Source organism: Platalea leucorodia, assembly GCF_965183815.1.
Source record: "Platalea leucorodia genome assembly, chromosome: 21".
NCBI lineage: Eukaryota > Metazoa > Chordata > Aves > Pelecaniformes > Threskiornithidae > Platalea > Platalea leucorodia.
In genome coordinates, this window is record NC_138843.1 from 5,207,397 (window position 1) to 5,338,219 (window position 130,823).

At 50.2% G+C, this 130,823-nt stretch overlaps 5 protein-coding genes across 18 annotated transcripts; 2 read left to right on the plus strand and 3 right to left on the minus strand.

Annotated features, from left to right (window-relative positions):
- Positions 1 to 14,335: 14,335 nt before the first annotated feature.
- JSRP1 (junctional sarcoplasmic reticulum protein 1) lies at positions 14,336 to 20,610 on the plus strand. The gene is made up of 7 exons (XM_082331029.1): positions 14,336 to 14,356; positions 16,964 to 17,010; positions 17,893 to 18,055; positions 18,553 to 18,705; positions 18,796 to 18,858; positions 19,016 to 19,161; positions 19,309 to 20,610. The coding sequence occupies exons 3-7, from the start codon at positions 17,959 to 17,961 to the stop codon at positions 19,849 to 19,851; spliced, it is 1,002 nt and encodes a 333-aa protein (XP_082187155.1). The 5' UTR covers positions 14,336 to 14,356; positions 16,964 to 17,010; positions 17,893 to 17,958; the 3' UTR covers positions 19,852 to 20,610.
- Positions 20,611 to 21,407: 797 nt separating this feature from the next.
- Positions 21,408 to 28,480, minus strand: AMH (anti-Mullerian hormone). 3 transcript variants are annotated; one of them, XM_082331047.1, is made up of 7 exons: positions 28,394 to 28,480; positions 26,811 to 27,372; positions 25,505 to 26,255; positions 24,298 to 24,476; positions 23,190 to 23,313; positions 22,844 to 23,033; positions 21,408 to 22,681 (listed from the first exon to the last, which is right to left on the minus strand). In XM_082331047.1, the coding sequence occupies exons 3-7, from the start codon at positions 26,151 to 26,153 to the stop codon at positions 21,766 to 21,768; spliced, it is 2,058 nt and encodes a 685-aa protein (XP_082187173.1). In that variant the 5' UTR covers positions 26,154 to 26,255; positions 26,811 to 27,372; positions 28,394 to 28,480; the 3' UTR covers positions 21,408 to 21,765. The 3 variants fall into 3 exon arrangements, with proteins under 3 accessions (XP_082187173.1, XP_082187172.1, XP_082187174.1); XM_082331046.1 differs by lacking the exon at positions 28,394 to 28,480 and adding an exon at positions 27,865 to 27,920; XM_082331048.1 differs by lacking the exons at positions 26,811 to 27,372; positions 28,394 to 28,480 and adding an exon at positions 26,365 to 26,408.
- SF3A2 (splicing factor 3a subunit 2) lies at positions 27,432 to 34,240 on the minus strand. The gene is made up of 9 exons (XM_082331049.1): positions 34,164 to 34,240; positions 32,895 to 33,065; positions 32,346 to 32,417; positions 31,985 to 32,031; positions 31,185 to 31,294; positions 30,498 to 30,547; positions 30,053 to 30,193; positions 29,477 to 29,545; positions 27,432 to 28,842 (listed from the first exon to the last, which is right to left on the minus strand). The coding sequence occupies exons 2-9, from the start codon at positions 33,018 to 33,020 to the stop codon at positions 28,510 to 28,512; spliced, it is 948 nt and encodes a 315-aa protein (XP_082187175.1). The 5' UTR covers positions 33,021 to 33,065; positions 34,164 to 34,240; the 3' UTR covers positions 27,432 to 28,509.
- Positions 34,241 to 34,262: 22 nt separating this feature from the next.
- PLEKHJ1 (pleckstrin homology domain containing J1) lies at positions 34,263 to 43,905 on the plus strand. Of its 5 annotated transcripts, XR_014230289.1 has the most exons (7): positions 34,263 to 34,416; positions 35,925 to 35,992; positions 37,688 to 37,754; positions 39,210 to 39,300; positions 39,497 to 39,560; positions 39,725 to 40,094; positions 40,214 to 40,281. XR_014230289.1 is itself a non-coding variant. In XM_082331058.1 (6 exons), the coding sequence occupies exons 1-6, from the start codon at positions 34,323 to 34,325 to the stop codon at positions 39,821 to 39,823; spliced, it is 483 nt and encodes a 160-aa protein (XP_082187184.1). In that variant the 5' UTR covers positions 34,263 to 34,322; the 3' UTR covers positions 39,824 to 43,905. The 5 variants fall into 5 exon arrangements, 3 of the variants coding, with proteins under 3 accessions (XP_082187184.1, XP_082187185.1, XP_082187186.1); XR_014230288.1 differs by lacking the exon at positions 39,725 to 40,094 and having other exon boundaries at positions 39,468 to 39,560; positions 40,214 to 43,904; XM_082331058.1 differs by having other exon boundaries at positions 39,725 to 43,905.
- A 40-nt stretch (positions 43,906 to 43,945) lies between these two features.
- Positions 43,946 to 121,141, minus strand: DOT1L (DOT1 like histone lysine methyltransferase). 8 transcript variants are annotated; one of them, XM_082331053.1, is made up of 28 exons: positions 120,930 to 121,141; positions 104,004 to 104,047; positions 101,397 to 101,471; positions 99,102 to 99,165; positions 97,313 to 97,541; positions 93,860 to 93,954; positions 91,064 to 91,126; positions 82,892 to 82,947; positions 80,111 to 80,190; positions 78,689 to 78,757; positions 75,652 to 75,758; positions 74,612 to 74,653; positions 73,057 to 73,140; positions 72,087 to 72,321; positions 71,535 to 71,648; positions 69,970 to 70,061; positions 66,980 to 67,081; positions 66,244 to 66,381; positions 65,521 to 65,646; positions 64,226 to 64,707; positions 63,840 to 63,963; positions 62,914 to 63,060; positions 61,391 to 61,517; positions 59,370 to 59,983; positions 58,438 to 58,559; positions 57,603 to 57,667; positions 56,150 to 57,121; positions 43,946 to 55,022 (listed from the first exon to the last, which is right to left on the minus strand). In XM_082331053.1, exons 1-28 carry the CDS (start codon positions 121,008 to 121,010, stop codon positions 54,433 to 54,435), a joined length of 5,139 nt encoding a protein of 1,712 aa, XP_082187179.1. In that variant the 5' UTR covers positions 121,011 to 121,141; the 3' UTR covers positions 43,946 to 54,432. The 8 variants fall into 8 exon arrangements, with proteins under 8 accessions (XP_082187179.1, XP_082187178.1, XP_082187180.1 ...); XM_082331052.1 differs by having other exon boundaries at positions 43,947 to 55,022; positions 58,438 to 58,643; positions 62,965 to 63,060; positions 120,930 to 121,140; XM_082331054.1 differs by having other exon boundaries at positions 43,947 to 55,022; positions 58,438 to 58,643; positions 59,370 to 59,599; positions 120,930 to 121,140.
- Between the last annotated feature and the right edge of the window lie 9,682 nt (positions 121,142 to 130,823).

Genomic DNA, 130,823 nt, shown 5'->3' on the forward strand with positions numbered 1-130,823 from the left:
GCTGGCTTCTTCATTCCCTGGGCAAACCATGCCGTCCCTCGCCGCTCTGCATTACCCCTGCGTTACGGCTGCGAGACACGCGCCGGCCCCGCCGGCTGCCTTCAGTTGTCTGCTCTGCGAGGATGGAGGTGGGGAGGCTCAGGGCAGAAACCTTCCCAGGAGCTGGCTCTGTCCTGGGCCTGGATTTGTCCCCAAAAACCGGGGAAGAAGGGAGCAGATGTTGCAGGTCGGCTGGGCAGTCGCTGCCATCGCCAGCGACAAGCGGTGAGCGCCTGCAGGAGGAAGGCAGCGGCATGGATGGTGTATTGTGAAAGGGATTAAGCTAAATAAATGGAGATTATAGGCTGGGTGATGGATGATTTCTGGTTGCGGGATGTGGCGAGCAGTGGATCATATCTTGAGACGAGGAACAAAAAGTTGTTTGGATGCTGAAAACTGAACTGAACAAAGCTCTGGAAGGTACCGTTGTATAGTTGGGGATGGTGGATTTAGGGTTAAACCTTGCAACAAAAATGCGAAGTACTCTCGTAAACTCATCTAGGATCTTCTACAACCCGTCTTTAGTGAATTTATTTACCTTTCTGTGATGTGGGGAGCACAGCAAATATTATTGCCTGTGTTTACAGAAAGGGAAGCTGCAGCACTGCGAGGCAGTGGGATCGTCCCCGGTCCAAGCCCACAGCAGGTCCGGACCCGGTGTCCAGAGCCTGTGGCTCTGCCCCAGACCCTCCTGCACAATTTTCTCCAGTCCGTGCACTTCAGCCCCGTTGTGTTGCAGGAATGCAACGGGCTGCCCTGACAGGCTGATCTTCTCTTGCCCGTGATGTGAGCTGGTGCTTATCTTCAAACATTCCCCTTGCATAGGGTGTTCCTGGCACCTGCAATGCTTTTTGCACCCGAGTCTTGGGTTGGGCTTTTTTGCATATATTTTTGCCTTTTTGATTTGTTTTCTTCTGCTTTGAAATCCCTCTTGTGCACCTGGCGTCTTTCTGAAACCCGGTGAGAGCCTTCTTCCCAAGGGGGGATGGAAGAGGAGGCGGGCTGGGTGTCATCCCGGGTACGTAGCTGTGGTGCTGCCGCCTGGCTCTGCCTGTGGGACGCTCCAGGGACCTGGCATGAGCCCCAATGGCCATTGCAGTTCCTTGCACTCTCTAGTACCCAAACTCAGGTTTGTTGCAAAATCCTGATTCCTGCAGGGACCGAGGGACGGAAGGGAGCTGGAGGCATCTCCTGGTACAATCAGGGAGCCACTCATGTCATTCCTCTCTATTTTTCCAGCTTTTTCTCCCCAAGACCTTGAGCTATTTCAGCTTTCTCTACCCTGCCCAGGCCCGGACAGGACAGCAGGGAGCGATATTTAAAGCGTTTATGAAACCGCAGCTGAACTTGAGTAGCTCTGCAGTGACCTCCTCTCCCTTCTTGGTTTTAAATTCTTCGCCTCCCTCTTTTCCGCGTAAGTGGAGCGCTGCTCTATTTAGGGACTGGTGAACACCCCGTCAAAGGCGTCTCCAGCAGCAGGTTTCTGTGGCTCTTAGGTATTGCGCAGGGTCCCAATTTACTGGCTTGCTCATGGTTGCTAAAAAGGCACCGGAAAGATGATGTGGGGAGGCAGGGCTGGAGCCAAGCTCATCTTAGGTGTGGCTCCCAAGCCCGTCTCTTTTGCAAGCAATTGCTCACTGCAGCCTCCCTGCTGCCTTCCCCACAAACCCAGCAGCCTCTCCCTTCTCGGTATTAGAAATTATTTCACTCAGAAATCAAGAATCATGAAACTGAGGTCATGGGACCAGTTAGTTACATGAAGGGAAGCAATCCCACAGCATTTTTTCCATATGAATAATACCAAGAATCCCTTTTTGGGCACACGTTGCATCCCGCTGTAGGCATGGTTACACCGAGAGGCATGCACAGGGCGAGAAAGTCGGAGCCCCAGGGAAACTGGAGAAACGTTCCCCGGCAGCAGGTGGGGTGCCGGGGGATGGTACTGGTGTAAATCCAAAGTAATTCTATCAGTTTCGCTGGAGTTAGACCAGAAGTTATGTCCACGTCGCTGACATGGCAGCCTTGACGGTTTGACATCTAGGGTTAGAAGCCTGAAGGACACGTGTAATTTAAGCCAATGGGGAATTTCATGGCTGTGTAAGACCAGTGACCTTCATGCCAGGAGGCAGAAACTGGGGCAGTAGCAAAAAGAGCAGCTGTAGCAGAGCATGGGATAGATCCTCCCGTCCTGCGCTGCCCAGGAGTTTATTCACTGTTTTCTTGCTACACCTCCGCCTTCGTCTCATTTAGTTTGTAAATCAGCCTCCCTTTGCACAGCCGTTGTATCCTGAATTGGCAAAAGTTACACGACTTTGCCGCTTGTGCCATTTTCTGGCCTGTTTACGTCCCGTAAATTAAGTCAATGATGAGCTTGGCATGGAATCTGGAAGTTTTTCACAGCAGGATCAGTTTCTCCCCTCTAATTAAACATTACAGGTTCCTCATGAATCATACTTCATGCTGTTAAACTTTTATGAAAAGGCTTAACATAGTAATTTATGGGAAATCTGTTTTGATGTGCAGATCTGGGCCTCGCTTCTAACCTTGGACACAATTGCAAAGCTCCTGTAAATCATCTGACTTTGCTGGATTTGCGTCTACCCTGCAACTGCAAATCAGCGGGCGCAGCCAGGCTGAGCAGGCGTGCAGCGCCGCGGCCGGCCGGCTGCCTTGCTGAACTGGGGCTCTCGAGCCTAAACTCGGGCTCTCGAGTCTAATAGCATGGACCCGTCCTCCAGGCGGGTTTTTAAACCCTTTTCCGAAGTAGGTCTTCACTTGGCTCCTCCTGCATCCCACGGCAGTGAGATCCACGACTCCCTTACGTGTCCCTGCAGAAGACCGTTGCTGGTTTTCAAGCTGGCACTTGCTAATTGCATCTGGGACCCCAGGTTTTGTGCTTTGTGAATTGGAGAGTCACAGCTCCCTCTCTGGAGCTCTCTCGGGTTTTTGTTTCTCTTCCAAGCTAATATTTTCCTCTCTTCGGTCTTTCCTCATGTAGAAGCTCTGCCCTATGCACCGTCTGCTCTTGCACCCATCCCAGCCCTTTTTCTCGCTTATCTGTGTCTTTTGTGAGGTGACCAGAGCTGCTGGCAGCGGCCGAGACGTGGGTGCACAGGGGATTTCTGCAAACACAGGATGAGCTTTTCTAGCATCGTCTTCGCACCGCTCGCAGCCTTTTCACTGTCGTAAGCCCTGAGCTGACATTTGCACAGTTACATCCACAGTGACTTGAAGATCTCTGAGCAGCATTAGCTCATTTATAGCCTGTTATTGCAGATGGGTTATTGCTTTTTAAAGAACCAAATCATGCTATCTGGCACCCCGCCCCTCTTTCTAATAACTGTAGAAAGCACTGACCAGCAACAGATAAACGGGAAAGAGGGATAAATGTCGCCGGGATGGATTTTTTTTCCTGTTTGAGTGAAAGAGGGAGATGCAGGTCCGCACGTCTGTGCACGGGCAGGCAGGCAGAGCTCCACCATGCAGCGCCCATGCCGGCAGCGCGGCTCTCCCTGCCCACCAGCTCTCCTGCCTGCACCTCAGCCAGGGCACCCACTGAGGGACGTGAGGGGTGGTGGAGATGGGGGGCAAATGACAGAAATCAGCAGGAAAGCTCCTCCGATTCCTCTGGGCACAGCAGAAGTGGTCCCATGTGACGGGTTGAACAACCCCAAATTTTGGCTGCTGTCCTGGTGCCTTGTCCCACGCACCAGCACGATGCTCTGGTCCAGGGACAAGTCAAGTCACATAGCGCTGGGGTAGGATGGTTTCGAAGAGCTCACCGCTCCCATCGGGCCCGTCGTGCGGCAGGCTGCGCTCTCAGAGGGGTGTCCGAAAGTTGGTTTGAAAAAGAAAAAAACCCAAAACTCTTTGCAACGTTAGCTTATGTAAAACATCTGCTTGGCAGAGACAACCGCGTGTCCAATCCCAATGTGGGTGTCAGATCATTTCCACCCCTTTTCCACACCAAGTTTTTTTGCCCGTTATTCCCACTGCTCTGCCTGCTTAGTCCTATTTATAGAGTGCCTTTCATTGGAGTCTCTAGGCTTTTAACCTTCATTCTTGGAAAATTATTCACTTCTTGGACCTGCCATGGAGCAATTACTTACCAACGCTCCTCCCCAGCCTGATTTTAAAAGAAGTTCCCACGAGGCAGCCCAGAGCTTCGAACCTCCCCGCGGCAAAACCCCGCTTCTGCCTTGTGCCGTGACCTGTCTCGGCTTGTCCTGCGGTTCTCAGCCTGGCTCTGTTGTTCATTCACCTGCAGAAATGGTTTGCTGCCTTTGATGCTTCTCCGATGAGATCATTCACCTCCGAGTACAGCAGCAAAACACTCCAAATGGGATTCTGGTGCGGGCTGACTGGTTTCTCCAGGCTTCTTCCTCATTCTCCTTGCTCACCATCTGCTGGGCCACCACAGCTTCTGTCTCTGGTCGTGGTCACCGTAGGACAGAAGAGCCCAGCGGTGACCATAGAGCAATTTGGAGGTGGTTGGTCCCCCAGCTGGGGGTAGCTTCTGTGGGCATAAAAGGGGGGAGTTGCCTCTTCCCCCCACCCCAGCATTTCTGTAGCACCCTCCTTAGGTGCTTGGGTGCTGGAGCACGTCCAAAGAAGGGCCACGAAGCTGGTGAAGGGGCTGGAGCACAAGGCTGGGGAGGAGCGGCTGGGGGAGCTGGGGGGGGCTCAGCCTGGAGAAGAGGAGGCTGAGGGGAGCCCTCATCGCTCTCTGCAACGGCCTGAAAGGAGGCTGGAGCCGGGGGGGTCGGTCTCTGCTCCCCAGGAACAAGCAGTGGGATGAGAGGGAACAGCCTCAAGCTGCGCCAGGGCAGGTTTCGGGTGGATATTAGGAAAAATTTCTTCATGGAGAAAGTGGTCAGGCATTAGAACAGGCTCCCCAGGGAAGCTGTGCAATCATAGTCCCTGGAAGTATCCAAAAAACATGTGGATGTGGTGCTTAGGGACATGGTTTAGAGGTGGAGCAGGCAGTTAGGTTAACAGTTGGACTTGATGATCTCAGAGGTCCTTTCCAACCTTAACGATTCTATGATTCCTTGCATCATGTAGGGTCGGAAATAATCAGCGGGTTGTTAGAGGTGCGTGTCGCTACCTGGCTTGCAGGTGGTGTGTGGGATCCATCCAACGCTGCAAGCGGCTGATGGGGATGGAGAGGGCTCTTCTACCCCGCATCTCTGGAGGGCAGGGGTGGTTGAAGGGGAGGTGTCTTGTGCTCTTCTCCCTTTTGCTGTTAAAATCCCTGGCATATGAAATCAGCTGCATCACTGCAGAGACCTGAGGCTGGCTTGGAGGCTGTGCTCTGCCGTGCTGCTGAGACCGGGCTCCTTCCTGAGCGGCAGAGGCCTGAGCCTGGCAAACGTGGCATTTGGAGACGGGGGGCTGCTGGTGCCTGAGACTCCTGCAGCATTTCCTATGGAAAGAAAACCCTCGTGGTTTTGAATGGCTAATTTGGGGCCTAACTTGGGGCTTGAGAAGGAAATTCTTTCAGGCTGTTGTTTGCATTTCACTGGAACAAAAAAAAAAAAAAACAGCAAAAGGACTCAGCTGGCTTTGCTTTCATACCTCCCAGTGTGAAGCAGGCTGGGCACATGTGGGGCGAGGAGGAGGGAGGGGAACTGATGAAACTATGGGTAGTGGTGTTTAAACATTTGTCTTGGAGCTGTGTTGCAAGCATGCATCCCTTTAATGGGCTTCACCCGTGCCCCTGAGACACCGCTCGAGGGCAGCTGCGCTTCAAAGTCAAATGCCTGCCCCAGAGCTGGGAAAGGACGAGGCAAATCCTGCCCAGTGCTCTGCCAAATCCCCCTTCCAGCTGCTGTGCCTGGGTTTTCTTCCCAGGATGGACCCTACACCTGGATCCGGGTCCCTTTAGTTGAGATGTACAACCAAAGTCACAAAACCTTCAGTGGCCACTTGAGGAGTCCCTAGAGAAGAGATGCGAGGGTGCAGCCGGGGGACAGAGCCTGGCTGGCGGGGATCCCGAGCACCTTGCTGCTGGGAGAAAGCTGTGGAGCAACTCATCTCCTGCTCTTCTGCCCACTCATGCACCAGTGTTGCCATTTTTTAATAATTCCATCATCACTTTAAATAGCTGTTACTACCAGAGCCTGCAGGCTCCTGCCTCAAGTCCTTGCTGGCTGCGCACGCAAGCAAACATCGGCACGCTGCCATTTCCCCTGCGTGTCTCTGCACCTACCTGCCCCATCCCGGCACGCATTTCATTGCTTTGTGCCTTTTTGCCAAGAAATACCAGACTGGTGTCGTAGACGATCATGGGAATTAATTCAGTCTGTGCCAAACTGCTGCTGTGATCCAAGGCATGATCTACGTCCTGCCCCGAAATATGGCACGGGCTGCTGAAACCAGAGTGAGAATGAGGTTGGTTGGTTCCTTCAGGAGGGAAAAGAGAAGGGTCAGTAGTCAGAACAAGCCTCGGTACTCACATCGCCATGTGGTGTTGGTGAGAAAACAGAATAAAAACCAGGGCAGGGCTCCAGACTGAATGACCGCTTAACGCGGGAGCCCCCCGGGTGGAGGTACTTGTCCAAGTCCCTTTAAAGACCTTCCCCCAGCCAGGTGGGCAGGAGCCTGCTTTCATTCAAGGAGTCTGCTTTTGTTCAAGGTTCACTCCTGAATCTTCTGCTCTGTCATTCATTAAAAAATTCCGCCTAATCATGGCAAGTTGGTGATTGCAGCATGGCCTTTCCAGGACATTTGCTTTCTTCTGGTGATGGCAGGGAGCTGTGAACGAGCATCAATCCTAAAGACAGGCCTTTTTGATGCCAAACAGCCACAGCTCCGTAATTTCCTCGTAAATCTAGCATAACCCCATGGATTCAGAGAAGCTGCCTTGGGTTTACACCGGCCATGCTCCTCCTGGCCTGCAACCCAATGTCTCGAGTGAAGTGTTTGCAATTCAGCAAAGCCCTTGCAGGCTGCGGGTATTAACGGTGACCCGTGAGCATAAAATACAGCAGCATCTCTCCTCTTAGTGCCGCACGGATGGGCCCTGCGCAAGCTCCCGGCCGTGGGTGCCGAAAGCGGAGCGACGCTCCTGGAAGGCTTTTGTGTTTGTGCTACGGGGTGGAGGGGAAATTTAATTGCTTGGCTGCTGACCGTCGGCTCCAGCCAAAAGCACGCTGGCTCCAGGGTGGCGGAGCAGGGTGCTGGCTTCATGGGCTCCGGGTGCTCGGTGGTGTGGGGTCAGCAAAAGCTGGGTTCTGGCAAGGGGGGATGCTCCAGTCTCTGTCCGTCTGTCTGTCTGCCTGTCCTTTGCTTCAGCCAGCCACAGCCGTGGGTTTCTTGTAGTCTGGTCACGGCTGTGGGGAGTCTCAAGCCTTAATTTAAATACAAATCTTGTTGCGTGCTGTTTGAGCAGGACATAGTTTAGGAACAAATGACCAGCAGGGACATTTTGGGAAAGGCTTAGAAAACATTAAAGATCATGAGCTTTGATGTCTTCTAATTTAGCCCAGGAGGGTGGGAGCCGAGAGCCCCACAGTTCCTCCAGACCTGCAAGCAGGGCGGACGCAAACAATTATTTATTTGCCTCGTTGCAGTGGAATTGCCTGCACTGGACAAAAGCTGGTCTGCAGGACGACGTTAAGGATGGTGGGCGAAAAGGAGAGAAAACTGAATAGTTAAGGATGTGGCTTTGGGAAAGGGAGATGGCTGCTATTTTGAGGCCTAAATGGTTTGTTGCTTGTTACTATTACAGAATATATTTCATTTGGCATTACTTTATGCAAAAGAGAGAGCTGCAGAAGAAGGGAACTTCGCTCAAAAACCTTGTCCCCAGGTCCCAGCCTTTTCTGCGCTGTTTATAATTAACAGAGTAGTTTGGAGAGCAGCTAAAATTTTGGAGGAGGAAAGTTCATCATCAAAGTTTCCAAACCTCGGAGAGAGGACAAAACGCATCCGTGAGGACCCCAGCAAGCGCCTTACAGGGGCACGCAGCACCAGAGCAGACAGTCCGGGCTTGTCAAGGAGGGGAGTTTTAGTAAGAAAGCAGAACCCAAACCTCTCCAGCCTTTGCTGGAGAGTCCCAAAGAAACCGAGAAATACGTGGTGTGAGGCAGGGAGGAGAGAACAGATAAGCCTGGCGTGTATGAAACTTTTGCCCTTGGTTTCTGAAGTCTGCTGAATTTTAACTTGGGAGTTTCTTGTCTGATAACAGAAAGAGGAATGGGGAACCGGGAGTAGAGATACTGGGAAACTGGGAAACCCCAGCCGAGGGTCGGGTCGGGGGGGTTAGGAAGTTCCTGCTGTTTTTGCTGTTGCTGCTCTACTTTGTGGTGGACTTTGTACTTTCACGACCCTCCTAACCCTAAAGACCAGAAGCCTGCCTGGGGCATCTCCTCCCCCCGCCGTGTCGCGCAGCCCGCACCAGGGTGCTGGGGCTGAGCCTCCTCGCTGCCGTCCCGCAGCCCAGCAGCTCCCGGCGCAGCTGCCGAGGGCTGTGAGCATCCCCCCGCCATGGCGGAGGGACGGAAAGGGGCTTCTCTAGACACGGGCTGATTGCTTTTGAAATGGTCGCTCAGTCCCGCTGGGGCTTCGCGGCGTTATTAGTGGTGTCAGGACAACCTGGAGCCCTGGGAATGGGGCTAGAACCAGCAGGACCTGCTCTCCGGTGGGGTGCCATCATCCCAAAGAGGCCGGCTGCTGCGAGGAGTGGGGGAACAGCCCCTCGTCCCTCGCACGGGGCAGCTCCGGCAGCAGAGCCCTCTCGCTCCCGGTGCCCTGTGTTGTTTGCAGGGTGCCCGCTTGGAGCAGAGGGAAGCGCCTCCTTCATTGGGTGGGATTTGGAAAGGGGGGAACGGGGCGGCATCTGCAGAGCCCACGGTGCCAGCACAGGAGACCGAACCCCACTGAATAAAGGCACTAACGAACCGGCCACTGCCCTCCCGCAGGAAAGTCAAAATGGGGAAGCTTTGTGATCATTGGGATATCATTCCCAGGCTGTTCCAGCACTCCTTACCCAAAGCTTCGCTTTCTCCTTAATCCCCTTTTGCCTCAGTTTCCCCTGACGTGGTTGTTTCAGATTGATGGAGCAACAACCCCCAGCAGTGGCCCTTCAAGGGACAAACATCGCGGCCGCTTTCCCCGTTCCCAAATGGCACTTCCAAGGACAGTTTGTTTGAAATGTCATGTTCAAACACAGTCGCGTACTTGTGTTCTCCTTGGAGGTACAAGCAGCTGTAAATCTTCAAAGAGAATAATGATTATTCCTAAGCGGCGCTGGGCTGTGAGAAAATGGATCATGGAACAATTACTGAAAGCAGCCGAGACTAAAAGTAGCATTTAATGGGATCTGGCATCTTCTGTTCCCACTGACCTGAATGCTGCTCCTGCCAGGCAAAGGGAGCGAAAACCTCTGAGATTTGTAAGTCGGAGTATTTAGGTCACACATGGATTAGAGTGTGATCAGATTGGCTTTAATGTAGAGCTGCTCTGAATACCTATAGATCATATAGCGCGCTGAGGGATCAATGCTTCCAACGGCTTTTAGCAAGGTGACGAGGCGAGCCCGGCAAAGGGCTCTCCCTCCGGCGGCACCGCGGTGTTTTGTACCGGCTGCTGGCGGCACCGTGGGTTACGGGCGTTACTCACCCGTGTGTGATCCCCGCTGCTGCGCCGAGCGGTGGGGCCGGCAGCCCCGCGGGCAGGATCGCTGCCCGCAGCGCATCCCTGCGCCGTGCTCGTCCCTGCTCGGACACGGGCGTGGGGCAGAAGGGGCTTCCCGTGCCCTCTCTGTTGCCTCCTCTGCTCTTCACAGAGACCTAACAAGCTCATTTCATTTAAAAGCACACCTGCATAGCTCTCAACCAGTTACGAATGCATTCGACGTGGTGTTTTCCGCCCCTGCCAGCCTGATCTTTTGTCACGGTGCTGAGTGGCCCAAGCTGCAGCCAGTCCTGGGGACTGAGGTCCGTAACTGGACCATGGACCTGAGGACTGCGGCTGCTTCTTGTCCTGTTCAGCTCTGCCCAGCTGAGGCCTGTCCCCAGCACGATTCCTCCATCACCACTGGGAGAGATTATGAGACAACCCAGACCCTGACCGCGATCGGGACGCTGCTGCCAGCTGGGTCTGTGTGTCCGGCGCGGCCGCTGCTCTGTCCCTGGATGGACAGCTAGCCGGCTCTAGCTCAGGGCTGGAAAGCCAGAGGTGACGTGGGGGAGTTTCTCTGATGGTTGTGGTCACATTTGCCATCCTCAACTGGACAAATGTGCCCAGAGGTGGTTAAGCTGGTGCTTGGTCTGCACCATCACGCTGTGCTCCTGAGGATCCCGTGGTGGCGAGTCCTCCCAGCCTGCTCCATAGGCAGGTTGTCCCCTTGCCTTTAAACAAAGACCCATAGTGTTTCTGGCCTGCCATCCCACCAGGCTCACCTACAGCTAGCAGCTCAGGGTAAGAGGAAGAAGAAGGTCCTCAAAGACACTGCAAGCTGTGATTCCTTAAACCAGGAGCTGGCCTGAGATAGTACCTGTCCTGCAGAGCTCCCAACTTCTCCCTCTCCAGTTCCACACCACGTCAAACCCTCGTCCCAGGAGAGGAGGCAGAAGATACCCTCCACTATGTTTTCCTGGCTAAAATCACTGAAGCTACGGGGAAGGGCCCAGGTCTGAGTTCTTGCAGCCGTTCCCTGCTATCAGATGCTTTCCATTAGCTGAGCAGAGCGGGGCTGTGACCTGCAAGCAGCCAGCCAGGGCATTGCACCCGGCCAGCGGAGCCTGTCCAGGTATCAGCTGGGGGTGTCAGCTTGCGCAGAGGATGCTCCGTCTCGCTGACTCCCTCCGACGCGGGCAGCGCTACCCAACCCTGCTGCAACGCCTGGTGGCATGAAGCCACAGCAACATCCAGCTTCCAAAATGCTCCAGGCTTTCAATTAGCTGCACCTCCACAAGGATATTGCTCAGCTCAACATATCTAAAAATCTCCCATGATGATAGATTGTGATTTGACAGGAGAAGCACAGCTGGCAGAGAAAAGACATCTCTTTGCTTCCTGTAACTTCTCGAGTGCTTCTTAGTAACGTCAGTGCTCGTAAAGGTCTGCGGTTCTTGCAATCACGCGGAGAAATAATCTCCCCGGCTGACGCTGATGTGTTGCTACCTCGGGGTAAGGAGGCAGCAGCTGTCTTTCAGCACACAGACATTGCACAACCATTGAGGATGGGAAGAGCTGATGTAGGCTGGATCCAATGGAAAGAGGAATTTTAGGTCAGCAGAATATTGTTGTCAGTGCTGGGACGTGGCCAGGTTGCTATGGGGACACCTGTGCCTTTAGGTTTTTGATCGTGTGAGGAATCAGGATGCTCTTTCACCTGATTTCCCCAAGAAATCATGCTTCTGTGATCCTCTCTTCCAGCCGCTAGCCCCGCTCCCCCTCCCATCGCATCTCAGCCCAGTAGCAACCTCCAACCACATCTAAGAGAAGGGTGGAGGGCTCTGAGACACGAAGCACCTACAACAAGCCCGTGCAACGCCTGGCCTGAGCGCCACATGCATCTCCGGCAGGTATTTGTTTGGTGCCAGCAGCTGCCAGGCAGTGCGTTGTGCAGCCCCGGGTCAGCCAGCACCCACTGCCCCCCACGGCTGCACACAGGGACGATGCCGGCATGGAGGTGACAGGGCTCTTGCTGGAGCAGGGACCAACCTACAAAGCTATCCTTTGCCCAGGGGACCTGGGCTTAGCAGACAACATCCAAATTCCCATCTTTAAAAGCAGGTCAAGAGCCCAACCCTGCCTATGTGAGGAGTTGAAGAAGAAATGCCTCAAGGATGTTTTTGATTCCCAGGCCTTGGGAACGTGATCAGGTGGGTCTGGTGGAACCAGGGATGAAATCCAGGGGAAAGACCTGCAGGCAGCCCGGTGAGCCGGCGGGTTTGGGCCGAGGGCCGGGGCAGCACACCCGGCTCAAGCATCCACCTCCCCTTGTACCTGTGGCAGCAGGAGCCGGAGTCGGGCTGAGGCTGCTGTAGCAGCGGGGGCTCTGGGGAGAGGGGGAATTGCATGGAGAAAAGGAAAATTCATCCCCAGAACTAACCTGTGCCAAAAATAATCAGTGACTAATTTTATGTCTTTATGATTGGCTTTTAACTGCAAGTTATTAAAGACGGGGAGAAAGAAGATTATGTCCTGGTGGGAGGATAAATGAGTGTTGCCATAGAAGCAAGGGGATGCTGCAGCACAACTCGCTCCGTCTGGACCGCAAACCACGAAGCCACGGCAGAGCCTCGGGGGCAGCCAGCACGCTGCGGACAGACACACGCCTGTGTGAATCCGAGGCAAGCTGACAGCCGGGGAAGTCAGACAAAACAGATTTGTGTTATCAAGCCAAAGCCAGAGAGTCAATATTTATCCTGGACACGGAGCCCAGCCCTTGTGAGCCAGGGCCCCGTCCATCACGCTGCTCGATTGCCCTCCTGAGCTCTTCCAGCAGCAGCTTTCTCTCCTCCTGGTCTCACAGCCGGATCGTGTTTCCCTCCATCTCTGAGCTAACCCCGTCCCAGAGAGACTTTTATCTGTCTCAGGGCAAGGGAGAAGATTTGGGGGGTTCAAGGGATTAGGAAAGAATTTGCCTCTGGGAATCTTTTTCCTCCATCTGCCTGGGATATATTGTCCGATGGAGATGGAGGCTTTGCAGCTCGGTGGGGAACTGCTCAGAGCTAAACATGTGGAGGTAAAAACACTCCTGGTCCCTCCCCGCTGCAGGAACTGGGTGTTGAAAGGTCCTGGAAAGGGTGGGGGGAGCTCTCTGTCCCGTGGCCCCGTGCTGGGACGAAGTGGGAGGACGTTTTGCCTGGGCTCTGTGCACGCAGACGTTGCCTGTTCAACCCTGGGTTCTTTCCTGGGAGGACCAGCTCGCCCGCAGGAGGCAGGACCAAGCTTACGAAGCTGCAAGCACTACAAGAAACATGATTAACTGGAAGAAGAAGGGATTTTTATTTGGCCTGTTCATGATTTTCTGCTTTCATTATATCCCTGTAAAGCAAACATGCCTTGCCAGTTAACAGCCCTGACCTTACTGGAGCAGGACTAAAACTGAGAAAACGACCCTTGGCATGTGCGCCCGCAGCCCTGGCACGGCGTGGGGGGCTGTGTTTACAGCTCCATCCCTCCCTCCGTCTGTGTTCAGCTTCTGCGGCGCGTTATTTATACCGCAGCAGGGTTCACGGCGTGCTCGGTCCTGTCTCTGCCAAAGAGGGGAAATCCCTGCCCTGGAAAGCAGACAACTGCTCCTGAGTTCATTTGCTGCATGGTCCTAAAGCAGGACCATGATCCAGTCTCACTGGGTGTCTGGAGCTCTGGAAAAAGCGAGGTCCTCTCCGGGATGCCAGTGCCCAGTTTATTCCTCCTTTAGATTTTGCAATCAAAGACTTTTCACACTTCTGCTAAAGAAAAATGTCAATACTGCAGATGTGAAACATCACAGTTTCAGGTTTTTTTTTTTTTTAAACCTGAAGCCTTTCAGAATCAGCTCTCCATGAGAGATGTCCTCAAAGCAGGATGCCTCCAAGATGTGCCGGGCGGGTACCAGCCAGAGCCGCACCGCATCCCCTGGGACAGGCGCTTCTGCCCGAGGCTGTGCCTGCCCGTGCTGAGCTGGGGGCTCTGGGTAGCTGTGCACAGGCAGGGCCAGAGCCCAGTCGTCCTTTTCAGCTCCCCAAATGAGAGATACTTCATCTCCTTGCTGCCTCCTGCGAGCGGGAAGCTGTGGTGAGGACCGCATCCCTCTCCGCCTCCCCAGGAGGTGCCTGTGGCTGCGGCAGGGCTCCTGGGGACCTGGCTGCAGGAACAGGTACCGCGGGGAAACTGGAGGGTTCGGAGGGCAAAGGACCTGCTCTAAACACTGGCAAAAAGCGGTTTTCACCAGGGTTGTCTAAGCACTGCTGGTCCCAGGAGGTTGCTCCTCCTCTCTCCTGCACCACCTTCTTAACCATGCCTGGCAGGTTTCTGATCTGCCTCTCTGCATCCCCGGCACCCGTGTCCATCCCACAGCCGGCTCAGAGACCCCAGCTTGGGGAGAAAACGGCCCCGTCTCCCCTCTTTGTGCTCTCCGGGGGGCTCACAGAGGGACAAGCCGCGTCCCCCTGCGCCCGCCTTGCCAGTGGCAGCCCCTGCCTTCGATGCCTGGGGCTAAAGTGCCTTTTCTGGGGCTGAAGCGCGGGTGCTCCAGCTCCCGGTGATTGGGTGCTATTTTGCTCCGGCACAGTTCGGCAGCTGTTGCTGTATATTACCCCGGAGAGCCAGAGCCAGCCGGGGGGCTGGAGGCAAGGCGGCGGTGGTCGAGCCTCAGGTATGACTTTCTGTGGCTTTTAACCCTTTCAGTTGGACGCGGGGCAGCCCACGGGCACAGCCCATGAGGCAGCGTGCAGCCCACTGCTGGCCGGCAGCAGATCGGGGGCCATGGGGTCCGTCCCGGTGCTGCCATGCGAGCGCACGCAGGGAGAGCAGGGCAGGCAAGGGGACTATTTTTGGAAGTTTCTTTGATGTGAGTCAGCGGTAGAGGCAACCTCGGGAGCACATGCAGGAAAAAATCCCAGCGACAGTAGAGCAGAGCTGGTTATTCATTGAGTGTCTGTAGTTTTGTGCATTTAAGAGAAGATCTGGCATGTGGAGTGTGCGTCCAAGGGAGCTGGAGAGCAGACAGCGCCGGGGAGGGGATGGAGGGGTCGAGCAGTCGTACGGGAGGTCTCCTGTGCAGGAGTCAGTGATAGCCGAGGGCTGGAGCTGGGCTCCGGGGCTGTGGGTGACCAGCCTGCCATGGGCAAGTCGTCCCTGGCATCAGTGGCCGTCCCTGCCGTGCTTGGCCTGGGCAGTGGCTGTGTGCTTGGTACATCGGCACTGGAGCTGGTCCGATAGGAACCAGCCCTAGGAAGCCTGGTCCTGCGGCTGACACAACCCATCCTGGCTGGGGATGAGGAGGGCTGCAGAGCCCCAAAATGCCTCCCTCTGGGGCACAGACCCCCATCTGCTGTCTGGGGCAAACAGACCCAGACATGGAGCCGGTCAGCTCGTGGGACCAAGTTAACGCCCGTTGGCGCCAGGGCTGGGATGGCTGCCTGCCCGGCCACGGCGCGGCTGTCGCGGAGCCCTGCAGCCGTCGTGGCAAAGCCTGGAAACATGCCCGGGGACTGGAGGTGGTTTGGGCTCCTCCGTCTGGGCAAAGCCCAAGGGAAGGAGGCGTGGGAACATCCTGGCACCCCGCGACGGGGAGCTGAGCTCAGCTGCCGACCAGGGACCACAGCAAGGACGTGGCAGGACGGCCGTGTGCTGCGGGGCACTGCTGCCCGCTGCCCGCCCGGCACTTGTTTTATCCCTCTTGGTTTAGTGAGAGTCCCATGATGTGACATGGCAGCAGGTCCCCGTGCGGTGTTGGAGAAAGACTTGGGAAGCCCTGAGGCCACCAACGAGGTGCCCGGGTGGACAGGGAGCGCTCAGAGGCCAAGGAAGGACAGGAGAAAAGGTACCTTGTCCTCACTGAGAGCCAGTGGCCAGGAGGTGCTGGCCGTGGCCATGCCAGTGCCACTGCCGTGGTGCTTGAGGCCCCACAGGAGAGGGCTCAGCCTGGCAGGGATGGCTCTTTGCAGCGCAGTGAAACCACGGGGTAACCTCGCACATCGAGGGGCACCTGCGCGGTGCCGACCCCGTGGGGACATTGGCCATGGCCACAGCCAAGAGGACCGGAGGCTTGTGCCCTCCTCCGTCTTCCTTGCGCTCATCTTTGCTCAAAAACAAGTGTGAATAACTGTGTAGCTCAAAAAACATTACAAGCACTTGGGGGAAAAACTCTTTAAGGAAAAATTTTCCATCTTTGTGCTTTCCTTGGGGCTGGGAACCCCCCCAGCCAACGCGAGAGTCCTGGGGCAGCCCCTTCGCTTCCCAGCAGGGAAAGGACCAGACTCGGCATCACTAAAACAAAACCAAAGACTTTTTTTTGATTTCCTGTTGAAAGCCAAGACCTTTCAGGCTGCGGTTCCCCAGCCAAAAGGTCTCCTCTTACTTATTTGTTTTGCTTCCAATATCGTGTCTTAGATTTCATCCTGGGAACAGGTATGTTTTTCTCAGTGTTCATTCTTCCACTGGGGGAAAATAAACTAAATCCAGCTCAAAGGAGGCAGAAATTCCTCCTTTGGGTGAGGGTTTGCAAGGATGTGGCATCCCTGCAGAGCGAGAGCTGCGCTTGGAGGTGCCGAGAGGGCTGAGGCCGCTGGGCGTCAGGGCCGTGCCAGTGCATCCTCGCCCCCGTAGCTCACCCCAGACCCGGGGGCAGAGAAACCCCCAGGGAGCCCCGCACGCTCCCCAGCCTTTTGTTGCGTCGAACCGCTGCAGAGCCCTGGGGACCCTTTGGTTTTCCCTCCCACTTCACATCTGGGAGAAGCCCCGGGAGCCACCCCTGAGCTTTGCGGTCCTCTTGGGCGGCTCGCAGTCTTCTCTGAGGTCTGGTTGCTCCACGGTAGCTGGAGCTTGTCCTGCTGTCCAGGCTACAGCCTGAGCTGCCTCCAGCTTTCCAGCCTCTGGCCACGTGTTTTCAGGGTGTCCGTGCACACCCTGGGCTGTTCGTGCCCCCGTGCGCCTTGGCAGGGACGTCACCGTCCCCCTTGGCTGCAGCTCCCTGGGGATGTCCAGGACGGTGCCATTTGGGGGCTCAGCAGCCCCAGACGCACATGGTGATGCTCTTCTTAAACCGCGACCTTTCCAGCTGCTACCGCAATGGCCGGGGGCTTCTGAAACCTCTCTCCACGGGTGACCTGGCTGCGCTAATGGGGGAAACGTGGCCATAATGTCCCCGCTCTGTGAGCCAGTGGGTGGCAGCGGGACGACCACGCGCCCCCGGCCCCCAGTGATTCCCACCTCTCCGAATTCACCTCCTAACGGGCTGCGCTGTGCTTGCCTTTAACAGATGCTGACGCACTGGTGAGCAGCGACGGGGAGAGCGGTAGAGCCCATGTAAGTGTGTGGCATCCCGGGGCCGGGGGGCTGCCAGGGGGGTTCCCTGCACCGGGGCAGGGGGCTGAGCGGGGTGCCGTCCCGTGGTGGCATTCAGCCCAGGAGGGCTCTGCAGGGCGTTGCACCACGTCCATCCCGGGGGAGCCAAAGGCCACGTCCTTCAGCTGTTGCTGTCACTGATCCGTGCCGGTGGGCAGCTCTCCCTCGTGGCACAGATCCGGTGCCGCTGTCACAGGCCAGCAGCCACCCTGGCCACCAAACCCCTCATCCCCGGCAGCACCGAGCCCAGACCCCGATGCATCGTGCACTCCCTCTCCTCCCGGCGCACTGACCCCGCCGGCGCGCGTGCCCTGGGTCCGACCCAGCACCCTCAGCGGATGTGTGCAGCCGTGCTCATCCGGGCTGGGGGCGAATCCAGCCCCGAGGGCTTCTCTGGGGTGGGCTTGCTCAAGCGCAGCTCGGGGGCCAGCAGCCACCAGCCCACCCGTGTGCACTGGGGCCACACCCCGGCGCCTGCTCTGCAGCAGGGAGCCAGCTAGTGGCTAAATCCATCTTAGCAGACAAAAAAAAATAAAACCCAATGTGTTTTTAAGGCTGCCGATGCAAATACGCGCACTGGGGTTAGGTGCTCGAGGGGCCAGTGACGAGCCTGGTCAGTGCTGGTCGGGGCCGGCGGCAGCATCGGCTCAGCGCCGGGGGACCCGGGCAGCGTGAGCACGTGCTGCGGAGCACAGGGACCGGGTCCTTCCCCGGCTGCGCTGAGCACCCCTTGTTCTGGGAGGGGGCACACACGTGCAGCCATGGCCCCCATGCTGCTTCTTTTCCCCGCGGGGCTGTGCGATGCTCTTGCACCCCCGGCCATGCTCACGCACCTCCCCGCAGGGGCTAGAGGAGGCGAGGACCCGGCTTGGCGTCTCTGAGTGGGATCCAGACGAGCCTGAGCTGAGCATGCCAGAGCCAGCGCCGCTCGGGGTGGACAAGAAAGCGGTGGAGAAGAAGCGGGTGGAGAAGGTGGGAGCCAAAGGCAGCACTGCCGGGCCTCCAGGTAGGTGTGCAGGAAAGCCCTTTTCTGCCCCAAAATGGCCAGCCTGGCCCCAGGTGCCCACAGAGGCATAGACCCTGTCCTGGATCCCGGCCAGCCCGGGAGGCACCGCCTGGCCACGGAGCAGTGACGGGACGAGCTCTGCTCTTCCCAGTCAGTCCCCTGGGAGCTCAGCGACATGGAGACGCAGCTTCTCAACCACCTGCCAAATCCCGCTCCTCCTCCCCTCCGCCTGCCCAGATCTGCTGCTGGGAGGGAGCAGCAGAGCCGGCAGCACGGGCAGAGGTTTTCCCCGCTTGTGCCCCAGGGTGCCATAACGCCATGGTGGCCCAAACACCTCGGACTCAGCTCCCATGACACTCTTTTCCCCACCCTGGTGGTCCAAACACCTTCCTCTTCTGGTGGTGGCAGGGCAGGCAGCTCCTGCCCCTGCCCTTCCCACCCCCTTTGCCACTTCCCAGCTCCCCCAGTAACGCTGTTTTCCTTGGGGGGGTCCCCAGTCCCCAAGAGCCTCCCCGTGCAGAGGAAGGCGGAGCCCCCCAGCCTGGACCCTGCGGAGGAGCCGCTCCTCTGGGAAGGGCTCACCCTCAACAAGTGCATCCTGGTGGCCTCCGTCGTCGCCCTGCTCAGCGTCACCTTCCAGGTGCTCCAAGGTGAGCTGGGAGCCGGACGGAGGGGGACAGGGTGGGCAGGCCCTGCTGCCACCTCCTGCCTCCTCCTGCCTCCTCTCCCCTCTCTTCCAGCGCCGTGCTCCAGGGAGGCAGTCAGCCGCGGCAGGCAGGACCCTCCACCACCTCCCCTTCACGGTGGGTTCGGATTCTCTGGGCTGCCCCGATACCCCGGACCCAGGCTGAGACGGGGCCACGTCCCAGGGTGGGGTGACCCTGGGACCCCATGTCTGGGACATGACACCCAAACAGCCTTGTCCCTTGCTGACAGTGGCCTGTCCCTCTCCCCTCCCAGAGGTGGTCAGCACCAAGGAGGAGGAGGTCCAAGAAGTTGTGACTGCCCAGCCCGCCCAGCCCGAGAGCAGCATGTTCGAGCACGACGATGGTGACGACGATGGTGATGATGATGGTGATGATGACAGCGATGCTGACAGCAACCTGGTACGAGTCCGGGGTGGGGGGACGAACAGCATCCTCAGGGCACCTCCCATGGCGGGGAGCATCTCGTCCCTGGGGGGAGGGATGGAGAGGGGTCCCAGTCCCTTGGGCTGCATCACTGGCACCTGGTCCCCTCCGTCCCACCCGCAGGCAGAGCCCTGGATCTTCAAGAAGTGGTTTGGCCGCTCAGCACCGGACAACGGGGATGAAGAACCCATGGATGTCCCCGAGGTGTCGCCGGATGCAGCAGAGGTGAAGAAGAGCCGGGAGAAGAAGCCAGAGAAGAAGGAGGAGAAGAAGGAGAAGAAGGAGGAGAAGAAGGAGGAAAAGAAGGAGGAGAAGAAGGAGGAGAAGGCCCGGGAGGGCCGTGCCGCCCAGGCGGAGCGGAGCAGCCGGAGGGAGGCGCGAGCCAAGGACAGGGCGCTGGAGGACAAGCCCAGCAGAGCCCCCAGGGCCCCCCGGGAGCCGGAGCAGCAGCCCCAGAAGAAGCGGGGCCGGGAGGGGAAGGAGAGCCGGCGGGAGCGGGACGAGCCCAGGAAGGAGGGGTGGAAGGGCCGTCCCGGCAGGGCTGACAGCGGCGGGGAGAGCCCGAAGCGGGACTGGCGGCAGCAGAAGGGCAGGAAGCCCTGGGAGCCGGCGGCCGCAGGGAAGGATGGCATCGCCAGGCCCAGGGAGGGCAAGAGGCGCGACTGAGGCTGGGGCAACCGAGGGGCTCGACGGTGCTGAATCCAGGTGGGTCCAACCCCACCGCCGCCCCGGCAAGGACACCCTGCCGCTCCCTGCCTGCTCCCCAGAGACATCCCCGGGCCAGCAGCGCAGGCAGTGCGGGCAGCGCTCCAGGATCTCTGAGCAGCAGCAGAGTAGCCCGGGAGCCTGGCACGAGCCTCCCTGGGGACTTTGGGCCCCCCTGGATTAGATGCACAAAGGCAACCTGAAAGAGCCAGGGAAAGGAGCTTCTCTTCGTCTGGGCTTCGCGCTATTTCTCCATCCCCACCCGAAATCTCTCTTGCAGTTCATTTTCACTCGTGGTCGCCGCGGCATCGGGGCGGCGCAGTGGGCGCAGGGATCCCAGTGAACAGAGTTTGTCTCCAGACTGTGTAGCTCTTGAATTCAGTTAATGGTTTTATTTAAAGCAAATTGAGAGAAGTGTATTCTGGGTTAACAACGCCGGGGTGCTGCCGTCCTCAGAGGGACGTCAGGGCAATGACCACCCCGACCTGGCCGGGCCCCGGTGCCATCGCTGCAGGGTGGTGCGAAGCTTGCTGGTAACAAAGCAGGGCTGGAGAGCCCATCACCCGGGGGTCCCTTCGGGCCTTGCCTTCAGAGTCGCTTTTAGGAACGAAACACAAGTGCAATCTCACGCAGCGCTGTAGCAACTACAGGAGACGTTCACAGCCCCAACCCACGGCAGGTTTAAGTATTTGCTAAATCAATAGAGGTTAAAATAAACTATTTTCATTTTTAATAAGGTATTAAATTGAATGTTTTAAAAAAAAAAAAAAACCAAAAAAAAGGTGTTGTCCCTGGTTATGTTTGTGTGTTCTCTGTGCCCCCCCATCCCTGGTGCACAGGGGCTCATGGCCAACCCGGGTCCCAGGCGGGCCAGGGGCCAGGGCCGGTGTGTGCCAGCCTCCGGCCGTGCCCTGCCAGCCCCATGGGGACACGGCAAAGCCCGGCTGGTCCAAGCACCGGGGGGGCTGCAGTCAGGACAAACCCAGGAGCTGCTTTCCGGGGGCTTGGACCCTGCGGCAGCCCCAGCAGGTCCCACTGAGGGCCAGGCTTAGCTGGGAAGATGATCTGGGAGCAGCCGGGCTCTCCATGCTGACGCCGGCGGGGATGCGGAGCAGCTGCTTTGGCAGCCGTTTGCACCAGCTCCTATTAACGGTGTGAGCAGCCCAGGAGGTGTAACAGGATCGCTCCCCTCTCCCAGCCCTCCCTGCCCTCGCCCCCGGCTCTGGCAGCGTCCCAGGAGCGGGGTCAGCGCAGGGCGATGCAGACGTGACCCCAAGCCGCTGCCAGCGGCTCTCCATGGCCCCTGGCTCACACAGGGATGGGTCCCCAGATAAAGGCTGGTCCCTGCGAGGGGATTTTGCCTCTTGTTCTGCTTTCGCAGGTGGAGCCGTGTGGCCAGCGGGGGCTTAGTGACGGGCCGTGGGCTGGGAAACGGCTGGAGGATGCTGCGGGGGGGGGGAGGGCTTGGAGGAAGCAACAACGGCCCTGCCCAGCTGCTACAGGAACAGAAGGCAAGGGTTAAATAAGCATGGTCCTGGCCAGATCTTCCAAGCCTTGCCCTCCCACGATGGCTCCGCAGCGCCCGTATCCAGCCCAAACCCTGCCGCGGGGTCAGAGCCATGCTGCAGCACGGCCCCATGGGCACCTCGGGCATCCCCAGCACTGGGAGCGGGGAAACGCCAGGCTGCAGAGCCACCCCCAGGGACCGGCACAGCTACAGACAAACCCAGAACCAGAGGAACGCTAAGGAGCCAAACCGTGGGGAAAGGATACGTGGGGAGCTCCCGTCTCAGAGAGAAGCACCAGCTCCCAAGCTGCGAGGGCAAACTCAGGGGGGAGTGGGACGAGGCCGAGTGGGGAGGCAGGCGCGAGCCTCTACCGACAGCCACACTCCTCTGCCACCATGTTGGGGAACTTGCGGACCTCCAGCCCCTCCGTGGAGAGGCTGATGATGAGCTGGTCCGAGTAGCGGACGGGCACGCAGCAGGGAGCCCGCTGGAGGGGCGAGCCCCGCTCCTGCATGCCCAGCAGGAGCACCGTGTGCGAGTAGTAGCTGGGGACACGGGTGGAGAGGGGCAGCTTGCAGGGACCCTCGCAGTTGTTGGCCGCATAGACAGTGGGCATGACGATGAACTTGCGGTCGTGCAGGTCGATGGTCAGCTCCTGCAGGCGGCAGTGGGCCTGGTGCCGCGCGCTGCGGTTCTGCCGCAGCACCTTCCTCCGCTCCTGCCAACGCGCCCGCACCGTCTGCAACGCCTTCAGCAGCAGCAGCGCGTGCAGCTTCCCGGAGCCGGGCGGCCGCTTGCCAGCTTCACCCTCGCCCGGCCCCGGCGGGTAGTAGCAGAAGCTCAGGAGATGCTGGAAAAGCCCCGTGTTGGCTTGGAAAGCGGGGATGTCCTTCAGCTCCTGGATCACAGCCTGCAGCTTGCCCATCAGCAGCTGCAGCACGGTCCCCTCCGGCTGCCAGCCCCCCAAGTGCTGCTCCAGCACGGCTCCGCTGTCCTGGGGGAAGAGCAGCACCGAGGGCTCCTCCGACTGCACCAGTCGCTCCAGCGCCGCCTCCTCCGACAGGTTGAGCAGCTGGTGAGGGAGGGTCTCCATCACCTGGAAGTCCAGCCAGTGGTGGGAGCTGGCCTGGGTGGGCGGCTCGCTGGAGGAGCTCAGGACCTGGCGGATGAACTGGGTCAGGATGCCCAGGAACTGGCTGCTGCTGCCAGGTGCCGGGGTTGAAGTGTTGGCTTGGCTCGGGGCGGTGGGGGACGGCAGCTCCTGGGTCCCAGCCTGGGGTGGGCTGCGAGGAGAACACAGGGAGGGTCACGGGGACCCCTTGTACCCCGGGGGTCCCGCCAGGCCCTGCCCCACATCATCCCACCGCAGTCCCACAGCAGAAAGACTGGGGCTGCCCATTTCTCCCCCCAGCTCCCAGCCCCTGTGTTTTTCCATGGCTGCGAACCTGAGCTGCGGGTACGGAGCCACATCCACCACCCCATCGGCAGAGAGGTAGGAAGAAGGGGCCAAAGCCACCTCCTCCTCCTCCTGCCGTGACTTGGCCAGCAGGAGCAGCACGGGGGTCATCCTGGTGAAGCACTTGTCATCGGAGCCAAAAAGGAGCTGCTGGGTCTCCGTCGGGGGCAAGGAGGCACCTGGTGGGGAGAGGAGCAGGTGAGGATGGTGGTCCGGGGTCTCCCACACAGCCCCTCATTACAGACAGGTTTGAGAGGATCCCAAACACCCAAGTCAGGACTCAGAGGGCACAGACATCACCGTCCCCCACCGCCACGGGCTTCCCACGTCCCTACCTCCCTCTCCGCGATGCCTGATCGCCAGGGAAGCCTCGAAGCTGAGCTGCTCGCTGGTGCGGGTGACGGATGCTACGGCGGCTCCCAGGGCCAGGTACTGGGTGTCCCTGGCGAGGCAGAGGCTCTGCACGGAGGCAAAAGACGCAGGAGCCCCAAGGACGTGGGTGAGACATCACGGGGGGAGCAATCAAATGAGCCCCCTGCTGTGGTCCCTGCTGGCTCCGGGCCACCCAGCCCACGGTGGCCCAGGGAGCAGCGAAATGGGAGGGTCGGGACCACCGGGAGCAGAGTGGGCGGGGGGCTTGGCCACCCAGCCCCAGAGCTGCTCCGGGGGCCGTGGGGAGCGGGGAGGCCCACGGCCCCCCCGGGTGGGCAGGGAGCCCCGAGCCAGCCCGGCCCCGGCCCCGGCCCCGCTTCTCCCGGCGGCGGCGCGGCGGCGGCTGCCCCCGGCCAGGCCGGAGCCCCGGGGCCGGTGGGGCCCAGGACCCCCGGCGGGGCTGGGGACCCCGGGCCGCCCCGCTGCCCTTGCCCGGAGCCGGGGACAGGGCAACAGCACCATCTTCAGGCACGGCTCGGCCCCGGCGGGAGGGTGCGACAGGGCAGGGATGCTGGGAGGGGATGGCAAAGGGACTGGGAGAGTACGGCAAAGGTACTGGGAGGGGATGGCAAAGGGACTGGGAGAGTACGGCAAAGGTACTGGGAGGGGATGGCAAAGGGACTGGGAGAGTACGGCAAAGGTACTGGGAGGGGATGGCAAAGGGACTGGGAAAGGATGGCAAAGGGACTGGGAGAGGACGGCAAAGGGACTGGGAGGGGATGGCAAAGGTACTGGGAAAGAACGGCAAAGGAACTGGGAGGGGATGGCAAAGGGACTGGGAGGGGACAGCAAAGGGACTGGGAGAAGACGGCAAAGGGACTGGGAGGGGACGGCAAAGGGACTGGGAGGGGGTGGCAAAGGTACTGGGAAAGGATGGCAAAGGTACTGGGAAAGGATGGCAAAGGGACTGGGAGAGGACGGCAAAGGTGCTGGGCCAGCAGAGCCAGGACACCCCCCTCCCACCCTCCCTGCTCGCACCCAGGACGGGGCCCCCCAGCCATGGCCACCCACCTGCTCCCGCGCCAGCCCGGTGCCGGTGGCCAGCAGCTCCTCTCGGCGCCCGGCGCCCGGCTCCTCTCGGCTGCCCAGGTAGAAGAGCAGCAAGGCGAACCGCAGCTCTCCCAGCGACCGGCCCACCTCCGCCTGGAAAACCAGCTTGAACCACAGCTTCGCCTGGGCTTCCCACTTCACTGGAAAGGAGAAGACAGAGGGGGTGAATCGCCCCTCCAGCGCCGCGGGGCTCCTGGGGGTGATGGGTGAGGAAGGGGGTTTGGGGCCGAGCGCCAGCCCCACGCGGTGGCTGGAGCATCTGGGACAGGAGCCGACAGGGTGGAGGGACGCAGCAAATCCCCTTCCCCGGTTTCAGGGAGGGAAGCGGGGGCTGCCCCGCTCCCAGAGCGGCTCTGGCAAATTCTCATGGTCAGATCCCCATGGAAATCTCTCCTCCCATGGCAGCTCCTCCGGTGGCTCGGGGACATTGCGGCCGTTGCGTTGCAGCCAGCAGCACTGCCTGGGGAAGAGCCGCTTCCCCAGCTGCCCGGCACTGGCGAGTTCAGCTGAAAATCCAAAATCCAGGAGGGAAGGAAGAGATTTCAAGAAGAGAGAAACAACCCTGACTTGCTATGTGGGAGGCCGGATTAAAACCGCAGGTTGTGCTCTCCCTCAAACACAGTGCTTACCACTGGGACAGGACAGAGGAAAGTGCGTTGCTGGTTTTCGCATACGGCTGAAGCTGCACAAGCGCCCAGGACCCAGGGCTCCTCGGCAGCACCGAGCGTGAGAGGTCAGCACGTGCTGAGCCGCCTGCGAGCCGCTGGGCTCACGCCACAGCGGGACCAGCCAGGTCCGCTCGTCCGACCCTCCCCTCTCTTTTCCCAATCAGACAGAGTTGGGACGGGGTCCTAACCCACATCATTAAGGCAGAAAGTGAGAAACGCTTGTAATCTCGAAAGCGGAGCAGAAACCACCAAGACTGTGGCACCTGGGCGTTAGCCACAGGCAGGGACAAGGCACTCTTGCACACAAGCTATCATCACTACTAAAGCTTCTTCAAAATGTACCCAGAAAGACATTTTCACTAATTTTAAAAGGAACCCAACCCCACTAATTTAATTTTGTGTTTAAATCTCTGATTTAGGGCAAGCAAACAGCATCAGCCTCCCCAAGCCCCGTGCCTGCCCCGCGCCGCTCAGCCTGAGCGCAGGGATTTCCCACCAACCTTCCTCCAGATGCAGCACGAGGAAGCGGTCCTGCCCCGGCTCCACCACGTGCGCATGGATGTGCTTCAGGGGATGGAGAGCAGCGTCCGCCTCCCCGGCCGGGCAGAGCCCGAAGGTCTCGAGATAGCTTTCGTCCCAGCTGGTGCGTTGTCTCAGAAGCTTGATGAAGTTGCTTTCATAGTGGGTGAGAACACCCACAACTTCCAGGTGCCTCGGGGTCGGCCCGTCCTGGCCCATTTTCACCCTGCACACGGGCCCTTCCAGCCCCCCGAGCGGCCACGGGTGCAGGCTGGAGCCGGACCAGCCGATGCCCCCGTCCTCAGCCGTCCCCTGGAGGCATTTTGCCCCTGGGTCAGGCTTAGAAAAGAGGCGAGTAGCAGCACTCATCCTCGATCTGGCCACCGAGCTGGCTCTCACTCTTTCCTGTAAACTTGCATTTTCTCTCTTTCTCGCCTCTGCTTCAAGTCCCAGCTCCTCCGGCAGGCTCAGCTCCAGCCGGTTAATTGGGGAAATCCTTTCCCCCGCGCTCCCCTTTCTCGGAAGCGCTGCAGAGGGGAGCAACAGCACCAGGCACGGCAAAAGCACCCTAAGAGCAGCCTTCATGTTCCCGCTGCTGCCAAGGCAGTCGTTCGAGCCGCTCGCACACATCTCAAAACACTTGGGCGGAAGGGGAGGACGGCGTCTCCCTTTTAAAAACCGGTGGCCTTGAGTTGACAATGCACAACACACCTCCCTTGAGAAACTCCGAGGCTGTCAGGATAGAGAGGAGGGAGGGATGTTTCAAAGAAACTTTTTTGTTCTATTTTTGGGTTTGCATCTAGTATTGGAAACGTAAAAAAATTAAAGCTGTTTCTCTTACTCGTAGGGACGCGCGTCCTTGACTTTAGATGTTTTCTAAAGGAGGATGGATGTCTAGGCTTGGATCTTCATGGGGACTGGCACATACCATTCCCATCAGCAGCGAAACACCGGGAGGGAAGAATTAGCCAGAGTCGGAGGAGGAGGATGGAGACAGATAATGGGCCGAAACCATTACTAACGCATCTCCTGAGCCCCAGGCTGCTTCAGCCTGTGAAGGAGAACCTCACGGGGAGCAGCAGCAGCCTGGTGACTTTGAACACTTAAGAGGGGACTTCGGAAGTCTCACAACACACGTATTGTAAGGACTTCTCCCTCTCTAAGATGCTAATTCTCACTGTAACACTTGGAATTACCAATGGCACCTGCCTAATCTGCCCCAGAGAACCCCCTCCCCCCCCCAAGGTATCTCCTTTTTTTGGCAACGGAGAGCAGCGGGAAAGGTACCTGCAAAAAAGGTTCCAACGCACGCTCAGACCCTTCTCTGGCTTTCCAAGACTTGGCAGTTTGGAGTTCAGGATCTGGCTACAGCACGTCATAAACAGGCTGCGCACCCGAACCGGAGGGGGACAAAGGGCGCGACACCAAAGGGCTGGCGAAGGCGGACCTCTCTTCCACCGGAGCCGTGACAAAGGACGGGCGTCTGGCAAAGGGGACACCCACACAGGCCGATTCAGGCACCGGGCCAGCTCGGCTTGAGCCGAAGCGCTGCTAGCACGGCGGTAAAGCCAGCGAGGGCTGGCCGCACTCTGCCCAGCTCGGGCGTTGGCACGGCTCCGGGTGGGAGCCGTGTCAGGCCAGCGGAAGAGGCGAAGGCTTTGATTCCCCCATCAAAGGGGGACGCAGCTGCAGGGCTGCGGCCAGCACGGCCTCCCCCGCCGGCCGTGAAACGAGCCAGGCTCCGGCCGAGAGCAAGCGCAGGTCAGGCGGCCCGGCCTCCAGCGCTGCCTTTACCCACCGAGCACCCCGGCATCGCGCGCTGAGAGGGCCCGGTTCGGTGAAATGAATCCTGGAAAGGACACAGAGGAGAAATCTCAGAACTTTGACTTTTTAATGGGAACGAAACAATTGTTTGAAGGAAACATTTGGTATAAATAAAACCACAGCGAACTAGAAGCTTGCCAAAATTAGTCTACTAGTGGGAGGATATATACAACAAAACTCATACATGACAGCAGGTGCTTCGGAACAGTACAGACAACGTTTAATGAATTATAATAATAAACTAAGATTTAGTATCACTGCAGCTTTGGGAATTTCTTTTGACTAAACATTCCCAGAGACCCCTGCCACGGCCACAGAGGAGAGCACCGGCGCTTTGTTTGGCACAAACAGCCCGGCGAGCAGCGGGTAGGAGCTAGGCAGCTGCGGGGCGGGGAAGGACGATTGCCTTTCCCAAGTTGCCAACGAAAGCTTGTGTCTGCGCTTTTCAAGGACTCCCGAGCCGCAGTCCAAACCCGTTTCCTCGGGAGGGATGTTTCCATGATTTAGCTGGCAGCACCTGAGCACTGGGAGGAGAAAGGAGGTTTCCGAATGCAGCGGGAGCAACGCTCATCTGATTGCAACCGTAATTCAGCAGGAAGAGAGACAAAACGGCGTTCAGAAAATTCCGCTTGCCCTCCGTTCTGCCCGCCGCTGCGATTACTGGGGCTGCAGGAACCGAGTCCTTTCCGTGTGTCTCTAAGTCTCCCCATCGCCAAATGAACGGCTTGATAAAGGACTTCAGTTGAATAGCAACTGATTAACTGGCTGGTAATTTATGGGACACCCATCAAGCAGTCTAAGAGGGGGTAATGCATTCAGCCGACAGCTGAGCCGAGGTTGATGTAGCTACTTCAATCAGGAGGAGGTGAGGTGCCCAGAGATTTCCAGTCCTTTGCCTCCTCTTTGGAGGATTTCCAAAACGTAACCAGACTGGGAATGGTTCAGATATCTAAGGGCTAAAGAAAGTGAACACACGGCAACATTTTTAACCAAGACACAGGAAAACATAGAGAAAGGAAAACTGAAAACCTTTTAATGAAACCTACAGGATTTAGTGACGTTCACGGGCATACAAAACAAAGATTTCTCTGAATCAGTTGCGATCTGCATATAAAAAGGTAGGAGCTAGAGGAGTCCAGCAGGACTGAGTCCAGGAGGGGCCTCAGTTGGAGGGAGGCGGAGGGGGGATAGCGCCCGGCCCCTCCGTGGGGAGAGGTGGCCTCATCATGGGTGGCAGAGGAGCAGGGGGGGGTACGCCGGGTGCTGGCGGCAACTGGGGTGGCACTGGAGGCGGTGGCACTGGTCCAGAGGGAGGCATAGGAGGCAGAGTCATGCCTCCAGGAGGAGGTGGCGGCATGGAGTCCGGCAAAGGTGGCCGTGGGGGCAAGCCGTTCATCAGCGGAGGTGGAGGAGGCCGCTTCACAGTTGGGGGCCCTGGAGGGAGGTTTGGGGGAGCTGGGGGCTTCTCCATCTTGAAGTGGAATTGAAGGAAGAACTGGGGAGGGGAGGGGAGAAAAGCAAAGAGAAGGGAACAATTAATCCTCAAGACAACACTGCGCCATCACACAACACAGCTGCGCTCTGCCTCCAGGAACGCAGCTCGGACCTCTCCTGGCCTGCTGCCTCCCCAGACCGTGGCTGCCTTTCTACCCTGGCCGCGCTCGGGACTTGCGCCAGCCTCGTCCCGTACGGCTCTGAGACTCGTCCCAAGCGCTACGCTGTCTGTGACGGGGTGGGTACCCCCCACTGCGCATTCGTCCCCTGCTCTCACGTGCGATACCCAGCGAGTACATCCACGCCGCAGGCTGATCAGCTGCGTGCAGGAAACACGCAGCGAGGAGCCACAGAGAGGGCACGGTGCTGCACGGTTCTGCACCGTTCCGCTGCTGCTGACAGCGACCGAGGACTCTACCTCCCAGGTTAAATTCTCACCAAGACCACGCACGGGAAGATCTTTCTGTCAGGAGGTGTCGTGGCACAGTTGCATTGAAGGAATGAAGGTTTTGACATCAAAGCCAGCACGGATATCGCTGATGTGCCCTCTCCCTGCACTGCCTTTCCCCGCAAGCTGCTCTGCCCTCCTGCTCCCTCTTTAACCCCTAAGAAAGACGTTGCAGTGCTCCAGCTACCTGTTTGGTTTCCCGGTTCCAGTGGGTCCAAAACTTTCCTTCTGCTTTGTCGATTTCTCTGCTTGGCACCTGCAACAGAAAAGAACAAGGCGCTATTATTAGCACCACCAGATTAGCTCAATGGCCCTTTTTAGCACCAGAGCCTGCAAGATAAGCACAGTTATTCCAGGCCTTTGTGAGATGCGCTAGTCTCGGATGTTATTAGATAGAGATGGGGGCAGGAAAGAATTAAGTTACTTCCCTATCGGTCAAGGACAAGTGTGCTGGCAAAAAACCCTCTCTTAACATCTGCACAAAGGCTGAGGAGCAAAGCCCAGAAGGCTCCTTTCTGTGCCAGACACGGAGAATTCAATGGCTCCCCAGGGCTCAGCACACAGCCTAGTTTTCATGCCAGAGTCCTCCACTGATTCTCAGCAGGTTTAATGACTTCCAGTCATGTCTTCTTGACCCCCCTTTCCACTCCTTTAACCCCCTGAAGGCTAGAACAGAAGTCTATAATGATGCTGACTGGAAATTAGCATCTTGGAAAACATGGGAAGGGAACTTTCCCAACAATCAGTTAATCCCAAATCTTACCTTGAAAGCTATGGTTTCATAGGGCTCTGCTGCCATCAAAAGGTATTGCCAGCGTCTATCGGGGGGCTCAATCCTTTGCTCGTAGGCTGACATGAACCGATGCCGAGGCATGATACTTTCTGCAATCTCCGGATAATCAATCTGTCGGGGTGTTATTACAGCATTAAGGAGAGCATCCCCTTTTCACCCCCCCTTCGTACAAAACAGATCCCTCAGCTATGAAGCATATCGAGAGATCAGCTCCAAACAGAAAACTTAGTGCCACCGAAGGAAAGAGCTTGACAACTGCGATCATGGATTTGCTCGACACAATCAGCAGCAGAGGACTAGCAAGGTAAGGCGTTCTTTTTTAAATTTAATTTCATGAACCCCGCAAAGAACTGCTTATTTAGCAGCACTTTTACTTGGATAACCCGAATACCAAGAATTTTAACAGTGCCCTTACCTGGAAGAGAAGGCTCTGCTGGCCTGTTTCTGGATCTCTCTGTTTGGTCACTGTGAAGAAAGCAAGAAAGCTCAGCACATCACAGAGCAGGGTTAGAGCAGCATTATTTCTACTCTAGGAAACACACAAAGTTTCCAACAACCAAGTATTACAAGATTTTTCTCCCATTTATCAAACAAAACGCCGCATTGTCTTTAACTGAAGCTACTAAGGATCTCTACCGAAATTCAGCTGCTGTGGGGCACAGACACTGTGCGCTGCAGAACAAAGCTGGGAGATAAAGAAGCCAAGTCGTGTACTGAAGGCCAAAACAAAACAATGGGGAGTTCAGAGAAAAAACTTGAGCTACACACGCAATGAGTGATTTATGAGCACTAGTGAAAGATGGCACAGCACAATAAAAAGAGAGACTGAAACAATGTCATCATCTCCTGCACGACTCCTCATAAGAGCTGAAGGACTCAGGCATAGCAATGTATTATTAAAATGGTTCTCACTCGACTGTCAGCAATAAAGAGATGTTTCATGGGTAATTTAAACAATAAAGGACATCAGGAGATAAGCCCATATCTTATTCATGGACAGATCTGCTAAAAAGACTAATTAATAATTCACATCCCCAGCACTGCACTTCAGGCAAGCTCCAGCCGGCAGGAGGTATCTCCCACGACAGACACCCTGACAGACCTTTATAACCCGGTCGTCCAATTTTCACAAATTTCTTCACTTCCACTTTGACTTTTTCTGGTGCGGGCTGGGCAGGGGCTTCCTTAGCTTCCTTGGCCGCTCGACGGGCCCTGCATGAATTTGAAATGTGCCAAATTTAAAAGGTTAGCCACACTTCTTTCTAAAGGATACGCTAGGAGCAGTTTGAATCCCTCCCCACGGAATATTCAGCGCTTCACAGAAAGCACGCCAGGAAAACCTGCTATTTCTTTTCGACACGCACCACCACAGGCCAATTGTATCCATGCCTTCCCCTGACTAAAGGCTGTCATCTCAACTATCTCATCCACCCCCAAGATGACCTTGGTGCCCGTCTCCACAGATGGATTTGAGAAGAGACTTACTTCTTGAAATAAAAAATTTTAAAAAAAACACAAAGCAGTCTGCTAAACCAAAGCAAACTGGATTTCTTAAAATAAAACTTACAAACTTCTCCCAGCCTGCATTCACAAAACCAGGTCCTTACACCTAGACTCAGACATTTTGCTTTTAAAACTCATTTTCCCCCTTCTTTCAGAAATCCCGCAACTGGCTTTGAACTTGAGCTCGAAATGGAGCTCATCAGCCCCAGTTTTTGGAGCAGACCTAGGCTGTACCTCCTGGCGAGAGCCAGGCTGTTCACCAGAAAACACACACAGTGAAAGAACGTTCAAGCACAGTATGCTACTGTATAATGGGGTTCGAGATTTATAGATGCACACAGGCATCATTTTAAAGTGCTTAGGGAACGGAGAATAACGTTACAGTAGAGACTGACTTACAAATTGGTCTGATGCTTCTTCCCCTGGGTATGTGCTAAGTAACTCCCCTGAAATAAAAAACAAGGCAGAAGAAAGTTAAATGAAGACAGGACTGTTCCTACACTGACAGATACTTGTCACAGAGGAGAGCTGATATCACAGGTTGACAAGGATATTTTAATCCGTAGCAGAGTGGAATCTTACTCAAAAATTGCAGATTGCTCTCAACTGCCAATCTGTCATAAACTGTCAGGCTTGACACACCCACCCATCACCTCTTCAGCAGTCAGTCACCAGGCACGTGCCAGGTTCTTGCACCTGAAGCTACTATTATTCTAAAATACCTGCTGCCGAGATCAAGACAGACGGCTGTGCAACTCACCTCGTTGTTGTGCAGCGTTAGGCAAAGCTTGCATTCATAAGAGCCCAAGTGATTTTTCATAAAATAAGGGTCCTAAGAAGAGAATTATTAAAAAGTTACAAGCAAACTACATGGCAAAACAACAGAATAATCAAAACACTAGCCAACTTTTGCTGCACCGGAAGAACTGAGTTCGTAGGTTTAAATTCACAGCCTCACACTGCTTTAGGACTACGAAAACAGAGGGAAACAATAGCAGCTTTGTTAATGGGTGACAGCACACCCAACTGCAGGCAAGAAACAGCAAAATACGAACCAGACCTGAGAAGACCGAAAATAACGTAGTAACAGCTCCGCACCTCTCTGGTCAGCCCTGTCAGAACTGCTTCTTGTTTGACTCCCACATTACCAAAACCAGAAGTATTTAGTTCCAATCCACAACTCTCCCCTAAGTCTCTCGCCCTCCAAGCCGTTTCACTCAGGCAAAGCTCTACGCTTATGCCCACAACAGGCTGGAGGACGGGAGCCCCGCGTCTTTTCTTTCCTGCGCACGCAGAGGCCAAGGCTCACCTTGTTGATGTCGATGGTTTCCAAAGCCAGCTGCCGGAGCCTCTCCCTGCGGTCTCGGTTACTTTCTGAGGCAGAGGCTACGCCTCCGCTTCCCGTTTTACCTCCAGGACGATGCTGAAAATCCATGATGGGGACTTGTGTGCTTCAGCTGCTTAGGGAGAAAGAGAGAATCTGGGAAAATAAGGAAAAGCAATGTGAGAGATAACTAACGCTGTTCCTAACCTGGAGCTCAGAGCACTATTCAGACCCGTCGGTCAGGACATGGGACGAGCACAACAAACCATGCCCTGGACACTCGCCCTGTGACACAATTTCAAACGGAGCAGGTCTTGTACCACTGACTCAGTAAGTTGAGCAGAAGTAAAACGATCCAAAATAACCAGCCCCAGAGCCCTTCCCATCTCCTCAGCCCCTTCTTCTACGCAGAGACGTATTCCCCCCCCACATGCGCAGCCCCCCCAACCACGAGGCTCCCCAGGAGCCTCCAACCCCACCCTGATAGGGAACAGCCCCAGAGCCTGCCGTGGGCCGAAGCCCCTCTCCGCCACCAAGGTTCAGCGCCGCCCCACCACCTCAGTGCCCTCCCAAGGCCCCTGAGCCACCCCCACGCAGCCCCAAACCCAGATTGGGGCCAGAGCCCCCCGCCTCCCCACACACATACGTGACCCCCCCCCCAAGGGTAAGGCCTTTGCAGGAAGGCCACAGAGACCCTCAGGAAGAGTAAAAGCCCCCCTCAACCCCCCCCCCCAGGCCCTCAACGAGGGTCAACCCCCCCCAAAAGCCCCTCAACACCTCAGCAAGGGCCAAAGTTCCTCCCCAAACCCCCCAACACCTCAGCAAGGGCCAAAGCCCCCCCTCAAACTCCTCCCAGCCCCCCAGTAAGGGCCAAAGCCCCCCCAAACATCCCTCGACACCTCAGCAAGGGCCAAAGCCCCCCCCAAACACCTCCCAGCCCCCCAGCAAGGGCCAAAGCCCCCTCCGAACTCCTCAGCAAGGGCTGACGCCCCCCGAGCCCCTCAGCAAGGGCGAAAGCCCCCCCCCAGCACCCCTAACCCCTTAGCGAGGGTCAACCCCCCCCCAACACCTCAGCAAGGGCCAAAGCCCCCCTCAAACCCCCCCAACACCTCAGCAAGGGCCAACCCCCCCCCAAGCAACCCCAAGCGCCCCTCAGCAAGGCTCACCCCCCCCTCAGGGACAGCCAAGGCCCCCCACGCCCCCCCACCCCCCGACAAGCCCCCAGGCCCCCCCCGCCCCCCCCCGGGCCCGTACCGGTGCGCGGCCCCGCTCCCCGCTCCCGCTCGGCGCACGCGCGCTGCCCGCCCCAGGAGCCGCTTCCGGCGCGAGCGCTTCCGGGTCAGGGCGGGAGCGGTTCCGGGGCGCGGGCGGCGGGCGCGGCCGGGGCGATGGGGCGGCCGTAGCGGCCTCGCCATGAGGTACAACGAGCGGGAGCTGCTGTCCCTCGCCCGGCAGCCCGCCGAGAAGGCGGCGGAGATCTTGATGCGGGTGCCCAAGAAGGGGAGCGGTGAGGGGGAACGGGGGGGCAGGACTGGGGGGCGGCTGGTGGAGGGGGAGGGTAGGAGCGGGGGGGTGGAGGGCCAGGACTGGCGTTGCTGGGGGACAGGGCTGGAGGGGGGTGGGGGGAAGGGACTGGGGGAACTGGGCGGCCTGGGGGGCAGGACTGGTGGTACTGGTGGACCTGGGGGTGTTGGCCGACGGCCGGCTGAACATGAGCCAGCAGGGTGCCCAGGTGGCCAAGAGGGCCAATGGCATCCTGGCTTGTGTCAGGAACGGTGTGGCCAGCAGGAGCAGGGCGGTGATGGTGCCCCTGCGCTGGGCACTGGGGAGGCCGCCCCTCGAATGCTGTGCTCAGCGCTGGGCCCCGCACCCCAAGGCGGCCATGGAGGGGCTGGAGCGTGGCCAGAGCAGGGCAGCGAGGCTGGGGCAGGGGCTGGAGCACAAGGCTGGGGAGGAGCGGCTGGGGGAGCTGGGGGGGCTCAGCCTGGAGAAGAGGAGGCTGAGGGGAGCCCTCATCGCTCTCTGCAACGGCCTGAAAGGAGGCTGGAGCCGGGGGGGTCGGTCTCTGCTCCCCAGGAACAAGCGATGGGACGAGAGGGAACGGCCTCAAGCTGCGCCAGGGCAGGGTTGGGTTGGGTATGGGGAAAAACTTCTTCCCCCAAAGGGCTGCCAGGCCCTGGCCCAGGCTGCCCAGGGCAGGGGCTGAGTCCCCATCCCTGGGGGGATTTAACAGCCGGGGAGATGTGGTGCTTGGGGACACGGTTCAGTGGTGGCCTTGGCAGTGCAGGGCTAACGGTTGGACTTGGTGATCTTAAGGGTCTTTTTGCAACCCAAACGATTCTGTGATTCTGTGATCCAGACCAGGGGGTTCGGGGTCGGGGGGCTGGAGTGGAGGAAGGGATGAGGAGGGACGGGGTGCGGCTGGGGCAGCATGGCTGGTAGGGGATACAATGGACCAGGGGTTCAGAGGAAAAGGGTCTTTCCTGAAATCTCCCAGCAAACGTCCTTGCAAACCAGCACTGGGGTACGAGACTCAAACTCACTTCCTTGTCCTGGCCTTTCCTTGCGCCTGAGGACCTGCAGCGTTCTGGTGGACTTTATCCCTTGGAGGTGACGCCTGTGTTGACAGCCCCAGGCAGGGGCTGCCCCGGGATTTGGAGCATTCCCGGGGGGTGGCTGAGGTCCCGTCATCGTGTGTGTGTCAGTGACGCGGTGCCGTGGGCTCTGTCTGCCCAGAAGCCGCTCCAGAAGCTGCAAAGTGACTTTGTCACCCGGCGGCTGCGGTTCAGCCGAGGGCAGCCCAGCAGGGCTGGTGCAGAGGGTGCCCTTCCCGAGTGGGTGCGGTGTTGGGAGCTCCTCTAGGAGCAAAAGTCTAAACCGTACTGGAGCTTCCGCATAGGTTTGGTTGAACTGGTGCTGTACTGAGTGCTGGCAGGGGTGGAAGGGGCTTCCCTCTGCCCCCCGTGCCCGCTGGCTCAGCCCTTCCGCCCCCCTTAACGCTCTTTTTCTTTGCAGTGTTAAAGAAACGCCTTGTGAAGCTCGTTGTCAACTTTCTCTTCTACTTCCGGACAGACGAAGCGGAGGTATGGGATCTGCTTTTTTGTTGTTGTTTGTTTTCCTCCCTCTCTCTTCATTTTCTGTGAATTGATTGCGTGGGCTTTGTAAAACGGTGCGGTAACAGGCTGCCAGAGCCAGGACAGCGCGCCCACGGTTCCCCTTCCATCTCCTCGGCAAAAACTGCTGGGGGTGAGGAGCAGCCCTGCCATCTAACCGCACCCAGGTGCTTCTCCTGGGAGCTTGGAACGAATCTTTTAAATGTAACCGTTTCCCCAAAGCTGCAAAAGGTGGAGTCCGTAATATTTGTTCGTAGGACTGTGCCTTATCGTGCCAAACTGGGAGGGGAAGCTTAGCTTTTGCTCTCCTGGGAAAAGAATTAGCGTTGTTTCTTCTTTTTTATGCCAGGCTTTTTACTTGCGTACAATGCTCACTGTTACTGGGAAGCTTTTGTGGCCATACCCTGTCAATATTGTTATTTTGGGCATGCAGAAGCCCTGCTTAGGTCTAGGAAAAAAGAAATGAGGGGTGGGACCTTTGGATTCTGTTTCTGGCTTTGCTGCTGCTGAGATCTGGTGATTTTTAATGCATCCCTTGATAACTGTTGCTAAAGATTCTTTTCTTGGAAAAATGAATATAAAAGCAATCTTAATCATGTGTGTGAAGGAAGATGCTGTGCATGCCAGTGCTACAAACAAAGGAACTGGAAAGCTTTTAGTGGCATTTTTAGACTCATTCCATCATAAATATTTTACCCTGATAATGGCTGAGCTGCTGTTTTCAGAAATACCCCTCTCTCCTTTCTGCCGAAGCGCAGTCGCTAATCGCCGCTTCGCTGGAGCTGCAGTCGCAGTTCCCCGGGTAGGGCCGAGACGCTGAGCAGCCGCTCTGGCACGTGGCTGTGTAAAGACTCGGCTGTGGCTCCTGCGCTGCCGCCCAGCGCTGCTCTGCTCTCGTCTTTTCGGGTGGTTATTTGTAAGCCCTCGTGTGTTCTGATGGAGGGGAGAGGATGTTCTTGAATGGAGCAAAAATAGTTCAGCGGGTAGGTGGAGGGTGCTAACGTAAAACCGTTGTGCCAGAAATACAGAGTAAAACAGGTTTTCCAGTATCTTCCCTGCTGCCTTATTTGCCTCTCGCATTTTGTCTAGCTTGGACAGAAGAATTTGCTTATGGATTGCTTTTGTTTATGGCTTGTATCGCCCTTTGGTTCTCATGTCCTTGCTCAGTGTGTGCTGGCTAGCAAATAGTACCTACCGTTTGTCTGTTTATCCTGAGCTGTTCTAGTCCATCAACACGCGGTTCTTAGCCTCCTGCAAGGCTTGAGGGCTGCCCTCGCCAAGTACGGCGTGAGTTGTTCTGTGCGTCGCGTTAAAGATTTCATCTTCGTTTGATTTACTGAGCAAGGAAGTGAACCTCTTCGCTGTCTTCACATGACAGAAACGAACGCTAGAGCCGAGACTGAATCTGAGCAAGCAGAAATGTTTAACGCCTAATTAATGTACGCAAAGTGTTACGGGTAAGATTAGCAGCACGAAGCATGTCAGCAGACACAAAAAGGTCGATTAAAAGAACACGGAACATTCATGCAATTAGACTGAATTACTTTAAAAGTAGCACCGGGTTATGAAACTCGCTTCAAAGGCACGAGGCAGACTCTGGGGGTGCAGACCGCTGTCGCGCTGGTGGACGACGTGGGTTAAACCCTCTCCCCGGGTCTTTTCCAGCCCATTGGAGCTCTGCTGCTGGAGCACTGCAGGATCACCAAAGAGGAGGAGAACGTCTTCTCGATCAGTGAGTTCTGCGTACGCGCTCCCTTGGCGTTTCCCTTATGGCACATAGCGCTACCTAAAAGGAAATGTTTTGCTGCTTAGTTCCTGCTTTTCCCTCTCTTTCTCTGGTGACAGTGGGGTTGCTGCTCCTCAGCCCTTCTCCTCGTCGGCTGCCAGTTGTGTCTCTGGCGCTGCCGTGCCCCGTCCCGAGGACAGCGGCATTTCATTGCTGGCTGAAGCAGTCTGTGCGATCTGCACAGCTGCATGTGAGGAGAGAAGCGGTAACGACAGACGGACCACGGCTTAGTGCTTGTGGAAATCCCTCTCTGGGAGGGTTTGGTACTGACAGATTGCTGCTTCTGTGCTGTTGCATTTTATCAAAAAAAGTGAGCCTCAGATAAATCATCTGTGGGGCTAATCTAGCACCAGTCCTCCCGCCACGCTGTTTGTCCTTGTGTTGATAGCCGTGGCTCCAGCTGGCTCGTGGTGTGTCGTCCTTTGTAAGCAGCCTTTCATCCAACAACTAATCATTGTGCGAGAGGTATGTGGCGAAAATAACAGGATGTTTCTCCAAGGCCATCCCCGTATCTTTTGGCCTGGTTGTCGGGCACAGCTGCTTTTCTGTGCAGAGCCTTGTCTCCTCTTTTAGCCGATGTTCTCGCTGTCTCCAAAGGACCCTCAAACACCCTGATCTCTCTAAGAAGCACGCTCCGAATTTCTGGGGCTTTAGGACTGTCGGGAGCTCTGGTGGATGAGGATTCCTGAGAAAAGTGTTAAAAGCGGTGGCAGCTGGTGTCAGGCTGTGTCAGGCGCAGCAGCCCTGAGGGGTTTGATGCAGCCTGACCCAGTTATTTCTCAGCAGCAGCCTCGATCTCTGTGGGCCATGTGCTAAAGAGCAGAGCTCTGGGGACAGTGTAATTAATTAGATGTCCTGATTCTGTCTTGGTAAAGAACGGGAGTTGCACAGGGCCTTGCTTTCCACTGTGCACAGTACCAAATTCTCAAAAAGCCTCGAGCAAAGACAGGTCGGTACCTTCTCCGAGTGCGATTTAATTCCTCAGATGGCTGCCCTCTGCATACATCAAAATCACTTCCTCGGGGCCATTTTCCACTTTGATTACTAAATCTCTGGTGACTGTTTGCAGGGAGGCTCAGGGAGTTTCAGTCCTGAATCTGGCCGTGTTGCTCTGGTTCAGTTCCGAGCTGTTGCTCTCAGTTTGAGAAGTTCTTTCCTCTCCAAAGTCTTTGGCTGCTGTAAGCTGAGTAACGCTGTAGGCAGCTGCTCCAGGCCGGGAGCCACCCCGGGTAAGGGAGAGGGGACAGAGGCCTGGGTTATGGCTCGTTCACAGATCATCTTAATTGAACAGAGGCGCTAATTGTGGCCTGGCAGAGTTTGGCTGCTGCTGGGGAGGGAGAGCAGTGGAGTGCAGGCAGCTCTGCCAGGAATTCCCTTAAACCTTTTCCTTATCCCTGGCAGGTTTCATTGAGGAGCCAGAGAGGAAATACTGCTTCGAATGCGACAGTGAAGAGCAGTGTCAGGAGTGGATCGAGGCACTCAAGCGAGCCAGGTAGGCTGAGCCACTAGTGCGAGGTGTGCGTCGTGCGCTCTGTGCTGTTTATTTTCTGGGATCAGCTTGTGGTGAACCCAGGGAGGAAAGCAGTCATCTCCTCCCGAGCAAGCTTCCCTTCAGCTCTAAATAGCATCTGAAACTTCTCCACATCCTTTTCTGCTCAGCCCGCCGCATGTCTGTTCCTGTGTTACAGCTATGAGTTCATGAGGAGGAGCTTGATTTTCTACCGGAATGAGATCCAGAAAATGACAGGGAAGGTGAGTCCTTGAAGTCTTGTCAGGTGGTGACCGCTGGCTTTGGGCTGGAGCAGCGGCTGGTGATCTCGGGTGCTGCTGCCGACTGCCCTGCACAAGGCTGTTTGCTGCCGCGTGTATGAAAGAGATCCCGTAGTAAGCCAGTTCCTGAAGGTCTGTCTCAACAGCTGGGCCCGAGAGTCTTCCCTGCCGAGCACCCTGCGTTGTGCTCAACTCCAGCTGTCGTACGCATGCTCTTCCCATGGTGGAGTGGCCGAGGTTTGTAGCCGGACGGGGCTGGGCTAGCCCGGGCTCCCACCGGTTCCCTGGCAGAGTTCACGGGCAGCCCTGGCCAGGTCAGAGCGTACGTGGGCTGGGCTGCTGCTCGCCCCTCTGCCAGGCTCCGCAGAGCATCCCTGCTCGAGGTGACGGAGGTGGCTGCGGCTCACCCGCACCAGTGGACTGAATGCAGCCCGCGAACCTTGGTTATCCGCTGCGTCCTCCCCGAGGACGGCTTGACTTTCTGCACCAGAAACAGCAGCCGGGGGCTGGACTGGGGTAAATCCAGCCCACGACCGGCATCAGCGCCCTGGACTGCAGGCTGGTTGGGGCGCAGTCCTGCTGGCCTCCCGCCTCGTCTGCGTCTCACCGGTGCCTTCCCTGTGCTCTCGCTGCAGGACCCCCTGGAGCAGTACGGGATCTCCGAGGAAGCCCGCTTCCAGCTGGGAACACAGAAGCCGTAATGCCCTCGCCTGGGCTGAGCTGGCTGCTGGCCGAGGGTCACCCCCAAGGCCCTGCCCCGGGAAGAAGAGCAGCAGTTCCCCACAGCGGTGACCAAGTGACTTTTTTAATTTATTAGCCAAATAATTTTGTATGATTTTTTTTTAAAGGGAATTCATGGCACATTCCCACTCGCCCCAGCTGTGGAGGGAGCCACTCCTCACTGCTCCCTGCAGGCTGTGCCCTTCGGCTGACAGCGGGGGGAGGAAAACCACCCTGGCTCCTAGGGAGGGTGGAGGTGGCAGGGACTGAACAGAGCTCCCAGCACCTGCCGTCCTCCAGCGCAGGCTTGCAGCCCTCTGGCCTGGAGCTTCTGGGGCAGCCCCTGAGCCAGCTCTGGCCCTCATCTTCCTCCCTGTCCCTCCGCTGCAGGGAGCTACTCCGCTTTTCTGGCTCGGGATCTTCCTGCAGTCTCCAGGGGAGCCGTGGGGGGTGGTTCAGCCCCGTGGGGGGTTGTTCAGCCCCTTGCTGTAAGAGGATGCTCCAACTGATTGCGTTTCTGCGCTTGCAGGGTTAACCCGGCCGTGCCCTCTCCTGTTCATTGCAAAGCCATTTCGGCTGCTGAGACCTGCTGGCAGAGCTGTTGAGCAAGGAGGAGTGGGAAGCCTTCCGTTAACGTGGGGAGAGCTCAGCCACAGCTCCAGCTGCCAGGGAGGGGGCATCCACTCTTGGCACCTGCCTCTCGGGGTTGTTTTCTTCTTTTCCCGTCTCTGGCGGGTGGTGCTTGATGAAGGCCGCGCTGCAGCCCGTTAGAGCACCCTCACAAAGGCGTTAGAGAAGAAAGCTGCACAGCAGAAGGGAGGGAAGACAGGGCCGAGGTCTGCGTGGCGATCCTGCCTCCCTCTGCGCTGCTGTGGGCTGGGCTAAGCTGCGCAGTTATTCGGCTTCCCGGAGAGGAGAGCCAGATGGAGAGGGTTGTAAAGACGGGAACCGCTCTGCTTTGGCTGGATGTTTGAGCTTCAGGGCACGCAGAAGCTAAGGCCAGGGGGCATGTGACGGGCATTAATACTTCATCCCCTGAGCCATTGCTGCAGCTCTTCTCCCCTTTGTGAGCACCCAAAGGGAAAGACCAGGAAACGGTGCCAAGGTCACAGAGAGGTGCCAGGGCCAAGGGCTGCCTTCCCTGCGCTCCGCAACGGAGAGAAAAGCAACGACGTCTCTCCTCGGGGCTCTGCGCCTTCAGCCATCGCTCTGGTTGCGCGAAGGAAAACCGCCCAGAGGCGAGGGCTGGAAAGACGCTTCCCACCCGCACCCAGGGCTGCAGGAGACCCAGGTCCTCTGCAGCAGCAGAGGACGCAGCTGGCTGCAGCAGCTCCCCTGGGACCAGACCAGGAAAAGCTCCGGGAAAGGCCCGTGGGAAGGTCCCAGGTAACAGGGTTGATGGCAGAAGGACCTCGACTCGTTGCTGGGGCGGGTAAACGCAGCACGAGGGCTTGGCCTGAGCTTTGGGGGCTTGCAGGCGGGAGGGCTGCCCTGCAGCTGCCCTGCAGCTGGTGAGCGCGGGGGGAGCAGCCCCTGCTGCGATCTGGGCTCGAAGGGAAGTTTCGGGTCTCTTCCTCTTTGGCTGGGAGTTAGTGCCAGAACAGGAGCCCGTATCGGCAGCTTCAGCGGCCCGGCCTTCCCTTTTTACCTCATGCTGCTGGGTACCAGGAGAGCAGCAGATGTCACTGATGCTTTATTCTTAACCTCAGAGCCAGGATTTTTCCTTTCCCTCCCAGCTACTCCCTTTCCCTCCAATGGTTCCAGGTGCTCACTCCAGAAATTACCAGAATCAGCAGAGGGGCAGCTGTCCTGCGGAATCGGCTGCGGGCACGGCAGGGTGGGAGCAGAAACTAGGGCAGTGCTGAAGACAGATGGCAACGCTGGTGGAAGCAGCCGTGAGGGATTAAAAGCGGGAACGTAGGGGAGCTTGTGCTTTAGGGAATTGGTGTCCTCAGATGGCTTTAAAGTGCGTTTTAATCCTCACAAGCCTACTCTGCTTTACCTCAGTGCAGGGGCAGGTTCCTGCCGTGCTGGCGGGGTGCACAGCAGCTTTACTTACTGTGAAAAAGAGACCCGTCCGTCTGGTCGCTCAGGAGAGGATGGACGGACACTCCAGGCTTGGCGGCAGGGTAACCAGAGCTGCGCTGCAGCCGTTGTTTCCTCTTCAGCGCGGGCGCAGCAGAGCGGACGCGGGCTCCCCCGCCGCGGGCGGCGCAGCTCTGCGGCTTCGGCGCTGGCTTACCAGCTCCCGCCGGCGTTTCAGGGGCAGAACGGCCGCGTCCAAACTCGGCTCCCCAAGGTTCAGCTTTAGTGAATTCTTCAATATGCAAAGTCAACCCGCGTATAAACAAAACCCCGGGAATTCTGCCAACGCTCAGTCATTTCTAGCAAACAAAACCCTAGTGCTACAGCGAGGCTCACCCTTTCTGCCAGCCACCTTCAGTAGCCAACAGTTCTCAGCCGTGTGCCTTCCAGGACTATCGCTAGCGTCCTCTCGTTGCACGCCTTTCCGAAGGTAGAGCTGACACCCGCCATCTTCGCTGTACGTAAAATGGGCATTTTAGATGTTACGGGGAACAGTTGGGTGAGCGAGAGAGAATCCCAACGCTTATTTAAGAGGCAACAATGACATTTCTTAACTGAATGTAAGACAAATGCTGTGAAGAGTTACAGGGGCCAGCGGCAGGCCCAGTGACTTAGATCAACTTCTAGAACCGCGCTAGGACACTGGGGTAGGTGTCAGATGGTACTTGTAGGCACTTTGAGATCTGCATCAACTGCTGGTGATTTATAGACAATTGTTTTTCATACTCCGGTCACAACGCTTTTTGTATTTCAGTGGCCTGTTCCAACGAGCACTGTGTACTCTTACTGAAGCCGTTTATCTGTTGTACGGTGAACATTTCCAATAAAAACTTGTTTTAATCTTTGTGGCAGTCAGAGCTGTTGTAAGAAACCAAACCCGCTGGGGACGGGGTGGCTGCAGCGAGCTCGGGGTCCAGCGCAGCCCCGGCGGGACCGGGCGTCTCGCCCGGCCGCCAGCAGCCCCGCGCCTCGGCACCGCGCTGGAGGAGGTGGCGCAGCCGGGATCAACGGTGGAGGAGCAGCAGCTGCACCGAAGAGCCAGCACCTGCAGTCCGGTGAGGAGGAGCAGGCGACACGGCGCCTGCTCGGGAGCCAGCTGCGGATGGCTCCACAACGTGATTTTTAGAGGCCTTTTGCTAACGGAGCCGAGCGCTTGGCAGCAGCTTGAGCGACAAAGGCGTTCGGGAAGCCGAGCTGGGTCAGACTGCTGCTGCAACCTGTTCCCAACAGCTAAAACCCTATCCAGAGCCTGCCCGCGTTCCACGAGCTGTGCAAGCGCTCGGGGCCTTCGTCTCCTTTTAAGAATCCTCCAGCGAATTAGCTCAGCAAGCGTTACGGCCGTCGCTTCCAGAGGTTAAATACATTGCCTGGCTGATTATAGTGGAATTACTGGCTCAAATGGGAAATGTCGCTACAGCGGGTTTGTAACGGCACTGGCACGCTAAACCCCGAGAGCTCAACTGTCCGCAGCTCAACGCGCTGCCTCGTTGGGGACGCGGGGCCGTCCCTGCCCGCGCCGGCCCAGAACCTCTCCTTGCCCTGGCGGGCGCCGAGCGCCGTCCCCTGTCCTGCTGAAGCAGTGAAACTCCACAACAGTACGGTGTATTAAAATACATACACTTTAATATAAAGACAAAACTTCAAAGCATTGTTTCAATTACAAATCAAGGTAAAGACACAAGAAATTAAGTGGAGGGAGGGGAGAAAAAACTAACTCTTACATTGTGGAGAATTAGAAAGGCAGGGTGGAAATATATATATTATACATACATATATACACACCAGAAGAATTCACGCTACTTCTATGGAAGAATGAAAGGAACGACAGGACAACTTACCGGTATAAAAAAAAAAAAAACAACAACAAAAAAAAAAGATAAATTAGGGGAAGTTTGAATTTTAAATAATTCGGTTTAATAGGCTAAATTATATAAACTAATTCCTATTCACTAGGAAACATCCCATATCACTGTTCTAAGAAAATGTGTTTGTTTTTTTTTTTTTTTTAAATCCATTGAAAAATGGATTTTTATTAGTAGTTAAAAGTTTACTAATCAATTCCTGAGCAACAGCAACCTCATAATCTACTGCTTTCCCCATCAAAGTCCCACTCAGCGAGGGCAGGCTCTCACTCCTAAAAAGTTGAAGTAGAACAGAGACCTAAAAAGTTGGTTTTTAATTTGAAATTGATCGCTTAAAAGATTAAAATAGGTTAAAAAAGCCAAGCAGGATGGATCAACCCATTCCACCTTTTCCTCCTGAACTCCAGAAACAAGACCTTTCTAAAGAACGATTTGACTGCACCAGAAAAGCATCAGATGTACCTTGAAAAAAACAAAGGATCCCAAACTTGAGAACTTCAGGGTTAGCATCGGAAAACTTTGAATTTTAAGATGTGATTTTGTTTTTAAACTCTAAAACCTTAAGAAACCTCTTCAGAAAGAGGGTCACAAAGAGCAAATATACTGGAGAATTATTTCCCATTTTTTTGTCTCGGGTTTAAACCCTGAAGTTCACAATAATAGCATCTTTTTTTGCAATATTCAGTCTAAATAGATATTTATATAACGCATAAGGATAAATAAAATATGGCACAACAACATTTTTAAAACTGGGAATCCATCTTTTAGTGAAAACCTGATATGCAAGCTACGGAAATGTTGGGAGCAAAAAAAGTAGGGAAAAAAAAATCTTTAACAGCCATAAAACTTGCACTACTCATTCACTGACTACACAGCTGTGCTTCCACAAAACCCAAGTCGTGTGATTTTTCCTCAGTGCTGCAAAGATAGTTCACAAAAACACTGTCTAGTTTCTTCTCCCCAAACTGATTTGAAAATAGGCTCCTGTTGGTTTGCAGTCCACTGTACAACGGCCCTCCCTTAACTGAAGAAATCATCGCTGGGAGCTCCCAGTGCTTAATCCTCCTTATGCTTTTGGCTCAGGCAAAACAAGAAACGCAGAATTTTTCAAGATAGCCACCTGTGTGAGCTGGGATAACTCCCTCCAAGAAAAAAACAATACATCAATAATCTTCAGGTTTCCATACCCTGTATGAAAAGGACTGATTTCAACACAGAAAGCAAATGGGTTCTACATAGGACTTGATCAACCAAAGCCACCTTACGTCGGCGCTAGGACAAAATTAGCAAGTCCTAACGCACGGCTCTTCTGCGAGCAGCACCTGTGATGGGCACCAGCCGGCTCCGGCGAGGGACGGCGAGCCCGGGCTGGGGAAGCGCGTGTTTGTAACCAGCGCTCGGAGGTGAACAGCACCAACTCCAGACCCGGCCGGGGAAGGAAGGGCCACGGGGAGGTCTGAGCCGGGAGGGGAGTCTCTGATCAGCAGCTTGAAAACCTGCTCCCGGCAGTGGAAGTCTCCTCTTCCAGCAATGCGGCAAAACCTGGAGCGAGGCAGGGAACCGCGGGCTGACAGGGCAGCCTTTTGTAACGTAAAGGGCCGATCCTGCAACCCCCCCGTCTGCAGAGCCATCCTGCTGCCCACGGCGACACGGCCGCCGGGGGACACCTTGTGCCAGGGAGTCCCTGCTGCAGGAGCACCGCGAGGGCGCAGGTCCCGCAGCCCGGGCGCCAGGGCCGCTGGCGTATCCGCAGGAGTCACAAAGAGGTGGGCCCTCGGAATGAACTCGGAGGAGATGAAAGCGGCATGCTGGCCCTCAGACTGCTCACAGGGACTCTGTGTCCCACAAAACCCAACCTGAACAAGAGCCAAGTCCACCCCGCTGCAGATACCAGCTCCGCATCCGCTGGTGCTCTCCCCGGCCACGCGATCGCTCAGCCTCTCCTCTGCTTGGACTCTCTTCCAAGTGGAAAAATAATGGGTGGGGGGAGCAGATGCTGCTTTCTAAATACACAATCCTAGCGAGAATCAAACCACACAGGTCCCTGGAGGTGACCCCAAGCTGCCTGTCCGTGGCCTCGTTACTCCAAAGCAAGAGACCTTCTCCTGGAAGGGGAAGCCCAGCAGTAGGGGAAGATACAGCCTCCTCTGCAGGGAAGGTTGGGATGAGGCAGAACCCGATCACCACGGGGAGTAAATCCACCGTGGTGTGGAGCACCCGACCTGCGAACGCCGTTGCAGCCCCACTGCGTTCAGAATGAATCTGCGCTGCAGTAAAAGCAGGCGAGGCAGATCTGGCTTACATCCACCTCCTTCCCGCTCACACCCCTCCCGTCTATCTTCTGAGGCAAAAGCGACTCTCCCAGATGTGTCTGTACGGAGAATCATAGAACAGTTGGGGTTGGAAGGGAGCTTTAAAGGCCATCTAGTCCAACCCCTGAAGAAGGAGGTTGAAGAAGCATCACCAACACCTCTCAGAAGAAAACTCTTGCCGCCAGCAGGGTGAAGGCAGGCAGCCACACGCCGGACCACACCGCACCGAGCCACGCAGTCAACGCCGACCAGCCATGATGGCCAAGCAGTACTGAAGCAATGTTCCATGTTGAAATGTTATTCAGATGCAATGGAAGAGCTTATCAAGCCTGAAACCCATCTGCTCAGCAGATTTCAAATGGAGAAGTTACTTGCTCGAGTGTTAAGTCTGACTAAAGAACGAAAAAAGCTACTCAACACTTGGATTGGAGATGAAGCAACTGAGTGTGACAACAGTTGGGTGAGTTTCAGGCTGAGGAATGTCAAGTCTTCGGAATTTGAAAGCTCTTGATTCACAAAACCAGTGACTAGTAGATCCCTTCATGATCGAGTGATGCAACTTGATCCTGCCTGGGGGACTTCAGCGGAGGCAGCAACCACAGATTCAGACCCTACAAGCTCACCTTCATCCCCACGTGCCCGTCTCACCAGCGAGCCCAGGCACAGGGGGAACTCGGGCTTCACAACCCAGAGCCAAGCCAAACCCCAGCAAACAGCGGGGTGAGCACAAACTGCATACTACAAGATAAAGCAGCTATCGCCACTAGGAAGGAAGGACATGAGATGGAAGCACAAGAAAATATTTCTACGTTTGTCTGGCCAAGGAGACACGAGTTCCTCCTATTAGAAAAAACTGGTCGGAGATGGTGCTCTGTCTCTAAATGTCACGTACATCTAGGATGCGCTGCACTCCCTGTTGTTGTCAGCTTCCCCAAAAAGCAGCTTCCCCTTCGCCTCCCCCCACAGCATCCACAACCTGAACGAAGAGAGGTGAAGATGCTTCCCACCATTATGGTTGTCCAGACCGATTCGCACCTCCCTAAAGGAAACAAACAGCCTCGTTTGCACCAAGCCAAGAGGCGATGCCGGGACAGCTTGACCTCCCCGTCATCCTGTACGCCAGCTCCGTTTCAGCAACCCAAGCCTCTATGTCCTCCAGCAACATTTTCACACTTTCTCCCTCGGCTACACGAAAAGCAGAGAAATCGGATTGCCGGGTGCCCCAGACACCCCTGGCTAATGGAAGAATTGTTGCTGAATGACTCATCCTCAGCAAATAGCGAGTTTAGGTTTAGCGCTTTTGGAGCACTCCCAGCTTCGCAGCACGGTGGGTCTCAGTGGGCTGAACCCGGCAAGCGCGAGCCCGGGGTAGCAAATCACCAAAAAAGGAAGAGCGCGCAAGGCTTGTTCCTCAAGGCTGACATTTAGCAGCGGGGCACAGGTTTTGCTCAGCACAACGCTCAGGAAGTTCCATTTTTTTTTGGCAATGTATGTGCTACAAGATGTATTTTAGCTTCCTGATGAGTCCCTCGCTGGCAGCAGCGGCGTGGGGGAGAAGGAACACGCGTGACAGCCACGAAACGACTGGGCCCAGCAGGATGTGGTAACACAGAAGGAATTCCTTTTTGGAACTGGCTGTTTGGCTTTGATTATTCAAAAGTATCTCCAATTATTGAAAACAGGTTTCAGACCTCTGGCACAGCACTCCTCCAGTAGGGTCACAAGGGTCTTATTCTTGTAGCCATATGGATCAGATCCTAACGTCTCAAAGCTGTTCCTTCAGCAACCCTACAGCAAGGTAAATGCTCTCCCCGTTTTGCAGACGGAGGAGAAACAAGTTGAACTTGCCCGAGATTACGGCAAAGCAATAAAAGATCAGGGAGCGGGGAAGACGACACCGCCAATCTCTTGGCAACAACATCTCCCAGCTAACACAATACTAAGACATCAGTCCAAAACCTGCGCTCGCCTGGCTTCCCGTCTCGCACCGCTCCCTACAAGCATTAGTTTATCAGGCATCTTCCTGAAGCGCAGCTCAGCAGGGATTACTACGAAGATTGAGATTAGAGCTGCCGCACAAGTGAAACGCATTGCAATTACACAATGCATTGCAAGGTGAAGGTGCCAACAGTGCCAGGCGTGGGTGGAAGACACTGGCAAGGCCACAGCTCCAGACTCCTCCAGCACGGGCTGCCAAGATGGAAACATCAGGTCACTGGGAACGATAGTGCTGAGGTGATGCAGAGGTAGATGAAGGCCCGGTCCCAACGGACCCCAGGAGGCTGAAGCAGATGCTCAGCAGGTTGGCCAGCAGACTGAATCCCTTTCAAGTACGTCCCAACTACGCGTTTACTCCTGGGTCAGCGTCTCGTTTCCCTTGGCCTTCCCGGATGACGGCTGGAGAGTCAGACTCCAAAATGCTGGATAGTTGAAAACATCCTGACAGCACACATGTGCTCAACTACAGCGAGCGGGCTTGTGCTGCCGATCTCCGATGGCTGCTCGCAAGCAAGTCCTGCAACAGGCACCGGCTGACTACCGATTGCTAAAGCACCCTCTACCGCAGGTGACACTGAGGGACAGGGGGGATTTTGCTTTTCCACAACACCCAGCGGAGAGCAGATGACAAACTCCTTGTCCAGGGCCTTTGCTCCGAAGGGTCAGAGAATCATAGAATCGTTTAGGTAGGAAAAGACCTTTAAGATCATCGAGTCCAACCGTAAACCTAACACTACCAAGTCCACCACTAAACCACATCTGACAGTTCTGTCTTGCTCCCCAGACACCGATTCCTGCAATGCTGTGAATCTCGGGGCAAAGCAAGTCATTCCCACAACAAGGATCTGGCCATCCTCTTTGGCCAAGGAGGAGTGCCAGGAGCCAGCTGGGCGATACGGGCCTCGAGCAGGCGTTGGAAAGCACAGCAGGTTTGACAGAGCTCGGCGAGTCGGTTCCTTCTCCAAACAGGCACCTTTGCGAGTGTCCGGTGAGCGCCTCGGGCATGAGCACAAGGAAAGCCTCCCCATACAGAACAAGTGATGGTGGCTGAGTTCTCTTGCTAGATGTCTTCTGCAGTTTGAGATGAAGGAGGGCACAAGAGGTCCAAGGAGCACCGTATCTCGGTCCCTTTTCAGAAAAGGATCTGATAAAAGCAGAGTGATTAAAAGCTTCTACTTGTATTTCCTCATCTCTCTCATCGGGGATATAAATGAGAGGGGGGAGATGTAATTAAGGCTGCTGCCCCTCCAGCAATTGCTCAGGCACAGCCTACCAATTTCAAGCCTTCAAAGACCTGAGCACTCTGCCATTTGCTGGGAAGGATGCTAAGGCAGCTCCGCAACCTCCAGTTACCCAAGGGTCTGGAAGAAGCTGGAGCTGCCCAACTCCCAGCTGCAAAACATCTGGGTTACATTGTCTTCCTGGATTCCAGGACATAATCTGTGTACAGCTTCTACTAGAAGCTACTGGATGTTTCTCAGCTATCACCCTCCGAGCATTTTTGCTCTTTTCCAGGTTTTCATCTTGCTGTTAATAACTCAGCAGGGCACACTGCTGTCAAGTCCTCTCCCACACGCAAAGCAGAAAACAGTTCCAAAGTGTCCCTAATTTCCAGGGCTATCAATCCCTTCCCTTTCCAGCGAATAAGAAGGCAAACTCAGATCAACAGTTTCTGCGCACAAAGGCTGCCTATGGAAGACACACTTACAATCAACAAAATAACTGCACTTTGTCCTAAATCTCTACGAAGATTGCCGGGGATGAGGTACAGAGAAAAGGGCCTAAGTGAAGTCTGCAGAGGGTAGGAGCTGTTACGGCACCTCTCCCCCACCGCTCTCTCGAACATGGCCAGCATGGCGCTCACAACTCTTCCTCCTGGACCCAGGCAGCAGGAGAGAGCTCACGAGGGCAGAAGTATCTCGCCTGCTTCAAAAACAGAGGCGGGAGTTAAACAGCTAATGCCTTCAGCCCAGCTTTTTGTGACCCTGGGATGCTCCGTCAGGTGGCTACTAAGGCAGGGCTCAAGTCTAAGGCTAAGCCCGATTGCTGGAGGTGGGAGGCTCCTTAGGGAGCACTAGCGGCCTAGGAGGGATTTAAGGACAGTGAGTGCCTCTGACGCAGAGCAGTCAGCGCTGCCCCTCAGAGCACCGGGGCTAGCAGGCCGATGTTTCCTGAAGCCTAAATGCGTTTTTCTTCTAGTCATTTTGCTGTTGCAATTCCCCTTTTTTTACTGTAGCTTCCTTTATTGGTGCTTGGTCCAGTCTGAACTACAGACCAGCGTGATTTCTACTTAATAGATCATCCTTCTCCCCACTTTGTGCACTTGAATAAATAAGTTTTTACAAGTTTACTGTGCATTGTACACTCTAAAAATAAATGAAATAAAGTATATGAAATTTATAATTTTTCATCACATCTCTATAAAATACAGCCGCTGCTCCGAGCGGCGCTTTCTGTACATAGAACACCAAGTCACAATACAATTAACTGCACCGGTTTGATAGTGTGGCAGCACGGTAAGCTAGATTGTGGTGTTTTTGTGAACTACCGTTTAGACCTACTTAAAGCAAAGAAATACAAAAGCAAAATGCACTTCGTCAATAAATGTACACGGCTAAGCCATTTCTGAATCAAGTATCAAAACCCTACTAACAAAATACATTGTACTCGGAACAAAAACAACAAGCTGAGAAAATCTGCTACCTGCACCAGTACAGAAGCACTACGTTCAGTCTTCCCAACGTTGGTGAAAAGGGCCTGACCAATACCAGTGATTATGCACCCTGTTCATATGCCAATGACATCCCAAAACAAGTTACCAGACTAGCTACCAAAATTCACAGTGACTTGAGTGCCACCAGCAACTGCAAATGGCCCAGTGAAGTAGTTTGAACGGGGCAGGACTTGAATTTCTTCTGTTCAAACTGTGCCTGCGGTGGCTGAGCTCGCCTGGGCCACGCCAGCTACTCGAGCTGCCACTCCAGAGGGGAGGACTGAGTTCTTGGTTGTAACGAACACAATTAAAAACCACCCAGTTAACAGAGCGCCTGGCTCAGTTCAAATGAAAACAAAACTTGAGATAAAAGACTGCCATTCTCTGTAGCTCACACTGCTGCAAACCCAGTGGATTTTGGTATATGAACAGAGTAAGTTGAATAAATAAACTGCAGACCTTTCTGAGAACTGGGTTTGGCATTGGTCAACCCTCCAAATTCAGCACCAAGGATTCAAACTAGAGGCACAGTTCTGACGGATGAAATAGCACCGAGAGGAGGCTCTTTACATCTCTGCTGGTGTGCCAGTCCTTTATTATTCAGAGAATTTAATAATAAGTTGTATTTATGATTCTAGGTGGAATAAAATAAGTCAAAATTGTTTTCACTTTAAAAAAAGATAAATACTTTATCTAAACTATCAACAATACAAACTGGAGCTTTAAGCATTTCTTTTGCCTTTTTTTTTTTTCTTTTTTCTTTTTTACTCAGATTCACAGTAAATATTTTCTCTGATGTTTAGGTCTTTTTATGTTTTTATTTTGTCCAGTAGTAAGAGAGTAGAAACCCCTGCACAGGCCAGGTGAGCACCTTTCAGTGGAAGCCGAGTGAAGTTGGTCCACGTTGTCCTTGCATAGGTCACATTGGGTTGAGGTAGAAATCCTAGTTACCTGCACAACAGGAGGAGAGGAAGAGACTCATCTAAATAAAAGACAAAAATCTACCGTGTGTTAGATGCGTCAGTCATTTCTACATTGCTCCAAGACCTCGTTAGCCAGCAAAGAAGGAGCAACTCTTGACCCAACCGCAATTAAGACAGAAAGGACGCCTCCGAGAGCGACGCGCGGCCCCTCACGGCTATTGCAGTTTTTAAAGCTCTCTGACAGTGCAACCACATTGAACTCTGTCCTCCTGTGACCGACCTCAAGTGGTGTGGGGGGGGGAAAGTATTTCCCCACTCAGCGCTTCACCTTTTTTCTAGCACACACTAATCTGCTTTGAATTTTTTATTACCCTGGGGGAGAAATATTATGAGAAGCAAAGCAGTTTATTTTAGCCCTTGATTCCAGATTTCAACCTCGGTTCATCAAGGCCTCTGAGCACACGTATTCACACCAAAGTCAATGAAACTGCTCAAACATTTGACCTACGTTCAAGAGTCACACGGAGCGGGACCACAACTACGGTACGTCTGTCATACACCATCTCCCAGTAGCATTATTTCTGCTCCTTTGCTCCACAATCCAGCTTTGTCATCCAGCTACCTTTCTCCGTACGTCACTTTTGTGCCTTGCCTGTTTTGCTCAGAACCTTTTAGTGACAGGGACCATCCCATCTGACGGGATGGGGTCTAGCCCAATACGACCTCAGGTCCAGGTAAGGCAACTGCTTCAGCAGAAGGCTTTCACGCTGTTCTCGCTCAAGTCGCTCACGTATACAAAATCCCAAGCCTAACCCTCCTCGCCCCTTCTCCCCCGTCTTGTTTCTATTCAGGGTCTTTCAAGCCCATTCTGTAACCACATCGCACTGTTGGTCTCTGCGGGGGGACCGCATTGCTCAAAATCCTTCCTCAGCCTCGCTTTCTGGTATGGGAGGAGGGAGGTAATACTTACGTGCCTCACAAAAGCCTAACGAGGGTTTGTTCGTGTCTGTGGAGCAATTTGATGATGAAGACACTATACACAATGCACAGTCAAAAGAATCTCGCAGGTATATTGTAATTGAGTCATATGTTTTATAAGCGGCAAAGAGTATTCAACCATATATTGTATGTAGCTTTGGTATCAGTGAACAGCAACAACATCAAAGACCTACAAGAAAAGCACGGAGCAAGCTCTGGGGCCTAACATACTGATTTAACTGCGCAAGCACAAGTTGTTACATCAGGATGCCACAGAGTATTTGCATTAACAACAGTACCCAACTCTGTGGTGGTACACTTTATTCTGGAGTTGCTCTAAAGGCATTTAAATACTTGCTTCAGTAAAAATGCATACAGTCGCTGGAAACCCTCTTTCTTCTGTGGCCCCAGCCTTCATGAAGCAGGGGCCGCAGTTAGCCCTGCAGATTCCCTGTGTTCTCATTCACAGTCTACCCAGTGAGCCCGGGATTGCCAAGTGAGCGTACATACAGCGTCTGATGGTTACTGTTAGCCCTAGCAGACAAGTCCAATAAAGCTGCAGCGCACAGATAAAATACCACCCTTCTTTGCTACCTGTGGTTGTGTTTTCCAGTGATGCAGGGGGCACATTAACTGCAATGCAAGACCAGTGCATTTGCTCTCCAAGACAAAGCTGCAGCTTTTAACCTAGAGATTTTTTTAACTTTATGATTATTTAGAGCAGCTGTTGACTATGGTAAAAACAAGACCACCACATTGCCACATACAGTCACAAAGCAGCACCGTCACGCGTCCTAACGCTATGCAAACATGGACTTGTGGAGATGCAACAGTCTGTGTCGGAGGGCAAGAAGAGAGGACGGGGGAATCAAAGTAGGCAACAACCACTTCCAGTAAGTGTATAAAACCATACTTAAAAATAGACATTTCCTCCTGATTACTGATCTTCAGAAATAAACATTTTCATGAAGTGATCCCAACCTGAACATAATCCTCACGTCAGATGAGACAGAGCAGAGTTACCATTGTGAGCACTCCTTGTCGAGAAATCCTGACTCCCAGAACAGAGAGCATTAAGACTCTCCATCCTCTGCAACCAGATTATTTGCTTCCCACATTTTAGAGGTTTCTCTGTTTCACAGAGCCCATCCCCAACCTATCTCTGAAAAGGAAGAAGCATCATTCAGCATCTTGTACAAAACTCCTCTTTTTTTTTCTCTAGCCTTACCTTACAAAATAAGAACTGTTAGCTAAGCAAGCTCTTTATCGTGGCTTAACCCCAGAAAGGTGCGAAGCATAAGGAGACTGCATGCCAAGTGTAACCCACATAGCGGACGTGCCAGCTGCGTTGGACTGCGTGATCATGGGCGCGGACTGTGCCAGCGCCAAACGGGGCAGAGGTGGGTGATGGACTGTAAAGGAGGGGCGGGAGGTTTTGTGCTGGAGAGAAGCTAGCTTAATAGACAAAGAAGCGTTAGCAGATTGGACAGAAGCAGCAGAAGAGGATGGCAAAAAAGCTTCGCTGGGTGGGATGGATGGCAGGTTCTGCAGAAGTGCAGGCTCGGAGTTAGAAGCAAGTAATGGAGGAGGTGGGGGCAATGAAACGTTAGGAGGGGGCGGAGGGGAATGGAAAACAGATTGCACTGGCGCTCTGTTGAGGTGCTGAGCAGATCTAGTCTCACTAGATGTTACTAAATTAGAGGAAGGGGGTGGAAAGGATGAGGATGAGGTGCTGGCAACAGCCTGCAGAGGGTTTAAGCTTAGCACTGTGCTGCTAGAGACAGCACTGCTGCTGAAACTGGCTCCAAATTGATGAGGAGAGGAGGCAGAAGGCACCGCATGGTTAAAAATACCTGCAAACAGGAGAGAAAAACTCAGCTTCAACAGATGGGCTTTGTACAGTCTCAAGTGACAAGAGAACCAAAACAAAAAAGCAAAAAAAAAAAAAAAAAGGAAAAAGCAAAATTATAATAGTTACAGCCCCATACAAAAATATGCAGCATGAGAAGGCAGCAAGCAATGAGAGATAATGGTGCAGGCCAGGAGGTACAAAAGATTTCACTTACCTTTCCTACTGCCAACCTCTAAATGCCACGAGGAAAAATGGTCAGACCCAAGAACTGTCAGTTCTCTACCACACGGGTAGACTTTTGATGAGATTACGTGGTCTCTAGAGTTGTTTATCTGAAGACTCAAACTGCTGCTCTTCCCTCCCCACCCTCCTGCTTTCCCACTTACAGGGCAGCAGAGGGGAGATTGTATTTCCAGCAAATCTATGTGCTGAGAGATGTGAGAGTTAGGATTTCCCGACATGGTGCCTGAATGATTATGGACAGGTAAGAAAAACTGCCTTGGACATTTAGTAACGGCAGGTTCAGACTATCTTCTAGTCCTGCCAGCTTGTCTCCGGTTTGGGCCACAGAAGCCAAGCCTGTGCAGAATCCCAGAAGTGCAAGGTGCATATGGCATTGCCCTTCCTGGCAAAGAAACGCTCTTCGTGTCCATTCAAGAGCCAGAATGCTACGCAATTCCCAACACCATCTCCTCTGAAGAGGCACTGATGTTTTGCTCTTCCTGGATCATGCTAAATCCATTCAAGGCCTAATCTCAACCTTTACTCAAGTTGACAAGTTAGAGATCCTTAACTTAGTACCATGACAAGTTAAATCTTTTACCTGCAGGCGGACCTAAGTTGGTTCCAACACAGCAACATCTGAACAAGCATACATTATGAAATCACAAAGTCTGGGTGTATTCTTTCATTAAGGTGATACAACAAGCTCATCTAGTAGACAAAGCTCATGAGATTTCACTGTGGGGAACTGAACTCATCCTAGCATTTCCGAGAGAAAGAGGAGACTGGTTATGTGGGACAGATCTGCTTCACATCCTGCAGAAATGAAAGGGTTTCACCCCTGGAGAGGCAGTGTCAGACTTTCCTTTAGGCCCTGTCTTATACCAGAGAAAGAGTTCTGCCTACCTCCAACTGTTCCACCTGTAACCCCAGGAGAGAAGTTCCCCATAGTGTGAGAATTAGTCAGTCTGGTTGCAGCTGATGACACATGGACCAGACTGGCAGCAGCTGGCATTGAGTTAAATAAGGACTGCAATACTGAGGAATTTGTCACCGAGTTGAGGTTTGCTTGCAAGGCCATGGGGCCGAGGGGGAACTGTGATCCAGTGGTCAAAGTGTTTAGGAAAGGATGGTGCGTCTGAACAGAAGATGCTGGGTTGCCTGCCGAAGAAACAGCAGTAGAAAGGCTTTTACCATTCAGAAGGCCACCAGATGAAACAGCAGCAGAAATGAAAAGGTTGTGGCCATTTTTAAACTCCACATCTCGGTCCCTTCCTTTGCCGACCTTTCCGTTATGCTGCAAAGAGTTTTTTTCTGAAGAACCCCCAGTACGAATGCTTATTTCGCTGATCTCTTTGCCTTTGACCCCTGACCGATTTAAGTCTTCTCCTTTCGTGCCGCTGAGGCCTTCGAGTTGCCTCTTGTTCAAAAACGGATTCGTTTCCGATACCCCCACATCTTTGCTTCGCTGCGACTGGAAACTCAGGGAGCAGTTGGAAGTCGTCACGTCTGAAGCCTTATGTGGAAGAGAAGCACCATCGATAAAGCTGTGTAAACCAATGTCAGTTGACAGTCCGCCATTGTACGTGAATCCGTTAGTGGAGTTTGTGCTCGGGCTGAGCCCATCTGCCCCAGAGGAGGGCATGGCAATGCTTTTCCTCGTGTGTGCTGTGATCTTGGCGTCGATGGCAAGGCTATCCTCAGAGGACGGCTTGAAGGCAAACAGCGAATTCTGGCTCAGAGATGAAACCGACTGCAAGGGACTATCTGTAGTTTTGGTCAGGTTGATGTCAGATATTGGTGAAAAAGTAGATTTCCATTTACTGCTATTCATGTTCTCGTTGCTTTGTGCTTGTTTCCTCCCAGATAAGCTGCCACCTAGTTTGGAAGAAAATTTGTAAGTGTCAAAAACCAGCATTCACTGAATCTGCTCATTAAGACCAGAGTTTTATCTTCAACACCCACATTTTATCAGTCTGTAATTCTATTTCTGATCCAAAGGCAGAAATATTTGTGAAGTCACCTAAAAGTCCTTAAAATTTAGTTTAATGCTCTGAAAAAGTTTGAGAATGCTGATCTACTTTTTCCTCAGTCTTTGTACTACAGATCCCTCCCCAAACCCTGAGCCAGCGAAAAAATCGGTCAGATCTTTGGTGACCTGTGACAACAGAAAGAACTGACCCAAAATCTGTCATTATCAGCCACCTGTCTTAATTACGATTATGCAAAGCCGCGGCAGAACTGCACTCTGCTCAGCAGCACAGAAAAGCCTGCTTCTGACGAACAACTTCAGTCAGTGGCAGACACCCGTTCCCCAGACCAACCATTACAACAAATAATTAAGATTCCTCACACCTACCATTTTCAACAGTCTTCTGCGGAGATTTGCTTTCCAACGATATTGTTGCAATTTTCCTTTCGATTCTAGTGGGAAAATAAAAAGGTTACAGCACTCATTGCAGACCTTTTGTTGCACATTTACTCACATAACCTATCTTCCTCATGTTCACGTCTTAACAGTTGATTAGAGTATAGAAAGCCAAGTCAGCTAGAAAGCTGTATGTTACTAAAGGAACTTGAAAGCATAAAAAAAATCCACCACAAACTTCAGGTAGAAGCTATTACAGAATTTGTGCTCTTTGCCAAGATTAGTGCATGTTCAGAGGACTTCATTGTTGCTGCTCTTTCACAACAAGAAGTAGGCTGTTGCTCACATTTCTATAGTGGTTACTTTTCCAGTACCTTAAACAAGAAAAAAATTGCACCCCACAGGCAGGGAAAGGGTGGTACGCAATTTTCAGAGCAACACATCAACAGTTTGGGGCAGGAAGTGAAGAATTTTGAATCAAGCTGAAACTGGGAGTGAGGGGGAGACAGATTCTTAGTTAAAGATTACACACAGCCTCAGTACTCCTACAAAGCAACGTAGTAAAAAGAAATAATTTCTGCGCTAGTTCTTTCAGAGGCCAGACTCTGTCAGCCTTGCAAACGCAGCAGGAGTAGGTTCCCACATTCAAGTACTACTGCCTAAATACCTTCCCTATTCGCAATTTCAGCCACGTAAGAGGCTTGTCATAATGGAATCAGTCTCCAAGCAAAGGGAACAAAGAAGGCTTAACACACCTCTCCAGTTTAGAGCACCGTTATCAGCTCTCAGAGAAATCTCATCCTGAAACCTATGCCTGTGTATTCACCTGCTGCTATTGTGCTCATCTTCAGATCCCTGCTCTTCATCTGATGTTAGAGGAGAGTAATGAACGCCGTTGGTCTGAATGATGGGCTTTTCCTTTTTCAGTACCGGGGGCTGGTCATTGTCCTGGTAAGGAACAGGAGAGTTCTTCAGGGAGTTTTCAGGAGAGGAAATGGCTGTTATTTCTAAAGGCTGGTTAATGTTATTGACCTGGGCAAGAAGAAGAGAAAGCAGTTACAGATGAGAGTAGCCCTTTAGAAACAAGGCATCTTGTTAAGGATATGAAAAGCAGGCTTAACTTGCCCAGCTTTAGGATATGCCAACAGCTGCTTGTCTAGCACTGCCATTGTTATACTCTACCATCCTGCATTAGAGCCCCAGATGAAAGCTTGAATACAATTTGGAAAATATCTAATTTTCATTCTTCGATTTCACGTTTAAATACAGAAATGAAGATGTGGGATAACCACCCCCCCACCCCCCCCAAACTACCATTGCAGGATCACATGAACACAACTTGTATAGCTGGCTTAATTATGCAAGAATGCCATATGCTTCTGGCACTCTTACGCTATTTAGTCAATCTTAGCTTAAACTATTTTCAAAATATTTAACCTACAGCCTAAAAATCAACTTCACTGCAGAAACAAGGTCTTTGCCATAAGGGAAGAGATTATTTTTAATTTTTAATGCTCTGACAGCAAAGAACTTTTTGAAGATGTTCTACCTATACAGAAATAGTTCGCCAACTTTTCAGCAATCCTCTCGCCTCTCAGAGGGGCCACCTTCACAAAGGGTCTTCACGCCCATGCTAGCAACTAGCACTGCAACAGCCTGAGAGTACACTAAAGAACAGAACGGCTGAAGCTTATTTCTAATTCACAGAGCTTTCCCAGGCCCTTCTCTCTTGCTAGAGCTCTTCATTTTTGCCCTTACCATGGAGTTGATATTGAGCGGTGAACCTGATGGTTGCGTAAAGAGTCCAGACACAGTAGGTAAGGATTTGCGTTTAGGGGAGACCCCGGAGTTCCCGCTGAGATTCCCAGTAGAGGATCTCTTCCGCCGGCCTCGCTTCTTCCCGTCCTGCGCGTGTGCTTGGCCACAGTCCAGCCGAGCGCTCGTGGGCAGAGGACTGTGCTTGTTGGAAGGGGATTGTTTTACATGTCCTGTATTAGGAGAGATTGTAAAGATGATTCTTCTCTTGGCCTCGTTCTCAGGATCTGAAAACGCTGCATCAGACTGAAGATCCCCCTTTGTTCCTTCGGCAAACATCTTCTGAGCATCTGCATATTGCAATACCCCTACCAGGCTCTGGGAGGTGCCATTTAACCTGGGGCTTGTTGAGTGCTGGTGAGCAGGGGAGTTTTGCCCAGAGTTCCTTGACTGCATCATTAGCAAAGGATGTTGTGGAGTGGAACTCCGAGACCCTACTGAGTTAAACAGACTCCCAGAGTCGTCCAGAGCTGCCTGATCAACACTATGGTTAAGATGGGCTGGGCTGTTTGTAAGATTTCCATTGACTGCCACGGAGCCAGAAGAGTAAGAAAAACCTGTTGAAAGGGAAAGTATACATCATTGCTTCTGCTGAGTGATAGTTCACAGTGCTAGATTTCTGGGAGGACCGGGAGTGGTTTCAGCTCTACGTGCGTTAGATCAGCCAGCAGCCAGGTATTACACGGGAAACTGCACAGCTGCTTTTTACGCAGCGCAGTCAAGAACGTGGCTCTGTGTGCTGCCGGTTTCAGTTCGGGGTTAACGATTTTCACTACTCTTTGGCCAGTTCAGGAAAATTCATGTGTTGTATGGAGACATCCTATGCTCCACCCAGTTTTTAAATGGAATTCAAGTGTAAGTTTCTTTTGAGCTATTGTGCCTTTTGAAATCAGGGCTCCTCTACTCTCAACTCCTTCCTATCGTCAAGGAAACAGACGGCCAAATTCAGCCCCTTTCCTTCCCCAAAAAAGGAGGGACTGTGTCATCTATACAGCCCACCTCCTTCTCAAAATTAAACAAAAGGCTGTGGCTTAGGGAGTGACAGGGGATCTTCAAGGAAACTGTGGCAGAAGAATGCCGCATGGGAGGAAGCTTGGACAGGTATTTCTCCTGGTGTATCATAAATGGGTTTAGCGCTCTAGTAAGGCCTCGTCTCTGGGCTGTCTAAATGAAAGGGGTAGAAGGGAACATGGTATTGTTTTATGACAATGTTTTTTTTAAATACTTCATTGGTTTTATAGAAAACTGCAGCCAAGCCCTTCTTTGCAAAACAGATGCTAGAAACAACACAAGCCCCTCGAGGTGGTAAACATTACGAACAAATGCACTCTCTGATAGCTTCAGTATGCTAGAACCTACTTTTCCTGGTCCACAACATTTCCATATCCCAAATAGCTAAAGGCCACCATTTCAACAGATGAGTGAGTTCAGCAGCAATGTCCGCACTTAAAGGTACCCTCTTCCCGTTTGACCTTTCTTCCTACCCAGATACTTGTGCCTTTACAACTGCTCATGAGGCACCATTGTGACCTGCATCAAGAAACTCATTTTGCTATTAAAAAAACCTCCACCACCCTGTTAAATCAAACTTCTAAAGCCAGATCATCAGCTCACAGCATAGCTATGCAACACTTTGCCGGTTTGCCACACTGTTGAGGTAGGAATCTCTTAATCCACATAGAAGAATTTACAAAAGCAATTATTTATTTACACTGCAGGGTGCTGGAGTTCAGGTAAAGGCACGTCAAACCGATACTTTATGCCAAAATGCATCCAAGCTGTAGGCACATACTGTCCCAAAACATTATCATCCATGATTCTTTGGTCTCGTTACAAAACACACATTTTTCTAGCACTCTACTGCCTGAACGACCTGACAAAAAGCATTCGGAAAACTCCGATGCATGCACTTGGGGGTGCTGTCACGACAAGACAGCGCACCTTCGCGTAGATGAGGCTGTTACCTGAGGTAGCCAAAGCCAGTGGCTTGTTTCCAGCAGCATTGCTTACGCCATTATGAGAACTAGCACCAATCTGCTTTTCAAGTGTCGATGAGTCTCTACTCTGATGAACTGGGCTAGGTGTGCTTCTCTGGGGGGAGAGAAACAGGCGTTTTAGTACAGGAAGCATACTCAAAAGTCAACAGTTTAAACAAAATTCACATGCATTAGTAGATCTACCAAGGAAAGTGGCTCTACTTCCTAAATCTCCTAGATTTTGCTTGTTTTGAGAAAAACATAGATCTGCATGTTATGGGACAAAAATAAATACCGTGATTAATTATACTGCAATAGTATCCAGCACACAACAGATACCATGCAGACAGAGGGCAAACAGGCTCATCGTCCCAGAAAGTTTAGACTCAGGACAGCACCGCAATCAGAGCACGAACGCCTGTTTCACAGGCAGCCGGAAAAGAAACAAATGGTTGTACCATGTCCCCAAGCCTGCGCACACGAAGTTCCCCAAAACCACCCCAAACGAACATGAGATGCCTTAGGCTGTGTTCTCTGGTACGCTGTCTGAGGGTATGATCAACCAGGGGTGTCTCCCTAAAGCAGGCAAACCATTGTGAACTGGTAGCCTGAATAAACAACGTGTTGAAGTGAGAGATGCCATCCAGAGCTAACAGTCTCTCTCTCTGAGGACGTACGACTTCTGCTCGGAGCTGGGCAGACTGTAGTTCTGCTACAACTAAAAGCCTACAGCTGGAAAAAGATAATGGATTCAATACTATGAAACAACTCCAGCTTTCCAAATCTGGGATTGTAAGGCAGGCATTTGTGGATGGATTCTAAATTCACAGCTCTCATGTGAAAGCAGCAAACGTTTCTCAGTTCTCTACTGTAACACTTTTGTGACAAACATTTGTGAGAAATGGGACCAGGCTTTTTTAAACTTCTCTGCCACTGAGAGTAGCATGGGCTTAGCAGGATTCCAAAAAGAGACCGTCTCTAGTTGCTCTCTGCGGCTACAGAGCAGTCACTTGCACATGAGGTATTACAGCCTCAAGGCGCTATTCAAGTTCATCCTACACATGTACGTGATAACGGCAGACAATTTTGAGATGACCAAACTGAGGCAGAACAATTTGTCTCCCAGGGTCATGTAAGAAGGCAGGGGCTAAGAACAAACTGACACGTGTGATTCTCTGCTTTCACTGCCACAAACTCTCAGACTGCGCCTTTTCCACCCAGCCAGACGTTTAAGACTAGGATCTCTTGAGGCATGTACTTTACTTTCCTTCCTGGCTGAAATACCACCACCCCACAGACAAAAGAGAGTAAAAATCTACAGAATGACAGTAAAAATCTACAGAAGACAGTAAAAATCTAAGAGCCAGGAGGATGCATCCCAACAGCAGCCTCCCCCAAAGCATCGGACATTCGAGATTAGCAGCCCGCTAAGGATTCTGGTGCACAGCACCCCATTACTGCCCAGTGTGATTTTAGTTAGGGATGGAAAGTGTTGACAATCCCTTACTCACCACCTTCTCAACACGGCTAGGTAGGACTACGCTGGCCAGAGGGATACTAACAGGGAGTTTATTGGGCTGCACTGTGCTGAGAGGAATACTGATAGGTAGGCTGGTGATAGTTTCTCCATTACTCACAGAGGTTCTCTCTCTCAAAACCTGTAAATGCAAAAGAGAAAGTAATATTCTTAACTGCATGCTATTACTGAAAAGACTTTGTTGTCCCCCCCCGCCCTTTTTTCCTTAAAGAATTACACGATCAAGAGTGATGACTACATAGCAAGGACAGGACATGCATGGAGCTGCTTTGCTACCAACACCAGTCTACTGGGACAGCAATATCCCACTGCACAGAAATACGTAAATTAAAGCTACTGCTGGCCCCAAGCATAAGGAAAAGGATGCCTTAGGCAAGCTCATTTCCTAGTGTCTTTGTTAGAGCTCTGTGAAAAGCACTCATCTGACAGAACTCATATCTTGAGGCCCTCTGTACACAGAAGATGTAGTAGCCACAAATATTTCCATGATAACCTCCTATTGGAGGGCACCTGCGTTCTCTGAAATGAGACCAATATGATTCATGGCTGGACCAATTACGTGGATAATTTTTTTGTTATTTTTATTTTTTTAACCATGAAAGAGTCTACTTTTCAAGTTCAAGCAGACACACACCAGATCAAAGCGAAGTCCTACTGCGTTACTGGCACAGTTCATGTGCAAACCAATAACTCAGAGGGAAGCACGTCCTTCATGAGCACAGTATTCTCCTTCTCCAGCCAGCTCCTTTTTATTGTATCACACCTACTGTATTTTGTGTTGTTTTCCATGCCAAGCTGACCACAGAAAGGAGCATGCTTGCATTCCCTTCGTTCGGCCAACTTTTTCTTTGTCCTACCAGGTGTAATATCTGTGCACTTGAGCACCAGCAGATCTCTTACCTTCTCGCCTGCAATTGGTAAGGCCGCTGGGGAAGAGGGCCGAGTTTCCTGAGGACTCAGCTTTATGCCATTTGAAATACCAGGGCTTGGATATGTAAGGCCATTCTCTTTGACGTGGTCAGCTCTGGAACAGAAATGTACGATTGTCAGAATACAAAAGCTAAGGACTTCTCTTTTGCAAGGAATTCTTGTAACAAACTCAAGGCACTGTACCACCTTATTTGCCCAATCAGCTGTCACTGTTGGTTTTCCTGACAGAAAACTTTTACAAGTGTATAAAACTCCACTTTTAAAAGTATTTTTCCACAATCCAAATAAACCACCATTATGAAAAACAAGCAATAGACTACCCCTCCTTTCCCATCCCAGGAAATGATCACTCTCACCTCTGTATCTCATTAGTTGTTGCTTTTCCATTGACTGCATGGTCTTGATTCAAGTGTCTCCTCAGTGCTATTTTAGCTGGGGAAAACCTGGTATAATCAGGTAAGGACAAGCTTGTCATCTTGTCTGCCTTCTGTCTGCTGCTGTGGTTTGGGGTACACGGAACTATTTCTTGGTCCAGGTGAGAGGTGGTGTACTGAGGGGTGTTCTGCTTGGAAGAGGGCCTGCTAAAAGTGTTATGAATTTCATAGGGTGTAGCATGGCCGTTCATGGACAGTTCAGGGCTCATGCCGTTGATGTGGGGCATAGGAAACTTAGAGCATTCAAGCTCCAGGTGGAACCTGCTGTGATCGGCCTCAGGATCACGGCTCAAATGGTTTTTATTGCGTAGCTGTACTGACAGTGACTCATCAGACGGCGTGTACGATTTCAGCTGCATGAGCTCCTGCTGTCTTTGACTTTTCTCAAGTTCCACAATGCTGATCTTGAAATGAAGAGGGGGACAATGATTAAAGACCATACTTAAGAATTCTATCACATTACGGAGTTTTGCCTTGATACGCCTCTCAGGAAAAGTGGCCCCATTTCTGGGAACAACGCAAAACAATTGACCCACAATTTGAGAAACAAATTTCAACATGCTGCTCTGAGCTTGAGACTAAAAGGCGCAGGTAAGGGAAATGGCTCAGAGACTCTAAGAAAGCACCTTTCAGGTCTTGAAAGCAAACACAAAATATCTCCAACTTATATAGAGCATGGAGTAACTCGATACTGCCAGTCACTGAAGGCAACAGACACTCCATGTCAAGCCATCCAGCAAAGGGCTGGATTAGCTCTAGTGCTAATCTCACAGAGAAATTCTTCAGTCACAGGAGTTTCATTTCTTTTCACTATGGTAAGTGACATTCTGTGGGAACTGATTCCTGAATCAAGACATCAGAGCACACAGACGACATTATCATGAAGCCACACATTATGCAAATAAGCAGGACCTTTCTTTTCACCAGGTCATGCTTTTTAATTCTATTTCATGACAAACCATGATTCCTTCTTCCACAGCATTACCAAGGAATCGGGTCATAGCATCTACTTCCTTTAAAAGTTATCCACATCCTTATTCTTCAAGTTTACTAAAACTCTCTAATAAAAAGATTAGTCTCCAGGGGAGTGTAGGGGGAGAAAGGTGGGGGGGAAAAAACCCAGCCACCTAGCTTATCCCTTAACATCGTATTTAGTCAAATACCCTTAACTGGTCCGTTGCCCAAGAGCTACCCCAAGTTTGTTTCTTGCTCTCTACCTGCAATTCCAAACAGTGCTTTTGTTTCTCAGAAATCTGATTCTTCAACGCCTGCTTCTCTTTCAGCAAGTTCTCCAGTGACAACGTTGACCAATCCAGCTTCAGTTCTTCACACCGTGCTTTAAGCTGCAAAGACACAGGATAAACAGATCAAAAGACAACTTTCACCACTTCACCCAAGGTGCAAGCTGAAAGCCATGCACCTTTCAGCTGGATATGTGCAAGAAGCTGCTTGGTCCATTGAAAACTCCTCTCAGCTTAAGCCAAATGCCACCAAAATGGTCCTGTGGTCACCAACACAATGTGGCAGGAGGTGGCCGCATTCTTTCTAAAACCAGTGTTATCACCCAGCCTCCCTAACCACTTCCACATCCAGATTTCCCCCTCACCCACCTTAACAGTTTGAGTTACCAAGATGAACAACACGAGAGTTATGGCTACCACAAAGCAAGCACTGTACAAACGTCTTGGCCAGCAAGATCCAGATTCAGCGACAAGTGCACATACGGGTGCACAGCTGTTTAAGCGACACAGCTGAGGCCAGAGCCAACTGTCACCTCGGCGTTTCCCCCATCATTCTTGTTACAGAGGAGCTATAGCGGCGGGACAATTTTTCGTTTGTTAAGATACCTTGAAGTCAAGGCCAGCCCTCAGCTCGTGACCTGTTCTCCCTACACAAAGGGAAGCATCACCCTTCTACTCAGACACAAGCATTGTACACACCAGCTGTAAGCTCTGGTTCCTGAGTTCGCTGTTATCCTTCTCCAGCTGTTTCGTCTGTTCTTTCAGTTGCTGATTGTGAGCAGAGATTTCCTTCTGAGCCTGAATCAGGTCATTGTAGGTCAGAGCTTTAACTCCCAACTACAAGATGAAGGGTGAGAAGGAAAGAGATCATTCAATAAGGTCTTGACACCCTAATTCCAGACAACTGTCACATTCAAAAGTGACATTGAGGAGATCCGCAGAACTTATGCGGCTCACAGGAAGGCCCTCAGCATTCTCCAAGGCACTTTGTCATTGCTAGGGGATAACGAGGAAGGACAAAAGTACCTCACTTGGAGCTGCTGTTCCAGCAATTCAACTTTAAAACTGGCATTTAGTTTCTTGCCAGTCAGAAGAACGCTATTTTTGTAGAGAGCCACCACATTTCCTTCTGTGCTTCTGAACTTGCATTGGCAACACAGAGTTTGTTCAGCCAGCAGGGGATGCATCCTTTACTAAAATACCATAGTGGCTGTGGTCTGTCACCCCCTTCCCTTGGATACAGAGCGGCACACAACAATTTCAACAACAAAGATAAAACATAACTGAAGAGTGATACAGATTTCACATTATTTAGCATGATCTGCTGCAAAACAGAGGCTGAAGACCTGAGACTACTCTGGTCTTACTTATTTTTATCAAAACTGTTTGCGTGCAGATGACTAACAAGCATCCACTTCCACCAGATCGGGGCTACCTCATCAAGTTTCTGCTGAAAAAGACGTTTGATTTCCTCTTTCTGTGCCTGGCAGTGGGTGAATAACTGCTGTGCTGTCCCCAGTAGCTGAGCATTCTTTTCCTGGAAGAGGGAAGAGAGAAAATACAATTTTAGCACCAACTGCAGCACGGTCCACCTTAGTAAGATGTTTACACCTAGTTTGTATAGGAAGTTGGGAGGGAATCTGAGCTCAGAGGGGAGATGTATGAACTACTCCAGCTCTGTCTCCGACTTCTGCGAGCCTGTGTTTGTTAGTGTTCAACACGTGGTGAAGTTAAGTAAGCTGAAAAGAGCTTTTAAGTAGTTTTTTCTGCTATAGGGTAAATATAATCAGGACAGTCTTAAAAATTCATTTTTGATCTCCTAGTGCGTTGCAAAGAAATAGTAATAATCACATCCTACAGAGCAGAAATGGAACTGGAAAAGATTATCTGTATGAAATCTGTTACTAAACTGGGAACAGAATCTAAATCTCCAGAGTCCCAATTCAGAGTTTTCCTACACAATATTCATGGAAGACACGCAGTAAATGAAAATACACTGGGGGGGAGGTAGGAGGAAAGTCATAAATAAGCCAAACCACTTGTACTTCCAATGCCAAAATTACTTCAGTGGGCCACCTGACCCTTCCACTCGCAGAACATTTCCTGCCCATAACATTCCTTAACCAGACACTTGCTTACTCATTTCACGGTCGTGCACTATGTGAGCAGCAAAGGGCAAGGACAGGACTGGCTACAGAGTCTCATTTATTCAGTTCCCAATTGAAAGACGAGTGCAGCAAGAGCAGGCTCTGGAGATTACACTTTTCTCCAACTTTTGCTGCTGAGGCCAAACCGGAATTGTGCAGAAACCGAGCCATCGCTCCAGAAAAAGCGGAGGACAGGGGCGAAAAGCCCCTCGATCTTCCAAGCAATCCATGTTGTGAAGCGAAGCAGCAGCGCTGGCGAGTTCCACATGTGTGAGAAAACACAGGACCTGGCTAACAGCTCGTGTTGCCTCTTACGCCAAAGACTTGGGAAAACAGTTGAGTCACTGCAACGTTAAATGGACTGCCACAAGTGATGCCGAAAAAAATCATTTATGCTTTCAACATCAGTCATTTCATTCAGCCTTTACGAGCAGTGGAGCTGACAGCTCCATCTAAGGGTAATCTGGTGAACTAGCAGCTCACAGCATCTTGTTTATTTTAAAATCGTATTACAGAAATGTTTTTCTTGTACTTGAAAAACCTTCATGTAAAAGGGATTCATTAAATACAATATACAACAGCACCTCATCCAGCAAAGTTCTGCTTCTGCTTTTGTGAAGCTTAACTTGCCATGCTGTCAGCGTAACACTCCATTAAAAAATATTTTCATACTGAATTCCTCATTTTAATGTCTTAAAGTATGAAACAGCTGTTGGACACCAACACGGAGGGATTACTTTGCCACACTCTCAATTTATACTTTCAGCGTACAGCACAATACTTGCACGCTATCATTTCTCATGCTATTTTCTGTGCAAGGAGATAAATTAACGTTATGCTGACTTTCCTGACAAGTACAGAACAAGCAGCAAAATACGCTGCTTAAGGAAAAAGTTGAAAATTCGACGTGCTGTTTGACTGTGAAAACAAATGGAAACAACCATAGAAAAAAGGTTTGCATGAACACCACATCAGCATCAACCAATTCTCAGTAACAAATGGGGTGGCACAAATTAGCCTCTCTCATCTGGAAAAAGGGTTCCCACTATGGAAAACCCCATGAAACAACGCTACAGCTTTATGCTGACACTTTCACAAAGGCCACAGGGCAAAGGAAAGCTTCCACGGGGGCTACCAAAAGCTGGAATTGGCCAGAAGTTAAAGATTATTGTTGAGCTCTATGGGGAAAGCTTCCTCCATAGAAGTAGCAAGCACAGTCTCTCTCAGCAGGACTAATTTATAAAGCAATTAAATTATTCATTAATTGAGGTAAAGCAATACCAGAAGTGTTCAGTCAGTAAATCTCCTCCCTCTGCTGGGGAGATGGCTCCATAGCAGAGAAAAATGCCACACTTCACAGCTGCAGGGTTTTCTTTGCCTTTTCATGTATTTCAACTCACAACGTGGTAAATTTACACTTTGCCCACCAGTGTAATCTTAACACGTTAAGATTATCAATACTAAGGATGCTTCATTAAGTCTCTTAAGTCACTGATGACAGTTTGGGTTTTTTTTAATCTCATACTTCAATTTGTTACAAGTTTAATGAGGCATCCTGATGCTAGAGTACGCAATTAATTTAGGCTTCCCTACAGTGGTAAAGGAATAGGATGTCAAGAACCAGAAAATTCAGCTCCAAGAAATTAGTATCTGTGTGTTTTTCAAGATAGTCCTCATTCAAAGTTGCTACAACCTATAGCTAGATTAAGCACAATTAAATTATCTACGAGCAGTTTGACTTGCAGGATGCATCCATGAGCTTGCAGGATGAGTCCACGCAGGGAAGCCCCTCTAAGTGGAGGGCAGGAACGCATTCAGGCAGTGCCCACTGCTGGAGAGGCTGACCACCACCTCTTGCTCCTGTGACCCATGAGATACTTAGAGAAGAAAAGCAGCTGCCAATCCCAAATGGGAGAAGAGGACAGGGTTCAAGACACCAGCTTCCTGCATAGGTACACACAGCTTCGTGTCAAAATAGAGGAAGAAACAGAAATACTGAAGTGAGTCTTATTAGGTGGAGGGGCACCAGAGGGAAGAGGGGAGGCACATCTCTCCCAGTTTGCAGATGGGAAATTTAAGCACACAAAGACTGACCGAGGTAGCAATAAGATCCGCAGGTACAGTCATTCAGCCTAAGCATGACTCTGGTAGAGTCTTTATAATCGGCCTGGTGCAGCTGTTAAGCGTACACAATTTCGATCTCCAGCATTTTTCCCCCACATCTGAAGTATCTGGTAGTCTGGCAACTTTGTTTAGAAATGTTAAAAAGGACACCTACCTTTTCCTGCTCCAGTAACTGTTGCAGACTTGCTTTATACTGAGGTGTTTTCATGTACGCCATGAACTGCATGTACTGGATCTTAAAAGAGTCTGCAAAGTAAACAAGGAGGTGATACATTTCAAGTGAGAGAAAGTGCAATGCTCCTGTTTACCCCTACTTGCTCCCTTGACACCTCTCCCCCCTTTGCTCTCTCTTGCTTTTTATTTGGACTGTAAGTCAGACCAAGCCATTAAAGATCAATTTAGAACATGCTGAAAATCCATCTTCTGATGCAAGCTGAACACTTGGATCCATTAGCTACTTATAATAGGTACCCGAATGGAAGTCATGACAACGCATTCAAAAACGCAGAGGAAGATGATGGGCGCTAATGGTGTGTTTGCATGATGAAAGAGGAGTTGAACAGCTTTTAATGCACTGTAAGTAGAAATAATAAAAGAGATTAGCTGTAACAGCCAAAACTAGCCCTGAGCTGGGAGCACTCATTCTCCCAGCATCACAAGGCAGGGCTTGCTGTACTCCTCCTGCCTCCATACAGATGACAAGCTCTACACCCACAGTTACTCTGCCCTCCAAGGAGCACTTGCTTCTCATCGTCCTTCTATCTCCAGTCTCCTACTATGCAATAAACCTTCCTCCTCCCCAGCCCTCGCCGCTGGAGCCCTTTCATCGTAAAGGCAACCACACGATTAAGTCCAGTCTGCTGCAATCATAGGCAGCCAAAACACGTAAGAGAAGGTACGCAGACTTTTGCAGTGAGGTTTACTCCAGACAAGTGTCATTCTCCCCGCTCCCCACCACCACCCCGACATGAAACCTCCCTCTAACTCTTTTTCTCTTTCCCTGCACTCAGAAATCAGTCATAACTGTAAGACACCACAGCAAGAGAGCAGGAGTTAAGGACATCACAGATGCCCTTGGTCACTACATAGACAGGAACATTACATCAGATTCCCAGATGATCCTAGACTGGCTCATGCCCAATGCCAAAGGCCAGAAACAGCTGGGGGGGGGGGACACCAGAAGACCCAAAAAACCAAGTTCTTCTCCAAGTTTTTCCCTAAATCACCTCGCGCACGTGGAGCATATTTTCCAACCGCACCACCTTTGTGACCTCAAAAACTCAGACAGCATCTCATTTACTTTGCTCAAAGTTTTGCAGAGCAAATGGAGTCGTGTTCTCCAAGACTGCATCATTTAAGAATAAGAGAATGGTTTCATTTAAAATAAAGTTATTTCTGACTAGTCATTTCCATTTAAAGTTATTTTGGATTCCTGCTAAACCCAAGCTTATTTCCTTTTGTGCCAAAGGAGAGCTGAAACAATGTCAACAAACAAACGCAGACCACAACATCAACTTCAGCAGCAAGCAAGAGAAGAGACCTCGTGGTGATGCCAATAGAAGTGGGGCAGGCGGGGGAAGATGGGGGAGAAGCTATCCCCCTCTCCTGTTCAATATACAGCTTCCCAAGTGGCCCTTTGATTTACCATATGTAAAGGTTCTCTCTGCTCTCCAGGTAGAGGTTCCCATGACAAACGCGGTGACAACATCACAGCCTTACCTAGCAGCTTCTGTAGTGCAGGTGGGGTGGGTGTCACCAGTAGCTGGTTAGATGAATGCCGTTGCACTTTAGGAGGTAGTTGGTAATATGGACTATGAGGTGACTTGTATGCATCTAAAGAGAGAAACAAAGATAATCTTTCAGATTGCGAAAGTCAGTGTTTCTGGCAAGTGCTTTACCATTAGAAAGCATGTCATTTACAACGCAAGATCCAGTGACTTAGCTAGATCAACACCCTGCAACAAATTGCTTGGAAGGACATCTACAGTTTATCCTTAGAAGAGCAGCAGCAGAGAAGCTATCAGCCGCAGCTCAGCTCCAGCTTCTGGCCCAGCACCTACGGACAGATTCAATCACCATCTTCGCGCAGGGGCATACCCCCATCTCAAGGGGAGCTTTGCTTTGGTGGCAAGGGAGAAGTTATGACACAAAACCAAACTAAACCTAGCCATAAAGGAAAGATGACCTCCAAGCACGCGTTCAGAGCCTCAGATACTTGTCTACACTGGTGTGGCAGGGGGAGCCTTCTTCCACTGCCAGCCTTGAACTCACCCTGAGGAGAGGATGAAGATGTCTGTGAAACAGTTTGAGCATGCAGAAGTTCTAGTGCAGTTTGGTTCTTCTTGGTCTTGCGCTCTGTATTTGCAGTGTTCATTTTCTTGGGACGTCCTCGTTTCCTGCCTGCCATTTTCCTTCCTTTTTTACTCAGCTTTTTCTTCCGTGCTTTGGAGGGAGATGGCTTTTTAAGAGAATTTGCCCCAGCCTTTTCTTCTTCAGCACCAGAATCCTAAGAGATTTTTAAAAGCCAAAAGCTCTTTAGTCATTTCTACCTACATATGCAGCATTCCTTTTAAGCAAGCATTAATAACTTTGTGTAATAATGTTAGGAAAGCAAACTGATGCGTTGTAGTTAAATAACCTGCCAGTGAAATAGACCTGCTTGGGATAAGAGCTGTCCCCAGACCCAAGAAGTTGTGCTCATTCTCTTCTGGACTTACTCATTACAGAAAAGGAAATCTGTAACTGTTGTCTGAGAAAAGCTGATTATTCACCCTGTATTGACTATATTCCTCAACTGAATTTCATTAAAAAGTCAAAGTACATTCAATACTTTCTATTTTTGTGCATGAACAGTCACTGCATTTCTAACAGTGTGATGCAATGGAACGAGAAAGGAAACGAGTCTTTGCAAAAGAGACTCAGCACCCTTTGAACTCCATTCAATAGGTTATGACTCAGGGGAAGCTCTGGAAGCTGGTGCTGAAGGTAAGCAAGGCTGGACAGCCAACTGTGCTATTCATCTTGCAATACCTTTTTTCCAGAATTAGTGGTGCAATTCCCAAGTGCCGCTTTTATTAAGTCACTCCATCATATTTTTGTCCGCAGCAACAGCTATACCAGTTTACATGTTCAGAACAAACACAACCTTCCCACAGAATCAGGCCTTTCCTGACACAGATTATGCATTCATGCACAGCTAAAGAGAAAACACATTTACTCTACGAAAATGCAGGATGTTCACCTTGTTTTCTTGAACCTTCGTTGGAGTAGTTGTGTTGCTCTTATTTTCTCTTTGTTGACGACGTCTAGCTGCCTCTTGTTCCTCCTGGATAAATGTTTTAAAAGACTTAAGAATTTGGTCATATATTTATCACTTTTAAATACAGAGCACTGTGTTTCCCAGCTTAATCTTCCACAAGAGCTAGGTGTAAGTGCTCTTATCATACAATGCCTAATTAATAATAAAAAAAAAATTTTAAAAAAAAAAAAAAAAAAAAACTTGTTACCGGTAAGGGAAAAAACTTGCCCTGCCTCAGGCAACACTCAGTGGGAAAAGGAAGATAAATGCAAGTCACCCTTTTGCACTGCGCTACCTACTGTAAGGGGTTTCAAACATGCAGCCACAGGGCAAAGGAGATTAAGCCCCAACCTCTTCCCTTATTCTGCCCCTCGCAATCCCACCCCCCAGATCACACACTGATGTTACAGGGTTTGTTTTTGGGGTTTTGTTTGTTTGTTTGTTTGTTTTTTAAACTATTAAATATTTCAATAGCTTTACCTACACCCCCAATATTTCATGTATTGCTACATCAATTTAAAAATCTTACATGACTTGAAATGGCAAAGCCATTAATCATCATGTAATTCAAGTTTAGCCAAGTCTGTAGAGGAGACGAAAAAAAGCAACTTTTAAGCTTGATTTTCTACTAGGCAGCAAGGACGGGAAATTTCAAAGAGCTCACTCAAAGCCTTTCTTGTACCTTCCAGGTGAGGTTTAATTTGCATAAGAATTCTGGCAATTCCAACATTTCAATTCAAGCAAGTTATCAACTAGACCGTACAAATGGCAGATTTAAATAGCCTCCCCATTAAAAGCAGAGAAGTTCAACAGTATATGGATGCCACTCTGCATTTTTTCTTTTGACTCTGAGAAGTCTCTTTTCTCCCAAGTTTGAATTCAGCAGTCTGAAACAACCCGATCTCAAAGCTACCGTTAGTCTGCTCTCAAGACTTACGAAGCAAGTCACTCGGAAGACTAATATTCACCTGAAGTTTTAAATTAAGTGGCCTCCCTTAATTCTCTTACTGGGAATACCAGCCTCGTCGGTTGTTTCAGATTAATATAGCCCAGCACAGTCTCAAAAATCCTCTGGCATTTTAATTCCAAATGTGATAGCACAGACTGCAGCAACTGACAACACATTTCATGTCTCAGATAGCACGCCCCAGAAGTAACACCTCAGAGTGCTCTTCAGCTTCATTTTCATGACAGATTCAAACTATCATTTCCTTCTTTAACTTCAGTTCTTTAACGAACAAATAGATCTTTACAGACCTCCAGTGCAAGGGAAAAGCGCCTTGCGGCTGCCCCATTAACTCTCTATTAGAAAGCTCTTGAACATGATGGCATTAGTGCTTGATGGTATCTGATGCTTCACTTCAATTAGCTCCACACCTACGTTCCTTGCTTATCAAGAAAATTTGATTTTCCATCAATTCTGTCCATCTTTAACTAAATTCCTCATAGCAGCTGCTCCATCGTTTTGAGTTTTCTACAGAAAATGACTGAAACTTACCCTGAGTTTTGGATTTTTGAGACTAGAAAAGTAGTTTTCAAGCTGAAAATAGAAAGATAAGATAGTCATTTTCAAAGTCACGACAGACGAGTACATAAGAACAAAATATTCGCTTAAGACAAATGCAGAACTGCAGAAATTCTGACTGGTTTTCTTCTGATAAGCTACATCAAGAAGCCATTGACTTTCATTCTTTTTAGTGACACAGACACGCTGTGTAGCAGGACATAATCCAAGCCTCAACAAGGTTTTATCATCTTCACCACTGCCTATCCTTGTTTCAAAGCTTTGTGTCACATATCTCCACTCAGCAGAAGGTTATTTTCAATGAAGCTACTTCACTCTTGTCCTCCGCTACAATATTTATCTGTACTCTAGCATATTCTTTAACAAAAGCATTATTAGACTACAGCTGACTTAGAAAAACAGTCTTACTATCACACTGCAAAAAACTCAGTGTGGGAATAAACTATTTCTCCACAAAAGTTTACTTTTCTACAGGGTTGTTTCTGTTTTAACCGAAAAAAAAACCAGGGAATGCATCAGCATTGTTATGGAGCTTTGTCTGGTTCTACAACAACTGAAAGTTCAACTAAAATTGAGATTTACTGCTTGAATATGATAGAATGAAATGCTCTGTACACCACAAAGCAAACCGAAGAATTAAAGACCCACCGAGTCTTTACTCAGTGTGGAAGCTACAGCACAAGACCACCGTTCGTTCTGCATAGTTGCATATTCTGGAGTACGAGAAGGAATTATTCTTGTAAATCTATGCACCTTCAACAAATTAACAGACTCCATAGCACTGTCCGTAACCGCAGTGTTTGTGTAAGATGCTGCACCGCAGCAGCCAGAGGCTAAGCCGTGCAGTATGATCCGCACATCCGCACAGATTGAACTGGGGAAGCGCACCTGTTCCCATTAGGTGTGCTCCAGGTCTGTAAATATGCAAACGAATATGAAAACAATTCCCAAGAACAAGGATCTGAAGTTGGCATGTTGATTCCAGAGATTTACTGGCCCGTATTTATACTCACTATGGTTCGGTCAATAGTATGCAGGTAGTAAGAAACTGGTTTCCCGGTCCATGACACCGACCCTTTCAGTGGTGATAGCTCCACAACTCTCATTATAGTGCCAATATCTAAAGGAAGAAAGGCAAGTTAGGGAACCAAAGCTCGCTCAGCTTGCCGCTCAGTTCTACTCGGCTGAAACTCGCCATGCAACAGTAAAGGCATATTCAAAACAAAAAGATATTTTTTTTTTTATTCAGACAGCAATGTCCTAGAAGAAAGCACTGCAGTGAGTTTAAAAGGCAATTTCTTGTTCTCTTGCTACGTGCACCCTACAGAAAGCCTAAGAAATTTGGAAGATCTACATTTCATTTCTTCGGAGATAGTCAGCCATTCTAGACTAAAATTACGCGCTAGTGCAAGCTTTTAACAAATGAAACTTTCCTGTGTCTCAGAGACAATTTTCACAAGGAACCAGCGACAACACATCTGTAGTAACAGGCAGGATTTAATTAGACAGAACCAGTAACAGAACATCATTAGATCCAACCCATGTAAACTGTAACTGCACTATATTTGGACTGGGGACAAACATGGTTTATATTTGCTTTCTTGCCTATATTTGTTTTGTTCCCTAGAATTAATAGGCATGGGATGTGTCTAAGCATTTCCATAACCACTGAACACTGAGTGAGTGGCATGACTGCAGAAGAAATTATTCTAATTAAATAGAAAATTACCCAGAAGAGTCAAAAAGCAAGGTTTAGGATTCAGCAACTTCAACCACTATTTTAACCACATTATAATACTTGTTTTGGTTTGTCCCAACCCTTTCCACATTTCCATTTCTTTTGCCAGATGGAACTATTAAGGACAAAAATGGTACTGAGAAAAAGTGTTGCCTGCTTCTTAAAGCTTTATCTTTTCCACCATATTTTTAAAATTATTTAACTGTTCATACTTGATACCAAAACATTACAGATAGCCAGACAAGCCACGTGACTCGAATCATACTCAGGCACAAAAAAAAAACCCCGCTGAATAAAAGTCTCGTGAAAAATCTTGTAGGGCAGCAGCATAAGGCTAGCACGGCAGAGTGAAATCGCCTTCCCGGCACGTGAAGGACATTGGCCACGTTTGATGCCACGAGCTGTGAGTGGATGACGTTTCCCTGGAAGCATCCCTTCGAACAGGCCGTTCAGACTGGAAGAAGCCCCAGGCCTAGTACAGCCCACGCATGCTCATTTGATCTCGGTATTTCCCGAAGACAGTATGGTCACAGAATGGGATTAAGGTGTAAAATTTATTCCCACAATTTTCCCTTGCTGTTTGTAGCATACGAAGGTAATTTCTTTTCAGGACGTCTTATCTGAATCCCTGGAACAGTTTCCTGTTAGCGGAAGCTATTATCTATTCTTATGCTAAGCAATCTCATTCACCCAAATTTTAATCAGCTATCTCTATATAATTTTGAACATCAACATTCACATTAAGCATTAAATAATAGTTGATATATAAAACTTCAGCATTCTAGAAAACATTCCCAATGAATTCACATTGGGGTGAAAGCTGAAATAGGATAACGAATTGGCTCAACTGGTAGTCATAATCTGGGCTTTTATTAGGTTAAAAAAGTAGTACACATTGGGCCCTTCGTGTCCCCAACACGTTTTTAATAACTGCAGTCTCCCAAAGTTAGCAAAGAGAGAGATAACGAAATGGTCAGAAGCCAGGAAAGAAAAGGCTTTAGAGGCCAAAAAAATTTATTTACGTAGGCAGGTCTCCCAATTAAACCTCGGACGTGCCGCCCTATATTTCATCTAGTTCTAGTGTGCTGTAAAAGAGGTGGGAGGCTTTACTTAGGTGCTCTTTGTCTTATCAGCAAACCGACAGACTGATCTCAGCTCTCTGGAGGTTTGAGGATTTCCAGGAGTACCACTCGGCCTTTTTTTCCTTTTCTTTTCAAGTACATGTCCACAAAGGATCGGCAAACCAGGACCCAACAGTAATAAGGTTCCAAAGAATCAGATGCCACAGAAGAGAGTATCAAACAGGACGGAAAAGGGCAGCTTTGGGTGTCCAAGGCACAGGACGTTCACAACAATTCAAGCTTAGTAAAAGTAACTCACAATGGCACTATTTCAGTGAAATGCCTTAATGACAGTCTTCAAATTACTATTCTTGAAAAGCAGTTTACCATGAGTGTCAGGCCAAAAACAGAAAACACAGCTTGAGATTTGTAACTCAGTATGTTCCTTGCCATGTTTGCACAAGGAGGGGAATAAGGCATTTTTTAAATTTAGGGAATGTTTTGCATTGGGGACAGTAAATATGTGTAAAACCCAGCTTGGATCGTTCTTTTGCTTGAAAAATTTCAACAATAAAAATTGAAAAAAGGTCAGAAGCAAAACCAACAACACAGGGCGTTAGTAATCTCAAAAACTCATTAAGCTGCAGTTCACATACTTGCAAAGGACAACATTGGCAAATATCAAGTCTGCTATGTTCAGAAGAGAAGAAAACCACAAAACTTTGTTGGCAATAAAACAGACACAGCAACTGGGCATTTATGGGGTCGGTCTGTTTGATCAATTTACAGCACAGAAGGCATTTAGAGTTGAACATTTCAGCTTCTAAGCCTTACAAATCACGACTGGTGAGATTCACCTGTCCAAATTTAGACAGCTACGGTATAAGGAACTCGCATACAAGTTAGTCACTGCAGCTCTTTGTAGTTAAAGAAATGAATCACGCCCTTGAAACACCTTATTTCTCTTCGACTATAAAAGATGCCCAGCCAGGGAAACACTGACATTATAGACATCTAAACGCAGCGGGATAAACCCCATAACAACCTGCCTGTTTGTTCCAGTGTTGGGTGGGGTTTTTTTGTTTGTTTGATTTTAAATACATGTCACTTTGGCATGTATGCTGTAATAATACAATAGCATTTTTCTACTTACTTACACAACTGTTTAAAGAGCAACAAAAACCCACTACGGACATGTTCAGATAATGAATACACCATGATTGTAACGAACAATAAAAAGGGCAATCATACCGCTCAAGTTTCGACTGTTAATTCTAAAATTCAGAGGTGCAAAAGGTTTTGAGGACACAATTCTCCCACCTGGAAAAGAAAAAAAAACAAAACACCAAACCAAAGTCAGCTACCACTGTTTCTCCTGGAAATGACTACTTATTAAATATAACCCAGTACAGAGCCCTAAAGAGGAGCCCTAATAAAACTGCCACTTGAATATCTTTACAAATACTTAAAGCTCATTCTGACAGCATCCAAGAAATCAATACATTAGTCCTGCTAGGTAGCTACGAGGTGACACCTCAAGGATCACTTTAAAATGACGGATCTTACAACACTTCAAAAAAAAAAAGAGTGCATTAATTCTCAGTGGCAATCTATAGAAAATTCAATTAGGAACACCACTATCTCATTCCTAGTTAGTGTCTTTTATACACAAGCCCCCAAAGCCCTTTTATTTGAAAGAACGCTGATCTCCATTTCACAGCTATTTGCGGTCATTCGGCCCAAGGCACAGAGCCCGAGCGCCTTCTGGGAAGAGAACCAAGGTTTCTCCATTTTGTAAAGAGGGCTTGAACCTTCCCCACCTTGCTGCTTCTCTCAAGCCACCACTAAACGAAAGTTTAAAAAAAAAAAAAAAACAAAACACACAACCAACCACTGGAATTAAAGACGACAGCTTGAGTTTGGGGGTTTTACGGTTTGCAACAGAGCCCAAAAGTCACATTATTTACTTCAGCACAAAGCTGTACTATGGGAAGCCACAGCTTCTTTGTTCATGCCACACATTTTTCTTTTCAGAAATGCTTATTTTTTTAATTTCTGCCATAACCAAATAGAATCGCTACTTATCCAAGCGGTTAAGAGGAAAGAAAAGAGACACCTCAGGCAATGTAAGGGCCACAGCGGGGTTACCGGGCATCCCCGGTCACTAGCGTCTGCAGTGCGACTCCCCAAGAAGCACACGAGACATCCAGTGACAGTGTCCCCATTTTAATACTTATTAGTTAACACCCAGTACTAAACGTGACAACTCCAAACAGGAGAACCCAGGAAGCAAACTGAGTATGCAATTACAGAAATCGGATATACAAAGCCACGCCTATGCAGTCAGGGAGCTCTGCAGTCTTGGCCGTTGCACGTTTTGTCGGCTCCCGTAACAGGTAAGGAAGGACCGGCCGCTCCTCCCACCCCAGCAGAGCTCTGCAGAGCCTTCACGTGCAGGGCTACTTCCCAGTAACCAGGTAGGTCTGAGTAGATACTAAGACGGGAAGTAAAAAGCCCAAGAAATACGCGTTGCGGTGCAGAGGCTTGTCCGCAAGGCACAGAACGCAACCCACCAACCTGGCTGCTGATGGCTGTAACTAAGCCCTTACCACCACCAGCTCCCACAGCCAGCAGGAAACCAATGGAAAAAAGGTTTTAAGTTCGATTTGTTACCTTCCTTCATGTTCGCAAATCGCTCCTTCAGTTGGTGATCCACCTCAGGACCAAAGGCAAAATTATTCACAAAAATAACACTGCAAGATAATGGTCTAGTTAATGAACAGGGACAGGCAAATGGCACCCAAGTATACACACACACCCGCCCCCCACAACCACAAGTCACAGTCACTTACAGCCTTTGCAGCCACTTATGAAACCAAAAAACACTGCTTGTCCCTGACTATACAGCTTCTTCCATCGAGCAAAACGCTTTCTTCTTGCATAGTGACAGAAAACAGTACCTTACCTTTAGCATTCACAGACACTGCCCACATAATTACATTTAAAAAAATGTTAAAGGCATCCTGCTCTGGCAGCTCCTCTCAGCATACAGCTGAATTTTGCACCGTAAGTTTCAACATAAAACAACGTGCAAAGTGTTTTCACCCCTCTGCCATGGTGAGATCAAACACCAACACAGCAACTCCCAACACACTCACAGCAGTTAATCCACACATGCAAAACAACACTCCAACACAACAGACGCACATTTCATCCCGTTACTTCTTCACGTGCATTTGAAATATTACAGCAAAATATCAAAATATCATTTTCTCTTCTAGCTCTAAATTCCCCCCTAATGCAAAAAGACAGCTGACATCTCTCAGCACGTTTCCCCTGTCCTAAACCCAGCACTCCACCCTAACCCACAACGGAGGATTTGCATCTTTCTGGGTTAGGAAATCCAACGAGGGGGTTTTGTTCCTGAAAAAAAGCAGTCATATGGAAACAAAGAAACCTGCACATCGAATCACACAAATGATAAAAATGTTTGGGAAAGAAACAGAACACATCACAACTTAAAAAGAAATACCCCTTTATTTTTAAGAGCTTGGGCCTGGTCTGATTGTCCCCGGTGCCCATTTCCTACCAGCTGGCAACAAGAGTCCTCAACATCTCCTGGAAGCCGTTGAGCACCCTGCACACACGAACTGTGAAAGCCATTCTGGCATATTGTTTCAACATGAAGAACTGATTTCTTTGCAAGAGGTCTGTTTGCAAACTCCCCTCCTAGTGCCTCCACACATGAAACATATTCAACAAGGACACTGAGTTTAAGAGCAGCAGCCAAAGCTATTAAAAACCACGGATGAAAAAAATGTTTATAGACCAAGGAAAAAAAAAAGTTATTCTTGCTACGCCTTGCTCTTGGAAATTTGGGAAACCCTGCCTGGCAAGTAAGGCTAGCAGGGGTTTCTTCCTCCTCCTTCCCACCACGTGCCAAAAAAGAGCCCTTGCAAAAGAGCCAAGCATATTAACGGGACTAGAAAACATCCAGGAAAGGAAGGGAAAAAGACATGGCTTGCCAGATAGATTTTTTTTTTTTTAGTGTTCATTCTGGCACAATGTTTTGCATGCACATGACAGAAGCACAGGAGCCCCCAGGCCACCTTGCCTTCAGCCCTCTTTTCAGCACGTACTGCTACGCCGCAGGTACAGCTACCCACGGCGCCGCACAGCCTGCTCACGTGCCAGTGCTCGGCCACGGAGAAGCGTGTTCTGGTACGGATGCACCCTTCCCTCCAGAGCCTGGCCGCCGGGCGACGCTCACGGGAAGGGTGACGCTTCAACTCACGCTCTAAGATTGGATGGCTCCAATGTGAATTCCTCAGACAATCTGCTGTCTCATTAGATAGAGCAGACGCTGAACAGTTGGCACACTCGGAACAAACACAAACACCTAACAGTTGTGAGCAAAAAAACTACTTCTTTTTGGATTTCTGTATCGGACAGCAAGGTGGCTGTGGAGCAGCAGGCATAGAGTTAGCTGCATACCATACAAAATAAACATCTAGCAGCATTTCTGCGTGCAGTTAGATGTACTTCAGCTAAAAATTTAAAAAAAAAAAAAAATTAAATTTGTTCCAAGGAAAGCTGCACAGACAGCAGAGGAGCACGCATTTGGAATAGCAAGCAACAAACCAAAACCCCGCTATGCTGCAAGGCTGGGACGAGTCTGTCCACAAATTAAAAGGCACCTCCAGAAGTTTAAGTGAGGTACATAATAATGCAAAAGTCATCAGCCTGGCGGACGCCTTCTCGATGGAGTGCTCTTAAAACAGTGTCTTGGAAGCAATCCATAGATTGCCACAACGAGCCCTCTCTGACAACTGTCTTCCATTTCCCCACATAACAGGGTGGCCCAGAAGGTCATACAAAAATAAAGACTTTTTTTCCTGTCCATAAGGCTGAAAGAAGGCAAAGCCTTTAAAAATACATAAGAATATTTTATGCTTTTAACAAATTTACTTCCTTTTTGCTACCATCAAAAAGGAGTTTAAGCCTCTGAGCAGATGTTCATAGAAATAATCTTCAAGACAATCAGCTTAAATGAACTCCCAATTTAAGTTGGAACAGACCCACTTGGGTCTTTTGCTTTTTTTAAATGGAAAGTGAGCCCAGCTGTACACACCAATGGCCAGGATAACCAGTGTTTTGCCAGAATCACTGACACGAGCTACAAGGGTATGCAAAACAAACAGAGGTTTATACTTCTCTGTATAACCAGAATTTATCTTGGATGCACCCTTGTATGTAATATCGTGGGACGTGCATTTAAACCCATTCCTCAAGTCAGAAAACAGGATCTAAAGAGGCCAGTATAAAAGTTGGCAGATAGACTTTTGGTATTTGCTATGGAAATTCTATATAAAAAGCTGGCCAGCCTCCCAGTTTCCATTATACAAACTCCCAAATATTCAGTTCATAAAGCAGCATTCAATTGCTGTACTGTACCTTGTGTTTGCAATTCTCTCTCTCCATTCTTCTGAGAGGAAGTCACCTCTTTCCAGCTTAAAAAAAGACAAAGAACACAAAAAACCACACACACACACACGAGTTAACATTGTTCCTTTCTGCTCCGTATCCCTTTTCCTTTGGAGAAGGCCAAGCATGCTGTACCAGCTCAGTGATACTACTACAAACAAGCGAAGTCTTTAGGAAATACCGAGGAGACGAAGCACCCAGAGCTCAGGAGCTGGCTCTGCCCGTTCCTCGGGTCCCGGAGGTGCCTCCCTCTCTGCTCCCACCCTCGGCTGCTCTCCTGCCACGGGATCAACAGGGAAGGGTCTCCAGGTATCACCAATGCCCTGTGAAGACTGTGCTCCATGGAGAAGCCAGCAATGCCATACAGGACCCGTACCAGAAACGATCAGCGAATGCCTCCTCAAGTCCCCGCTGTGCTCCGGTCAGCCCCTCTTAGCTGAGGGGGAACCGGAGCAAAGAGATTCGGCACAGCGCTTGCTGGGAACACTGGCTTGTAATTCAGGCTCGTGTTGCAATGGACAGACAAGCATCTGACTCTTCCATGGTACTAAATATAAATCTTGAATGCTTCTAACACATTCAAGTCAGAAATCAAGTAACAAAGGCCTTATTTGAAAATAATTATAGTTACAGCTTCAGTGACTTATATAGTACCTTTCTGATGAAACCACATCAAGTCCCAGGTTAATACCCACAACTACGTAGCTTTTCCACAGATTAACATTTTCTCAGTCGTGCTTTTGAAATGAGAGAAGAATCTATGGGCCATGCTGTTTTGCTGTGCCACAAGTAAGGCAGAAGGAGGGTTGGGGAAGGAAGATAAGAGGAAGAAAGAAAAAATAATATGCACCTATATAATTAATGATGATGATGACACACTTTGAAGGGACAAGTAAGATGATGGCTTATATGAGAACCTCAGGAACATCAAAGCAAAGACAGTGACTGCTTAGCATCCTTTTTCTGCATATATTCCTTTGTATGGAAAGAAGTGAGCGTTTCACATGCCAGCACTTATTCTCGTTTAGTGACAACTCAAACAGAACTGCCTGCACTGCGACACAGACACACTCAGGCTACTTCCAAACCTCGCTAGCTAAGCCAGGACGCCTCTCTCAGGGAAGCGCCGGAGCCTGGTGGCTTCCACCGCAGCTTTCTCTTCCCAGCAGAGCAGCCCAACGCCACGGAAGGGATGACGAACGGAGGTAAACCTGTCTGAGCCATTGTGAAGGGCAAAGCCACAGCTGCCAACAGGAATGGGTCTGCTTCTCGGGAGGAAAGGAGGGGGGAAAAAAAAATAAGCCAAGAAGAAGTCCAAATGCCCTGCTGCTACACGCTGCGCAAGAGGGCTGAGAAAAGGGAACATTGAGGGTTCTTGGGCAAGAGATCAAGAACTTTGCAAAGAGTCTTATGTGTCAGAAACTAAACATGCTGAAAACAGCAAGTTAGAATAACTGAAGTTAGTCAGAATTATCTGTTCCACCAAACAGCTAGGCTGAAATAAGATTTTAAAACGGAATTACTCCCTGTATTCTCACACCTGCTGGGAGAGGATGCATGTTTTGATATCCCCGCTATAGTGAAAACAAAGCGTATGTTGGAGACTCAACTCAGAGAGATCCAACCGAACAACATACTACTAGGTATTTTCAAAATCTAAGGAGTACTGAGTTTTTCTCACCTCATACACAGAAACATTTTTTCTGGAGCTCTATATGCCCTATTTGTGAATGGAGACCATCTCTAGATCATTTTTAAGAGATAATTTTGTCTCAAAGTCTTATCTGTTCTTGTAATAAATAGTTGCATGGTTGAGTAACCAAGACACAGTAGAAGAAAACCCACATGCAAGGCAACTATATTTTACAACAATTTTTGCAAGTCAGCTTTTATATTGCAGTCCTCCACACCACAGTTTCTAATGTCTACATGAGGTTTTCATAGACTAACAGGAGAAAGAAAAACATTTGAAAAATAAGGAAGCATGATTATAAAGCCATAGTCTAGCAAGAGAACAAAGAACCAGCGTAACATGAAACTGTTTTGAAATACTAAGCTTCATATAAAGGTCTTGAAATCTAACCTAAGTGGCTGTTATACTTTATTTGGACCCAGTTACACTATATGTTTGTCCTGCCTAATGTGGTTAGGAAGAGCGCAGTTATAACCAAAGTCTCCACGCTTTAACACATGGAGGCTGAATGCTATTTCCCCCTGTCTACTTTTGGAAGATATAGCCATGTGAAAATTCAAATGAACCACAGCCCCGCTTAAACCCGTCTATTTTTGTATTGTAATGCTACCCTAGCTCATACTTAGCCAATAATTGAGGGAAAAATCTCACCAGGATACTGGAGTACAGAAATAACCAGATGGTCAACTGCGGTTGGGAGAAAATTGGTTATTTGTTCTCCTCTGGAAGGAAGACAGTGATTCCTGGATCCGTGGTCTGCTACATTCAAAACAGAGTACAAGAGCTATCTGATTGACTGCTCCTGACAACCAGTTTCTTCACCCACTGTGCCTGGGGAGCAGTGATCAATAAACGATGGCCTAAAAGGAGGAAAGTAAGGCCTTTCCCATCAACTGGCACAGGGAATCCAACAAAATCCCCCCCAAATCCCAGTCAACTCTGTGTTTTACAATAATTTTGAGAGCGAAAGAAGAACTGGTAAGGAAACTCCAGCTAACTAACTCCTGGCCAAGGGCTGCAGTAGCTAAACCAGTAGAAGAACCTGGTCCGTTACGGTCACGTAAGGAGAAGGTGGCACGCCCGTGCGAAGCAGCGGTGACAGCTACGGGGATGCACTCAATCTCTTCCCCCCAGTGTCCCCACCCCCATCGTGTTCCTCCTCTCTCTGCGAAACTTAATCTCCTTAGTGAATAATGAATGGAAGAGACCATCTGTAATGCAGATATTTTCATCTGATTAGACAATGCAGGAGATGTGCTTTATCTAAAAGGATAATTAGCTCAGTGAAATCCGCTTCAGAGAGCTGCCAGCCTGCGTTGTTTCTAAATTTAGAGGCCAAAACAGGTTTTTATTCAGGTTTTTCAAACAGATAAATTTGCTCTACAGAGACTGCAGAAATACGCTAAACGGCATCTGATTCCTGTAACTCGAGGAAAACCGGCAGGTCACCGCCTGGGGGAAGCAACAAGAGGTTCACTCCAGCGGCTCCGCAGTCATCACGTAGCAGAGCAACAGTTTATGAAGGTCAAGCCCCTCCGCCGCGGAGGAGAGCTCCGTTCTCGCCCCAGCGCTGGGCTGGGAGTCTCTCTGGTAACGCTCTGTTTGACCGGCTACACAAAGCCATAAATTCACACGCAGAATGCCACATTCCAGCAGCCTCCAAGCAAACACTTGGCTCACAAAAACCAGTCATTTCTGCCTGGAAAAGTACACATGGTTATTTTTAGGTTCCTGTTCTTTTCAAAAATAACCGAAGGCATGAATCCAAACCTCCAAAATGTGGCATCATTTCAAAGCCACAGGGGACGTTTGGAGGGCTTTTCAAATACCAAAACATCAAGTTTCCCGCTGAAATAGGGCATTCAAAAATATCTGGGACAAACAGATATCTTGCCCTTTCCTCAGCTGCCGCGTACCGTTGAGCAATGGAAGTTTTTAAGCACAGGTGATGTCAGTTAGCCCACAAACCAGCAGCTGGGATCAGGCAAGAAGAGACAATGAAACTCCTACACAAATCACTCTGGTTTTGCTCAGAACAGAGATTTCCAGGAAAACAAGCCAGACAGGGTACTCCAAACTCAATCAGAGACAAGCCTGCAAGCTTACAGATGCCAGGCTTCCACTGATTTATGCACAACAAAAATCACCTCTAATCCACGGGGCTGAACCACAGAGCATCTTCAGCAATTAGAAGCTACTGGGGTTTCCTCTGAGCAGACAGCACACGTGTCAGAGATGTCCATCCAGCCAAAATCCCAGCCTTTAGCAACGCTGCCCTGTGTTTTCCTGCACTTATTTTGAAGGCTTGCAGATGATTCCCACCTACTGCTAAAACAAGCATAACAACTCCGAGTAAACAAAAACAAAGCAAATCCTGGTCTTCAGCAGAAGTCCAATGTGTGACTGCAGCTACTGCCAACTTCGCTTGCAGAGACCTACTCTAACCCGTGGCTGGAAGAATACCTTCCCCTAGCAGGAGAGTACAACAGGTAGCAGGCACTGAGGACACACGGAAAACTTTCTTCAAGGGTACCCCAGGAGGAACACTTAAGCACTTTCTGCTACATGGCAATCTCAGCATTGTGCCCCAGATACCTGGAGATGGCTCTCATTTTGAGGCCACTTGAGGATATTTACAGTTAGAAACCATGAAAACCCATCTGCCTCTTAATTGCAACACCGCTTTTTAATTTGATGACTGCACATGTGCAGAAATTCCCCAAGAAAGACTCTCTAATTATCTAGGCCTAATGACCTTAGAAAAGTTTCCTCTTTCCTTCAGACAAGAGTTTTCTTGAAAAGAATGGGGTAAGGCTAATCTTAGAAACTTCTCAGTTCCATGGGAAGAGAAACAAGATAAAAGGAGTTGAAACAAAGTGAGATGTGTTGGAAGTGGGACATTCTAGTCCAAAAAGCTGAAGCAGCTGATGATGATGCAAAAAGCCCTAGAAGTATAATGCATTCCCTCCGAATGCCAAAGAGAAGACTGGCAAAGAATATGATTATCCCTAACTGACCAGGAATTAGACATCAACAACCATACAAACAGCACAGGGATGTAAATATTTATAGCAAGTTGAAACATATCGGTTGAATATAAAAACTAAGAAAGATTCTTATCAGAGTTACTCTCTTGGGGCTTTTTTCCCAATTAGAATCATGAGATTGAACAGCTCGTCATTTAAAATGAAACTCAGTTCATTTAACAAGATTATGAGATACGATTACCTACAAAGGCCGGAGATCAGGAGACTTACAAGCCAACGTACGAAGAGGAACCTTTCTCCCACTCCTTTCACGCCCCAAATGGATCTTCCCACTCTAAAGCTGCAGCGATGACCCCTTACTAACAGCTGTAGCTCTGCAGAAGCCTTAGGCATCCAACACGCCTCAGGACACCTTGCCACTAGCTACTGGAGAAGTTTAACGTGCAATTATCATCTGAAAGCGATTACGCAACGATGTTTTGTTTCACTGAAAAGATCTGCACATATCTGACTCTGCGTGTTTGTACGGAACCATTTCTCGAAAGAGACTTTTTTCTATGATTGTGGACAAAATAGAATGGAACTATACCTGGACTATCAGGGTTTATTTTAAATGTCGTCACTGGACCTGGCTCATCAGAATTCATGTGTCCAAGCTCAGAACTTCCAGCAGTGACAAGAATATTCTGGTGGGGAAGGCGAGGAAGCGAATCTGATTGTTGCAGAGCTGGTAAGGGCAATCAAGTGTTGCCTCACCAAAACAGTGCTAGCTAAAAGACAAGACTTAAGACAAGCAGTGAGAAATCAAAAATCCGTTTGTATTGGAACCCTATAATTATACTAGGCTCTTGGCTGTTTAAAAAAAAAAAAAAAAACAAAAAAAAACCAAAAAAAACACCACTAACAAAAAAGCCCCACAACCCTGCAGGCCCAACTCCAGGATTTATTGCTGCCTTATGTACCCCAATTTGTACTTTTACAGCAAGGCAGCTGTTACGTGCATGAAGTCAAAACCACCGTCCACGTTATTCAGACAAAGCTGCAGGTGGGATCTGAGACTTCTTCCCACTGAACTTCTGCCAAGCTTCCCTCCTCCAACACTTTATTCTTCTCAAAATATTTATTTTTCATATGACTGCCTAAAACATTAGAGCGGAATTCTCAAGCTGATTCAAGTGGGATTCACAAGTCAGTCTGATGACAGACTATTTCAATTTGTGCTTATTTTGTCTCCAACATTTGGAATTTTGGGACCCCACTAAGCATTTTGCAGGGACAAAGTTGTTTTCCAGAAATATAAAGATACCAGGCTTTTAATTCCGTGCCTTCCAGTGTCTGCTAGCTGCATTATGAGACAAGTTTGCCCTCTGTTTAACGATAGTCACCTATAGAAGATGCTGTCTAAGGAGTTACTAAAGAAAATATACTGTTTGGCAAAAAAATGCAAACGTAAGCCTAGGATGTTTGATGAAGCAATAAAAACTAAATAAAATCTGCCCTGTGTGTCTACACGTAAAAGAACAAAAATCTATCTTCAAGCATCACTACGACAAGGTGATAGGAAAGCAACTTTTCCTTAAGACAAGAAGTGCTGCAAGTGTTCAACTCTTCCCAGAAAAGCAGACTGCATACTCAAGAGAAATTTCACTCTAAACACTTTTCAGAAAACAGAGTTATAAAAGCCAAAGAACCTAGCAAAAAATAAGTAGCTTTGTTTCAATATAGTACCAGACTCTGTCACTTGGAATGCACAATATGGAAATGCTCGCTGCCTACGGCAATCAATATGCTTTCAATATTTTAGTCCAAGTTCCTATCCTATTCTTTAAATTGCACAGCTTATAAGCCGAGTATCTTCAGCAGCAATTCCTTTCATGTAATGCCAGCTGGGTGACACAATGGAAAAATGCCATATGGCCACTTCATGAAAAGTAAAGCATTCACAGTGTTTCCACAGCAGGAAAGAGTTAGCAGCCTGATATCAATCCTGCTACAAACCAGTCCCCCAGCAGGCCCAGCATCCCTCGGAAGCAAATCACGCTATACTGTAAAGGCATTTCAGGGGGAAAGCGCACAGAGGCAGGTGGCACTATCACCTTCTCCAGCCTGCTTCCCGAAGGGAGAGTTGTAGCATCCTTCTTTCCAAGATAAGCCCTCTAAGCAGCACCAGAGATCCCAGCAGACACAGAAAATTGGGAAATAAAGACTGGCCATCTACCACCTGCCAGTTGATCCCACACTGCTGGAACGCTGAAAGCCATGTGGTTAAAACCATTCCAGTAACACAGCACTAATGGCTCTGTACAAAAGGAAAACGAAGAAGTAGTTCCCCAAACACTTGCTCACACTTGAGCAGCAGTACACATTGCTAGCTGCAAGTTCTGAGCAGGAAAGAGTGACCCAGCTTCTCTGGGCAATTAGGGAACAACCCCGATCCTTCCAGCCTCGTCCTTGACCATAGCAAAGTGGCAGGAGAAGCATAAATACATGTATTTTCAAAACTGCCAGTGGGTTCCTATTGTACTATGATTACAGGCACTTCCTGACAGGAAAGCGATTAACCAGGGAGCAGATTTTCTCAATGACGTTTAAGAAGGGGGAGAAAAGGGAAAGGGGAAGGAATGACACAAGACAGTGTATGACTCTGCACATGCTTCACACCATCATTACAGAGTGCAAAACACATCCACAACGATTAAGTAACAGTCGGAGGAAGGGGAAAGCTATTTCAACATGTGTTCCCAGCCCCAAGCAGAGAGATGGCCTGTGACGACCCATTTACTCCTCCTGCTCTACCTCCACCCTCAGAGCACCCAATTCCAAACCACCCACCACCCTTCCTGAGCCCACAGCCCACCCCTTACCTCCAACTACAAACCATCTATCCTGTTAATTGGCCCTGGAGTTCTCCGCTCTAATCTCACAGCGCTGGCATTCATCCAGAACTTCAAGCCCATGCTCCCCAGTGTTGAAACCCTGCCATCCCATCCCCTCCACCACCTGCCCCAGGTGACCACACCTTCACCTGCCTGCAGAACCAAAGCTTCGGCTTTTGTTTCTAGCAGGAGATTTCAGAAACCCGAGGAAGAGCTGCCATTTTCAATAGTCTACCCAGCAGAACCCCCACACCAGGGAGAGAGAGGGGAAAACAAGTAAAAGGAGATTTAATACAAACAGAAGACACATGGCAGCCCCAGTTAAAACAACGTTTTAGAAGAATAAATCTTCCAAGAGCTTCTGAAAAGACCTGAAAGTGCCCCAATAACACCATACCAATGTCAAGCAAGGCAAAGAGAGGGGCCTGGGAGGATGTCTTGGAGAACACCATCCTCGGGATCAAGACAAAAGCCAGGAAGCAGATATGGCTGATACTGCTGCTTGGCTGGTGAAAGGCTGAAGAGGACTTTGCAAATTCTGTACATCAGCATGGATCACAAAGTTTTTCAGCTGAATTTCACTCACTGTGTATTCTGCATGTTTTTTCCCATACCATTTCATCCACTTTCTGAACTCTCTGTCCATCGTCTAGAAGAGGGAGGAAAAACAAAACCACCTATTAGGACATGGCATGTTACCAGTTACACCGCAGTAAAAGGAGATGCAGTTCTGACAGCGTTCATTGACCCCCAAGACTTTTTGTTGGTCTGGTTTGGGGTTTTTTGCCATTAACCCTCAAAGGATAGGCAGACAGACAGCTACTGTAGTTCAGTTTCCTTAAAAACACCTTTGCTTCATGAGGGCCGAGTCAAACCTGGCATCTTCTTCTCTCCCCCCTTTTCATCAGTTACATGTTATAAGCAAGGCAATCGGAGTTGACACTGCTCAGCACTAAAAATGGCACAAACTTAAGTAGCTACTGTGTCGTGCTACATAATCCCACAGCGAGTAGGAGGCACCGAATGCAGCCCAGCCTAAGCCCAGACAGCAAAGGAACAAACAGGATAAAGACAGGTCTGCTAGGGTGAATGGGAAAGCAGAAAGCAGCATGCAGAGCGTTGCGACAGCAAACAGAAAGAGCATCGCACTTGCCGGAGCAACCAGGAGGAATGCTTCGGTCTAAACAGACTAGGGCTGCCGAGGATGGAGGGCGGCTGCTACCCAACCAGGTAGCTGGCACCGGTTTTCCCTTGCCCAAATATAGGAGAAAGGAACCAAAAAGCCCATACCTCAAGATAGCTTGGTGTACTTACAAATATGCATCAGTATTTCATAAGATTACCGGATGAACAAAATACAAATGAAGAAAATACAAATATGCCTTACAAATACGCATCTCTGCATTTACAAAATCTTGTCCCCATCTATATAAACTGACAATATGCAGCACAGGTCATTCGTTACTTTAGAGTGGCAGCGAGGGTCCAGCTACACCTGTACAACACATTTGAAAATGAAACTCAAATGTCTCAGAAGACTGAAAAAACCTCCTGATCTTTAGGATTTGACTCCACATATGGGAGGGCCCAAACGTGGAGGCAGCAGGGAAAGGAGGTAAGGGAGAGAAGCATAGCAGGAATTCTGGCTTCACTGACAGCTTGGAGATGGTGGAGACCTCCATCAGCAGGTCAATAAAACACTGTGTGTTGACGGATGTGTTTTAAAACCCTTTACATTTCAAAAGCACTCCAAAGCTTACTAGGATAACTCACAAAAATCTTCAGTATTTTCATATGCTGTATGAACTTACATTTTAATTTTTTTTAAAGACAACTTCACTAAAACAAATCCATAACATTCTTCCTCCTTAGCTGAAGCTTTACAAAGTCATCTGCATTAATTATCATAGTAACCAGGGATGTGTTGCCACAGCCAATCTTAACTAGAAACTTAATCCAATCCCTTCCACAAATGTTTGTCAGAGATGGGGAGGAAAACTGGTCCATTACGCATAGCACAAGGCAGATTAGCTGTACACAGGCAGCCTCACACATTCTGACACTGCAGCAGCTGTTGAGTTGTTAAATCTGACAGGACATTGTCTGTAACCAGAAGAATAATGCAGTATATTTTGTTCATCCGGTAATCTTATGAAATACTGGTGTACTTCAGAAACTGAAGGTACCCCATGAGTTAATACTCGTAATATTCAAGTGGTGGGTCATTTTTTTGTTTGCTAACCATTTTCACTAAAGCCTTGTGTTTGCACAATGACAGGAAGGGGTATTAGTGAAAGTGAGAATTTAACTTCCCTTCTTTAACACTGATCTTTAAGTTTACTATTAAACACAGACGGGAGTCCAGGCCTTGCAAGGGACTGCAAAGAGCATTCCAGTTGGAAATTTCCACTGGGTCATGGCAGGGGAAACAAAATGGATTTTGAGATCCTTGTCTGATCCTCTTCACCACTGTGTTTATGCATTTTCGCCCACACCACTGAAAAGGAGGATCAAGGATTTTTTTCTTCCCCCTCCCTTCATAAGGTATAATTTTCTAGCCTGTACAGACTGAGTCAGCTTGTGTTAACAATACGGAGGAATAAGTTTCTGTTCAGTTTACTGAAGAAAGTAAACTTCTTATGGTAAGGCATGACTAACCTTTATTGTTTGCTTGTGGCTCATTTGCTTTCCACGTTTGCCTTGGAACTGATTATCTTTGTGTGTCCCCATTGGCACAGAATTAAAAGAAGTGTAAAGAAAACTGGCTGCCTGACTAAACATTATGGTTTTCTTATAATAAGACTTCATTTAGGTGCCTACTAACAGTTACTAACCAGATACCCAACACAGGCCTCATCAATTAGCCTATAACAGTTTAATAACTAAGCTGAACTTCAGCTTTAGGACACCAGAAAGGGGCATCACTACCGTAACAGAAAAAGAGCCTTTGAAACCTTTAAGAACTATTTGGTGAATTCATTCCTAGATTTGTTTAATGCCATGGTCTCTGGAAGCCCCGTGTTAGAGCCATTTCAGACACAGAATGATTGCAGGTGTTTAGGTGAAGCTTACACTGCGCTTCCTTTTGAATAGGTCCTACGCCGTTACTGTTAAAACAGCTTTACATCTCCTGGTCCTGAAATCACTTCAGAAACATGCAAATGCTCCTTCGGTGCCCTCCGCAAGCACTGCTAGCAAGCGACTAGGCGCACACTTCTCTCCCCGAGCATGCTGTGCTCCAGGTCTTACCGACCCGAGAAGCAACAGCAACTAGGACCAAAACTCTGCTTTTCTTCCTGCACAACACTTAACAGTAACGCTGAACCACCGAGTTAGCCTGCAAATAAGGCATATACACACAGCTCACTTCCAAAACACTCACCTCAGCATATTTGGCTGGGATATCAGCTTTCTCCACACCATAGTGATGTTTGCAGTTTGTGGCTGCAGCCACTTGAAGCACCACCTGACCCACACCTGCAGGAAAGAAAAAAACAAACCTGAGGACAAGTTTCAGTAGAAAACCGCTGCAAGGGGAGATTAGAGCTTTTAGAGCAAAGGCCAACAGGAAAAATGCAGGTGATCTGTGGGACTAGGCTTCGGGGCACAATTTCAACTCCCAGTTGTGTCTGACAGTTCGCCTACGAACGCTGCCTGTCTCTCAACTGAAAAGCAGATTCAAGGTGACATGCATTACTGAAGTAAGTCCCATTCCCCTGCAAGATGTGAAATAGTGGGAAGCTGGTTTTCAGTAAAAAAGAGTTTACATCCTAACTGGAAAGTAAGCAGTGCAATTTCACTTTTCTTACAGAATTTCTAGCATTGTAGTTCTGAGGTTTACACTTTTCAATATATTGAGCGCGTTACATGACAACAGCATAAGACTACAACATTTACAGCAATGTTTGTATTGATAATTATTAATGGCTACTTTTATTAAATATCACAAGCTCATTTTTACAAATTCACACAGGTATAAGAATAGCCGCGTTTTAATTTTTTCATCTAGAAATTTTATACGCATTCCATCAAATCTAAAGGTTTTACGCTGTAATTCACTATTTAATTAAGTAATTGAACAGTTAGACAAACCCTACCACATCCCAAAACAAATACTTGTTGGTCACGCACCTATGCCATTAATTTAAAGACTGGCTAAAATGTTTGTCATACTCTAGCAATATTTATACTGGTTTTCACCATGAAATGCAGCAGAAAGTCTGAGAGCATGTAAACCTTATTTATAGATGAGCTACTTTAGAAAATATTATAGGGTTCAACACTCAAAATTTCAGAAGCAACCACTACGCTGGCAAGACTAAGTATTACTTAAAAATGCATTAACTTCCCATCGCTCCAAATTCTACTTGCATCAGATGCTACCAGCAGTAATTAGCTGCCATTTCTACACCTTGCCTGAATGCATTCCCTCTCCCCCGCCCCAGCTTATGTTAAAAAGAAAAAAAGAAAAAAATATTCATTAGATTTCTCTCTGTACGAGCGACCCCCATTTTGCACACACTGGAGCAATGTCATTCCACATTTGTTAAAGCGGTCACTTAAGATTTTCTTCAAATATCCCATATTCATCAATAGTCCATGGATGCATCACTTTTTGTCTGACTCACACAAAATGCGTTCTTGTCTCACCAGTGCACTTAATCATTCTGCAGATGACCACATGGGAAAGAAGAGTGAATCTAAGAGGATAGCCCGTTTGCACAGAAAACATATTGCTGTTTTCCATTTCATTGGCTGCCGGCAGGAAGCGGCGCTGGTAATTGAAGGGGTGGAACTCCTGCATTTAAACCATTACCACTATAATGTTGTCTGGCACAATGAGAACCGTGGTGCTGACAGGGGGTTTTGTTGTTGGGGTTTTTTGGTTGCTTTGGGGGTTTTTTGCCAATTCCCGTTTTGCATACACATGCATATTTTATACACATGCAAAGACAGATGTACGAATTTCTGCAGGGGGAAGAACACGGACAATCAAAGGTCTGAGGCAGAACTGTTTCGCTGTTCCTTATTTATGAAGAGCAAGGAGGACAAAGACTAAAGGGACGATCAAGAACACGCTGCATCGTCAGATATCACATGATACAGCATAAGGAGTTATTAATCTTGTCTTTCTTTGGCTTTTCTATTTGCAAGAACTTAACCGCATTGTCATTTCAGTTTGCCCCACGATGATGCATACCTCCACCAACTCCTCCTGCAACGAGCCACATATTCCTGGCATCGCAGGCAGAACTAACGCGACCAGCCGCAGCGTCCTGCTGGGGGCTCAGCCCTGCTGTTCAGCCACTGCTGCACGCATGTAGTTATTGGAACCGCATTCAATTTACTGATAGAAATAACGTGCTATGACAGCGTTCTCGTTTGCACTGCGCTCAATACTGCATTGATTACAATTTACAAAAAGTTCACTCCTTCAGTACAAACTCAACAACTATGTTCTGGTTTTAATTGTTTCAGTGCTCCAAACATTAAAAGTCAAAGGCTTCTGAATTTAAACCATTCCTTTCACAGGGGCTTTTTAGGCTCTGAATTTTTATACTGTTGGTCAATCTCCAAGATTAAAGTGGGGAGGTTAGCAATAACTACCTAATTTTATTCCTGATGATAGCAGGTAAAAGAATCAAACATTTGAGCTTGTTACATACCCAGCAGCACTACAGGACTTCAGATACGATCTGAACCTTCCGGAACAAACAATTGCGAGCATCTATGGCAATTTTTTTTTTTTCTTCCAGATGGAAAACAGTTTGTCAGATCTGATGCCTTTCTAAACGTCTCATCTGAACATAAGTCATTGAAACAGGAAATTTCAGACATAAGCCCCACCGAGGCAGGAAGCAGGGGGTTAAAAAAAAAAAATTAAAAATCCCTGACTGGAGATGTATTAAGTTTTGTGAGGAGGAATGGCAGTCCTGCTGTATTTAAATTTAAAATTTGTTTTTTAACAACTGAATGTATTTTAAAATATTTTTCCCCAGAAGTCCTGTATCATAGCAGCAACAAACCCAAAACATACTTCATTTAAAACTTTACAACCCATCCAGTAAAAGGGGAAATTCTTATTACTCCTTTCCTGCTCCGAACCAGATTTTAGCAACAAAAAGAACATCATCATCTTCTTACTCAGTATATCTCTTCCACATGTGTTTAAGTCATATCTGGTTTCTTTACCAACTAGAAACATCTATTTCCTCTTAAAACTCTAGCCTGTTCACGAGACGCAGTTGTAGGTTGTAAGCCAGGTTTTGTGGGGTCTCACAAGGCAGCTGTTGCAGCTCACTATAAAGTCTTTTTTGACACACTGAAAAGTATGTCAGAGGAAAAAAACCTCCATAACTTTCAGATTCCACACCAAGTGTTTCACGCTGGCACGGGAAGGGTCAAGAAATCACATTTTCAGATATGAAGGGCATAAACTGAATCCACTGAAAACAGATGAATCGTTAGAAATGGAACTGCTGTTGTTATCTTTCAAGCATCATGTTTAATATTGTTTCTTCTTTATAAGTGTATCCACCAATAGCAACAGAAACCAACAGTTTTCTGTTACAAGGGTTTATTGCATTTGTAGGCCGACATTTCACTAACACCACAGGGAAGAACGTCTGGGATGTCTGTTTGGTCTGTTTAATCTTGTCATAAAAAGCAGGAGCATCATTGGGGATTATCTAGAAAAGGTGCTTATCCTGTAACACAATCCTTAGTCCTGGTTTACTTTCCAAGTATGAATTTCACTTTTTTTTTTTTTAAAGAAAAGAAAAAACAGCAAGCAAAAAAAGAAAAAGAAAACCCACTGAAGTTATTGATCACTTACCACTGCCCAAGTCAACAAACAAATCATCTTCTGTCATTTTAATTTCATCTATCATTTGGGCCACTAAGTCAAAGGAAGTTTCTCCGTAAACCTCTGGGGAAAAGGGCTCATAGTTGTTAAGTTTCTCTGGATCAGTCACCGAGTGGTTATACACTTGCTGCAGGATGTGCCGGAGGAGCCCGTTGGAGGGCCGAGTGTTCAGTTTCATCGGCTGGGTGGTTCCCTTCCACTAAAGGTAAAGAGCAGGAAGAAGACATGAAGCCAACGTGAGGATGACGAAACGTCACCAGAACAAGGCTGCATCGGCACAACATAGAAATGAGAGAAATTCCCTCCCATCCCCTCCTCACAAGCTGGTCTGCGGGTCCTCTGTAAAGATAAAACCAGTGAACGATACTAAAGAAATTGCACAACACCTATACTTTGTCTCACCTGAACTGATAGGTAATTTCAAATAAGAAAATTAAAAGAAATGAAAGAGATGTAAAGATCAATAGCAACGTAAAGCTTAATACTGAATATAGTTAGAGTAGGTGTAAAAGTTTGTTCACTCATTTTTTATTTGCTGATCACCACTGAACTGATGTTGACCGTACTGTACACATAAGAGCAGTTTCATTTTCTTTCAGGAACTGTAGGATGGGAGGGATCATATGTACTCAAACAGGGAGTGGCAGGAAAGAGATGGAAATCAAGCTTCCTTTCTTCTTCAGAAAAACCCCTGTCCTAAACATAAAAGTTGTTAAGTTTTAAAAACGTTTGCCTCTCCCTTTGATAAGGAAAAACAAACAAAAAAAGGACAACTCCAGGATCCCTCCTAAACATTGCTCTGTTTGAGATTCAGATGGTGAGAAGAAAATGAAACCATCAGGTTTGCCACTTCAGACAGCAATTGCAAATGCTGAATAGCTTCAAATGTTTAGCTGTTAACCAACATACACAGGGAGATGCCTGAATCCAAACAAGCACAAGTTTTAGGGATTTGTAGGCCCACAAAGTGAAGGAAAGCCTGGCAAAAAAAGTGTTGTTGCCATAATACTGCACACTTCAAATAATTCTCACAAGCACAGCAGAGAAAAAAATCCACTCATACTTTCAAAATTGAACAGCATAGTAACATTAATTTCTTGTTCATGTTTTGCTTCCTCCAATTCAACCTTTTATAGGGATAAGAAAACCAAAAAGCTTGTTAAATTGGTCTGAAAAGAGATTACATTCTAGTTTTGCCAGAGTGATCCCACAGAACAGAGCAGCTGACCTGAGTGGCAAGCAAGGAAATTCCTAAGCCATGGATCACTTCCACAACACACAGGAGAGTCCATATGGATTATTTAAGTACCCATAAGCCACAGATTTCCCCACGCAAAAGTAAATCTATATGACAAATCCCTGTGAAACATCTACAAGCTAAATGCAGAGAAACTTTTTCTTCCCCCTAAAGGTAACTCGGCTATTTCAAAGCGCCAAAACAACGGTGCCAGAAGCGCATACTAAAGAGCTTACAGATCTGCAGTTTGGGGAAAAAAGAATTTTGTTTTCTTTTCTTCCTATAAGAACGTCCCTCCAATACTACCTCCTTGACTGCCTAGGTGTGATGAAGAAAATAAGGTTTAATATCAGACTTCTTAACTCCCCAAAAGAATGGAAGCGCTGAATACTGGTGATGCAACTAGACTAACGCACAGAATCCAGCGCTAAGGCAGTCACCGCTTTCTGGATATTATTCACTCTATGGGAATTCAAACCAGCTAGATAAACATCATGGTGCATTACAAAGGTAAATACATACCAACTGATGAATGCTATCGATGGCTCGGTTGTACTTGTCACAAAGCCTCTGCATGCTTTCAAAGCTACGTGGGGAGAAAAAACACAGGGTCAGTGAAAAACAGAGCTCTAAAAAGCAGGTTTGAAGGTACAACCTTGGGCTTTTTTGCCACCTACTTACAGTAGGTATGATGACTATTTAGGGTTTGTTGCTTGCAGAACGTGTAATTACATACACAGCTTTAGGACTTTGTATATGGTTTCCTTTAAAAAAATTCCCCAGTAGGCCAGGAATACACGACAAACTATATTAGTTTATTTAATTAACGGAAAAAGGACTGAACTCCAAGTATGACTTATTAGGAAGTTTTATATTCTCATAGTCCATTACTACTTTTCCATGTTCTCAGCTGCACAGAAATTTAAGACATCTGTAAATTTTTCTCCTTTGTTCCACCATCTCTCCACGATAATCAGTCCTGAGAGAAACAGACACTTTTCTAGAAATTAACTCTGGGACTGAAAATGCAGACAGACCCAGGACACAACCGAAAATCCCACCCATCAGAAAAGCTCACTGATTGCTTCACGGGTTGGTTGGGATTACAGTCGGTTCAGGCAGATGCCTGAATGGCAGAAGCTGAGAGGATTAAATAAATTCATCTCAGGCCAGGGAAGAAGAGATACTACTAGGAACACCAGGCGCTACGCAATCAAACCCACAAAGCAGCAGCAAAAAAACCAGTCCAAGCAGTTACAGGAGTAAGATAATTAAATCATGGCCATCGCCAAATCAGGAGGGGGCAGGGGGACAGGGGACATCAGAAGAAGTGGCTCTTCAGTCTCTTGCGATCCTCATCAGCGCTGCTCGGGCTAGGACACCTCTCCGAGGAGTACTCCCGACTCCCCCTTCAAGCTTCCAACTGCCCATGTTGTCCACGTTAAGACAAAGCAAGAGGCTGAAGTGGGTTTTTGTCTACACAGCGCGTGCATTTCTATAATCCGCCGCTTTTCATTCACATCCGTGTGTCAGTCTATCTGCCACAAGTAATTTTTTCTGATGAATTTTTTCAAAGTAAGTAAAAAGACTAAAACCATTACCAAAATTACAGGCTTATGACTTCCTTGAAAAGCTGCAGAAAGGTAAGTGGGGTGTGACTTCTGGGAACAGATGGGTTTCTCTTTTATTCGGTTTTGCTGCTGACCGCACCAATGCTACCCAGTTAAACATGCCCAATGAGGATGCCAGAACCACAAAAGTTACAGCATTGCAGTCACTGCGAGTAATCCACAAATCCAAATTAATGGATTTGATGACAAGGGATGCTCATCCCCGATTTCTCCTTTTGAATTTTTCAGGAGGAAGAGGGGGACTAACAAGCCTTGCAAGGAAACAACTAAAATAAAATTAAGAGAGGAGAAAGCAATACCTTAAGCAGATCATGATACAAGTATCTGGTGCTCAGGAGAACAGCCAGTGATTAGAGTGATGCAGTTTCATCTATAAACCTCATTCTAAAAGTTTAGGCATGCTGCGGACTTGAACAAATTCAGTCTTTGCCATGAAAGCAGCAAAGGAGGTTTTTGTAACCTGCAGCTTGAGGGTCATCTCTTTTTTCAGTCTCAGTACGGCCAAGTCAACGTACAGAGCCTCAGACCTCTCCACAGATGTACCGCAGGTCAGAATCTGCCTCTCCCAGCCTCAAGCTGAATGCCACATACTATACGGTCATTTTAAGCTGTTTGTGGAATAGGTATTCACACGTAACTGCAAGCATCTTAAAATTACTTCTAACTGCCCTGAAGAGCGGTATGAATAGTTTGCCTTTTAATTCAGCCCCTCACCCAGAGAGCATCCCACCTGCACCGAATCCTACCCAGAGAAGGGGTGGGGAAGGTTAAACTCCCACAGTCAGGGCAGGCGGAGGACATGGCGCTAAGAGACAGCTCTGGCATGCCACTTTCCAAACAGGAATTCTTAGTTACTACAAAAGTAGAAACCTCAGTGCCATTCAGATTCCTAACACTGGACGCAGTCCAACAGCGCAGATACCGATCATTGTTTCGGAGTGAGTAATTCCAACGTACACCAGAGCTCAACTTTCTGCTGTGTGGAGTTTCCAATTATGTCCTTAATCCAACAGCCTTTGCCAATATTTCTGTTACACATTTCCTACCAAAATAACTCTGCAGAGTCTGAAGCCAGTTCTAAAAGAAAACTTCAGTTCATAGTGTCTAAGAATAACCGGTTACAAACTGATTCACTATAAACTGTGCTGGCCTGTCCTCCTGGTGGGAAAAAAAATATTCCTCTCACCTTTTCGTATCATAGTCAATTAAAACATAGTTTTCCATAGCAAGCTTGAGATCTGGGATTTCTTCACAGACCCACCTGGAACGAGAGAAGAAATAACGAATAAAAACATCTCCAATTAAGTATAATAAGGCAGCCTGTCTCAATTCTAGACTGGTATTGCTGTATGTTAAGACAGAATACTGCAGCAGACCTGAAAGATCACAGTATTGTTAGGAGTAAGGCAGACATCACAAAATGCTAATTGGAAAGCTGCAATAGTTTGCATTTGTAGTGAATAAACAGTAAGGTGCCCATAGACATTGGCAGTAGTATAAAGCTCTTGAAATGGCACAACTTCAAAACGAGGTGATAAATGTATTCAATGTGTCTAAAAATACTCAAAGCTGTGGCTGATGCTAATCTAACATAAAATGTAATGCAGAAGTGCAATATTTCGAAAGAACGCGGATACTGTAACAAGCTTTGACAAAGCTGGATGTGAATCTCCTACAGCACCCCAAAACAATGCCACCAACCATTCATTGCAAGGATATTCTCCTCTGTGCAGTGCTCTAAACTGCTCTTACCTCTTACATGACCCAACCCAAAACAGATTTTCAAAAGTTATTTTGCTAAAAAATCCCTTTTACACGCCGAGTTAACAAAGCCCTGTATGTTGTTGCCATCAGAAATGGAAAGCGCGCACCCACTTGCAGCGCGTCTCACAACAGCATCTCACAGAGGAGGTCTTCACTCTTGGAATGTAGGAAGATTAATTCCTTTCAAAGACAACTTAAAAGGCACATAAGCTTTGCGCACACCTGCCTCCAAAAGCATCAAAATGGGAAAGCACTAGCATCATCAAAACACCTCAGAGCACGTCATAAGATGAACTCCACTAGGAACGGCAGAGTTTCTTCTCCATGCACCCTGATGCACGCTTCACTGTTAACATGGTGAAAAAAAAATGACCTGAGCTCCAACAGTTCTGGTTCCTTCTGGCTGATTCACCCTTATCAAATAAATATATAGGCAAGAAAAAACAGAACTTCTGTATCTGTGGCTGACTCTCTTCTGACTAATACCTCCCATCTCCCTAAAAATGGTAGGACTCTGCTCTCTGCAAATTTTTTTCTCCTAGATCAGGGAAACGGGCAGTCAACAGTTGTTTACCACTGGCTTGAAGAGATAAATACTTCTTTGCATTCTTTTAGCCAACTCTTTCATAACCGCATTGCGGTTACTTTGCACAAGGCAGGCAAAGGCAGGATGAAAGCCTTCTAACACGCTGTATTCGCTGCAATCGTGCTTAAAACACAGTTGTGAAACATTACGTTGGCCCCGCTGCTTTCTAACAGAGTTCTCCCCTTGCCTGCAGCTAGGGTAGCACAGACAGCACGAGCACCGATGACTCCGGCAATCACTTGCAGCACCGCGTCTGTTGCAATCCCTTCAGAAAGGGTCTTCTCCATAATCATGCTGACAAACGATGCCACAAGGTCCCAAGGCACAGAATCTTATCAACATCAGTACAACTGCACTAGAAGTAGCAGTGGCAGTGCATCTCGTGTCAAGGTTTTGTAGGTAGAAAAAGAAATTTCTTTAGAAGAAAAACTCTCAGCTCTAGCCCCTAGCCCCATTACACATTCTCTCCCATCATAGACCATGGGGAAAGGCTATGATTTCATGTATATAAGTGATATTATCAACACTACCACGCAAGCACTTCGTTCTCACGCTCGTGCTGGGAGCAAACAAGGCTCACTACCTTTTCCTGGGCCATATGTGACTGACCAAATTTCGAGCTCAGGTGGCTAGGCAGATAAAACACCATTCTTTGCACCTCACCTCTATCTGCACCATCCAACCATTAAAACCTGCTGCAGATACAGCCCTCAGACAAGGGACGCCTGTATGGTAAGGATCAAAAACAGTTAACAAGAACAGCTTTTAAACAATCTAATGTGGATAACACATTAACATCCCTCAGGTGTCCGGGGAATTTGTGTTAGCATTTAATAAAAGTTGTTCTACAGCAAGTCATCTCCTAATCCTGCTGAAATAACAGCAAGCCATGTCATAACCACTGCCTGCATTGGGAAATGCCCAGAATTCCTACTCCTCATATTTCTCTTTCACCTTTATCCTCCCGTTTTCCCCACGCTGGTCCAACGCTATCAGCAGAATGAAGAGGAATGCTAATAGGGACATCATTCCCAAATAATGCAAATGCTAACAATGCTGCAACATCACAGCGACAAGGGGAAAGGGAGAGGGTGGGGAAAAGGATATGCAAGACCAGAACTTAACACATCACGCCAACGATGTTTTCTTAACCTTGCTTTTCTAAAGATGGAACACAGACTGCCATAAGCACCACAGTTGAATATCACTACTCATTTTTAATTCTTTTCCAAAGAGAATAGAACATGGCAAGTTAAAACAAAGTCTGTCTGACAGGGAGATTTGTATTGCAACAACATCAATTCAGCTTAGAAAATAATTCAGAGCTGCTAAATTATAATTATAACTGCTGCCCTCCTTTATACCTTGTCTCAAGACATCCATTCACTGAGATGCAGCAAGACACAGGAGAGGGTTCTGGCCACGTCTGCATTGAACACTTACCGAATTGTCTCAATAATTTCATGAGCAGCATCATGGTGTTTATCCTGAAATAAAAAGAAAAGAAGAGATGTTTTCAAAGACACATCAGGTGTGCTGTTTGTCAGAAGATTACAGGAATCATAATTTTTTTAAGGATATAGGTGGCAAGCATGCCAGGAAAGCAGTCTTTGATTGCCACCCAGGCCATTAAACCCATCAAAATGAGCCCTCTAAGAAAAAATAAGCCTTAAGGAAATCCATTTTTCAAGTTTCTATGGACTAGCAGAAGATTTACATGAAGGAACTGTCACTCTACTTATTTCTTTGTCGTTTCCTGAAATCAGGAATTGTGTAGCTGATACCCTTGAGGGTTATTGGTATGCAGTAGGCACTTGACTGCAAGTTCCACAATGAACAGCTGATTTCATCGACCTAGCATCTGGTACATGCTCACATCTCCATATGGGCAGTAAGAGTCTAGCACAGTGAATGGCTTTCTAAAATAAACCATCAAATAAACAGTAGGAGTGGATATCAGTGCAGAAAAAAAGCAGTACAAAAAAAAAAAATAAAAAGGAGGCCTGAATATGCAGACCTTTTCATGAACTGAAAAACAAAACACATTAAAACTTGTGCATTACAAGTATACACTAGACTGTGAGCCACAGATGCTTGTTGACTTTAATTTGGGAGCTTACTCAGGAGCAACAAAAGCACAAGTTTAGCAAGCCATTCCAAATTCGTGCTAATAAAGCCCTTGGAGCTGCATGCATATGCACCATGCTACAGAAAATTCTATTTTATGGAAGTTACAGGAGTTCCTATATATACACTGTTGTATCCATCTTGTGAAGCCTTAGTTACCAGAGTCCATCTGCACAGAGTTGAGGTTATATTTAGACATTTGTTTCTTGAAGTGGCTTTGACCTTTTAATTAGGAGTCTAGTATCTAAGGACCTTCCAGAGTTAGAAGCGTACAGGCACACTCGCTCTCGAATAACTTCCCTTGTCTTCTGCTGCAGAAATGTCATTTCTAGAGTGTTGCCGGGGGGAATTCTATAGCAAAGGGTAGGGACAGGCAACAGAAAGCAGAGGACTGGGGGCAGGGGAAGGAAAGGAATGGAAGAAGAGAAACACTAATGGACAGATGACAGAAAACCGCTGGGATTATTTCTATTTCTTCTATGGAAGGACATGATAGAAATTCTGTCTATGGAAGGACATGATAGAAATCAAACAGAAGCTTTTTCCATCAGTATCACAGCTTTCATATTTGCATGTGGAAACAGATTTCCCCTTGTATAACCAGTTTATATACTTAGGATCAGCCAGTCTTGTAGAAGTTCTCATTCCAAGAAACTTGTACACAGCCCTTTAGATACCTGGATAAAAATCTCATGACTGAGTGGGACAGAAAGAAAGGCGAGCATTTCTGAAGTCTGTTCTATTAAAGGTAGGAAGGAACACTTCCTATTTTACTAGGAAAAGTTTTTCTTTTCAGAATGCAAAAAAAGTTAACTCCCGTATCTAGGAGTCACACAAGAGACTAATCAAAGAAAAACAAATCATTCCAGTTACAACATCAAAAAGGAGAAATAGCCAACATAAAACTAGTCAGGACATTTGGGATGGAATACAGAGAGGCCTAGAAGCCGAGCGTTACCTTGGTCATTTTTTGTAACAGCAAACGCCCCGAACGTCGCAAGCCCTGCAGAACAGATCTGGGGTTGTGCTTCCTCCAGTCCGCGGCGTTCGCTCAGGGCCTGGACTGGGACAGCCCAGACCAACAGAAACCAACAGCACCAATAAACAGTCACCCAATTTAAGACCAGAAATGTCAGGCAAGTAATTCTATCAATAAATCTTGGCCTAGAAAACAGGGAAGCAACTGAACTAAAATCTGCTCCTGACTCTCCGTGCAGATAAACAAGAAGAAAAAAGCATACAGCAGGAGGACTTTTCTTTCTTTTCATTTCTTATCTGCAAAGTATAAAAATAACCCGAGACAGTCAGCTCATCCATAAACATCCCCTATAAATTTTCACCTTTCGCTACGCGCAGAATTATCACAGTAGAAACCCCTTGGGCTGATCTAGCTCTTCCAGTAAACTGTGTTCCTGTATAGTAAGAATATGCTTTATCAACATAAGCACATTATACCGGAAAAGTGAATTCATGCTTATTCTGGCATAACCATTTTCTCTGAAGAAGTTATATTCTTCACTGGTGGTTTTGGACAGCGTCAGTGTTAGCAGAACACGGAGAAACCCCTTGTCCTACAGGTCTTCATGAAAACACCCCTATAAACGGCCAAAATTGCTTAATTAACAGATTCCTTTGTCTTGGGTTAAAAAGTGAAAAATAAATTAAAAAAAGAAAAATCACAATGCACATCTACAACTACAGATTATCCAATTTCAGCAAGTGGTTTTACTAACACAACCTCAAGTGGAAACTCCAGCCAGAAGGGGCCTGAGTTTAGTTTGTGTCGTTATCTAGGGATAATGAAGTTGGAAACAGTTCCACGTTTACTGCTGCTAAACTTCTCATGTTGAAACACTTATCAAGTTTACTACACTCTGTAACTAACATACGCTGTCCAAGCAGACAAGCTCCCAAGGTCTCACGCAAGTCTTGCAAACAAAACCAGAGACAATCTCCTAACGTTTCTTCGGAGCGGAGAAGGCCATGGAAAATGGAGGAGGGGTGGGGAACAGATCTAAAGGAAATACCAAGAGGTTTCCCTTTCTTTAGGGAAACTTTTAGTCCCATTTCAACATTATGGTGGTAAGATTTAATAAGAATAGACATTAAACAGCACCAATCATCACATCTGTATTCATGCAAGTGTTTATGACACCGATAGAGCGCCATCAGCAACTCAAAAGGCAAGTTGAATAGAAACCTCACCAAAACCCCAGACCCCGCTCTGACCAGCATCAGCCTCTGCCCGCCGTCCTTTCAAGCAGATGCGCTGGTTTTGGCCAGACACGCAACCGAGCTCAGTGCAGCAGCTTTAACCCAGATCCTTTTACAGACCCGGTGGATGAACACTGAAACCAGCAGGTTGGGAGAGGGACTGACAGTAATTCCCGATGGCGCTGCTGCAATCGCAGCAGTCTGACAAACCTTACACCTGGCTCAGCCAACAGCCAACCCAGCACATCCAAAGATGGCCTGAAGCTCCTCAAATTCAGACACTTTTTTATTTTTTTTAACACTTTTTTCAGGCTGCAGCGACCCATGACCAACACCAGCATGCCAGCTACGCCTCTAGCGCAGGCACGTTATACAAGCACGTCACGTTATACTTTGGCAAAGTCATCCGTGAGAGCACAGCTTTACGCTACATCTGCATCCGTACTCGCGATGCTTTGTCTGTAAAATATCCTGGTAAAGAGCCTCCTACAAACAGACTGGCTATCAATCATGAAATACACTGTGCAGAAGCCTTTTGGACGAGCCTCAAGAAGCGTATCTGTTCTGTTCGCAGTCACGAGATGATGCCACAGTACTCTCTGTCACGAAGAAGAGTTCCATTCATCCTCCAGCCCTGCTCCAAGCTGTTCTCCCTCCCTCCCTTCTCCCCTGCACACTGATGTGAAGCATACTACGTGCTGCTCCTTGCCCTGGCTGTACTTCTGCAATGATCTTATATTTATGTAGTTTGAGAGGCCCTTGGAATCTTCTGACCCACATAAATGGAAGCTATTTCATGAGACAAGACCTTATCTCTTTAATGTGGTCTATGCGCTAAGTATTTAAAGTAAAAAGTTGCAGCCTATAGTAATTATTGAGAATGCCCAAAGCTATTCATAACAAGTTTATAAAAAAAAACCCTAAACACACATTAAAAGTTAGTTATTGCAGTCAATTCTCTCCAGCTGAATTTTATAACAAAGGGTTCTTATTTTCAACCTAAACGTTCAATTTAAAATTGAAACGTGAGCTCCCAGAGAAAATTCGTTTTTGCCAAGACATTTCATTGGAAAAATAATGGAAAGAAAGCAGACACTTTTTCAAAAGTCACTTATAAGAGAATCCAATTTTCTATGGAAAACAGCAGAGCACAGTTTCAGCCAGCACGACTGAACAGCCTCGCAGTTCCGATTCTTACAACAGATTTCTCCATCCACATGTTACTACAACTCTAATCACAGGAGTTAAGAGTTTGAAGCCAGAAACACACCCACTGCTATTTCTTTTAGTACACCAGTGCCCAGGAGCCCTACCAGCACGCACGACTCCTGCGTACGCACCGCGCCGAGCAGACAGGGTTTTCCCACAGAAACCAACAAGCTGGGTGAGCAGTTTTGCCCTTCAGGGCGTGGAGATGAGGCCATAGAGCAATTTTTAAGAGTTTGATCTTTCCCTTCACCTCTTCTCCAAAAGTTTCCCATCCTGATTTTTCTCAGTTAGCACCATTCCCTGCAGTTTATGCTCAGTGCTCTGATCACAGGGCAGGGGGGAAAAAAGAAGAAAGGAAAAAAAAAAAAGGATAATGAATGTTTTTGCACGCTTCAATGCTCCCGTCAGCCAGCCCTCTTTCTGCTACAAAAGACATTTTGTATCTTGCAGATATGAGAAGTCCTATAGGTGGTTTTAAAGGCAAAAATAAGGCAGTGCCCAAAAGCTCTTTCCAAATATGTATGTTTGTGCAATCATTCTCTATAATCACATGCTCTTTGTTAACCCAAATTACAAAAAAGAACCATCACTATGACCAGAACGTCTAAGTTCTCAGTAGTAATCACAGCTGTTATTCTTAACACCTACGTAACAAAACTAAAGGACCCCGAACGATACCATGCATCAGATGAACAGCACCAGACACGGCTCAGTTACCTATACATAACCTTGATCTCCGAAGCACCAAACTTCTAATAAACGCAGCTGAATCAGACGGTTTTGCAGAGCACGCTAGAAGAGCAAGGTGAAGTGAAAATCACCATTTGTTACATTTTTGCCACAAGCTAGCTGTTACGAAGCCTTGTAATTCACACTGAATACAAAGCACTACGCACTCTTCCACCAGGCGTGGCTGGTTTGGTTACATTATTTTTTCGAGTTAACACCCCTTAGGATATCTTAATGGCATTATTCTGCTATAATTCTGTATTCCAGCACTGTATCCTAGACTCTCGGGTGTATTTGTACGGGACTAGTTATTTCACAGTGCAACAATTCATACTCTAAAGTGAATCTCTAATGCAAAGCAATAGATTTAAACATTATATGTTTCTTCCTCAAACACAAAGAACATGTTCAATTAAATTGGGCAGCCGTCATTGCCTGAAGCAAGGAACAACACCCTAGTGCCCTTCCAAATTCACATTTTTTTATATTTAGGTCCTTCGTATGAAACTATGCTTATCCTTGGGAAAAGCATAAGTTGGGGCTTGGGGGTGAACACTGTATTTCTCTAAACTTCATTTCCCCACGTGCCGAGTGGATCCTTGTGAGAGCTGATGAGTCTGCACAGTGCTACACAGTAAAGGCAGCAAAAAGCCCAAACCTGCAAACCTCAGGGGAGAACGAGTGGTTTGAAAATCTGGATGGGGTCTTGAAAACAAGAAATACAGCTCATGCGCCTTCAATCAGTAGCTCTAAAAGCACCGTACAAAGAGCTTTAAGATCCCTTGTCTGCTCTTCATAGATAGGAACATTTTTGTGCATAGCTTTGACTGCCCAAGACTAAACCGTCCTGCAGCAAAAGCAATTCTTACCTTTGCAGAGCCAGTTTGGCGCTTGACTCTCTAGACCACACTTCCTCCCCAAAAACAGGCCAAGTGACCAAAGCAGCTCTTCACAAATGTGCAAACAAGCTGTGGTCAAGCATCTGCAGAGCAGGAGGAAGAGATCTCCTACAAGCTTTTCACTGTCCACCAGATGAATCCAAGCAACTCAGAGAAAACAAAACCTGAAACAAGCTAGTTACAAATAAATCAAGGGCAACGCTCATGTACCTTTTAAGGATTGTCTTTAGATACCATTCTACTTCCAACACTTCAACCATGTAACGCTGGCTCCCAAGTACTGAACACTGACTCCACTCATGTATTAACAGAAGTCATGTTGATTTGCCAAATTCTGAGCTGCATGTGATCTATTTAACTCGCAAAACAAAAGAGGTCAGTCTCACTAGCCCCTGGTTTTAAAGAACAGCTTGGTTGCCTGTAGTGGCAGCTCTCTCCCCAGGCAGTGGTCCATAAATCCAAAGGAGAGGATGTTACAGCTGGAGACAAGATGGTTAGCAGAGATCAAAAAGATGGATCAGGAAAAGCCAATCAATCTTGCAGAAGGCTAGTGGGACAAGTGCCTCTTTAATGTCCCCTAGGTCTCCTCCATCTGTGGAGGATGATAAGCATTCCTCTAGACACCAAGAAAGGCAACACGAGCTACCGCAGCTGCAGCTTCCCCACAGGAACCAGGAAAGCATCCAGCATTCTGCGTGGCACACGGATGCCCTCCCAAAACCACGGCCTTCAGCCTGGCAGAAGTTTGCATTCCTCCTCCCCCAGGGTTTAACTTAATTTACACCCTGTCTAGAAAGACTCACCAGTACAGCTTCTACGTCCAAAGCATGTCCATATTCAATACACCTGCAAACAGTGGTCGACAAGAGCCTATGAAAAGCTGAAACCAAAGTAATTCCAGCTGCTACAGCAGCAAAGAGCTGCCTGCGGGCCAGCTGAACAAAAGGGAAGATCTCAAGCTCCGCAGTCCTGCCAGCTAGTGCCTTCAGTCGCTTCGCGTTTTAAGATCTTTGCCTTGTGCTCCAATGCTAGTTACGCTTCGAGTAAGGAAAAGGGAAAGTCTGCCCCTTGCAATATTTCATATCATATAGCTCGACTTCGTTTAATATTACCAGATTTTATCCCAAATCAAGATTGTGTCATTTAGCTTCCACAGTAACAACCAAAGCACAAGTTTTCTTACCAAGGGAGACAAGGACCAAAAGTCTTCTTTGAAGCATCCAGCTACTGTTGTTCCCTTAATCAAGAAAGTAGAAGGGCATTCACAAGTATACATATATATTAGTATGTACAAAAAGAGATCTTCTGTAGAGAACAGCTTGTGTCCCTTCTTTTCCTCCCAGCCTCAGAGAAGTGGCGAGGGAAGCAAGAGCTACCAAGACTGCATTTTGAAACCTATTTCCCACACAGCAGGAGAGCAGACAAGTTTGATGTAGTTTCAGTAGTTACTAAGTTTACAGTTGCAGAAAACTAAGTGGAAAACATGGAGGGCATTGCGGCCTCCTTCACGGCTACTTAAGGACTTCTAAAGACAAAAGAGTTTGATCCAAGATCCTGAATATACTTAATCTACCAAGTTTACAAAAGAAACAGGCATTAGAAAAGAAGATCCAAATGCTCCAGGTAATCCTCATATAGCATGAGTACAGGTGATCCAGAACTTGTAGACAAGACAGTTGTGGATCTGGTTGCAGCAGGGACTCGCACTTTCATTGCAGCTACCCAAAGCACGATAAAACCATTTTGCCTTTCCACACAGCAATTCCAACTGTTGCTACAGACACTGCACAAATGCAAGAAGGAATGGTTCCCATGATAGCGTGTAGGAAGGGCTGCATAAATATATTAACATGCAATCACTCTGCAGGAGTGTCTAAAGCAACATCCACATGGGACAGTCGCAGCAGGACGGCCTACTGGCTTTAGTCTGCGTAAACCAAACATAGCCCAGACATAAGGAAGAAGTAGTTCTGTAATGCAAAAAGACAGACTAGTTAAAAAAATATCCAAAATGTTTATACTGGAATATATAGGGGAATGCAACTATTTTGGTAAAACGGTACCTTGCACTGGTATATCCTATTGCCCTTTCAGTTAAGTTTTGGACAATTATAAACTGTTCCCACAGTACAACAGCTGGAGGGAGCACGCAGATGCTGCAGCTATTCCAGCAGCTGAAGAAGCACTATGTGTTTGCTTATTCTGGGACAGAGCGGGCTGCTGGGCTCTCACTCCAGTCAACGAGGCGGCCCTACCATCATTTCACAGACAGTTTAAACCAACACAGCCACCTGCCTTGCCACTGCTTCCCCAAAAGCCACCTCTCGCTTTGGGCCAGCACTGCCTGTGCACGCACACAGCAAAGTCAGGGAAGGCCTAAGCTAAAACTAAACCTTTTTGGTGTTTTGGCTTCGTTACCTTTCAACCAGACCAGTTCATCACACCAGTGTACAAACACACTGCTGTAAGGGTGAGGGCAGCTTAGACGCAACAGCAAGTGGACAGAGGTAGCAAGAGTTGTTTCCACTTGCAGATGTACCAGTTTCAAACTTTCACCCAACCATGAACCACAGCCTGTGTTAGTAAAGAAATAACCCTCCCATGCAGCAGTAACGGGAGAGGTGGGGGGAGCAGAAAACAGCCATATATATCCACACTGCCAGAAGCTTAAACCTTTATGTAAGACCTAAGCAAAGGGTTACTGCTGGTAGAAATTAACACCCACTCCCAAAACTGCTGTTGCCCAAAGTGGCTACCATCTCTTTCTCAAGCCCACAATCCTCCCACAAGCTCCCAGCACAGCCTGGCTCTTTGGTCAGCATTTGCTGTCTGAACAGCTGATCCCCACCTCCTGCACGGAAAACCGGCGGGCTAAAGGGAAGCATCCTGCAGGCCACTGGTAGGACATCATCATCTCAAACAAGCACTTCACATTCTGTAAAGATACTCAGTCTTGGACAGCTCGGAAATTCTGCTCCTGCTTAACATGCATAAATATTCCGGTATAACAGAAGCCAGCAATAAAACCTGGTGTTCTCTCTGAAGCCCGCTGAGCTCCTAAAGAAAGATGGTTTGTGAGGTATAAAAGAAAAATATGAATGGTTATGGTTTTCCCCCCGTAAGCTTCCACTTGTGCTGCAGAGCAGTGAGACTTTGAACAGCATACATGAGCTTCCAAGTGCCAACAATTTTATAAAAGCTTCCATTTTAAAGACTCGTAAGTGACCCTACAATATTACAATGTATTCTTCATACATTGCAAATTGCTATTTCTTCTAATAAGCAGGGACACAGCCAAAGCGAGATCAATGCAGACTGCAACCCCCAGCTTCAGGGGGTCAGAGGCCGCGCCGCGCCAGCACCTGATCTCTCACTACCAAAGGGCTTTGTTGCCAACAGATACGCAAACAAGAGGGAATCACCTGCAACCCAATGGGAATCCAGCTGAGGAATGAAAAAGCAGTCTTAAAAGCTCAAACTTTTTAGAATTTCAGAAGTATGTGCTGTCAAACACCAATAATATTGCTGAGCTCTAAGAAGTAAATGACAAATTAACGCCAAAACCTCAGGAAATTGCCCTTCACACTACACAGAAAATACCAGGAAGTTTCTCAATCACAGAAACAGTATTAAAAAGCCATTGATTTTTACTAAGAAACTTATTGAGGACTTTCTGTAGTGTTTTGTTTTTTTAAAGTTTCCAGTGCTTCATCTAGCTGTCTTCAGTAGTTCCTTAGACTCTTCATCTAATGCTAAAAAGTTCTTTCAGCGTAGATTTTTAGGAAACTCTCATTCACTCATGAAATGAAACAAAACAAAATACTCAGAACAGGAACTTTTTCGTTATTCATAGATCTGTTCATATCTATGAAGCCATCATTTCCTGCTGTAAAATATACTCACCCTCTTCCTATGCTCTAAAAATAGTACCTACTCAATTTGATATCTATAGCAGCGTGTGGCAAATATCATCGTATATTCAGTTTTATTTCTTGTTCCTCTTCAGAGTTAGTTTTGTCTTATCTTTAATAATTACTATGAAAGTAACTATATTGCGGTCACAATTCCTAATATGAACTTCTCTTGCTTCTGCGGATCCTTCTGTTAGGAAGGAGAAAATAAATTGAGCAAAAACATTTTAAATATGTTGAGACGCTTTATGATTATCAATCTGTGATAAAGACACTGTAAAGGGGGGAAAAAAAAAGCACCCCCACCTCTGGTCCTTGTCTTGATCATTAGGGTAAAAAGCTTTCATCAGACAGTCAAAGGTTAACTCAAAGCAGGAAGAAAAAACAGCAAGGCAGTATGAAAGGAGAAAAAGAAAGAAGGAAGAGTACAAAAGTAGACATATGGATGTCTGGGGAGAAGGGTGATTAAATTTCCCATAAATCTTGCATACCAAGAGGTAAGATATTTTGCCTAAATTCCCAGGAGAAACACAATTCAGTCACATATCTGAGACTTGAAAGGATAATCATCTCCATATATATTAAGGCTGCCATGAAGGACAAGAGTTGGAGTTGCATGTGGTGGCATGGATTTCCCTTGGCACACTAAAAGCTTTCAATACTGTGTCCAGCTGTAACTGATGGGTGAATTTTAGGTAGATAAATTTGAATTGCCAGAGCTGGAACTGTGGCCAGGACAGGAACATCAATCCTCTCTCATTTGCTGATGGGGGGGGAGGGAGGCAATCTTGAACAGCTACGCTGTCTTTCAACAGTTACCTTTCAGATAGTTCAGTTATATGAAAAATAAAGAGTATTGTGGTCTTAAGACGCAATACAAGAGAACGACTTTTACTTTTCATATGGAAATACTAGGAAAAAAGTGTATGTTAACTGAACTCATGATTTATATCGTATCCAACAGGTCAGAGGTTTGAACAAAAGCCAGTCTGAAAACTGAACAAGTACCGATTGTCACTCATGGCAAGTTATACTTCAAAGGGTAAAGCCCGGAAGAAAATTGCTATTCTGTAATAACCACGTGCTGCGCAATTAAACGCTGTACGGTTACGGTCCTCCGTGCCTGGTGAGGCCACCGCACCTCCCAACAGCACATTGCTGGGTTCCCTTCGGCATTTGTGAGAGCAGAAAAGTGCAGAAAAATGATGCAATGGTGCCAACTGTTATTTGCTTCTGTTTATTCGCCGGGCAGCAGAGAAACCCAAGTACTTTTGAAATGACCCAGTCAATTATTTCCCAGTTTTACACTATTCACTCTCCCCACTCCACATTTTTTTTAAGAACCGGGGAAGACAGAGGGGTGTTGAGAAATCGGACGTCTGCTAAAGTTTTCAAACCTTTTCTTCACTAGAGAAGTTTCTATAAGTAATTAGTCATCCCCACAAACATTTCCCAACAAGCTGCATCAACAGCATCTATTAAAGCAGAGAAAATCCCCTAACCTCTGCCACCACTGCCGAATTTCTGGGTGATTACTCAGGGTGTGAGGAGGTTTTGCCTGGCAAAGCCAGCTCAACAGTTTCCTCCGCTTGCCACCCCCTCCTTTGTACCGGCACCGCTGCCCCGGGAAGGCAGCATGAGTCAGATTACAGATCAGGGCGGAGGGGGGGGCCGGCTGTGAAAACACTGGAACATTTTTTTCCAGCCCAGATATTTTCAGCGATCCAGTTCACAGAGCCACCCCACACACAGCAGCGCAACAGAGGCTCTGCCACCACGCTTCGGCACTGCAGACAGCGGCTGAAGGGACAGCCTCGCCGTGCCCCCCTCGGCACCCCACCTTCTCCCTCCGGCACAAACCGAGCCAAGGGAAAAACCAAACGCACGTGCAAAACGTGCAACTGCTTTCCAGCAGCTCATCCCGTCGGAGTGTAAGGGAGTACGTGGTAAGGAAGGGCTGGATCTGTGCAGGGGAAACAGCGAGAGCAAGTGGCTGGGGGCAAGGAGGCACGGGACCACCCCTCAGCAGCGGCCCGCAGCTCCGGCAGGTTGGGTGCAACACCAAAGGGACCAATTTAGGTCCAATTTAGGACCTTCCTAAATTGATCTTACCGTACTATGCTATAGCACTCAACTTCAGCAACTGCTCCCACGCCTACTTCGCTGTCTCAGAAGTCAAAGCTAGTCATCAGAAAAACTATTCCCAGTAAAGCTGAGTGACACACACAAAAAAGCACTAAATTCTTAAACAAGGTTTGTTATTCATCTCTACTGTTGATCTTTAATTTCAAAGGTGACACTCCCTGCTGGGCTGTGATTTTCATTATCACCGCCTGCCCTTGAGCTTTTTGTGCACAACACATTCCTTTGGTGACAGAATGGTATCAGCTGTATCACCCACTGGTGGGGAGAGGGGGGAAAAAAGAAAAAACCCACACCACACCCACGCTCTGCACCCTTCCACCTGTACAAAGTCCGGTATTATCAAGCTTGTGTCCCATCGCTCCTCAGCAGCAGACACACGTACACCTCTCAGACTGCAGGGTGATGCTCTGACAACGCTCAATTAGCAAACGAGAATTTTTTGCCATTACAGCTGAGTGGAAAGTCAGCAGCAAAGAGGAAGAACACAGACAAATCAATGAATTATTCAAGCCAGACTTATCGTCACAGTTGCTAATTTGGAGGCTTAAGCTTCAGCAGCTCACGGCAGAGGTACCTCACCCTGGTAAGATGTGCACAATGGCACAACCAGGACTGTCCCCTCCTGGGACAGAGTCAAGGGCCTGAGATTTCCAGGCTGGAAGATGGCAACAAAATTGGTAAAAGATACCCAGAGCATAACCCTACTGGGATCCAGGGCGGCTTGCCCATCGGCGGCCTGGGCTGCAGGAGAAGTTCCCAGGCGCTATCACACCACAATTGCCTAGTCCTTACAAGTCAAACAGGGAGGGGAGGGAACGACACACAAAAACCTGACACACACGGGGGGTTGCAGTTATCTTTCGGGGGAACGCTATTCAGGAGGCAAACAACGGGAAGGCCTACCAGATGAAAAGAGCAAGGCAAGACAGGCAGATGTCTAATTCTGAAACTTGAAAGGACTTGCACACTATTTAACATGACAGGCAGCGAGTCATTTGCAGCCATCCGGGCGAAGGATGCAGTGCCACGACAGCATAAGCCACTCAAAGTCAACACCAGTCCCATCCTCCTCTCATCACCTGGCTGGGCCTCGCCGGCCCTCCTTTGTCAGCACTGACACTTACTTTGATCACTCTGCAAACCCGTTCGGTGCAAGCCTAAAGGAGAGGAGGTAAATGAACCACAGTGTCCTCTTACTGATGCACATGCTACCAGAAAACAGGCTTTTCCACATTCACAAACTCATACATTGCAACAGGGTGCAGTTTAGCAAACATCGATTTTGGTGACAATAATCAGCTTCAGCAGCTCAGAAGCCTCCTGTTGCTCCGTTCTGTATGTAAGCAATCCCTCACTGGTGCCAGAGATGTAGCAGCAGAACCGTGCCAGAACAGATTGTGGAAGTGATCCAGATTTAAAAAAAAAAAAAAAAAACAACCACCACCCCCCACACCTTTTTCCCCCACACACCTTTTTCTCCCCACGTACAGTAGGCTGGGACTCCTTAAGCAGGAACTGTTGTCAAGAGGAGTTCAAAGTACAACCTCAGACACCTCACAAATCAGGCAGAACTTATCATGGTATGAAAAATCTCCATGTTTAAACCTAATTCAGATTTAACTATAGTAAAAGTCAGAGACAAGAGAATGAACCAATTTAAGGACAATTCTCTGGAATAAACCTAAACATCTGCAAGTCTTAGAACTACAAGGGGCCTTCACCCCTTGTATCCATCAGATCTAAGCAATAAGTACCAAGTCGTGCATATCAATACTTGAAGTATGACTACAAATGCCATCCCCTCGGCATTAGCCTATTTAAGACGACCTAGATCCATTAACTCCGCTCGCTCGCCCATTTGAGCACCTTCCTTTATGTAGGCCTGTATCTCACCCGATACCAAAATTAAAATTTTTAACACAGTATCACTGGTCTCTGACAACCTAACACAAGCAGAAAACGGGGCAGGTATGTGGGAGTCAAGGAGTTAAACGGCATACAAAAGAATAAACTCACTTCAGCTCTGATTAAGCAGGGCACTCATAAAAACAGAGGTCAACATCAGAAAATATTTTGTGAGTCATGAGGAGAGATTACTCACCATGCACTATTCAACTTACTCATCACAGTGTGCTACGGACAGAACTGCTCACCATGTATTCATTAGGAAACCGTGGCCTTTCCTTTGAGAAAAGCAGAAGGCGGGGGAAAGAGTCATACTTTCAGTTTTGTATGTAAGCCAGTGGGAGGCTGTATCTGCAACACCAATGCTCTCTCCTCCCACGGCCCTAATTAGACTCGTAGGGAAATACATGTTTCACATCACCCTCCCAGGCTCTTTTAGCATCCCAACAAGCACCAGTTTGTCAGCTGAGCCATTATGCAAACTCAGCAGTCTGAAGAGACCCCACTTTTCCTATTATACGTGAAATAAGCAGCAGTCCTGCAATAAATAGAGACGTTATTAATCCAGGCATCCATTAATATGAGAGATTAGACCCTTAGCCTTTCACGCAGCAATACCGACACCGCTAATTTAAGATGTAGTAAGAGCATAAAAATAGCCAAGTTACTCAATGCAGGCTTACATCACGCAGCGGTGCGCATCAAGCAGCAGGTCTACAGTACCACTCAGCCTCCGATGTTGGGAAAGATGATTCCCTGCCATTCCTGGCGCTCTCACCAAAAATAATTAGCAAGGACTGTGAGCTTCCCCTCCCCTTTCTCTCCAGCTCTCTTTGGAAAATATATCTCACGGCATACAACAGGAAGCAGCAAGAATGCTGCTAAATAAAACTACGTGAAGTGTACTTATTTTTTTTTTCCCCTCCAGGTATCCCACCTTGCTTCCTAGGAACCAAGCAGCAGAAAGAGTGGTGAAACTAAGAAATGTTCTGCTTACGTCAAAGAGAGCTGAGCTCTAAAACCACAACGGTACATATACCCTGCTGCCAACTCAAGGCTGAGCCAACGAGGGAAAGAAAGTCAGAGTACAATGTCAGCAGGCCAAACACTGCCATGTACAGAGAGGAGGATTTATTTCTAAAACTCCAGAGTTCATCTGCTGCTGCAAAGGCCAGAGCTGCAAGCGGCGTGCGCGTGTGGATGCATGCGTGCCCACGCACGCAAGCGCACGCTTCTGTAATATGCGGCGCGATCTTTTCACCAAAACTGCAGGACGGAATATTGATTGGCTCCAGATGAACGACGCACTTCTGTATTACTGTGGAAAAATTTGCAACGCAAAGAGGCCGGTTGAATGGCAGGCTGTTTGGGTTTTGCGGTGTCTCTTAACGCACGCAGATAGCACGTGGGGATAAGCTCCCCTGGCCGTTGCATTTGTGATTAACTGGAAAAGAAAATCTACGTACTCTGCCATCTTCAGAACCGGCTGCTCAAGTTTTCCTAAATTAACCAAATCCTTATTTCCAATGCTGCAAACAGCATTAAAATGCACATTTTAAGGAGGGGGGTAGGAGGGGAAGGTTGGAGGTTGTGGTTTGTTGTTTTTTTTTCTTTTAAGCCTGTAGGAAGTTTTGTGAATATACATAAAACCATTCCTTTCTTCCAGATTAATCCCTAACCTATGTAATCTTTAACCTATACTTCACACAACCCGCTTGGAGACACAAGTTAATATTTGGCGACATGAAGAAAACCGAACTGGTCATCGTTATACTTTCAGTTTCTATCAATTTAAGCAGAGCGCGCGCCCGCGAACACACAGACACGAATGACAGAGCTGCCCAAACAGGAAAGGCTGCATTAACCAGTGTGTGCTGGAGGCTCCAGCTCCGGGAGCAGCCGATGAAAATAGCACGCCAGCATACATGGAGGATGTTTGGGAAACCAGAGATACAGCAACAGCACCAAAAGGCAGGCAGCAGACACGAATACACAGCCATCTCCCCTGCCACAAGCGATATATTTCTAATCGTTCGCACACAAGCACGTTACGATTGCCAAGCGAGCGACAATATTGGCAATATCAGCTGCCCCAGCCTGTGCGTCCCAGCATGTTCTCCCCGTGAAGCAGCACACGTACAAGAGCAAAGCCTGAAACGCAAGGGATAATCAACAGTACTCAGGCCAAGTAAAATATATATAGAGAGAGAGATTTTCCCCTTTACAAACCGTTCTCAAGGGTGCTACAAACAGGGTGAAAAATCGTTCAAGGACCGGTACAAACCCTACATACACACAGAAAAAAAACAAAACCTCTCAAGCCTTTCGCCTCTCGTGAGATTTTCACTAATTCGGACATGGACATTGTTACCAAGGTCACACATCTCGCTCAGGGCTCAGGAGAGGCAGGAAAAAGTCAGGCAAGTTCGGAAAAAACCCGCCGCTCACATAACTAAACAGGGGCAAGTGACATTTTATTTGAAAGCATGCGGATTACGGCTGCCATCAACTGACAAACCTGACTTGAATTCTGTTCAGACTAAATAAAAGAGAAGCTACAAGGGCACTCGTTGGAGGGGAGCGTGAGCAACAGCACCGACCCCGCTAGCAGCTACCGAAGGCAGAGCCCTTCTCCCCTACCCGCAATTAACGCTGCTCCTCTGCTGATTTCCACCCCTGCCACTGGTTTTGGGGGGGTCCCCCCCCCCCCAACCCCAAGCCATCGCTAATTTAGGCGATATTTTTCAGCCAGAAAGCCATTTCACCCCGCTGGAAGCAGCTCTGGTTATTAACCGGTTACACCAGCCGAGCTGAGGAAAACACGAAAACTTTTCATTAACCAGTCCTCCTCCTCCCCGCCCTTAAGTTTAGTCAACCAATTATAAAAAGAAATTGGGGATTTGACTTCCAGGAGAGCGGCAGCACCCCGGGCTGGGGCGCCGGGCGGGCTCCATCCAGCCCGGCAGCCCCGCACCCTCCAGCCCGCGGCTCCGGGGGTTGCTCCCGCATGGGAAGCGCTACCGGATAAATAAGGCGAATTACTCCGGCTCCCAGGAAGGGCGCTCGTTAACAGATTGATTAACAAGTGACAGAAAGCGCTCGGGGGGGAGCCGGGGAAGCGAGGGGAAGGGGCCGGGGGAGGCGGCGGGGGCCCGCCGGGGTGGCCGGGCCCGGGGAGCGGGCGGCGCTGACAGGGCGCGGGGCAGGTGCCGGGCCGGGGCCATACTCACGTAGACGGGCAGCGGCCAGGGGTAGACGGCGGGCTCGGCTCCCACGGGCGACTTCAGCCGGAGCTCCAGCCTCTCGCCCATGTCGGCAGCCGGAGGAGGAGGCGGCGGCGGCCCCGCACCATGCTAGAGGGGCCGGCCGGGGTGGGGTGTGGCGGCCGGGCCCGGCCGGGGGCGTGTGCGAGGTGCGGCGGCGGCGGCGGCGGGGGGCGGGGGGGGGAGCGGCGGGAGAGGCGGGGAGGGGAGGCCGGTGCCGGCGGGGGCGCCCGCTCCCCCTCGCCTCCCTCTATTGTCGTTAGCGGTTCGCGGGGCTCTCCGGCGCCGCCGCCATCTTGGGCCGGCGTGAGGCGAAGCACAATGAGGCGCCGGGGCCGGGCCGGGCCGGGCCCGACCGACGCGCCAGACGCGGGGGGGGGCGCGGCTTCGCGCTCCCTCCCCCTGTCCTCAGCTGCCCTCCCCGCGCGCGCCGCCGCCGCCCCCGCGTGGGAGCGTGGGAGCGCGTGGCAGGCGCCCACGGGCGGCGCGGGGGGTCACGGGCGCGGGAACGGGGGGGCGGCACGAGGCGGCGGGGACACGCGCGTGCGAGGGCGCCGGGCTGGCGCGCGGGGGGGGGGGGGGGGGGGGGGGCGGAGGGGGCGCGTGCGAGGCCGGAGCGCCGCGTGTGACGGCGCGAGGGTGGCACAGGGCACGCGGGCAACGGGACGCGGCGCGCGGGCGGCCGTGCAAGGCTGGAGCGCCCCGCGCGATGGTGCAAGGCTGGCACAGTGCACGCGGGCAGTGGGACAAGGGTGCAGCGCCACGCACGTGTGACAGCACAGGGCTGGCACACGGCGCTCGGGTGCCCATGCAAGGCTGGAGTGCCCCGTGCGATGGTGCAAGGCTGGCACAGTGCACACAAGTAACAGCGCAAGGGTGCAGGGCCACACACGTGTGACAGTGCAAGGCTGGCATGCAGCAATCGTGTGGCTGTGCAAGGCTGGAGCGCCTCGTGCGATGGTGCAAAGCTAGCACACAGCATTTAGGTGCCCGTGCAAGGCTGGAGCACTTCATGTGACAGCACAAGGGTGGCACAGTGCACACAGGTAACGGGACAAGGCTGCAGTGCCACACACGTGTGACAGTGTGGGGCTGGCACACAGCGCTCGGGCGGCCGTGCAAGGCTGGGACAGTTCATGTGATGGTGCAAGGCTGGCACACAGCATTTGGGTGGCCGTGCAAGGCTGGAGCACGCCGTGTGACAGCACAAGGCCAGCACAGTGCACATGGGTAACGGGACAAGGGTGCAGTGCCATGCATGTGTGACAGTGCGAGGCTGGCATGCAGCACTTGGGTGGCCGTGCAAGGCTGGAGCACCGCGTGTGACAGTGCAAGGCTGGCACATTGCACGCGGGTAACAGGACAAGGCTGCAGTGCCACACACGTGACAGCACAGGGCTGGCACGCAGCACGAGGGTGGCCATGCAAGACTGGAGCGCCCCGTGCGACACTGCAAGGCTGGCACACAGCATTTAGGTGATTGTGCAAGGCTGGAGCACCCCGTGTGAAGGAGCAAGGGTGGCACAGTGCACGCGGGTAACAGGACAAGGCTGCAGTGCCACGCACATGTGACAGCAGGAGGCTGGCACGCAGCGCTCGGGTGGCCGTGCAAGGCTGGAGCGCCCCGTGTGATGGCACAACGTGTGCGCGGTTCACTGAAACAAGGGAACGAGCCCACGTGCCCTGTGGCTGCTGGTGCAAAGTCTGCACGCAAGCGACGGTGTGAGCTTTGCATGGCGCCGCAAGGTCACGGTGCAAGGCACACGTGTTACATGTGGATGACGCAGCCAAGGGCTTCCCGTTGCACACGGGCGGGCGTGCCAGGCTGGTGCGAGGGGCTCTGCACATCTCCAAGTAGGAGCTTTACTGGGATGGGGGATCGGGAGCCTCCGGCGAAGCCGAGCCGCAGCCTTGCACCAAGGCAGCACCCCTGCGGGTGCACCAGTGCACCTTCCAACGGGGACGGGTGGACGGCATCCGTCGGCTGCAAACGCCAAGCACGGAAAATGTACGTGCTGCCCTTGGCTCAGAGAGGAGCAACGGCAGACAGGGAGCTGCTGCACCTGCAACTACAGCCTTACAACACGGTGTAACATGGTAGTAGGACCATGCACCCCAGCACGGTCCCGGTGCTGGGGCTGGTGCTCTGCACCTGGCTGGCGCTGTCTGACCACCGGCGCTGGGCACAGAGGGAGCTGGGAAGTGTCCTGGGTGAGGGCTGGTGTCCCCCTGTCCCCCCTTGTCCCCCTGTCCCCTCTCCCCAGCTGGTGGAGCTGACCCTGGGAAGCTGGCAGAGCTGAGTGACACCATCCTGCATCTCTATAGCGTCCCGTGACCGCCGGGAGCTGAACGACATCATTTTGCATCTCTACAGGTGCCCAGCAGTGGCCAGGAGCAGAGCCATACCATTTTGCATGTCTATAGGTGCCCAGCGGTGGCGGGGAGCAGAGTGATTCCCCCCTCACAGCCTTTTGGGTGCTAATTTCCCTTATCTGGGGACATGCGGGTGCCCTGGGGTGCAGGGATGTCTGGGTGCCCGGCCACCCCGGCCTGGGGTGCGGGCGCTGGCTCCCTCCTGCTGCTGGCAGATCCCCGGAGCACCGTCCCCACGCACAGCAGGGACACGGGCCCCCTGGCCACCGGCCCCCAGAGCACGGCCTGGGGGAGCGCAGGCCAGAGCCCACTTTTTTAGGGGGCTCCAGCTCCCCAAACCTGCATTTTATTCATTTTATTCTCACCGGCCACCGCAAAACATTGCATGGCCCCGGTGCCCGCGGCATGAGAGGGGAGCCGGTACAGAGCACCCCGAAAGGTAGGGTCCATGCTGAAGGTCGGAGCCGGACCTGGGGAGCTGCCGTCACCATGTCGCGACGGCTTGAGCCGGTCTCAGCTGCCAGGCAGGGTCCTTGCTCTGGCGCAGGAGTGTTTCCAGCCGGGCGGTGTCGGTGCACCCAGAGCTCTCGCAGGTGAAGCACCTGCACCCGCAGCTCGGTTTGGAGCCCCGCAGCCGCTTGCTCCTCTGTCGCCCTCGAAAGCAGCTGGTTTCTTCCCAGCAGGTGATTTTTAAGTTGTTTTCAGCCCGTGGGACACCGGCGCGTCACCAGGCTGCAACGCCCCATGCGTCGGGGCTCGCCGGCCCCCAGCTCGGCAGTGAGTGACCCCGAGGGAAGAGCACCCGCTGCCACCGCAGCACCCGCACCCTCGCTGCTCGCCTCCGCTCGCATCCCGCTACCGGATGGGACCAGGGGATGGACAGCCACGTCGCACCGGGTGCTGGTTTCCGTTTGAGGGCTGCAAGAGCAGCAGTGAGCCCGTGTCTGCCGGGGATGAGCATCCCCACGGGCCGGGAGCATCCCGAGGAGGCACCCACAGCCCGGTCGGGCATCGGCGAGCCCGGGCTCCGCGGCACAGCCTCACCTGCAGCCGGCTGCAGCGGAGCCAGACGGCTTCTGGAAGGAAAACCAGCCTTTCCCCATCGACTGGTAGTGGAATTTGTGCTGGGAGCTGCTCCCTTGCGATGCAGGCACGGGGCTGGTAACACCCCACTTGGTTTCTCACTTTCTCAGCCAAAGATAGGTAAACACGGCTCGTGGCAGGATGCTTTTGCCATCTGTCTCTTCTGGCTGTTGTCCCCCAGTTTATTAATCTCATCTTCCTTTTATCCTGACAGAGAGGATGTGGGTCAGCCACAAACACGCTGGGGAGGTTGGGGGGCCGCCTGCCACGGAGCCGGGCTTTGGCACCAGCCCGCGGTGCCCCTGCTTCCGTGCCATCGGATCCGCTTTCCTCCCGCGCTGGGCTGCGGCTCCAGGGCCAGGCAAGGCCACCCGCGTTCGGCGGGCGGCCGCGTACTCCTTCGGGGTCCTGCTCCCTCCACCTCGGTGACGCACGGAGGCATCCAATATTTGGGCTGAAAACTGGCATCGCCGTCGGGGTCACAGCCTGCGGCTGTCGTGCTCCTGCGCCCATCGCCCCGGCAGCGCGGCGTGGGAGGGCAGGGGGATGCGCCATGCCTGAAACACGTCCCGGAGCCGCCGCGTGCCAGAGCGGGATATTTCCTGGCATGCTATTTTGTGTGTTATTTAACACCTGTATTTCTTGACAGGTCGCTGCCTTCAGCTGAGCCGAGCAGCCGTTTGCTGGCGGCGGGTGCGCAGCCCTGCGACGGAGACCTCGGGCTGGGACGTGCCCCCGCTCCTGTCCCCACGGCAGCTCGCTCCCTCGTCCAGAAACGCCTCCGAGTCTGCGTCCAAACTCAGCCATTCTTCTCTTTCTATCCTTCTTTTCCCCCTTAAATGTCCGTACGTGCAGAAAGCTACATAACTAGGAATGCTTTTCTAAAGAAAACACTAAAATCATCAAGTCAGCAGTGCTTAAACTGCTCTGACTGCCTCTTAAATAATCAATTCATATTTAATTAGCTTACCACAAAAATTCCATTAAATTTAAATAAATAGACATGGCAGGAGTTCTCTGAGGCACAGCAGGCTCCGTTTAAAGAATTCTCTTTGAGTTCGTTAGGTTGGTCTTTAATCAGTTCATCGTCGAAGTCCTTGTGTGGCCCAAGCAGGCTCCTGGGCGGCTAATGAAGAGTAATCGAAGCTACAAGGGTTTCCCGGCCGGACCCAGCCCGTGCCCGGCCATCTGGCTGCCGTGCAGGGCTTCGGCGCCCGCGCTGATGTCTTCCGGCAGGTAGCGGAGAGCAGGTCATTTTTGAAACGCCTGCCCTAAGCAGGAGATCCTTTTTTCACTGATTTCTCCGAGTTTTCCATCCAGGGGCGAGGAGGGAGGCGAGCAAGGGCAATGGCTTGTTTTCTGCCGGTTCAGTGAGCTGAACTGGCCACCGAGAGATGGGAGCAGCCCCAGGACTTCGCTGGGTGGTGGCAGCCGCTCTGCCCCCTTCGGCGGCTCTGAAATTTTGCTTTTTTGGGTCTTCTTTGGCTGTTAGCCCCCACGCTTGCCCGCAGCTCGGCTCTGTGCTGCAGCGGGACCCGCTGGGTGCTGCCAGGGCTCCACGGGCCGATGATCTTTCAGGGGCAGCGGGCACCGACCTGCAGCGTCGCCTGCTCTGCAGTCACCAGATCGGCTTCAAAATCGGCAGCTGTTGGATTTTGCTGGCGCAGAGGTTTGCGGGGGGAGAGGTGCCTGTCCCCTCCCTGGCTTTGCTGGCCCTGCTGCATCCCCCTCCGGCTGCGGCTCCTGGCTCCGTGCCGGTGCAATTCAGAGCTGAATTTTTTTTTGCCACCACCAGGTAGACCAGGTTTGACTTGAGGGAGGAATGGGGAAGCGCTGCACAGCTCCCAGCGCGCGGCCATGGTTCAGGGGCGCTGGAGAAGGGAGGTTCCCCCGGCAGGTGCCAGGTACAGCGTACGGCTGGCGCCCGGCCCTGCGGAGGCACCCGGGCAGGCGGCCAGCAGCCCCTCCTGCCCCACCGCTCCCGCGTCCCACCTCTGCTCCCACGCAGCAGCCTGGGCCCCGGCCGGGGACCCCCCGGGGCAGGCAGTGAGCGGAACGGGGGTCCCGGCTCCTCCGGGCATGGGGGGATGCAGGGAGGGCATTAATGCACCAAGGACGGCTTGCACAAGCGATGCTCCGAGCACGCCCTGCACAAGCCACGTGCAAAGGCAGCTCCTGAGCTCATTCCCACGCTGGCGTTATTCCCCTCGGGGCCGCGGGATCGGCTCCCCGCTGCGGCACACCGCCGCGCTCGCGGCTGCATCAACCCTCGCGGCCGACGCGGCGCTGGCAGAGCGAGCGCTTGGCCGCGGGGTGAGGGCCAGGGTGGGCGCGGGGGCTCGAGGTGCACGTCGGCTCCTCCGGAAACTTGCCTTTTCAGCGATGCCTCATCTCGAGTATTGACCCAATTTAGTCGACAATAACAAGTTAGATCACAAGGCGGGCTAATGCAGGCAAGTCTGTTCCCATCAGATTAAATATTCCAACCAGAGCCCTGCGCATCTGCCCCCGTAACGGCGGGGCACGCTGCTGGTGGTCCGTAGCCCCAGGGGACGGGGCAGCTCCCTGCGCTGACACCGGCTCCCCGCTCTGATGCCCCAGCTCTGCAAAAGCCTCCCCTCGTTCCGAGTGCCCACATCTTTCTGTTTATTCCTAATTCAGGCTCCCCTGGGACGGGGTTACTGGTGCCCTTTGTGGGTACGTGGTTTTTCCTTCTCTCCCCCTGAAGCCTGGAGCGTGGCCAAGCTCTGTTCACTGTTTCGTGGTAGGACCAATAAAACTCAGGCTCTGCAAATGGCTCCCGTTGCACAGCTCGTTTCATGGAGCAGTTAAGCTGTTTAACCCCAGCTGGAATTGCACGTCTCGGTCCTCTGTTAGCCTTTCGACAGCCCCCTGAAATAAGGCAGGACGTTTGACGACACGAACGCAAACCCGGCCGTGCAGAGCTTCCCTTCCCCTCCTTGCAAAATGGCCCACGTGCAGTTTTCCAAGCCCCATTTTAATTTCCCGGGGTCAATCCTGCATCGTGCCGGGGAGTTCCATTCCACATCACGGAGCAGCATCTGTCCTTTCCATCTGTCCCAGCAGCTCCCTGGGCCAAATCTCTCCAGGGGTGCTCCGGCTGCCGTTGCCACAACAACAAAATGATGCAACAGTTTCCTTTCGGGATGCAGAAGTGGCGTTAACACCGGGGACCATGTCTATCCCCATGGGTGCTGCGGCTGCCTCGGCACTTTTTGGCCCAGGGGGGTGCTCAGGGTGGCACAGCCAGCCCGGAGGTCCCCCATCAGGAGCCAGCATGGGCTGGGGGAAGCACTGGGGCTGACGGGACGCGACCCCGTCCTAGCTCTCTCCTTCACGCAGCAAACACCAGTTCCCGTGCATGCACCGGGGCATTGCTGAGCCCGTCCCCTCCTGCTGCCCTTCCCCGTGCACCGCCCTGGCTGCAAGCAACCCCCATGTCCCCGCCGTCCCCCTGGTCCCCATCCTCTGAGGCTGCAGTATCCCCACCAAGCTTTCCCCTTTCCTCTGCCTCAGGGCAGATCCGTGCTCCCGGTATTAAGGGATTTGCCCCACGGCCCCGGGATCCTGCTCCGGCAGGGGATCACGGCCGGGCTGGGCTGGGCGCTGGGAGGACGGGGAGGAGGGAAACTTCTGCCGCTCCTATCAACCTCCTCCGGGCTCCGTGCCTCCGCGCTGGGCAGCCCGAGGGAAGGCACCTCCGAACTGGAGCCGTGCCCTGGCTCCATGCTCGCAGGCTGCTGCCGGCCACGTGGGCTTGCCTGCGTGCCGGTGAGTTACCGCGCAGTGGCACCCGGGCCCGGCCAGGAGCCAGGCTGTGGCGGGACGCGGGGGGCAAGAGCGGCCGGCCGCCCCCGGGGCTGCTGCCCTGCAGAGGTGGGAGATTAACCCGGGGGGTGAGCGGTGGCACAGCCGCGCATCCTGGGAAAGCCCAAACCCGGCTGGGCTGGGGTTAAAACCCCAAAGGGGTTTCCCTCGCTGTGGAAGGCAACGTGCAGGCACAAAATGGCGGCTCTCCCCTCCACTCTGAGCCCAGGACTCTCCAGCACGTGCGGCCCCCGAAATCTGGGGACCAGGCATCTCCCGGGGGTGTGCGTGCACCCGTTCACACCCACTTGCTCAGTTGTTCCTGGAAAACCCGGCTCTGCCTGGGTGCTGGCACAGCCGAGGCCGACTAGGCATCACGGAGCTGGACCGGGGTTTGCTCAGCGGCTGCCGAGCTGCTGAGCCCCCCGGCACAGCCTGGAGCCGGGGAATGCCACCCCGGCTCCCTCCCGCCCCGCCTGGGAGGTTTCTGTCAGAGCTCTGCTTTGCCAGGGAAAACCAACCCCAGTTTCCTCCTTTTAGGTGCTGCTGGAGCTCGAACCGCCCAGCGCCACGGCCCTGACGTTGGTTAGCAAACGCCACGCTGCTGGGGAGCTCCTGGGGCTCCGGGATCCATGCGGGGACCCTCTGCCCTGCCCCGGCCCCCAGCACAGCCGTGACCCCGCACGGGGACGGTGAGGCCAGCCCAGGTCCCGCAGGAGGTCCCCACAGCTGCCTCCCACCTCGGTCGCCCATTTTCACCCCCAGCTCTTGGGTTTTGCAAGCTCGGAGCTGGCTCAAGCAGTTGGGCAGCTTCTGTCCCCAAGGCGCCTCTTGGCCGGGCCCGGCACCCCCTGCCCTCCCTGCCCGCACCGCAGAAGGCAGCCGGGTCTGGGGGCACCCAGCGCTGAGCTTTCCGCAGGGTCCGGAGGGCTCTCCCCAGCCTCCAGCTTGCCGGGCCACGCCCGCTCCAGCCTGGCATCGTTTGCAACCCATTCCAAGCAAGGAATTAGATGCGGTATTTTTGAGCATGAGGCCGCGGTATTTAATCCTCGGGCTCCATCCCGCTCCGGGACGGCACCGTCCCTGCTGCGTCCGGCTCTGTGCCCCCGTTTCAGAGGGGACCGTGGGGGAACAAAGGCGCTGGGAGGGTTGGGGGCAGCGGGGCCGTGCCAGCTGCATGTGCAGCGCGGTGCCAGACCTGAGTCGCCCGCCGCGGGGCCCGGAGCGGCGGAAAGCAGCCGTGGCGCATGCAGCCGCCTGAATGGGTCCCTTGTCCCCGCAGCGCCGTCTGGCCGGGTGCCCCGCTCGGTGCCTGGCCCGCGGGGACACCAGCTGCCCCCGCACCCCACCCCACAGCTCACCCGTCACCCAACGCAGGGCACCCATCACCCCCACCCTAACATGGGTGACCCAAACATGGGGCACCCATTACCCCCACCCAAGCACAGCTCACCCGTCACCCAGACTTGGGGCACCCATCACCCAAAGATGGGGCTCCCATCACCCCCACCCAGACCCAGCTCACTCATCACCCAAACATGGGGCACCCATCAACCCAAATATGGGGCAGCCATCAACCCAAACATGGGGCACCCATCACCTAAACATGGGGCACCCATCACCCCCACCCAGACCCAGCTCACCCATCACCCCAACATGGGGCACCCATCACCCCCACCCAGACCCAGCTCACCCATCACCCCAACATGGGGCACCCATCACCCCCACCCAAGCACAGGGCACCCATCACCTAAGCACGGGGCTCGCAGCTCCCGCACCCAAGCGCGGGTCCCCCGACGCGGGTGCCCCCGGCCGGGCCCGCCCTGCCCCCGCGCCCGCCCGGGCCGGCGGCGCCACCTCGCGGGGGCCGAGCGGGAGGCGGCGGGGCGCAGCGACGGGCAGGGGCGGGCAGGGACCGGCAGGGACGGGCAGGGGCGGGCAGGGGCGGGCAGGGGCGGGCAGGGACCGGCAGGGACGGGCAGGGGCAGGCAGGGATGCGCAGGGAGCGGCAGGGATGGGCAGGGGCGGGCAGGGACCGGCAGGGATGGGCAGGGGCGGGCAGGGACCGGCAGGGGCGGGCAGGGGCGGGCAGGGACCGGCAGGGACCGGCAGGGACAGGCAGGGATGCGCAGGGAGCGGCAGGGATGCGCAGGGACCGGCAGAGGTGGGCAGGGGCGGGCAGGGATGTGCAGGGACCGGCAGGGGTGGGCAGGGACCGGCAGGGGTGGGCAGGGGCGGGCAGGGATGTGCAGGGACCGGCAGGGGTGGGCAGGGAGCGGCAGGGGTGGGCAGGGAGCGGCAGGGATGCGCAGGGAGCGGCAGGGGTGGGCAGGGGCGGGCAGGGACGGGCAGGGGTGGGCAGGGAGCGGCAGGGGTGGGCAGGGGCGGGCAGGGCGGGTCGGGGGCTGTGCCGGGGCAACACGGGCACCCCGACACGGGCATCCCAAGACAGGGCACCCGGGCACGGGGCGCGCCAGCATGGGCACCCCAAAACGGGCACCTTGATATGGGCACCTCAATATGGGCACCCCGGCACAGGCATCCCGGCAAGGGCACCCCCAACGCGGGCACCCCAAG

What these genes read in the sequence shown, in the direction of transcription:
- JSRP1 (XM_082331029.1), top strand. Translation starts at nt 17,959, where the DNA reads ATGCCAGAGCCAGCGCCGCTCGGGGTGGACAAGAAAGCGGTGGAGAAG. An exon ending in CAGCACTGCCGGGCCTCCAG is followed by an intron (nt 18,056 to 18,552) that starts GTAGGTGTGCAG and finishes GGGGGTCCCCAG; the next exon opens with TCCCCAAGAGCCTCCCCGTG. An exon ending in TCCACCACCTCCCCTTCACG is followed by an intron (nt 18,859 to 19,015) that starts GTGGGTTCGGAT and finishes CTCCCCTCCCAG; the next exon opens with AGGTGGTCAGCACCAAGGAG.
- AMH (XM_082331047.1), bottom strand. Translation starts at nt 26,153, where the DNA reads ATGTGTGCGAGCGGCTCGAACGACTGCCTTGGCAGCAGCGGGAACATG. An exon ending in CAGGCATCGCGGAGAGGGAG is followed by an intron (nt 23,034 to 23,189) that starts GTAGGGACGTGG and finishes TCTCCCCACCAG; the next exon opens with GTGCCTCCTTGCCCCCGACG. An exon ending in GCTCCGTACCCGCAGCTCAG is followed by an intron (nt 22,682 to 22,843) that starts GTTCGCAGCCAT and finishes TTCTCCTCGCAG; the next exon opens with CCCACCCCAGGCTGGGACCC.
- SF3A2 (XM_082331049.1), bottom strand. Translation starts at nt 33,020, where the DNA reads ATGGATTTTCAGCATCGTCCTGGAGGTAAAACGGGAAGCGGAGGCGTA. An exon ending in AAACCATCGACATCAACAAG is followed by an intron (nt 32,418 to 32,894) that starts GTGAGCCTTGGC and finishes TTCTCTTCTTAG; the next exon opens with GACCCTTATTTTATGAAAAA. An exon ending in AGCAGAGCCTTCTCTTCCAG is followed by an intron (nt 30,194 to 30,497) that starts GTAAGGGCACTG and finishes ACACCCCGACAG; the next exon opens with ATTGATTATCCGGAGATTGC.
- PLEKHJ1 (XM_082331058.1), top strand. Translation starts at nt 34,323, where the DNA reads ATGAGGTACAACGAGCGGGAGCTGCTGTCCCTCGCCCGGCAGCCCGCC. An exon ending in GGTGCCCAAGAAGGGGAGCG is followed by an intron (nt 34,417 to 35,924) that starts GTGAGGGGGAAC and finishes TTTTCTTTGCAG; the next exon opens with TGTTAAAGAAACGCCTTGTG. An exon ending in GAGGCACTCAAGCGAGCCAG is followed by an intron (nt 39,301 to 39,496) that starts GTAGGCTGAGCC and finishes CCTGTGTTACAG; the next exon opens with CTATGAGTTCATGAGGAGGA.
- DOT1L (XM_082331050.1), bottom strand. Translation starts at nt 121,010, where the DNA reads ATGGGCGAGAGGCTGGAGCTCCGGCTGAAGTCGCCCGTGGGAGCCGAG. An exon ending in GAAATTATTGAGACAATTCG is followed by an intron (nt 101,472 to 104,003) that starts GTAAGTGTTCAA and finishes CTCTCGTTCCAG; the next exon opens with GTGGGTCTGTGAAGAAATCC. An exon ending in CGAAGGTTCAAGAAAACAAG is followed by an intron (nt 72,322 to 73,056) that starts GTGAACATCCTG and finishes AAAATCTCTTAG; the next exon opens with GATTCTGGTGCTGAAGAAGA.